The 142,625-nt window shown below is 48.2% G+C and overlaps 2 protein-coding genes across 9 annotated transcripts; one reads left to right on the forward strand and one right to left on the reverse strand.

The window, feature by feature from the left end:
- The first annotated feature begins 2,664 nt into the window (after positions 1 to 2,664).
- Positions 2,665 to 81,084, forward strand: COG7 (component of oligomeric golgi complex 7). Of its 2 annotated transcripts, XM_027609951.2 has the most exons (17): positions 2,857 to 3,025; positions 8,008 to 8,156; positions 8,325 to 8,441; positions 10,497 to 10,665; positions 26,011 to 26,093; positions 26,843 to 26,965; positions 37,336 to 37,534; positions 42,984 to 43,111; positions 43,980 to 44,134; positions 49,373 to 49,489; positions 55,774 to 55,839; positions 60,506 to 60,692; positions 62,224 to 62,364; positions 68,157 to 68,240; positions 71,697 to 71,811; positions 77,737 to 77,880; positions 80,662 to 81,084. In XM_027609951.2, the coding sequence occupies exons 1-17, from the start codon at positions 2,857 to 2,859 to the stop codon at positions 80,826 to 80,828; spliced, it is 2,313 nt and encodes a 770-aa protein (XP_027465752.1). In that variant the 3' UTR covers positions 80,829 to 81,084. The 2 variants fall into 2 exon arrangements, with proteins under 2 accessions (XP_027465753.1, XP_027465752.1); XM_027609952.2 differs by lacking the exons at positions 26,011 to 26,093; positions 26,843 to 26,965; positions 37,336 to 37,534 and having other exon boundaries at positions 2,665 to 3,025.
- Positions 81,085 to 84,067: 2,983 nt separating this feature from the next.
- On the reverse strand, positions 84,068 to 142,190 carry SCNN1B (sodium channel epithelial 1 subunit beta). Of its 7 annotated transcripts, none has more exons than XM_035722513.1 (14): positions 142,136 to 142,175; positions 107,883 to 108,015; positions 106,170 to 106,488; positions 103,729 to 104,005; positions 101,250 to 101,440; positions 94,202 to 94,305; positions 91,842 to 92,005; positions 91,512 to 91,619; positions 89,214 to 89,331; positions 88,137 to 88,212; positions 87,988 to 88,045; positions 87,281 to 87,342; positions 86,038 to 86,113; positions 84,068 to 85,793 (listed from the first exon to the last, which is right to left on the reverse strand). In XM_035722513.1, the coding sequence occupies exons 3-14, from the start codon at positions 106,478 to 106,480 to the stop codon at positions 85,413 to 85,415; spliced, it is 1,926 nt and encodes a 641-aa protein (XP_035578406.1). In that variant the 5' UTR covers positions 106,481 to 106,488; positions 107,883 to 108,015; positions 142,136 to 142,175; the 3' UTR covers positions 84,068 to 85,412. The 7 variants fall into 7 exon arrangements, with proteins under 7 accessions (XP_035578406.1, XP_035578409.1, XP_035578408.1 ...); XM_035722516.1 differs by lacking the exon at positions 107,883 to 108,015 and adding an exon at positions 112,785 to 112,929 and having other exon boundaries at positions 142,136 to 142,170; XM_035722515.1 differs by lacking the exon at positions 107,883 to 108,015 and having other exon boundaries at positions 142,136 to 142,190.
- Positions 142,191 to 142,625: the final 435 nt, after the last annotated feature.

Consider the following 142,625-nt stretch of genomic DNA (forward strand, 5'->3'; position numbering starts at 1 on the left):
CTTCTCCCTCTCCCTCTGCCACTCCCACCACTTGTGCTCTCCTGCTCCCTGTCAAATAAATAAAATCTTTAAGGAAAAAAAGATTTTATTTGAGAGAGAGTGCATGTGAGAGAGGAGGGAGAGCGAGGGAGGGAAAGAGGGAGAGGGAGAAGCATATTCCCCAAGGAGCAGGGAGCCCGACATGAGGCTGGATCCCAGGACCCTGGGATCATGTCCTGAGCTGAAGGCAGATGCTTAACTGACTGAGCCACCCAGGTGCCCTGCAAAACAACTTTTAAAAATAACAGTGGGAGGACTAACACTATCAGACTTCCAAACTTATATAAACAATAGTAATCAAGACAATTTGTTATTGGTACAATAGGAATATAGATAATGAAACAAGAGTCCAGAAATTCTTACATCTGTGTCACTTGATTTTTGACAAAAGATCTTGAGGCAATCAGTGGAGAAAGGAAAGTCTGAATCATCCTGGGATAACTATATGTGTACGTAAAAAATCAGACGGGCGCCTGGCTGACTGTGACGCTTGATCTTGGGGTTGTAACTTTGAGCCCCACATTCGGTATAGATGTTACTTAAAAATTAAATCTTTAAAGAATAAACTTAGGCCTTTACCTCACACCATACACAAAAAATGAATTCAAACTGGATCATGGACATAAATGTAAGAGCTAATACTTTAAAACTTCTAGAAGAAAATTTAGAAATTCTTCATGATTTTGTGTTAGGCAAAGATTTCTTAGATACAAGACCAAAAGTAGGATCCATAAAAAAGAAGTGATAAGGGAATTTATCAAAATTAAAAACTTGCACCTCAAAAGACATTAAGAAAATGAAAAGACAAGATACAGATTGGGAGGGCGCCTGGGTGGTTCAGTTGGTTAAGCGACTGCCTTCGGCTCAGGTCATGATCCTGGAGTCCCGGGATTGAGTTCCGGGATCGAGTCCCGCATCGGGCTCCCTGCTCGGCGGGGAGTCTGCTTCTCCCTCTGACCCTCCCCCCTCTCATGTGCTCGCTCTCTCTCTCTTTCTCTCATTCTCTGTCTCAAATAAATAAAATCTTAAAAGATACAGATTGGGAGAAAATAGTTGTGACCCATATTAATAAGGGAATTCAGGATATGTAAAGAATTTAACAGTTTATTAATATGAAGAATTTAACGTTTCATCAAAGAAGATGTAAGAATGGCTAATAACATGAAAAGATGTTCAAAATCATTGGTTAGGGAAATGCAGACTAAAGCAACAGTGACTATTATATACCAGATGTTGGTGAGGGTATAGAGAAACTGGAGCCCTCACACATCATTGATGGTAATGTAAAATGGTGTAGGCTAGTCTGGGTAAGTTTGACAGTTTACTTAAAAAGTTGAACATAAATTTATCTTGTAACTTAGCAATTCCACTCCTAGGAATATATCCAAAAGTAATGAAAACTTGTCTACACAAAGGCACGTGGTGAACATCATAGCATTATTCATAATGACTTTAACTAGAAGCAGCATACATGTCCATCAGTTGGTGAATGGCTAAATATGTCATATCCACACAATGGAATACTATTCAGCAACAAAAAGGAACAAACTGATAACATGGTGCAACACAAATGGACCTCAAAAACATGCTCAGTGAAAGAAGCCAGATGGAACACTAAACAGTATATGATTCCATGTGTCTGAAATGTCCAGAAAAGGTAAATTGAGAGACAGCAGACTAGTGGTTTCCTAGGGCCTGGTGTGGAAGACCAGATTAAGTGCAAATGAGGAGGAAGGAACATTTTTGGCTGATGGAAATGTTCTTGTGGAGAGAGACCAACTCCAAATTTACTAAAAATCATTGAATTGTGGCTTACAATGGATGAATTTTATATCCTGTAAGTTATTAGTAAAGCTAGTTTAAAAATGTTCATCAGGGAGGGCAGGGGCATATTGTAGAGGCACTTAAGGCTTCCAACGCTCCTACCAAGGAGAGTATACTAGCTTTCCTGATTTGTGGACTTAGGTTCTTAGATATATAGAGTCTTCAAGTCTCATGCCCGGGGTGAGAAGGGTAAATGGCAAAATTATTCACAGTTATACACAAAGGATTTTTTTTTTTTAAATTTTTGGTTCCCATGATCTATGACAAAGGAGGCGCTCCCTTTTCTAAGGCGTCACATGAGGCTAGAGAAAACGGGTGCAACCGGTGAGTTTGAGTTCCAGCGTGGTGTGTTAGGAAAGGACAGGAGGCCAATGTGGCTATAGGGAGGGCTGAGGCCAGATGGCGTAGATTCATCTGATCTCTGTAGGAAGGCAGTAAAGCGTGGTAAAGAGTTCAGGCTCCAGTGGCCCGTTTGCCCTAGTTCAAATCCCCGCAGTCCCACTTTCTGGCGACATGACTCTGAGTTGCTCAACTGCCTCGAATTTCATCTTTACCTTGGGGAGAATAACGGCACTCGTAGTACTGTCAAGTCTAAGTGCGCCAGTGCACGTAAGGGCTTTAGAGTAAGCACATATTTAAGCGCTCAACCCGCACTTAAGTTAGCAAAAGAAGCAGGACGCTCGCACCCGCTCGCCTCTCTCCGCCGGGGGCCTTTCTCCAGGGCGCCCGGAACGCCGGCAATCACTATGGTAACGGCCACCTACTTCCGGAAGAAGTACGGCGCGCGGCGAGGGCCAGTCTGAGCCCTCTGCCTCCGCGAGTTGACAGAGGGGCCGCAGAAGCGCGAGTCTAGTGGGTGCTGTGGATTCCGCCTGCCGCCTCCCCGCCCAGGCCAGCCCCGGTGCCCTCGCAGGGCCGCCCGACTCAGCAGCCTCGTTGCCGCCAGAGCCAGCTCTTCAGGCCTGGACGCCGAGGCGGAGGGGCGGTGCGGCCATGGACTTCTCCAAGTTCCTGGCGGAAGACTTCGACGTGAAGGAGTGGATCAACGCGGCCTTCAGGACGGGTTCGAAGGAGGCGGCGGCCGGGAAGGCGGATGGCCACGCGGCCACGCTGGTGATGAAGCTGCAGCTGTTCATCCAGGAGGTGAACCACGCGGTGGAGGGTAAGGCCGAGCTGCCGGGACGGGCGTGGGGCGGTGGCGGTCCGCGCCCCCCGCGGTGGGAAGGCGGAGCCCGGACCGACCCTCCTCCAGACCTTTCGTGGGGCCGCCGGGGGCCGGTGTCAGCTCGCTGCCGCCTGTCTAACGCTTGCCGAGGCTGGGGCTTGCTCTTCCACCCCCGGCGGTGCCATCAAGTTTCCTTTGAGGCCCAAGAGTGAATTTCAAGAATATTAACTAATCGTTACCTGGTTCTTATATTTGGCAAAAGCGTATCAGAGGCATGTGGGAATGACACAAATCTGGGAAACGTTGTTTGAGCGGACCTTCATGTCCTTGAAGATGGGCTGGCCTGAATGGAGACTTGAACCATCTTTCAAGGATAGTTAATTATGAAAAATAATACACACCAGCAACTTTTTCATTAACTCCTACTCGATTTTTAGTCACAGTATGTTCACCGTATGTTCATTAGGTGCATACTGCACGCCAGTCTCTTTGCTAGGCTGCGTGGGAGAGACGGGTCCTACAGGGAAGCTTAAGACCCAGTAAATAAAACTTTATTTTATAGATGGGTCCAGTGTTTAAGAAAAGGCTGATGTTGGGGGGAGGGGAGCTTTATTTCACTGCAGGTTCTTTATTGTACTTTGCATCTAATACTCATTGAACATCTGCTACACCTGTGCCCAGAAATGGGCCATGTGCAAAAAGGTTACTTTTCAGGAGCTTGCTGCCTTGTGGGGAAGATACTAAATGGTTAAATTACAGTGAAGGGTGGCTTTCCTACAAGTAGGACCAGGAGTTATGAGAGCTGGAAAAAGTGTGCAGTTACCTCTAGTCTGGGAGAATCATAAAGGGTTTTCCCTGTCTTAGGCCTTGAAGGAAGACTTCATAGGGCAAAGAGGGGGAGGACATTAATAATAATATGATAGCAATATTTGAGCCCTTGATAATGTGTCAGCCATTCTTTTAAATGCCCTGTATGTATTAACTAAGTGGTTCTCAAACCAGGGGTGGTAATGTCACCTCCTTCCACCCCCACCATCCCCTGAGTATCTGGAAGTTGTTGGGAGTGCTTTTAGTCCTTGCAATGGGGAGGAATGTCACAATGATGGACAGTTAGTGGAAATACCCAGCGATGCTTGGTGTCCTGCATGCTTGGGATATCCTACACAATGAAGAACTGTCCTGGCCAAAATGTTAATGTTGCCCCTTCTCAGCCTAATTTTCCAATTTAAACCTGGCTATAATCCTTAGAGATAAACACAGTTATGATTACCAATTTATAGTTGTAGAGACTGTGGCTGAGTGAAGTAACTGACCCATCATCGTATTTCTAGTTTGGATTTGAACCCAAGCATTGGTCCCAGAGCTCAGGGTCTTATCTATTATACCTTACTACCTCTCTGGGATGAAAGGGAGAGAGAACAGCACATACAGAAGCATGTGGGTATAAAAAGGCCTAGCCAGTCCACAGAAGGGTGAGAAGTTCAAACACAGCTCCATCAGTAACATCAACAAACGTTAGTCATTAGTATTATTATTATAGGATCACACTTTCCCGGGGGAAGGGGGAGACTTCTGGAGCTAAGACAGAAAAGTAGATTGGGGTCAAACTGTGAAAGCCCTTTTTGCCCATCATTTTATTTTATTTTATTCTTTACACACACACACACACACACACACACACACACGTATGTGCATGCCCGTGTGTGCCATGCCCTGGAGCATGAGAGGCTTGGGTACCTAGCTGTGCCAGGCTTGATTATTCTTTACACACACACACACACACACACGCACGTATGTGCATGCCCGGGGACCGGGGGGGGGTGGTGGCGTGCAGAGGGAGAGAGAGAGAATCTTAAGCAGGCCCAATCCCACACCCTGAGATCATGACCTGAGCCGAAATCAAGAGTGGGACACTTAACCGACTGAACCGCCCAGGTATCCCCTTTTTGATTATCCTAAGGAGTTGGGAATTCGGCCCCTAGGCAATGGGAAGCCTTCAGAGGTTTTTTGTTTCTTGTTTTTCAAAGATTTTATTTATTTATTTGACAGAGAGAGAGAGACAGCAAGAGAGGGAACACAAGCAGGGGGAGTGGGAGAGGGAGAAGCAGGCTTCCTGCTGAGCCGGGAGCCCGATGCGGGGCTCGATCCCAGGACCCTGGGATCATGACCTGAGCTGAAGGCGGATGCTTAACAACTGAGCCACCCAGGTGCCCTGCCTTCAGAGGTTTAAAGCTTTCTTTTTATGGAAGGCGAGACAGGGCTCAAATATGCAGTGAAGAGAGGTTATTGCAGAGGCTCTAGGAGGGAATGTTGAGGGCTCCAAGTTGGGAGACTGATTTGTTCAGTCATTCAGTCAACAAATAAATAAATAGGCACAAACTGTTTTCCAGGTTCCAGAGATACAGTGTCGGACAAGACCCAGTCCTAGGTTGGGTCGGTTAACAGGCCAAGTGGGGGACAGGGGGAGAAAAACCCCCAAACAGGGACCAGATCATGCAGGGATTTTAATGTCTCATTAAAGAGTTTGGATTTGATTTAAAATGAGTGTAAAGGAACAGTACCACAATTGATTCAGAAGGCAACTGTTCAGAAGAGTGGACTGTCATCATAGTGGCTTCAACTGGGGTTGTGGCAGTGGGCATGGTAGGAAATGGGTAGATTTAAGATATTTTTAGGAGGAAGAATGGGAAGAACTTGCTGATGGATTGGAAGGAGGGACAAGAGGGGGAGAACATCAAGAATGATAGCAGGTTCTTGAACTGAATGACTGTGGGTGGAGGTGCCAAACATACAGTAACATTGAGAGAATTGTAGTGAACATCCATATGCCCACTGCCTAGATTCTACAATTAACAATTTACTATTCCTGCTTTATCACAAATCTATCCATTTACCTGTCCCTTTCTCCATTCACCCATCTTATTTTTTGATGTATTTCAAAATGAGTTGCAGAGGTTAGTATACTTTACCCCTGTACATTTTAGTGGGTACCCTAAACATAATAGAATTCAGTACTTGTTTACAGCTCTTTTTTTTTTTCTTAACAAAATTTACATAAGGTGAAATGCACAAATCTTATCTGATGAGGGTGCCTGGGTGGCTCAGTCGTTGAGCGTCTGCCTTTGGCTCAGGTCATGATCCCAGAGTCCTGGGATCGAGTCCCACATCGGGCTCCCTGCTCAGCAGGAAGCCTGCTTCTCCCTCTCCCACTCCCCACACTTGTGTTCCTGCTCTCGCTGTCTCTGTCAAATAAACAAATAAAATCTTAAAAAAAAATCTTATCTGATGAGTGTAATGAGTTTTGACAAATGTATACAGCTAGGATAACTCAAATCTCTGTCAAGAAGGAGAATGTTACAATCACCCAAGAAAGTGCCCCCATTCCCCTTCACAGTGAAATCTGGCCCTTACCCTCCCAGAGGCAACCACTGCAAGTGATAGCTTTAAAATGGAAAAAAGAGTGGACTAAATTTGGTGTGGGGGGAGGGTTGTGGAGAAGGAAAAAGAGGTACACAGAGAACGGCAAGGACCGAAGAGTGACTTCGAGGTTTAACAGGTGGAAGGCTGGGGCCATAACAATGTTGTTAAAAAGTCAGCATTGTTCAAAGTCAGTCTCTATACAGAAGAAATCCTTGTTCTATCTTTGTTTTCTTAGTCTTAGAACTTTACCCGGGGTCAGTGCTGGAAACACATTGTTATTTTATGGCACAGCCGGATGAACAGGTTCCTGAAATATTTCTTTAAGATGTTAAGGTTCCATTCATCGCACTGGTAGAGCAGAAGACGCTGGACTTACTGGGTTGATTTCCCGATGAATTGCCCTTTAAAGGGTCGGGGGGGGGGGCGCCTGGGTGGCTCAGTTGGTTAAGCGACTGCCTTCGGCTCAGGTCATGACCCTGGAGTCCTGGGATCAAGTCCCACATCGGGCTCCCTGCTCAGCGGGGAGTCTGCTTCTCCCTCTGACCCTCTTCCCTCTCGTGCTCTCTCTCTCTCTCATTCTCTCTCTCTCTCAAATAAATAAATAAAATCTTTAAAAAAAATAAAGGGTCAGAGGGGTATGCTAGTAACTCTCCCAATTCCACATAACACATCATAGTGTGCAAAGATGTGCAAATTGTATTCTATGTTTGGGACGTCTGTTAAAACAGGGTGGCTCAGTCGTTAAGTGTCTGCCTTCGGCTCAGGTCATGATCCTGGGGTCCTGGGATCGAGCCCCGCATTGGGCTCCCTGCTCCGCGGGAAGCCTGCTTCCCCCTCTCCCACTCCCCCTGCTTGTGTTTCCTCTCTCGCTCTGTCTCTCTCTGTCAAATAAATAAAACATTTAAAAAACAAAAACCATATAGTTTCTTAATGTCACCTGATCTCCTACCAGACTTGTTAAATAAGAAACTGGCAGGTGCCGGGGGACCTGCATTTAACTGTGCCCCAGTTGACGCTGGTCGTCTGTGGACTCTGTTTTGAAAAGACCATGGAATGCAGACATTGGGGCCAGACACATGTAAGGCTTGGTTTCAGCACTGTGAAATCTTAGGGAAGTTACTCAACCTCTCTGAGCCTCAGTTTCCTTATTTGTAAGAGGTGACTGCTAATGATTCCTGTGGACATTATGTGATAGAATGTTTGTAGATCACCTGGGGCGTAGCTGGCATTTACCCAGTGTCAGATTCTTTCATTTTCTCTCCTCACAAAGGGAGTTTCAATTTAACTCAGTGGTGGAAAAGCGTTGATTTTGGGTCAGGTTGATGGTTCCTTCCTTGTCAAATCCCATGGCCCACACCGATCAGACTGGGGAAGACATGGTCCTGGCAGAGCCCACCTCCCAGCCCACCTCTTCTGCACTCCCCATCGTCCACAGGCTCAGAAAACTGTGTGGTTGGGGGTGCTTTGGGGAAAATTCCCTTCCTGTCTTCTGATCTCTTCATCTTGTTCACTGGTGACTGGTCTGATTTTCACCTTTTGTTCTTCGGTTCTTGCTACAGAAACAAGTCACCAGGCTCTTCAGAACATGCCCAAAGTGCTCCGCGATGTTGAAGCCCTGAAACAGGAGGCGTCTTTTCTGAAAGAACAAATGATTCTTGTCAAGGAGGACATTAAAAAATTTGAACAGGATACGTCTCAATCGATGCAGGTATTCACGCTCCTGTCCCTAATGCTGATTCTTGGTTTTGGAAGACATTCACAGAAGCTCCCTCAAAACGGGAGTGTGCCATGATACTTATGTTTGAAGTCGCCAGTGGAGGGTAGAGATAAAGGAACTGCCACTTCCTTAGTCTTTGACCTCTTGTCTCTCTTTTAGGTGTTGGTAGAAATTGACCAGGTCAAGTCCAGAATGCAGCTTGCGGCAGAGTCCCTTCAGGAAGCAGACAAGTGGAGCACACTGAGTGCTGATATCGAGGAGACCTTCAAGACTCAAGTAGGTCTTGAGTTTAGGGGATGTCCGCAGGCTGGGTAGGCAGGTGCTTGAGGTTTGGAGAAACAAATGAGAAAGTCCTTTCCTCGAATCCACAAGGGATAGGAAGAAGCCCTGCGTGGAAACACACAGGCAAAGGGTGGGAAGACCTGCAGTTGCTCTGGGTCTTTACACCTCTGGAGTTGGTATCTTGACTGATGGCCTTCTCGTCACAGAGAGTTCAGGAGAAAACTCAGTGAAAAAGGCAGAGAAAATGGATAAAATGAGAGTGTGGACCACAGGCAGGGGCCCTTCCACATCCTGGGACCCTCCAGGACTGCCAACTGTGGAAAATAGCAATGCTTTTGATACCCGGTTATCAGGATGAGGTCAGGTGATGTCTCATGAAAAACTCTCAGTTGTTAAGCAAAATGAATTCTTTTATTATCTCTTTTGCTAGTTTTCTTTTTTTTTTTTTAAGATTTTATTTATTTATTTGACAGAGGAGACACAGCGAGAGACGGAACAAAGCAGGGGGAGTGGGAGAGGGAGAAGCAGGCTTCCCACGGAGCAGGGAGCCCGATGCGGGGCTCGATCCCAGGACCCTGGGATCGTGACCTGAGCCGAAGGCAGTTGCTTAACGACTGTGCCACTCAGGCACCCCTCTTTTTTTTTTTTTTTTTAAGATTTTATTTATTTGAGAGATGGTAAGAGAGAGCATGAGCTGGGAGAGGGAGAAGCAGGCTCCCCGCTGAGCAGGGAGCCCAATGCGGGACTCCATCCCAGAACCCTGGGATCATGACCCGAGCTGAAGGCAGAAGCTTAACTGACTGCGCCACCCAGGTGCCCCCCACTTTTTGCTAATTTTTAAAATTCTCACAAGGTTTTTAAAAAGTGCTCAGTGCATGAGGGGAAAAAAAATTAGTAAACAGGAATAAACGGTGAAAAATGTTTTTCTCGTAACCCTGACACCCCCGACGCGCACACACACACGCACGCGCACACACACGGTCCCTGCCCTTTTGTTCCCCTGAATGGCAGTGCATTGTGAACGCTGCTCTGCACTTCGTTTTTGTACTCTGCAATCTAGTATTCTCTATCACTTACCTTTATCTGGGAGTGCAGGAGGGCCATACTCCTTCCCATTCCATTTCAGAGCCTCCTCTGGGCTCATGACAAGGTAATAGATGTAGGGTTCGTGAATGTGAGCTGCAGTCTTCCTGGATTCCTGGCACGTGCGTGATTGCAGTCAGTACACTACTAATATTAACTAGCTAAGAGTTAGAAAGCTTTTGCCCCTCCCAACTATCCCGATATTCAGAACCAGCTGCCGACAAGACCACATGCATCCGGCTGGCTCCCCCCCAGGCACTGCAAACTGAATTCATTATTTCTGTCTAGAACCACTCCCCATTTGCTCTTCCCTTTGGCCTCCCTGTCTTGGTTGATGGCGGCACTTCCCCAGCAAGGGTCTAGGCTAGAAACCTCAGCGGTCCTTAACCGTGCTCTCTTCCCTGCCTCTCCGATATCTCTGCAGTTGTCCGTTCTTTGGATCCCTCTGCCACCACTCTGGTCACACTTCCCATTGTCTTTCTCCTAAACCACTGTGGCAGCCACCCATCCCTGCTGGCTCCTGGCCTCTCACGGGCAGACTCACTTGCTCCCTCCCCTGGGCCCCCGGTAGCGCCTGAGCCATACTCCTTAAACTACATCCCGATCTTGCTGTCCCAATATGTTGGGAACTCAGGGGCTGCAATGTGATCTTTTTTGTGTCTCAAACATCTAATACAGTGTCTGACACGTTGTAGACACCTGTTGAGTGCTGAAATGAAACACAATTACTACATTCTTAATTCTTTTAAAAAACAGCATTTCTTTTTTAAGATTTTATTTATTTGTCAGAGCGAGTACAAGCCGGGGGAAAGAGAGAAGCAGGCTCCCCAACGCGGGGCTCAATCCCAGGACCCTGAGATCATGACCTGAACCGAAGGCAGACACTTAACCAACTGAGCCACCCAGGTGCCACTGGAGGGCCTGGGATCTTTTAAAATAAATATCCTCTATTCTGGTCTTTTATAGGACATAGCTGTGATTTCTGCTAAGCTGACAGGTATGCAGAACAGCTTAATGATGCTTGTTGATACACCAGACTACTCGGAAAAATGTGTGCACTTGGAGGCACTGAAGAACAGGCTGGAGGCCCTGGCCTCCCCACAGATTGTGGCGGCGTTCACCTCCCAGTCTGTAGGTAAGTGCGGGCCCCCTCTCATCTCTGCACACCTCCTCACAAAGGTAAGGCTTTCCAAGTCTTCAGCCTTTTGAGCGTCTTACTGTGGATTAAATTATGTAGCTTGGAAGTTAAGTTGTAACTTTTTTGGGGTTGCCTTTTTTCAATAGTTTATATAAATATTTTCAAGCATACAGAAATGTTGAGATAAGCACATGACAGACACACCACCTAGATCCTAGTTAAGTGTTTTACCACATTTGCTTTGTCACACATCTGCACACCCATCCATCTCTCTGTCCATCCAGGTTCTGTTTGGGATGCATTGCAAAGTAACTTATAGATATAGGCATACTTCACTCTTAAATGCTTCAGCATTCATGTCAATAACTAGAGTTCAGTATTGCTTTATGATTCTCTTTTTTTGAGGTGAAATTTACTTTCAGAGAAACGCACATATCTTAAGTGTACTGTTTGACGAGTTTTGACCCTTGTCAAATCTGATTTTTATTTCCTGTGACCTACTAAGGAAAATCATATTGATAGCATTCCTAATACCCTTGTATTCTTGCAACTCAAGAACAAGCTCCACGTGGTTATGGGATGTCTGTGTGGGCGCACACACACACACACGTGTGTGTATGCCTGTTAGTGTCCTACTGGGTATTTGCTAATATTTTATTTAGAATTTTTTCATAGAGGTCTTATTAGCAAATATCTTTTTTTTAAAAGATTTTATTTATTTATTAGAGAAAGCGAGAAAGAGAGAGCACAAGCAGGGGGAGTGGCAGGCAGAGGGAGAAGCAGGCTCCCGAGGAGCAAAGAACCAGATGCAGGACTCAATCTCTGCGATCATGACCTGAGCTAAAGGCAGATGCTTAACTGACTGAGCCACCCAGGCGCCCCACTCTGTTAGGTTTTAAGGAACATTTTTATCAAATATTGCCATGGCCCCATTAAATGCTTTCTGTCTGCAGTTCAACTTGGGTATGAATATTACAACTTCTGCCTTCTTTTTTGTTTGTACTTGCTTTAGTATGGCTTTACCCATTTTTTTTTTTAACCTTCAAACTTTTTTTTTTTTTAAGGTTTTATTTATTTATTTGACAGAGAGACACAGCGAGAGAGGGAACACAAGCAGGGGGAGTGGGAGAGGGAAAAGCAGGCTTCCCATGGAGCAGGGAGCCCGATGTGGGGCTCGATCCCAGGACCCGGGGATCACGACCCCAGCCCAAGGCAGACGCCTAACGACTGAGCCACCCAGGTGCCCCAACCTTCAAACTTTCTGAGATGTTTTATTTTAGACTTGGCTATTGGAGATAGCACTTTGTTGAATCTTGATTTTTGATCTAATCCTTGTACTTTTTAATAAGTGACTTTATCCCATTTAGGTTTTATTTGACAGAAATTGTCAGTTTTGTATGTCTCTGTATTTTCTGCTTTATGTTTGTTTCCTTTGTGATTTTTTTTCTCACAGATGATTGAAAGATATATAACTTGATTTTAGTTTTTCTAGTGATTTATGATTTCAAATTATATTAAACTAAACTTCTTTCTCAATTTATCAGCCTCCTGAAAGAAACACCATCTGCCTCCCCCAGTTAGTGTGCTTTAACTCCTCTTCCTGCTTTCCACCATCCCTCTTCCTTGGCCAGTCTACAAGATTGCATAGTCTAGAATTTTAATCATGGTATATTGTCAAATTATTCATTATTAATTTTCAAATTATTAATTTTTTTATCATGTGGCTTTTCTCTCTAAATTTTTAAATATTAGAAAATTTTCATATTTGATATTTTATCTTTTCATAACCATTTTCTAACCAATAATTGGTTATTTATGCTCAATTTCTTGTTTAAATGGATTCAGTGCTCACTTTTAGACTTTTCAGCACACCTCTTCCCCGTTTGTTAATTCTTTGAGGCTTCTCTTCATGACCAGGATTCGGTTTTTTAAGTAGATTTTTTTCACCTCAGGAAGGGCATGGGGATTATATGCATATCCTCAGTGTTTATGTAGTAAAGAATGTCTTTCTGTTGCTTTTACATATAGAAGAAAATGGCTGCTTTTGGAATTTTTGGATCACACTGTTTTTCCTGTGGAAATCTAGAAGCCTTGATTCCTTGTCTTCTGCCAACTGTATTTCACTATGAACATGAGACTGGCCTGATTCTTTTTTTTTTTTTGGTAGTTAGTTTCTTTTCCTTGTACTAGTTAAAGCAGGGGTTAGCAAGCATTTTCTGTAAAGGGCCGGGTAGTAAATATTTTGGGCTCTCTGGGCCGTGTGCTGTCTATCACCAATACTTAACTGCAGTTGTGGTGTGAAAGCCTGTGTGTAAATGAATAGGCTTCTCTGTGTTCCAGTAAAACTTTATGACAAAACCAGGTGGTGCTGTCGCCTGCTGGCTCATAGTTTGCTGACTTCAGGCTTATACAATTCTTTCTTTTGCCTTATACTTTAGTTACTTCACTAGATTATTTTTCAGTTTGGGAAAAATATTTTTCTAGAACATAGTGTGAGCTCTTTTTATTTGCTGATTCATGTCTTTCTCTGTTTCTAGAAAATTTCTTTTTTTTTTAAGATTTTATTTATTTATTTGAGAGAGAGAGAATGAGAGATAGAGAGCACGAGAGAGAAGAGGGTCAGAGGGAGAAGCAGACCCCCCGCTGAGCAGGGAGCCCGATGTGGGACTCAATCCCTGGACTCCAGGATCATGACCTGAGCCGAATTAACCCACTGAACCACCCAGGCGCCCTAGAAAATTTCTTTCTTAAAAAATATTTTTTCTGTTCCATTTGTTTTCCATTTTTGAGAACATCAGCTGTCTGTCCATCAGCTCTCCGTTTTCCCCTCCTTTATGTCATGTTCCCTCTGGTCTATTTTAGCTCTTTATCAACTCTCCCCATAGTCTTTTTTATTTTTCAAAAGATTGTTTTTCATTTCACTAATAGCATTCTCTTTCTTTCTTTCTTTCTTTCTTTCTTTCTTAAGATTTTATTTATTTATTTGAGAGAGAGATAGCAAGAGAGAGCACGGGTAGGGTGGAGGGGCACAGGGAGAGGGAGAAGCAGGCTCCCCACTGAGCAGGGAGCCCAGTGCAGGACTCGATCCCATTTGACCCGAGCCGAAGGCAGACGCTTAACCGACTGAGCCACCCAGGTGTCCCAAGTCCTTTGACCATTTTAAAATCGGGTAATTTATTTTTTATTGTTGCGTTGTAGGAGTTTGTTATATATTCCGGATATTAATCCCTGATCAGATATATGATTTGTATACTCTGATTCTGTGGGTTGGCTTTTCATTCTATTTATAGTGTCCTTTGATGCACAGATCTTAAATTTTGTTGTAGTCCAATATATCTGTTTTTAATTTTGTTGCCTGTGTTTTTGGTGTCATAAGTAAGAAACTATTGCCAAATCCAGTGTCATGAAATTTTTCCCATTTTCTTCTAAGAGTTGATAGTTTTAGCTCTTACATGTTGCTCTTTGATCCATTTAAAGTTCATTTTTGTATATGGTGTAAGGTAAGGGTCCAGTTTCTTTCTTTTGCATGTGGATATCCAGTTTTCTGAACATCACTTGTTGTCCTTTCCCCATTGAATGGCCTTGACACCCTTGTTGAAAGTCACTTGACTGTACCCGTGAAGGCTCATTTCTGGGCTCTCTGCTCTCCTCCGTTGGTCATATGCCTGTCCTTATGCCAGTACCACGCTGTCACCCCCACCTGCCCCACACGCATTGTTTTGATTATTGTAGCTTTGTAGTAAGTTCTGAAGTCACGAAGTGTGAGAGCACCAACGTCACTCTTCTTTTTCAAGATTGTTTTGTCTATTTGGGGTCCCTTGAAATTCCATACGAATTCTAGGATGGGTTTTTCTGTTTCTCCAGAAGACACCATTGGGATTTCGATAGGGATCGCATTGAATCTGTAGATGGCTTTGGGTAGTATTACCGTCTTAACAGTATTAAGTCTTTCAGTCCATCAACACGGGATGTTTTTTCATTTATTTGTGTCTTCTTTAATTTCTTTCAGCAGTGTTTTGTCATTTTCAGAGTACAAGTCTTTCAGCTCCTTGTTACATTTTTTCCTAAGTATTTTCTTTATTTTGATGTTACTGTAAATGAATTTTATTTCCTCTTCAGATTGTTCATTGTCAATATAGAAAAACAACTGATTTTTTTTTTTAAGATTTTATTTATTCATTTGAGAGAGAGAGAAAGACAGAGAAAGCACAAGCAGGGGGAGAGGCAGAGGGAGAGGGAGAAGCAGTCTCCCCACTGAGCAGGGAGCCTGACGTGGGGCTCGATCTCAGGACCCAGAGATCATGACCTGAGCCGAAGGCAGACGCCCAACCATCTGAACCACCCCAGGTGTCCCAACACAACTGATTTTTGTGTGTTGATTTTGTATCCTGCAACTTTGCCAAATTCACTTATTAGTTCTAACAGGTTTTTTTGTGGAATCTTTAGGGTTTTCTGGTTATAAGATCATATCATCTGCAAACAAAGATAATTTTACTTCTTCCTGTTCTCTTTGAATGCTTTTAATTTCTCTTTCTTGCCTCATTGCTCTGGCTAAGACTTCCAGCACTAAGGTGAATAGAGGTGGCAAAAGCAGGCATTCTTGTCTTGTTCCTGATCTCAGAGGAAAAGTTTGAAATAGTCTTTCACCACTGAGTATTATGTTAACTGGGGGCTTTTCATATATGAAACTTTATTTATTATGCTGACATAGTTTGCTTCTATTCCTAGTTTGTTGAGTTATGTCATGAAAAGTGTTGAATTGCATCAAATTCTTTTCTTCACCATTTGAGATGATCGTGTGGATTTTTTCCATCATTCTGTCAATATGGTATATTACATTGATTGATTTTCATACATTGAACCATCCTTGCATCTCAGGAATAAAGTCCACTTGGCTGTAGAGTATTATCCTTTAATGTGCTGCTGATTTTGGTTTGCTCGTATTTCATCAAGGATTTTTGCATCACTGTTCATCAAGGATGTGGCACCTGGGTGGCTCAGTTGGTTAAGTGTCTGACTCTTGATTTCTGCTCAGGTCCTGATCTCAGGGTCATGAGATCGAGCCCTGTGTTGGGTTCTGCGTTGGGTGTGGCGTCTGCTTGAGCATTCCACCTCCGCTTGAGTGCACGTGTGCTCTCTCTCTCTCAAAAAAAAAAAAATCATCAGGGATATTGGTCTGTAGGTTTCTTTTCTTGTATTGTCTTTGTCTGGCTTTGGATCGGCATAATGCTGGCCTCGTAGAATAAGTTAGAAAGTGTTTCCTCCTCTTCAGTTTTCTGGAAGAGTTTGAGAAGTATTGGTATTAATTTTTCTTGAAATGTCTAGTATATTCACCAGTGAAGCTGTTTGGTGTGCTTTTCTTTGTTGAAGGGTTTTTGATTACTGATTCAATCTCCTTATTAGTTTTAGATCCATTTAGAATTCTTACTTCTTCATGATTCAGTCTTGGTATTGTGTGTGTCTAAGAATTTGTTCGTTTCATCTAGATTATCCAATTTTTTGGTGTATAACTGTTCCTAGGACTTTTTATTTATTTTATTATTTATTTATTTACTTAAGAAAAATATTTTATTTATTTATTTGAGAGAGAGAGCACGAGTACAAGCTCTGGGAGGAGCAGAGGGAGAGGGAGAAGCAGACGCACTGCTTCTGCTTGTGATCAACATGGGGCTCGCTCCCAGGACCTGGAGATCATAACCTGAGCCGAAGTCAGATGCTTAACTGACTGAGCCACCCAGGTGCCCCTATTTTTTTTAAAGTAAGCTCCATGCCCAACACAGGACTCGAACTCACAACCCTGAGATCAAGACCTGAGATCAGGAGTTGGACACTCCACCGACTGAGCCATCCAGGCGCCCCCATAGTGCTTTCTTATAATCCTTTTTATTTGTGTAAGATCAGTAGTAGTGTCCTTTCTTTCATTTCTGACTTTATTTATTTGAAATGTCTTCTCTCTTTTTCATAGTGAATCTAATTAAAAGTTTGTCAGTTTTGTTCATCTTTTCAAAGAACCACCTCTTGGTTTTGTTGACTTCTTTTTTGTTTTGCTCTATTATATATCGATCTCTGCTCTGATTTTTATTATTTCTTCCCTTCTTGCTACCTTTAGGTTTAGTTTATTCTTTTTTTTTTTTTCCTAGTTCTTTAGGATGTAGAGTTTAGGTTGTTGACTTGAGATCTTTCTTCTGTTTTAACATAAATATTTACAGCTATAAATTAGCTTTTAGTGCTGCTTTTGTGGCATCCCATACGTTTTGGTATGTTGTGTTTTTATTTTCATTTGTCTCAAGATAATTCCTAATTTTCCTTATGATATCTTCTGTGACCCATTGGTTGTTTAAGGCTGTTGTTTAATTTCCACATATTTGTGAATTTTCCCATTGTTTTTTCTTTTGATTTCTAGTTTCATTTCATTGTGATTAGAAAGGATATAAGATTTCCTCCATCTTAGTTACACTTGTTTTCTGGCCTCAGATATGATCTATCCTGGAGAATGTTTCACGGGCACTGGAGAAAAATATGTATTCTGCTGTTGTTGGGTGGAGAGGTGTGTGTGTGTGTGTTCGGTCTAGTTGGTTTATGGTGGTAAAGTCCTCGACTTCCTTACTGTCCTCTCTCTGCTTCTTCTTGAAGTGCTCTTATGATGTACCTTCTGCACGTTCTGTTCCTTTACTTTTGCATAGGTCCTATTGTGGGGTTTTTTTGGTTTGTTTTTGTTTCTGCTTAGTCATATTTATATGTGGCTGCTTTTTTCTGGGCTTGCTGTTTGCTGGAAAATAACAATGCGATCTCTTTGGAAGCCCCTCCCTATTTACCTGGGCTTTGTTGAGAGCTTTCCTCTTCCCTTGAATTAAAGGCTGCATTCTGTGTTGTGCTCTCCAGTTGCCTAAAGAGAATGGATTCAGTACTCATCTCCGGCCTTTTCATTCCATAACTTATCCATTTGTCAGTCATCTGTTTGGAGTGTTCTCGTCATCAACAGGATCCTAGGACTGGAGTTGGGTTCTGGAAAGTCACCATCTGGCAGCCTTCTCCCATTTGCTCATGAATTTGTTGCAGCTAAAGACCCACAGAGCTCCACGGATGTGGTTGGGGTGCACCTATGGTTAGGTGGGGTTGGAGAAGAAGTAGGAATGGAGGTGGGGAGGTGGTGGCTCCATGAATTTGAATGCTTTTCCTTTCATTCTGAAGGGGTTTGCTACTGGAATCAGGTTTGAATGATGCCCTCTGGGTCAGGATTATGGGCCTTGGTAGTGAGGGCAAGCTATATTTGACTACCTTTGTTCACAGATTTAAATCAGGCTTGATTCCAGACCCACTCTTTGTAGGCAGGATGGATTCGGAAGGGGGAAATGGCTCTTTTTAGCCGCTGCTGGGCTGAAGCAGAAATAAGCCCTTCTCCCCTTGCCTAGACTAGACCCCCGCTTTGCTCCCTGTCTCCACCTTGTCCTGCCATGATCAGCCGCTCCCTGCTGGCATTCCGAGTGCTCCTGGCATCCCCACTCACCTTGGGCCAAAGTGACTGATTATCTGATTACTTTCTTGGAAGTTCCGTAGTTATAGATATTTCCCTGGCTTCAGCACAGACGAAATGGTGTTGTGTTTTTCTCCTGGTGGTGAATTTTGGTGAGCATCAGGAAGGTTCCCCACCCACCCGAAAGTCATGTGCTCTTTCATCAGACATCTTCCCTGGAAGGCCAAGGTGCTTTTTTATCTAACAGTTTTTATTTTTATTTATTTTTTATTTTTTTATAATTTTTATTGTTATGTTAATCACGATACATTACATCATTAGTTTTTGATGTAGTGCTCCATGATTCATTGTTTGTGCATAACACCCAGTGTTCCACGCAGAATGTGCCCTCTTTAATACCCATCACGAGGCTAACCCATCCCCCCACCCCCCTCCCCTCTAGAACCCTCAGTTTGTTTTTCAGAGTCCATCGTCTCTAATGGTTCGTCTCCCCCAGTTTTTATTTTTTTAAAGATTATTTATTTATTTATTTGACAGAGAGAGAGAGAGAGAGCGAGCGCGTGAGCACAAACAGGGGGAGTGGCAGAGGGAGAGGGAGAAGCAAGCTCGCCACTGAGCGGAGAGCCCAACACGAGGCTTGACCCAGGACCCTGGGATCATGACCTGAGCCGAAGGCAGCTGCTTAACCAACTGAGCCACCAAGGCGTCCCTGAAGCAACTTTCTGTAGCACAGTTTTACATGTAGCAGGAAGCTTCAATGATCTAAGGGATCATGGGGAAATAATAAGCATTTTAGGGGCAAATAGCCATCTTCCAACTCATGGATTCCTGTCCATCAAAGTGAGATCTGCCAGCAGATTTCCAAAGCCTAGCTGGGTTATCATCACAATAGTGGCTCTCACAGATTTTCCTTCTCAGCAAGTATAAAAGGTTGGGTACCTGTTTGTGCAGTTTAAAATTTTTTTTTCTTCTTTTTTAATTTCTTTCTGAGACGGGGGCATCTGAGTTTTGGCCAGAAGGGGGCAGACGAGTGCCAGAGTGGCGCAGCTGAAGACCTGTCCCAAGGCTGCCACCCTGGCTTCTCAGCTTTGAGCCTGGAAGCAAGGGCTCCCATTCAGTCCTTTCCTCTGCCCTTAGGAAAATATGTAAGAAACTACTTGATATTAATACCAGAATTTGGCTCTTAGAGTCCACTGCTATGTGTGGAATGCTGATGTTTACCAAATTATTTACTTATTCCTCAAGCCACCAAATATGTGAACATTTAAGGGGTTGACTTTGTTTGCTTTTGTACAATTCCTATCTGGTGTAATTCAAAGTAGGCATTTCAAAAGGATAACTTCCTTTTATTTTTTTTAATTTTATTTTTTCAATTTATTTATTTGACAGAGACAGTGAGAGAGGGAACACAAGCAGGGGGAGTGGGAGAGAGAGAAGCAGGCTTCCTGCGCAGCAGGGAGCCTGATAGGATAACTCCCTTTTAAATACTATTTTAAAATACTGATTATGGGAGGAACAGCAGGGAATTAAAAGATGACTAAGATAAGGTTGCTGTCCTTCAGGGACCTTACAGCTTGGTTGAGGGTGAGGCTGGGAGAGAACAAGTACACAAATAACTTTATTACAAGATGGAATGTGAAAGTTGTCTTAACCATCCCCGGAATGAAGGGAAAAGATGACAGAAAATCGAGGAAGTTTTTCTGAAAGAGCTAATATATGTGCAGAACTTTGAAAGAGAGATGTAATTTTTTTTAAAAAAATTTTATTTATTTATTTGACAGAGAGAGACACAGCGAGAGAGGGAACACAAGCAGGGGGAGTGGGAGAGGGAGAAGCAGGCTTCCCGAGGAGCAGGGAGCCCGATGCGGGGCTCGATCCCAGGACCTTGGGATCGTGATCTGAGCCAAAGGCAGACGCTTAACAACTGAGCCACTCAGGTGCCCCGAGGGATGTAATTTTTTAAAAATTTTTAATTGTTTCTTTTTAGATTTTATTTATTTATTTGAGAGAGAGAGCTCAAGCAGGGGGAGCGGCAGAGGGAGAGGGAGAAGCAGGCTCCCAGTCGAGTGGGGAGCCCAGTGCAGGGCTCGATCCCAGGACTCTGGGACCATGATTTGAGCCAAAGGCAGACGCTTAATGACTGAGCCACCCAGGTGCCCCTAATTATTTCTGATTATAAAAGTAATACAGGTTATTGAGAATTGGAAAGATATACACAAATATAAAAAAGAAGATGATTTACCAGTGAACTCAGCACCGAGAGATGACTGTTAGTATTTTCCTCTAGTTTTTTTCCTGTGAGTGTGTACCTATATCTTTTAAGGCAGAACTGTCCATTGAATATATACAATTTTGTACCTTGTTTTTCCTCCCGTGAGCACCATGGCATGAGCATTTTCCCATGGGTGTAGGATTTTGATAGGTGGGAAGGAATGTTTCCAGCAGAAGGAACAACATACATAGGAGTAGTATAGAAATGGGAAAACTCGGGCAGTTGTGGGAATAACAGTTAAGCCCATTTCAATGGAGTGAACGTTGGGAAACGGTCAAGAAATGAGGTTGGACAGGAGGGCTGGGGACAGAGCGTAGTTTGCGTTGAACAGACTGAGGAGTTTCCATCCGGGGAAGAATTTCATGGCTATTAGCAGTTTATTAGTAAGTCTGCTGAGGTCTGTTGGCCAAGTGGAAGGAGTGTGGACTTGGGAGATGGACAGGCCAGTTTTGAAATCTTTGGGCTGCTGCCTCTTAGCAGTGAGACCTCAATTTCCTTCTTAGTAAAGGGAGTATGGAACACGCACCCTACGATTTCTATACTCCTGCTTCTGGGGGAGGCATTCCCCCAGAATAACGGAACGTTATTCCTTTCTCTTGGACCTCCCTTCAAGATTTCATGGCTCTCACAGAAACCCAAAGGGAATAAGTCCTAAGAGACCAGTCAGGAACTCGTGAAGGTTCTATTTGAATTGCAGGAGCAGCCGTGTTTCTAAGAAGCCCGCTAGCTCAGCAGTTGGAGCTACACTACAAATTGGAAGTCCAGACCTACAAATGACTTCATTGGTTTCATTTTTCTGTTTCTTGAATTCAGTTAAGATTTGTTCCCCTCACCAACAGTGTTGAAAAAGTTGAACAGTACTGGAGGTCTTACTGGGGAAGAGAACATTTTTTTCCTCTACCACTTCATTCCCCAGTCCCGATCCCAGGAGAGCACTTTTAATTCTCAGAGCTCTTTTCTCTGGCATTTCATTTTATATTTCTGCATAATACATTTATTTACTTATTTTTATTTTTTTTAAGATTTTTTTTTTAATTTAACAGAGATAGCATAAGTAGACAGAGCGGCAGACAGAGGGAGAGGGAGAAGCAGGCTCTCTGCCGAGCAGGGAGCCCGATGCGGGGCTCAATCCCAGGACCCTGGGATCATGACCTGAGCCGAAGGCAGCCGCTTAAACAACTGAGCCACCCAGGCGCCCCTATTTACTTATTTTTAAAGATTTATTTATTTCTGAGAGAGAAAACGCATGCACGCATGCATGGTTGGGGGGGGCGGAGATGGCAATGCAGAGGGAGAGGGGGAGAAAGAGTCTCAAGCAGACTCCCTGCTGAGCACAGAGCCCAAAATAGGGCTCGATCCCATGAACGCTGAGATCATGACCTGAGCTGGAATTAAGAGTCGGATGCTTAACCATCTGAGCCTCCCAGGTGCCCCTCTGCATAATACATTTATTATTTTATTTCTTTGTATATTAACTTTAGGCATTGTCTGTTGACTTCCTATTGTTATCACTAAAGATTTCGCTTTCATACCACTCTTCTCTCCCCTTCACATTCTCCTTGTATACCATTGCTTTTAACTGAATTAATAAATAGTGTTTCTGTTATCACAACTTTGTAAGCTCAGTTCATTTTTGTAGAGTCAGATCAGGCACTATGATTTTAATTCCTTTCCTCTTCAGCTTCACTTTATCCTTATATTTCTGGCTGCCTTTTTATTCCCTTTCATTCTTTTTTTTTTTTTTAAGATTTTATTTATTTATTTTGACAGAGAGAGAGACAGCCAGAGAGGGAACACAAGTGAGGGGGTGGGAGAGGGAGAAGCAAGCTTCCCGCGGAGCAGGGAGCCCGATGTGGGGCTCCATCCCAGGACCCTGGATCATGACCTGAGCCGAAGGCAGATGCTTAACGACTGAGCCACCCAGGCGCCCCTATTCCCTCTCATTTTTGCTACCATCCATAGGCCTTCATTTTTTTGCAAAATGGGAGTAAGATGTTCTAAGTGCCTTTCCCCTTTTCCCCAGAGACTTTCCTTCTGAAACTCTCTCCTCTTCTCTGAACGGGACCAGCATAGCTCCTGGAATTGTTTGCTGGATCTGAGATTTAAACTCTTGCATCTGTTAGTTGTCCTTTTAGACAAGTCACAGGAGTTAGATGATGCCTCAGGAACCCAGCTGAGAGGCGGTCTCGGCCCTTCTGGTTGTGTGATCTGGTCGGGCTTATTTATTCTGTTGCCAATTTCCCATCTTCTGGCCTCCTAGGGTTGCACTGAGGTTGAAGTGAGGTTATATAAATGGAGAAGCTTTGGAAGAAGTGTGAATGTAAAAGGGTGACAGTAGCTTCTCCACAGTGTTTTTTGTTTTTTTTTTTATGTTGTTAGCTACGTTGTATATCAAAGGCCTTTGATATTATCCTCACCTCTTTTTATATTTATTGATACGTTCAACCAGATATTCTCTTTCCCCAGAAAAAAATGAGTGACAGAGAGTGGGGGAAGGGGGAAGTGTAGCCCTCCAAGATGAAGTAGTAGAGACTGATGCAGTGGGGGAAATATTTTAGGATGAGATTTAAGAGCATTTCTTCCCATATATTTATTTCATTTCACTTCACAGGTAATTGTGACATATCTCCTCTGTGCAGGGCATTGTGTGAGAAGTGCTTCCTTATGTCTAAATAGAACGTGAGATCATGTGCAAAAGCAACATAAATGAAATTTCCCATCGATGCTGTTTGTTATGTTGTCTTATTTATAATCCAAAATCAGTTGTTTATTTGAAATAATAAGAATCCATTGGCCCTATATTACACTGTGGATGGATGGCATAGAGACTAGGGACCCCATCTTATTCACATGAGGCCTGTATCAGTTTGGGATTCTTTGCAAGTGACAGAAATCCAATTCAAACATGCCTAAATGAAAAAGAGAGACTGTGTTGTTTATGGAACTGAGAAGTTCAGGAGTAGGTCTTGCTGATCCAGGAGCACAGACTGTGTTATTTTCTTTTTCCTTTAAATTTTTATTGTTATGTTAATCACCATACATTACATCATTAGTTTTTGCAAACTGTGATATTATTAGGACCCAGTCCCTCTTGCCATTTCTTGGCTCTCTCTCTCTCTGTGTTAGTGTTAGTTACTTCCAGGTGCACTTTTTGTGGTGGCCCTTGCACCTCACAGCTTAAGAAGAGATCCCAGGATTAATCTTGATTGCATTGATGGGCAGGCTTTTGCACCTCCGAACCAATTACTTTGATCAGGTGGATTTGAGGCTCTGGCTGGCCATACCCCAGATCTGGAGTAGAGTCAGCTTCACTAGAAACATTTAAATGGAAAATGGTCAAAAGGTACAAACTTCAGTTATAGTAGGTACCAGGGATATAGCATACAACACGATGATTGTAGTTAACATTTCTATAGGATTTCCCAAGGCAGTTGTCAAGAGAGTAAATCCTGAGAGTATTCATCACTAGAATAATTTTTCCCCCTTTATTCTTTTCTTCTTTCTTTTCTTTTTACTGTGTCTGTATGAGAAAATGGATGTTAGCTGAACCTGTTATTATTATTTCACAATATGTGTAGATCAAACCAGCATGATGTATGCCTTAAACTTATACAGTGATGTCTTGTCAGTAAAACTGGAAACAAAACCAAAGTAATAAATGATACTATTATTTGATAAAGACAATTGACATTCACTCTGTCTTAGGTACATGTAATCACTAGCAGCTGTAGGAAAATGCTAATGGTATTATTCTGTAATATAAACTAAGTTTTTTGCTTTGTAAAAAACAAAACAAAACAAAAAAAAATGAAAATGGGAGAATGGGAGGCAGGTCCACGGTCCCTCGGAGAACAACCAGACTTCTCTCAGAAGAAGGGCAGTGGGGTGTGGTTGCAAAACAACATGTCTACCACCAGACCCCACAGCACCCAGCAGGCGGCTCTTCACCAGGCAGGGGCTCAGCAGTGCCTTCTGCATTGAGTCAGTGGTGTTGGCAGGAGCCTAGAAGTCTTTATTATGGTTGCCAAAGTAGGTTTCCTATTTCTTTCTCTCTCTCATCTGAATCGGGACCTCCCCCCAGTTTTACAAATTTGTGTTTAATTTAACGTACCAACCTTGAAAAACTCGAATTCCTCTGTAAGGGCTAAAGACTCACATGCCACCTTTAAGTTTTCCAACGCTTTTACTAACTGGGTTTGCTGTATCGCCAAATTCTGCTTTATTATTTGTTTCAGGAAATAAGTTCTATTCTGTGGGGTCGAAATTTTTTAAGTTGTGGTTATATTTTTAGATTAGTAAACATTATAGCAGTTTCTATCTAAAAGCAGTCTTTGAATATACACCAAAATGTTGACAGTGTTTAACAGAGTGTGATAGGCAGTTTTTTTCTTCTTACTTGTTTTCCACTTTTTCCACCACGAACATGCTATTTATATTGCTGAAAAACAATGCTATTTAAAGCAGTCATTAATTGGGGCACCTGGGTGGCTCAGTCGGTTAAGCGTCTGCCTTCAGCCCAGCTCATGATCTCAGGGTCCTGGGATCAAGCCCCACTTCGGGCTCCATGCTCAGCAGGGTGCCTGCTTCTCCCTCTCCCTCTGCTTGCTGTTCCCCCTGCTTCTCTCTCTGTCAAATAAATAAATAAATAAAAACCTTGAAAAAAAAAAGTCATTAATTTACTACATTTTTTGAGTGCCTACCATGTCCTGTACTAATTTCTGGAAACAGTGAGACAAGACAGGAAAGGTCACAGCCTCATAGAGCTTGTACATCCGAGGGTGAGAAAGATAAACTGTTTTACAAGTAACTAAATAGAATAATACAGATCTTAATTAGTTCTACAAAGGGAAAGGTGTGGTAGGGAATTAATAACAGGAGAAACCTAATTTAGGTTGGCTGATTGGGAAAGGCCCTTGTGATAAGGGGAGAACCACACAGCCAGAAAGATCATCCCAGACCCAGTAAGTGCAAAGGCCCTGGGGCAGTAAAGAGCATGATTTATTCTCAGCAGCTGGCAGAAGCTCTCTGGGCAGCCTTTTCCTCCCCTGTGAAATGAGTTCGATTGATGGTTTTTCAGATACCTTTCTGTCGCTGACATTTTATGATTCTAGTCTGGGCCAGGAGGAGGTGAGGCAGGTGATTGCCTAAAGCACAAAATCTAAGGAGGCTCTCACCGTGCTCTTGCACAACCCTGAGAGTGAGAGTCTCCCTCAGTTTTGCAGCTCAGGCTTAGCTCCTACCCCCTGACCCCCCTCCCACCCCCAGCGCCGTCCCAGTCCTGATTCGAACTCATTTCACTGTTTCCGTGGAACAGTGACTTTGCTGATGTATAATCTGAGCTCTGTCGCTGATGCTTATTGATGCGTTATCTAAACAAGCCAGGGCTTACAGTGTCTTCTGAGTCACATATTCTGCCCTTATGCTTGACTTATTTTTCGTATCTATATTCTCCATGCATGAGTTAATTCATTGTGTAGGCAGGCAGTTCGGAAGGCGAGCTTACATATATCCCCATTGAGCCAGGTGAATTCTTTCTCTGGTCTGCAACAGGAAGCCTGCTACCCATTTGGACATCTTTGATGTTGTTCTCCTTTAGATCAGTCCAGAGTGTTTGTGAAGGTGTTTACTGAAATCGACCGGATGCCCCAGCTGCTCACCTACTACTACAAATGCCACAAGGTGAGAAGCTGGGGGTGCTTAAGGGTTGTGGAATGCTCCCAGGCCGGCCTGCAGAGCTCCAATTGTGTGCTCCGAGGGGGAAACACCTGCCTCCTTGCCCTCTGGCCTTTTTCTTCTTATTCACCAGTAGGGGGCGTTCTTGGTCCAACCTGTGGATTCATTTGCTTGCCACTTGGAAAACACAAGCCCTTGTTTTCAGCCTCTTGTAGGTTGGTAGCTGGATTCCACTTACACACTGACCAGTTGTTTCAATTTCTCCCATTTTTGTCTTTCAAGGGAGAGTCATGTCTTAGGCCTTACTATGCCCTCAGCAAGCCTGAAGAATTTTTTGTTTTCTAGAGTTGTTGACATGAGGTGAAAACCTGACTGAATTCCTCCAGGCCCAGCACTTGTGTGCTTTAAGCAGCGGCATTGGGCCATGGAGCTCAAGTGCACATGCACTCACATCTTAAGGTCTTTTCCGAAGACTGTAGCATGCTAGGTGGAAGGACCTTGGCAGGCTTTGGGGCGAGGTGAAAGGAGAAGGGAGCACCTGGAGGGCAACGGATTCACATTCTAATTGATCAGAGCAGGCAAAGGCGAAGTCTTGTTTCCCCGCCTTTGTTTGAATCAAATGGTCATCGGGGGCACCTTATCGCCCCGGGGAGCAGGCAGTGGGACATGGCTTGCCTTGCTGGGGTGGCAGGGCAGCTTTAACGGGCAGCATGTCGTGTTTCCTCAGCAAGGTCCCCTCTGTTCTGTCTCTGCAGGCACAGCTCTTAGCAGCCTGGCAAGAACTGTGCCAGAGTGACCTCCCCCTGGACCGGCAGCTCACTGGGTTCTATGACGCCTTGCTCGGGGCTTGGCACACGCAAATCCAGTGGGCGACGCAGGTAACAGCTTGCTTGGGTCCTGGGGAATGGGCGACTGCCCTGGGAGTGGTGTCTCCCCTGCTTCAGGCACTGCTTGAAACATCTCCCTATTTGCTGCCCTCACCAAAGGAGTTAAAGATAAGCCTCGAAACCCAAGGCAGTAAAATCTTTAGGTCTCCTTAAAACGTTTCTTATCGTGCTTCTCTGTATCTTAAATAGAATCTAATGTGGCAGTGTTGCATGTTGTTCAGCCAGGGAGCCTGTGGAATTCCTGAAGGCCATTATCTCCTCTCCTGATCTAGAAGCAAGAGGCCCTTGGTCAGGTGGTGTTTGACCAAACAGGATTGTTTTTATCTTAACTTCAGATGAAATGTACCTGGCCTAGAGTTAGTTTCCCTTGTTCACACAGTACACCCAATGTTCGAGGAAGAGTGCAGTTTGAAAGGTGCCCTCTGACTTAGGGGACGATGAGACAGAGGAACTTCATTTCCAGTGGACACTTGCCATCACTTATTTTCCCAAAGCCTCTCGGCATGGCATTTTCCACCATCTGGGGTATGAACCGCTGTTCCCATGTCTTGATGCCAGGAGGTGTCCCAGATCCTCTCTCCTTCTTTGAGGACAGAAGAGGCTGTGACTTACTGGGCTGTTGATGGTGTGGCTTGGTTTTTTGTCTGTTTGCTTTCAGAATGAGTTGCGAGTTCCTCTTGCAGTGTGCATCTGTCCCCCGTTGGAATGAGCTCGACTGTAGCTGGGGAGAATGCACGGTACAGGGTCGCGTCCCTCCCGGTGGTTAAAGCGCTCTGCTCCATCCTCATTGCCTTCTCCCTGGAGCCAGACGAACTCAGAGTTATATCACAACAACACAAAACCCAACCTCCTGTAGATGTTCCACGGCGTTTATGTATTCGTTGCTTCTCAGTGACTCTGTCGATGCCCATTCGTTTCTGTGTCCTTGCCTTTTCTGCTGTCTCGTGTTGTGAGGATAAAACCAGTTCATGTCCACGTGTGCAAATGCCCTTCTTCATCTCAGAAAAAGGATTTAGACTTCTCAGACTTCTGTTGGGGGCCTCATTCTAAATTTTGTAAGGTGTGAATTTGTGCTGATGTATACTTCCGGTCCACGGCCCATTTTCTTTTCAGGCGGTAAGCATGACAGGAGGCCATCATCTCCTGAAGCTCCATATAGTGCAAAAGAAAACCAGAGACACCATAGTAAATGTGTCCCCTTCTGATTTACCCCCCAGTATTTTAATATGAAAAATTTCCAACATATAAAAGAGTTGAAAGAGGGCACCTGGGTGGCTCAGTCGTTAAGCGTCTGCCTTCGGCTCAGGTCATGATCCCAGGGTCCTGGGATCGAGTCCCGCATCGGGCTCCCTGCTCCGCGGGGAGTCTGCTTCTCCCTCTCCCACTCCCCCTGCTTGTATTCCTGCTCTCGCTATCTCTCTCTCTGTCAAATAAATAAAAAAATCTTTAAAAAAAAAAAAGAGTTGAAAGAATTGTATGGTGAATGCCCATGTACCCACTTCGTGCACTCTGCAATGAATATTTTGCTATGTTTCCTTTATCATAAATCTGTCCGTCTTCCCATGTATCTGTCCATTCCTTGGTCTTATTTTTTGATTCATTTCAAAAGAAGTTGCAAACATCATTTGCTTCTAAACATGCATATTAGTAACTAGAGTTCAATATTTATTTCCCTTATTTTTTTGAGGTAAAATTGTGAAATGCAATGATCTTAAGTATGCCAGTTGATTAATTTGGACAAATTCTGTGTAGCCTAATTTCTGTTAAGATACAGAGAACATTACCATCACTCTAGAAAGTTCTCTCATGCTCCCTACTACCAACACCCCTGAAGGCAACCACTGTTCTGATTTTTTTCTCACCATAAATTAGTTTAGCCTGTTTTTGAATTTTCTATAGATGGAATTATATAGTGTGTGTTCTTTCTGTAAGGCTTCTTTGATTCAGCGTGTTTGTGAGATGTATTCATGTGTGAATCAGTACTTTGTTCCTTTTTATTGCTAAATACTGTTACATGGCACAAATAGACCACAGATTGTGTATTCATTCTTATATTGAGGGACACTTGGGGTATTTCCAGTTTGGGATTATTATGAATAAAGCTGCTAATGAACATTGTTCTCTAAGTCTTTTTGTGGACTCATGTGTTCATATCTCTTGGGTAAATACCTAGGAGTGGAATTGCTGGGTCATCGGGCAGGTGTATGTTTAGATTTATAAGAAACTGCCAGACATTTTTCCAAAGTGGTTGTACTTTTTAAACTCGCACAACGAGGGTGCAAGAGTCCTGATTGCCCCACATCTTTGCCAATGTTAGGTGAGGTCAGTCTTTCTTAAGTTAGCCATTCCGGTGGGTGTGTTGTACTATCTCATTGTGGTTTTATTTGTATTTTCCTGATGACTGAGGATGGTGAGCACCTTATAGCTTCCTTTGTGAGGTGTCTGTTCAGATCTTCTGCCCATTACAGAAAATTGGTTTATTTGCCTTTTTATTATTGAGTTGTAGGAGTTCTTCATATAGTTCAGATAAAAGTCTTCTGCTAAATATATTTTGTAGATACTTCCTTCTGGTCTATGGCTTAAACAGGTATTGATTTTGATGAGGCCTAATTTATCCATTTTTTTCTTTCATGGTTATAGTTTTGTAAGTAACCACCACCAACTCCCAAATTGCAAAGATGGTCTTCTGTGTTTTCTTCTAGAAGCTTGTTTAGTTTTTACAGTAAGTTCTGTGGTCTGTCTCGAATTGGCCTTTGTGTATAGTGTAAGGTCAGGTCAGATTGTTTTCAGGTGGGCTCTTTGGGTTGATTCTGTAGCCCAGGTTGATAAGTTCGGTTTTACAGTCTGGGAACTTTGTGGTGGTTCTTTGGCCGGTGGCCAGAGAATCCTTTAACCAGATCACTTCAGAGGCCTGGGGGGGCACCTCTGAGCATAAGAGACCCAGTGTGTTTTTTTAATAGAGATTTTATTTATTTATTTGAGAGAGAGAGAGAGAGAAAGCACATGAGATGGGGGGAGGGTCCGAGGGAGAGGCAGACTCCCTGCCGAGCAGGGAGCCCGATGCGGGACTTGATCCAGGGACTCCAGGATCATGACCTGAGCCGAAGGCAGTCGCTTAACCAACTGAGCCACCCAGGCGCCCAAGACCCAGTGTGTTTTAATTGAAATGTGTAAAAAAAATGCCACTGAAGGTCTAGGATCTGCCTTTATAGTTTCAGTGGACCAACCAGTTAGAGGTCCTTAGAACAGAGTTACTTAAATTCTTCCCCTGCCCCAGGTCATTGGAGTAGCAGATAAGAGTGAAAGGGGTCCTCACTGCGCAGTCCTTCCTCACAAGACATGGTGAGGAGTCAGGATTCCTTTTTCTAGACAAGGCCCATTTTCCCTTCCTCTTCAGGTCCCTTCCTTTCTTGCAGCAAAAGGTTTCTTCTGTCAGACGAGGACGTTGGGCTGAGTGGTATCTGAAGGTCTTGATGCTCTGTGACATTAGCACGTTCGGTGACGGTGAAGGGACTGCGGTGGCCGGAGACAGGAGGGTTTGTGTTGGTGCAGCTCTGTGTGAGCGGGTGGGACCACACATGGAGGAACTGTGAATTCAAGGCAGGAGCGTGGCTTTCTCAAGAAGAGAGTGAGAGTCTGGAGCCACAGAGTGAATGATGACATTGCTGTTTTAAGAATGATTTTGGTGTCAAAACATTACCTATGTAGTTTCCCTGCCCGGAAGGCTTAACCCTAATGCTATTATGAGGAAACATGCAGATGAATTCAAATGCAAGACCATTTTGTGAAACAGTTGTCCTGGATTCTTCAAAGTGTCCATTTTGTGAAAGGAAAAAAAGAGTTGATTTTAGATTAAAGGAGAAAAGAAAAGAATGACAACTAAATGTAACTGCATGATCCTTGATTGGATTCTACATGATGACAAAAAAGCCATTAAGGACATTATAGGGACAGTTGGGGAAATTTGAACTTGGACCGTAAAGGTTTTATTTCAATTTGATGAGTTGTAATGTTGTGATGTAAGAGGATGCCCCCGTTTTGTTGTTGTTGTTGTCGTTTTTATTTTTATTTTTTTTATTTTTTTTTTAAAGATTTTATTTATTTGACAGAGAGAGACACAGCGAGAGAGGGAACGCAAGCAGAGGGAGTGGGAGAGGGAGAAGCAGGCCTCCTGTTGAGCAAGGATCCCGATGCGGGGCTCGATCCCAGGACCCTGGGTTCGTGACCTGAGCCGAAGGCAGATGCTTAACGACTGAGCCACCCAGGCGCCCCATTGTTGTCGTTTTTAAAGAGTTTATTTTTAAGTAATCTCTACATCCAACCTGGGGCTCAAACCTACAACCCTGAGATCAAGAGTTGCATTCTCCACCGACTGAGCCAGCCAGGTGCCCCAGGATGGCCCCATTTTTAAGAGGTACATGCTGAGGTGGCATCATGAGACCTGTGTCAGAGAGAGAAATAAAGCAGATGTGGCAGGATGTTAATAATTGATGAATCTTGCAATATTTAAATATTTAAAATGTAAGTAAGTCTTAAAAATAACATTTAAAAAATAACGAATTTGAAGGTAGTGAAAGGGTGATCTGATGAGGAAAGGTTGGAGACGAGGCAGGAAGCTTTGTCTGGCCTCACACAATGAGTAAAAGGCATCCAGTTCAAGAGGAGTGGACAGTTGGGCGCCTGGGTGGCTCAGTTGGTTAAGCGACTGCCTTCGGCTCAGGTCATGATCCTGGAGTCCTGGGATCGAGTCCCACATCGGGCTCCCTGCTCAGCAGGGAGTCTGCTTCTCCCTCTGACCCTCTTCCCTCTCGTGCTCTCTATCTCTCATTCTCTCTCTTTCAAATAAATAAATAAAATCTTTAAAAAAAAAAGAAGAGTGGACAGTTATTAAGGCCTAGTAACTGATAACGGAAAAGTCAGAGGGGAGATTTTCATTGTGCTGGAAGGGAGATGCTACTGTCAGAAATATGAAAGTTGAGGGAAGCAGGTCTGGGAATGTCAGGGGGAGAGGATGAATTCCAGTTTGGGACACTTAAATGCCAAGTAAGAGTGGCCCACCTCAACTGTGGCATCCGGGAGACAGTTGGAAGACTGTTGCTCAAGGAATACAAATCGGGGAGGTTTCCATAGTTTGGTCCTTTAATTCTTCGTTGGCTTGTTTGGTTCTTTTCCTCTGTTCCTATCTCTCAGATTCCAGCAGGGACGCTTATCAAACTAAACAGGTGTTCACCGAAGTTTTGTGAATTCTCATATAATTTTGGTAATCTTAAAAAAAAAAAAAAAACATAGTTTGGATTATGTACATGACCGCCGTAGGACCAATGGCTGTCATGTGATTGAGTAGGTTCTTTCGTGTTGATAACCATGTTGGTGTCCCTGTTCTGTTGGGGACAAACTCAGTACTTACATGATGTATGCAGTGGCACCAAGTGCATTCTGTTTAATGCCATAGCCAACTTGGTGTTTCCTTCGTAGTCAGTAGTTTGCCTAGAGATAGAAGCAGTGCGAGAGTCCTCATCACACACCGCAAAGCAGTAGAGGGATGCTGTGAGCTCAAAGGAATCTGTGCTCAGATTGAATTCAGGATGAAAAAGTTGAGTTGCAGGGTATCATCTTCATCTGTCCTATTCTTTTGAGTTTTGCTGGTTTTAAAGTTGAAGTGACTTTTTCTTTTATTGTGGTCAAATATACATAACATAAAATTTACCATTTTTAAGTGCTGTTAAGCAGCATTGAGTATATTCACAGTGTTGATTAACTATTACCACTCTCTGTTTCTAGAACTTTTTAATCATCCCAGACAGAAACTGTGTGACCGTTAAGCATTAACTCCCCAAGCCCTTCTCCCCCATGCCCTGGTATCCTCTGTTCCATTGTCTCTGTATTTTCCTGTTCTAGATCCCTCTTAGAAGCAGAATTGTATCGTATCTGTCCTTTGTGTCTGGCTTATTCCACTTAGCATAATGTTTTCAAGGATTATCTGTGTTGTGGCAGATACTGGAATTTTCCATTCCTTTTTTATGGCTGAATAATATTCCATTATGTGTATCTACCACATTCTATTTATCCATTCATGTGTTAATAAACACTTGGACCGCTCCCACCTTTTGGCTGTTGTGAATAATGCTGCCGTGAATATGGGTGTACATATACCTATTTGGGTATATCTATTTGGATCCCTGTTTTCAGTTCTTTGGAGTGTACACCTAGGAATGGAATTGCTGGATCATATCATCATGTTTAACCTTTTGAGGAACCGCCAGACTGTTTTCCACAGCAGCTGTACCATTTTACCCTCCCACCAGCAAATACATGAAGGTTCCAGTTTCTCCACATCCGCACTAACACTTGTTACTTTCTTTTCCTTTTGCTTGTTTGTTTATTTGTTAAAGATTTTATTTATTTAAGAGAGAGTACAAGAGTGTGGGGGGTCAGGGGGAGAGGGAGAAACAGACTCCCTGCTGAGCGGGGAGCCCAATGTAGGACTCAATCCCAGGACCCTGAGATCATGACCTGAGCTGAAGGCAGATGCTTAACCGACTGAGCCACCCAGGCGCCCCTCCTTTTTTTTTTAATGATAGCCATCCTAATGGATGTGAAGTGGTACCTCATTGTGGTTTCGATTTATGTTTTCCTAATGACTAATGATGTTGAGCATCATTTCATTTATCAGCCATTTGTATTATCTTCTTTGGAGAAAATTCTGTTAAAGTCCCTTGCCCAGTTTTGAGTTGAATCTGTATTTGGGATATTAATCCCTTATTGATATATGATCTGTAAGTATTTCTTCCCACCCCATGGGTTGTCTTTTCAGTCTGTTTGCAGTGTTCCTTGATGCACAGGTTTTTAATTGTGATGTAGCCCAGTTTATCTGTTTTTCTGTTGTTGCCTGTGCTTTTGGTGTCGCATTTAGAAACTATTGCCACATCCAAGGTCATGAAGATTTTCCCCAATGTTTTTTCTTTTTTCTTTTAAGATTTATTTATTTATTTTAGAGAGAGAAAGCAAGCAGGGGAGGGACAGAGGGAGAGGGAGAGAATCTCAAGCACACTCTCCGCTGAGTGCAGAGCCCAGTGCTGGGCTCAATCTCACAGCCCTGAAATAATGACCTGAGCCAAAACCAAGAGTAGATGCTTAACCGACTGAGCCACCCAGGCATCCAAACAAATGTCTTTTCTAAGATTTTTATACATTACTCTTAATGTTTGGATCTAATTAATTTTGAGTTAATTTTTTGTAATGGTGCAAAGTAAGGTTCCAGTGTTTTTCTTTTGCATGTGGTTATCCAGTTTTCAGAGCACCATTTGTTGCAAAGTCTGTCCTTTGCCCATTGAATGGTCTTGGCACTCTTATTGAAAATCATTCAACCATGTATGTGACGATTTATTTCTAGGCTTTCTATCCCATTGGACTATGTGTCTATCCTTATGCTTGTGCCACGCTGTTTTGATTAGTGTACCTTTGTGGGAAGTTTTGAAATCTGGAAGTGAGAGTTAGCCATTGTCATTCTTCTTTTTTTAAATATTTTATTTATTTACTTGAGAGAGACAGCACACAAGCAGGGAGAGTGGGAGAGGGAGAAGCAGGCTTCCCGCTGAGCAGTGAGCCTGTTGCAGGGCTCAATCCCAGGACCCTGGGATCATGACCTGAGCCGAAGGCAGATGCTTAACCAACTGAGCATCCAGGCGCTCCAACAGTATTAAGTCTTCCAATCCATGAACACAGGATGGTCTTGCCATTTATTTGTGTCTTTAATTTCTTGAGCAGTTTTTTATTGTTTTCAGCGTACAGGTCTTTTAGCTCCTTGGTTATGTTTATTCCTATTTTATTCATTTTGGTGCTGTTATAAATGGTATTGTTTTCTTAATTTCCTTTTTGGGTTGTTCATTGCTAGTGCATAGAAATGCAACTGATTTTTGCTTGTTGATTTTATATCCTGTAGCTTTGCCGAATTTCCTTACTAACACTAACAGTGTGTGTGTGTGTGTGTGTGTGTGTGTGTGTGAATTCTTGAGGGTTTTCTACATATAGTTTATGAACAGAGATAATTTTTTTTCTTCCTTTACAATTTAAATGCCTTTTATTTCTTTTTCTTGTCCTATTGTTCTGGCTAGAACTTCCAATACTATGTTGAATAAAATAGCATACTTGTCTTGTTCCTGGCCTTAGGGGAAAAGCTTTCAGTCTTTCACCATTGAGTATGATAGCTGTTTTTCTTATGTGACCTTTATCATGTTGAGGAAGTTCTTTTCTATTCCTAGTTTATTGAGTTTTTTGGTTTTTTTTTTTGTTTTACTTTTTTTAACATAAAGGGTGTTTTTATCAAATGCTCTTTTCTGCATTAACCAAGATGGTCATGTGTTTTCTTCCCTTCATTCTGTTAATGTAGTATATTACATTGATTAATTTTTATATGTTGAACCACTCTTCATTTGGGAGATCCATCCCACTTGGTTATGGTGTAAAATCCTTTTAATATGGTTGCTGAATTTAGTTTACTATTACTTTGTTGGGTATTGTTAATTGTGTATTTATAAGAGAAATGGTCTGTAATTTTCTTTTAGTATCTGGTTGGCTTTGGTATCAGGTTAATGCTGGCTTCATAGAATGAGTTAGAAAGTGTTTTGTATTAGTTTGCCAGGACCGCCATAACTAAATGTCACAGACTGGGTGGTTCAAACAATAGGAATTCATTTTCTTATGGTTCCGGGGGTGAGAAGTCCAAGGTCAAGGTATTGGCAGGGTTGGTTTCTTCTGAGACCTCTCTTGGCTTGCTGGTGGCATTCTTCTACCTAGGTCTTCTTTCTATGGGTGTCTGTGCCCTGATCTCCTCTTGTTATAAAGATACCAGTCAGATTGGATAAGGGCCCACCCAGATGACCCATTTTACCTTAATTGCCTCTTTAAAGCTCATAGGTCCAAAGATAGTCACATTCTGGGATACTGGGGGTTTGGACTTCAACATAGGAATTTTGGAGCAACCCATTTTTGATTACTGGTTCTGCCTCTTTCCTAGTTAGTTATAGGACTGTTTGGATTTTCTATTTCTTCTTCAATCAGTTTTGGCAAATTGTGTTTCTAGGAATTTTTTCTGTTTCATCTAAGTTATCTAATTTGTTGGCATATACTTGTTCATCATATTCTCTTCTAATCCCTCTTATTTCTGTAAAATTGTAGTAAATGTACCTACCGTTGTATCTGATTTTAGTAATTCAAGGCTTCTTTATTTTTGTCAGTCTGGATAACAGGTTTGTCAGTTTTGTTGGTCTTTTCAAAGAACCAACTAGTTTTGTTGATTTTTAAAATTAACTTTCTATTCTTTATTTCATTTACCTCTGCTCTGATCTTTATTATTTCTTTCCTCCTGCTAGCTTTGGGTTTAGTTTCTTCTTTTTCTTGTTCCTTAATGTGTACAGTTAGGTTAGGTTATTGATTGGAGATACTCTTCCTTCCTTTTTAATATATGTGTTTAAAGCTATAAATTTCCCTCTTAGTGTTGCTTTTGCTGTATTCCGTAACTTTGGGGAAGTTGTGTTTTCATTTTCATTCCTCTCAGGGTCTTTTCTCATAAAATTTGAGTTTATTGATTTTATAGTTTTTAAACTTACACCTCTTTTGGCCTTAGAGTTACCTAAGAATGGTCTTATATCTTGTTTTCATGTTTGTGCATATTTAAGTTATGTTATGATAAAAAAGCATTTGATCAACACACGGATGTCTGTGAGAACCCCTCCCTAAATGTCCTGTATACATTTTTCCAGTTTTGTCCAAGAGATCAGTAGTGTATGAAACAGAAAAAAAAGACTCTTAGTGAATAAGTGAATTCAATAATCTAAAAGGCCCTGGATACACTCTTCCTGGTGGTCCTTAGAATAAAAGATAAATCCATCTTTACCAAAGATCTGTGTCAAGGGGAGAGAAAGGTGGCTGTGGGCTCGTCTGCAAATCTGGCTAAATGTCCTCTAACCCTGACTCGGTGAATTGCTGTTCTTTAATTCCATTTTGTTCCCCACCTCCCATACACTCCCAGTTTCTGCACTGTCATCCACACAGTCCTTGCTGGCCAGTTTTGGGTGGCCATCTAAATACTACATGTGATAGATTTGAAAAGAGGCACTGGGTGCCAGTAATAGACATGAAATAGCCAATTGTTCGGGACAAGTTGCAAGTTCTGCCAGTTACTTGGCTTTCTGAGCTTGTTCGAGTTTGGGGTAAGGACTGCTTGGGGCTTAAAGCTCTTGACTAGGCCACTTGCCAGCCGTTGGAGAGATTCCTCTGAGCAGTCCAGGAGACTGCTTCTTTAAAAGGTATGCTCCTCTTTGGTCCTGTGTGCTAACGCAGATACCTCTTTCCCACCGTAGGTTTTCAAGAACCCCCACGAGGTGGTGACTGTGCTGCTGATTCAGACTCTGGGGGCCTTGCTGCCCACTCTGCCCGATTGCCTCAGCACCAGCGTGGAGAGGGCAGGGCCTGAGCTGGAGCTCCTCAAGCTGCTAGAGTTCTATGACACCACCACCCACTTTGCCAAGGGATTGGAGATGGCGCAGCTCCCCCACCCACGTAAACATTCCTTCTGGCTTGTCTTCACTTGCTCTTTTTGAGGCTTCTGGGGCCTGGGTTTGTCTGTCTTTTCAGATGACTGATTTTACAGAATTGGAAGGGATCCTTGTTTTCCTTCTCAGCAGATAAAGAAGCCTTTTCCATGAAAGCATTGCCATTATGGAATTGGTTGTTGCCTAATGTATTAACCAAGCCCAGTGCGACCTAGGGGCTTTCCATGCTCTGGGGAAGTGATGGGCACTTCGGCAGGGGCTTAGAATATAAAAGAGGTAGCTGGGCATTGGTGGCCTTGAATTGGCAGCCGGTTACATTGGGAGGCTAGAGTCCTCTTCCCTTTGAGGCATCATAAAACCTCAGACAACTCAACCTAAAAAGTAAGTTGAAGAGAACGAATAGGTTAGAGGAGCTTTTTGATGGGGCATCAGCAAGTTTTTACGGACAGAGAGGCTGTGTCAGGACTAAGGGTGGTTACAGGGAAAATGGGTATTCCCCAGCTGTATCTGGGAGCAAGGCACTCCTAGTTCCCATTTAGGAAAACAGCAGTGGTATGTTACCTGTGTCCCCTGTAAGTTAAAAGCATCATAAACTTTTAAGTAGCACCGATCTCGTGACGCATGCTGCTGTCAAATCAGGAAATCGCTTCAGGAAGCTTTGTTCTGCCATTTGGCTGCTATGTGTCACTAACTTGGTGTACTTAATAGTTATTCTCTTTAATTACATTTGCGTATAATTACTTTGTACATTCCAGGGAGTGTGTTTATTGTTCGAGTTCCGGATGATTCATAGGTGTTTTGGCTCACTCACTCGGCCGGTCTCGGTTGTGGGAGAGGCTGAGGGGATGTGGATAGCTTCTAGGGGACCAGGATGCGGTGTCCAGGTGGCTAGAGTGTAGGACACGCTACCTGCTCGGGCAGCGCAGATTGAAGGTAGGGCAAAGGGCAGAGGGGCAGGTTGCCTTCCTCCCATTGGTGAAGGACATTCTTGAAGAAGAGAGAACCACCCTCCAAAGAATCAGACATCGAAGTGCTTTGTTAGCCAGCCACAGAAATTTAGATGTTTAAGGATTCCTATTGAAATTTTCAAAAAAGTTTTTTTTAAATCTAAAAATACTTTGAAAACACACAAAAATAAAAATACAGAAGAGTAAAAATGATTCACCACCTCAGCACTCAGAGAGAGCCTCTGGCAGCCTTCTGTTGTATTTTCTCCCAGTAATTCAAGTATAAATACACATTTTCCACAAATGGAAATATATATAACCACTGTTAAAAATTTGGTGTATCTTCCCAAAATATCCTTATGTAGCAAGGATTTTTTTTCCATTGTTTATCCAGTATGTTGCAGATATATTTTCTAACTTTCTATTTTGCCTTTAATATTGTCTCTATTTTAGTAATTAATGCGTGTACAGGGCATAATTAGAAATATATGAAAGATTATGCAATAGAAAAACTAAATATTTAAGATAAGTTGATTTTATAATTAATAAACAATAGGTATTCATTATAGAAAAACCCAGAAAACACAAAGAAGGAAGGTCATTCTCCATCTCCCATCTAGAAACAGTATTTTGTGTTATATCCGTGTGCAGATTCTTTATGAATGAGACTGTCTCTGTATCCTTAAATATATTTTTTTAAAGATTTTATTTATTTATTTGAGAAAGAGCGAGAGCAAGAGAGAGCACGAGCGGGGGGTGGGGGCAGAGGGGAAGGGAGAAGCAGACTCCCTGCTGAGCAGGGAGCCTGACCCGGGGCTTGAACCCAGGGATCATGACCTGAGCCAAAGGCAGACGCTTAACTGACTGAGCCACCCAGCTGCTCCTTAAATATATTTTTTTTAAGATTTTATTTATTGGGGCACCTCGGTTAAGTGTTTGCCTTTGGCTTGGGTCCAGCCCCATGTCAGGCTCTGTGCTCAGCAAGGAGTCTGCTTGTCCCCCCGACCCCACTCCTCCCCCTGCTTCCCTCTCTCTCTCTCTAAAAAAATAAAATCTTAAAAAATATATTTTATTTATTTGAGAGAGAGCCTGAGTAGGGGGAGGGGCAGAGGGAGAAGCAGACTCCCCACTGAGCAGGGAGCCTGACCTGGGGCTTGATCCCAGGATGCTGGGATCATGACCCAAGCAGAAGGCAGACACTTAACTGACTGAGCCACCCAGGTGACCCTCCTTAAATATGTTTTTAATAGAGTATTTTGTTACTGTTATTAACTTTCCCAAATTTAATATTTACTCAGTAATGTCACCTAATGTATGAATTTTTCCATTTGTTCCACAGAAGTTTTTTTTTTCCCACAGAAGTCTTCATAGCTGCTTCCTCACCTCTGCTTCTCTTTAAGATCAGTTGATGCACATTGTATCTGGTTGTCTTGTCTCTTTAATCTCTTAATCTGAAACAGTTGTCTCATCTTTCTTTTGTCTTTCATGACACTGACCTCTGAAGAATACAGGGTAATTTTCTAGTAGAATGTCCCATATTCTGGAACTGTTTGACTGATTCTTCAAGATTAAATTTAGATGAAATATTTTGGCAGGAATGCTACATTGATGATGGTTTGTATTTCCTGTGGCATCACATCAGGGAGACACATAATGTCCAATCATTGGTGATGGTTGGATTAATCACTTGGTAGATGTATCAACTAGATCTCTCCATTATTAAGGTACTTCTTCCTCTTTGTAATTAATAAGTAATCCTTGGGGTGCCTGGATGGCTCAGTCGGTTGAGTGTCTGCCTTTGGCTCAGGTTATGGGTCCCGGGATGGAGCCCCACATCTGGCTTCTTGTTCAGCAAGGAGTCTGCTTCTCCCTCTGCTCCTCACCGTGCATGCTCTCTCCTCATTCTCTGTCTCTCAAATAAATAAATAAAATCTTAAAAAAAAAAAGGTAATCCATGGGGTGATGCTTTGAGCCCATAGGAATATACTAATCCTCAAAAACATTTCCCCAGTGACTTCAGCATCTGTTGATAATCCTTGCCTGAATAAACTTTTACACTGCTGATTATAAAATGATGATTTCCTAATTCTCTCATTCCTTCTACATCTATTTACAGGCCTTCTTTTATAAAGAAGAGATTTCCCTTTCTTTCCTCACTTTTTTTTTAAAGTTTTATTTAAATAAGTAATCTCTACACCCCGTGTGGTGCTTGAACTCACAACCCTGAGATCAAAGTCTCACGCTTCTCTGACTGAGCCAGCCTGGTGCCCCCTTTCCTCACTTTCATATCACTGTGAATTCATGGATTCTTTTTTTACTCATTGTGTTATGATTTGTTATTGCCACTCTTCATTTTGATGCTTGAATTATTTCAAATTTGGTCAGTGGTTGCCCCTTTGGGCTGCCTCCTGGATCTTTTTGACATGTGCCCATCAGTCTTTGAGAGCTTTCTTGCTGTTTGGCACAAACTGTTCCAGGAACACATACCTTCCCTGTCTCAGACCTGTGTTTTGCCAAGGAGCCTGGTTTCTTCTAGTGGGAAATGGTATTAGAACAAGATCTGGACACTGAGGGTACTCATTATTGCTGGGCTTCTAGGCCCTTTTGTTGGACAGAGCTAGGAAATACATATTTCCAGTTTATACATATTGTTCCAAATCGGATCCACCACCACAGATTTTTACCTTCTGTCTTCCCAGTTGCATCTCTGGTTCCCAACTGTGTGTGTGTTTTATATGTGTAGATGTCCAATTATTTTTCATGACTGCTTTATGGATAGGTCACAACGTGTTTAATTTATTCACTCAACTACAAATGGACAAGTACTGGAATGCTGGATGCTGAGGTTGCTATGCCGAGCAAAACTAGACACTGTCCCTCCTGTCACCCAACGTCTATTCCGGTGGGAAATAACCTAATGATCATAGTAATGGGTGTATAATTACAAAATGAGATGAGTACTTTGTAGAAAAGCTGAGTGGTTCTAGGAGCGTATATGAGCCAACAAAGCTGATGGAGCCCGGTGACTTGAGCTGAGTGAGCCGTGGAAGAAAAATGGGTGGTGACCAGATCCCGGAGGATAAGGGAGAACAAGATCCTTCCAGACAGAAGCATCGGCACATGACTGGAAGGGAGCCTGGTGCTTCCGAGGAACTGGAGAGAAGGCTGGAAGCCGGGGGAATTGTGAAGGAGGAAAGGCTGGGGCAGTAATAAATAAAAAGAGCTGGCTTTTATGAAATGTTACTACATGCTAGACACAGATTTTATGTAATCTCCCCTAAGGCCTTATAAGATTGACGCCATTATTAACCTCAACTTATAGTTGAGGAAGCAGGTATCCAAAGGTCTGTCATTGCACACAGTCACGTAAGTAAGAGGCAGGGGAGCTTGGATAGAAGAGCCTTTGCGTTTCACTGCCTCCCTCTTTCACCTCCTGAGGTCAGCCCGCGTGGGTCCTTGCAGGCTAGAGAAGAGATTTTGGATTTCAGCTGATGCACTTAAAGGCTGATTAGGGGATGTGTCAGAAAGATTACAGGAGGGCGCCCGGGTGGCTCAGTTGGTTAAGCAACTGCCTTCGGCTCAGGTCAGGATCCTGGAGTCCTGGGATCGAGTCCCACATCGGGCTCCCCACTCAGCGGGGAGCCTGCTTCTCCCTCTGACCCTCTTCCCTCTCATGCTCTCTACCTCTCATTCTCTCTCTCTCAAATAAATAAATAAAATCTTTAAAAAAAAAAAAAAGAAAGATTACAGGAGGCAGCCTGAAGGGGCAACCACTGACCAAATTCGAAATAATTTGAGCATCAAAATGAATATAATGACAATAATGGATTGTAACACATGAATATAAAAAGAATCTATGAGTTCGTGGGGATTATTATATTAAAGAGAGCAAGAAAGGAAAATTTGTTCTTTACAAGAGAAGGCCTACAAATAGATGTAGAAGAAACAAAAAGATTAGGAAATCAGCAGTGTAAAAGTTTATTCAGGCAAAGATTATCAATGGATGCTGAAGTCACTTGGGTGTAAGTGTTCAGCCTAGAAGCTGAATTGCTGTGTCCTGGAATATGCCCATTTCAATTTTTCATACAAACATGCTTTGTATGTAGTTGAATATAGGAATTTTTGGAAAGCCTAGCATATGAGGTATCCTGTCTCTAAAGTCCTGGAAAAGTGTTCTTCTTGCAGAGCCTTTTCTCCATAGCACTTCTGGAACTGCATCTTGACTAGAGTTGTCATTTGAAGGGATTCTTAGCCATGGTGGGTTGTGGGACGAAGGGAGTTGGCATCTTTGATAGTGCTCTAGACAAATTATACCCAGAGCCCAAATTCATCAAAATATTTACAGAAGTGATTGCTGCAGCTTCCACGAACAACCACGGCAGATTAACAAAAGGCAGTCACCCCTAAGATCAAACCGGAGAAGCTCCAGTAGAGTACCGTTCACCTGTTGTTTTCCAGCAGTTTCGGCCCCTTTGTTCATTATCGATTTTCATTTTTGATTCCCTCAAGATGAGCACAACCTGGTGAAAGTCACCGAACTGGTGGAGGCTGTGTATGCTCCGTACAAACCCTACCAGCTGAAGTACGGCGACCTGGAAGAGAAGAACGTCCTCATCCAGATCAGCGCCGTGCCGTTGGTAATGTCCCAGCACTGCCGGTGGTTTGCCGGCCACAGGGAGGGGGGTGGGATGCACCGGAGAAGGTGCATAGATGGGGAACAGCTCTGCAAAAAACAGGCTCTAAGTACCTGGTAGACTCTTGCAGTCCAAGTGTAAAATGAGACCACGGATATGCTACCGATTTTCTATTTAAAATCTCGAATAAAGGTCCAGCAGAATGAGAGACTTAAATCTTTGGGGGGATAAGTTGATGATCTCCCTGATTAATGAATTCTTATTATGGCAGCCTTCAGTCTAAGGAACATCTGCAGATGGGCACAGGAGTCGAGCCTCCATGGACGGTGGCCCAGGGGCCGGTTCACTTGGGCGGGCCTCCAAGGGCAAGGGGAGGCATTCCCGTTGCCAATATTAGGGTGATCTAGCATGACGCAAGTTGATGTTAAAGAGCAGATCTCACACTAGTTAAACTCTGTCGCCTCCTGCCATTTTTCAGTTTTCTAGCGACGTGCTTAGAAGGTCCATTCCACTTCAGTTACATTCTTGCCCCTGAAGGAAGCATTTTCCTTTCCTTACATTCTTTTGGAGTATTTGATACAGAGAATTTGAATTCTAGCTTTAGAGCCAGAGGAGAGATGCCATCTAATCATAGAAAAAGAGGAAAGAGATGAAAAATGTAGGGCTTTTCTGCCAGGGGTTGGTGTGTGATCTCACGGGCCACATGGATGTCATCCGCTTGGCTCGGGCTCTGGGAGGGCTCTCGCGGCTTGGGACTGCGTTTCTGCCGCCTGACCACGGGTGAAGAGGTTTGGAGGTCTCCCCCATCTTAATGTTGTCTGTTGATCTGTTCTCGAGTCTGAGGCGCCTCTTGTTTGTATTTGCTGACCAGGAGCATGGCGAAGTCATTGACTGTGTGCAGGAGTTGAGCCACTCTGTGAACAAGCTCTTCAGTCTGGCTTCTGCTGCCGTCGACAGATGCATCAGATTCACCAATGGCCTGGGAACCTGTGGCTTGCTGGCAGCACTGAAATCCCTCTTTGCCAAGTAAGGCTGGGGTGTGGGGACAGGGCACACCGGAGGGTGTTGTCTGCCCCAGTTAAAAATGCGTGTGTTCTGTGTTTCTGCTCTGAGCCCCGGAGAAGAGCACGTCCCTGAGCCCCAAGGGGGGCAATCTTTTTTTTTTTCAATTTTTTTTTAAAGATTTTATTTATTTGAGAGAGAGACAGAAATAGCGAGAGAGAGCACAAGTGGGGAGGAGAGGGAGAAGCAGGCTCACCACTGAGCTGGGAGCCCAACATGGGGCTCAATCCCAGGACCCTGGAATCATGACTTAAGCTGAAGGCAGACGCTTAACCCACTGAGCCACCCAGGCATCCCCCAAGGGGGCGATCTTAAGGATATTCCTCGCAGCACCATTAGTGATAGTGGAACATTTGAAGCAACCTGAATGTCTATGAATTCGGCAATGGCTAAATAAGACAGGGCCTATTCATACAAAGGAACTCTGTTTGGCAGTTACAGTTTTTTTTTTTTTTTAAGATTTTATTTATTTGAGAGAGAGAATGAAATAGAGAGAGAGAGCATGAGAGGGGGGAGGGTCCGAGGGAGAAGCAGACTCACTGCTGAGCAGGGAGCCCGATGTGGGACTTGATCCCGGGACTCCAGGATCATGACCTGAGCCGAGGCAGTCGCTTAACCAACTGAGCCACCCAGGTGCCCCTGGCAGTTACAGTTTTAATTAGACCTGCACATATCTACCCTGATGGATCTCAAAAACAGTGTCCAGTGAAAAAAAGGAAAGGAAATTGCTGAATATTATGTAGAGTCTAATACAGTATGTAAAAAGAACATATAAAAAATAGGGTATATTTTCCATAGTGGGATTCAGCAAGTTTTTATGCAGAGGGCCACATGGTAAGCATTTTAGGCTTTGTGGGCCTTGCGGTCAATAGAGACTTTTGTAGATGACACAGAAATGAATGGGTGTGGCCGTATTCCAGGAAAACTTTATTTAAAAAAACCCCCAAAGTACCAATCCCTGTTCTGGATCTTTTTTTATGCTTTAACATACATTATATATTCCTGTAGAATAGGGGTCGACAAACTCTAGCTCATGAGTCAAATCTGGCCTGCCTTCTGTTTTTGTAAATAAAGTTTTATTGGAACGCAGTCATACCCCTTCACTTACCTATGGTCTATGAAGGGAGAATCCAGTAGTTAGGACAGAACTCGCTCTTCACAAAGCCTAAAATATCTGGACCTTAACAGAAAAAGTTTTCTGAGCCCTGATGTGTGGAAGGTTAGGCCACGCACTCAAAACATCAGTTATCTTTGGGGAGGTGGGAAAGGACTAGGGTGGTGTTCATAGGGAATTTAGCTTTATTTGTTGTTTTCTGACTTTTAAAAAAGGAGGACATTTCTTGTGTAATTAAAAATATAAAATGAGAAAAATATAAACATGCCAAGTGAAGGAAGTCAGTCATAAAAGACCACATGTTATATGATTCTATGTGAAGTGTCCAAAACAGGCAAATGGATAGAAACAGAAAATAGACTGATGGTTACCTAGGGCTGAGGAGAGGTGGGCATTTGGAGGAGATGGGATGACTACCAAAAGGTACAGGGCTTCTTTTTTGGGTGATGAAAATGTTATAAAGTTGATTGTGGTGATGGTCACACAGCTCTGTGACTACACTAAAAACCATTGAATTGTGCTCTTTAAATGGGCGAATTGTGTGGTATGTGAATTACATTGCAACAGAGCTGTTTAAAGAAGAGGACACCGAAGTTACATTTAGTTAGGAAAAAGGAAAAGCGAGCAAGCAGCATAGGCTGGAGTTTCTGACCTGTGCAGCCAAGGCACCAGGGCCCTCGGGAGGTCAGAGCTCTAGTCTCCAGCTTATAGACAGATATGTTCTTAGGCTCTCCAAAGACCTTCCCTTGATAGCTTGTTCTAGATTGGAGTTACCCTCAGTCTCAAGAGATTTATTTTGCATTTTGTTTTAGAGAGAGTGTGTGCAAGCTTGGGGTGGGGTGAGGGGCAGCAGAAAGGAGAGAGAGAATCTTAAGCAGGCTCCACACCCAGTGCAGAGCCTGACTTGGGGCTTGATCTCATGACCCTGCGATCATGACCTAAGATGAAATCAGGAGTCAGACACTGAATTGACTGAGCCACTCAGGCGCCCCACAAGAAATTTTTTTTTTTTTTTTTTTTTTTTTTTTAAACAGAATGCTGTTTTCCTGTAGTAAGTTCAGGGAACTCTTCTCATTCCAGAAATGCTAGGCCGGCCCCTGGGAGCTCTTGGTCGCCATGGTGGGCAGTCAGCACCATCAGAGGGCAGCTCACAGTGTAGGCCGTAGGGCCGCCAAGGACACAGGCTCTGCGCTCAGGTGGAGGTGTGACCAGAAGGGCCCAGATGTGTTCCCGTAGAAGGAGACGTATGAGCAACAAGTCTCACCAGACAGAATTGGCCACTTTCTGTCTCCGCCACCTACCAGGATTTTGGGGATGGAAAGAAATTTTTTATTGAGATCTAAAAATTTTATTATGAAATAACAAAAATAATGCATTAGAGTAATTTTTAAAAAATACATAAAGGTATAAAAAAGTGAAAGGTTTCCTCCCTGCCTGCCCACCCTTAGTCCTTCTGCTCAGAAATACCCACTTTTGAACATTTTACGACGTTCAGCTCTTCCCTCTGTACTTTAAAAAAGTTTTGTTTTTTTTTTAAAGATTTTATTTATTTATTTATTTGACAGAGAGAGAGACAGTGAGAGAGGGAACACAAGCAGGGGAAGTGGGAGAGGGAGAAGCAGGCTTCCCACAGAGCAGGGAGCCCGACGTGGGGCTCAATCCCAGGACCCTGGGATCATGACCTGAGCTGAAGGCAGACGCTTAATGACTGAGCCATCCAGGCGCCCCTAAAAAAGATTTTTTGTTTATCAACCTTAACTATTATATCTTGAGGAACTAGGGTTCTCTGAGGCTGTTCTCTCTCTTATCCTCCGTTCTTGTGAGTGATGTTTTTACTTCTAGTTCTTCTCTTGGTTATTTTGATTACTTCATTTTAAAAAATAACACAGATCTATATTAAAAATTCAAACTGTACAGAGGGGATGTGGTGAAACTAGGTCACCTCGAGAAGGGAAGATTCGGAAGCTACCCCAGCAGCTGCCATCTATAAAGTGAGGGCAATCAGTGTGAAGCTAACCCAAGCAGGGTTGAAGTAGGACACCGTTGAGTCATGGGGAGGGTATTAGGGACGGCAGGACGGAGCACGCAGGGGAAGTGGGAGGGGCCTAACTTGAACTAGGGTGAGGCCATCGGGTATAGCAGGAGAGAAGAGGCTGCAGAATCAGGGGCTTTCCAGCTATGCCGGGAGTGTGGGCTCTGGGGTTGGAGCCCCCCCGGGCACAGTCCCGGCTGTGACGCTTACTGCTTGGGACCTCTTGGCGTTCTGGTGTCTTTTCTCCGAGTCAAGTGGTGAGGCTCTCCCCATGGCAGTCGTGACTATTAAGTGAAAGCAGGTAATTAGAGCCCCTAACACAGCGACTTTTACGTGGGAGAGACACCCGGAAATGTTTATGGTGAGAGAGGATTGGAAGGATTGGGGACGAATGTGATAAAAATGTGACGTGATACACACTGTGTCTGAACAGGAGACCCCCACCCCCACCCCCAGGTGCTCTGCTGCCCACTCCGCGTCCCAGGGACCCTGTCGTGAGCTGCTCCTGAGCAGGTGCATCATCGGGTTGCACACTCTTCTAAGACACATTTGTCATAGTTGTGGGGTGGTGGCCCAGTTGTTTAACGTGACACTGAAGCACAATTATATTCCTCACCATGCCCCTGTCAGGTGGCCCTTGAGGCCCCTCCCCTCCGCCAAGGATCAGTTCTTCCAAGAAAGCTATCTTCAGGGCTGTGCCCTGGGGGGCATATCCCATTTTCCTCAGAGCTAGTGGTTTGGGAAGGAGGAGAAGTCAGGCTTCTTGTGATGCACACAGATGTCCTAGGTTTTCAGGGAGCCTTGTGGTTTCCAGAGAACAAGACCCCCACTCACCCATGTCCTCCTTACCACACCCTCCCAAGGACGTGTGCACATTCATTCACAATCCAAGAACTGTACATCCTCAGAAACAACACCACCCCACATCAGCTTTCATTTTATACTTTTCAGAGAACTTTTGTGTATATTATTTCATTTATTTAGTTTTTAAAGATTTTATTTATTTATTTGCAAGAGAGAGAGAGAGCAAGCATGCGTGAGAGGAGGGAGAGGGACAAACAGACTCCGCACTGAGTGCCCAGCGCAATGCAGGGCTCAATCTCATGGCCCTGAGCTGAAACCAAGAGTCCGACGCTTAACCAACTGAGCCAGCCAGAAACTCCTATTTCATTTATTTAATCATCACGACTCCCTGAGGCAATATAGAAGACACCATGAATTAAGTCCATTTTAAAGATGAGGAAACAGGCTTAAAGACACCCAGACACTTTCTCAGAGCCCCAGCTCAAGTTCTGCATTCATCCAGGAACTGTTTCCAGGTGTCTCTTTTGTGCCCAGCTCTGTGCTAATTCCTGGGGACACTGTTATGAGCTACAAGGAGATAGTCTCTGTTCTCCCGGAGCTTCTAGTCTAGCACATTAAACACACACATGAAAGAAGCGATGGACTTACACTTGTGCTGGGTGCTGTGAAGGAAAGCAGCTGGGGGACTGACTGGGGGAGCAAAGAGCAGCCTGAGGAGGAGGGGCTTCAGCTTCGAATCCAGTTTCACGTCCTGTGCCATTCAAGCCAGGCACTTTCCTGCCATGGAGCTTGGCTGTTTACATTGGGGGTGGAGGGGCAAGAATCCTGCAAGAGTACCCTGGGCATCAGCGAGCTGCCTTACCTTGTGCTAGGTGATGGCTGGATATCTTAGTGGGACCATGACATGTCAGGACAGTTCTTTGGGCCAGGGAGTCATTGACCAGCACCACCTCTCACCTGGTGGGTCACCAGAGTCTTTGTCTTAGTGGCTCACCCCTTCTGTCTCGTCTTGAGCATCTCTCTTAAAGCTGTCCTTCCAGATAAGAAAGATGGTCCAGCCATACAGAGAAGACCCTTCTGTGGTCAGAGTTTACAAGTCGTCTGACTCCTCAGTGGGAGTCTCTAAAGATGCTCTCGAGGTCCTTAGCCCTTTGTCCAAAGCCACGTAATTCCAGGTGTCATAATTCCAGGTGTCTTTAGAGCCGAGGACTTTACGATGACATCCCTGTCGGGGTTTTTTCTTTCCTCATAGGTACGTGTCTGATTTCACCAGTACTCTCCAGTCAATACGGAAGAAGTGCAAGCTCGATGATATTCCTCCCAACTCACTCTTTCAAGAAGATTGGACAGCTTTTCAGAACTCCATCAGGTAAAAATGAGGGCTGTAACTTAAATGTGTGCCCCATGTTGTAAGGAGAAACATGCATCATATAATATGTAAAAATGATAAATGTGTTTGTAAGGGGTTCATTTTTTTTTTCCTCACTGCCTTTTTTTTTTTAAAGCAAAAACTCTAAACTCTAAAAACAAGCCAATTAAAAGGAACAACAACAATAGCAACCCAGAAAGACCCCCTCACTGCTAAAGCATTTTAAAGTCTGAATGCACTCTTCATGTCCTTTGGTGACTTACATTTTTTTTATACTTGGTTTGAGATTTTTTTCCCCTTAGCCTATAGTTTTTCAGGCCTAAAATAACTTAGAGCTTATATTTTAGAAAATACACAGCTGATTGGATCCTATTTTTGTTATTTTTTTAAATTTTTAAATTTTTTAAAGTTTTTCTTTTTTTTATATTTTATTTATTTATTTGAGAGAGACCGAGATAGAGCTCGAGCAGTAAGGAGGGGGAGAAGCAGACACCCTGCAGAGCAGGGAGCCCGACGCGGGGCTCAATCCCAGGACCCTGGGATCAGGACCTGAGCTGAAGGCAGACACTTAACCATCTGAGTCACCCAGGTGCTCCTAGTTTTTTTTTTTTTTTTTTTTTTTAAGTTATCTATACACCCAACATGGGTCTCAAACCCACAGGCCCAAGGTTAAGAGTCACACGTTCCACTGACTGAGCCAGCCAGGGACCCCAGGTCCTGTTTTTAGATCTAAGCACAATACCACTAAGTGGTAAGGCAACATTATCTGGCCTGAAAAGGACCATGTTAGAGTTCCATAACAGAGATTGAGATGGCTCTCCCAAGTGTGGTTGACGGCCAGATCTTGGGGGTAGCCCCTGTGACCTGTGGGCCAATAGATAGACCCCTGCTGCCCTAAGCCCTGAGCCCTGGTAAGAATGTAATCAGCAGTGGCCTGAGAAGGTTTGACCCTTGAAAAGTCCAGCCAGAAAGTGCAGACTGCTGGCCTATAGCCAGATCTGACCTAGGGACTTGATCACATCATTTACAAAATTTTGGGTTAGTTGTCAATATTTATAAACCAGATTTAACATAATCCAGATTTGTAACATCACCTAAACATCGGAAGCCCTAGAAACAGTGGGTTCGCATCGTCTTCCCCGGGGCTGGTCGCTGAAGTCCCTGCCAGACTGGCGATAGGTTCTCTTGTGCCGCTGTTTGTTCTACTACCGTGTGGGGTAGCCGCTGTACTCTTAGGCTGAGATAAAAAGCAACCCAGAATTTCTTTTCCTTAAAACCACTCTTCATCGTCGTACATTCTGAAGAGGGAGGTTCCCCTTCACCCACTTGCCTGACCCCTGGTCTAGGTCGTGTGCACAGGGTGCCCACGACACTTGGAGTTCTTACTGTGGTGGTCCACGCCAGAGCATATCCAGACCCTCTGAGAGCTGTCTTTTTTTTTTTGTAAGGATTTTATTTATTCATTTTTAGAGAGAGAGTGAGAGAGCAAGGGAAGGGGCAGAGGAGGAGGGAGAAGCAGACTCCACGCTGAGCATGGAATCTGACTCCAGGCTCGATCCCACGACCCGGAGATCATGACTTGAACCGAAATCAGGAGTCAGACGCCCAACCAACTGAGCCACCCAGGTGCCCCTGAAAGCTGTCTTTAATCAGAGCAGATCCGGCACCTCCGAGGGCCATTTGGATAATCTCATGGGCTCTGATCTGGACTTTTTTTTTTTTTTTTGGATGAAATTTAATGTTCTAGATGCTAACTGTATCCCCTGTCATCTGTGGTCTGTGGTGGCTTGGTATACCAGAAAATACTATGTACAAGGTTATTCTGTTGCACCAAGGCAAGTGAAAAGTGGAATATTTCATTTTCTCATAAACCTTTCTTATGATGGAATGCCCAGATACCCTGGTGATGGATAGGCACTTTTAGAGAAGTTAAAAATTAACTAGACTTAAGATGTTCTTAATCCTTGGATTTGTCCTGACATTTATAGTTTAGTGTTGAAGGACTCAGTCGCTGTAGTTTGAGGCCTAGCATAAAATTACTGGAAAATTAAAGGATTATTAAATACAGGTATGATGGTCATTCAGGATTATCTCCGAGAAGCCAAATGGATTACTCTTCCTCTGCCTTTCATGGGATCAGAGAGAGATACTTAATTATAAAAACAGTTTTCTTTGTCTTGCAAATAGCAGACATCTAACAAATACTAAGTAATGAATTTTGGTTTAAATTTTAATTTTTTTAATCCCCGTTACTGTTTCACCCATCCCTCTACACACCTCCCTCTGGCAATCATCACTTGGTTTTCTGAGGTTAAGGATCTGTTTGTCTCTTTTGTTTTGCTTTGTTTCTTAAATTCTACATATGAGTGAAATCATATGGTATTTGTCTTTCTCTGACTTATTTCACTTAGAATAATACCTTTAGGTCCATTCATGTGGTCGCAAATGGCAAGATTTCATTCTTTTTTATGGCTGAATAATAGTCCATTGTATATATACCACATACTCTATCCATTTGTTTATGGATGGACATTTGGGTTGCTTCCATATCTTGGCTATTGTAAATAACATTGCAGTCCACATAGGGGTGGGTATATCTTTTGAATTAGTGTTTTTGTTTTCTTTGGATAAATACCCAGTAGTGACATTACTGGAGCATATAGTAATTCTGTTTTTAATTTTTTGAGGAAGCTTCGTACTGTTTTCCACAGTGGCTGCACCAGTTTGCATTCCCACCAACAGTGCACGAGGGTTCGCTTTTCTCCACATCCTCACCAACTTAGTCTGTCTGTCTTTCTTTTTTTCTTTCTCTCTTTTTTCTTTTTTTCTTTTTCTTTCTTTCTTTCTTTCTTTCTTTCTTGCTTTCTTTCTTGCTTTCTTTCTTTTTCTTTCTTTCCTTCTTTCTTTCCTTTTCTTTCTTTCTTTCTTTCTTTCTTTCTTTCTTTCTTTCTTTCTTTCTTTCTTTCTTTCTTTCTTTCTTTCTTTCTGGGGGAGAGAGAGAGAGAGAGAATGAGCATGAGTGTGGGAAGGGGCAGAAGGAGAGGGAGAGAGAGAATCTTTTTTTTAAAATTTTTTATTGTTATGTTAATCACCATACATTACATCATTAGTTTTTGATGTAGTGTTCCATGATTCATTGTTTGTGCATAACACCCAGTGCTCCACGCAGAATGTGCCCTCTTTAATACCCATCACCAGGCTAACCCATCCCCCTACCCTCCTCCCCTCTAGAACCCTCAGTTTGTTTTTCAGAGTCCATCGTCTCTCATGGTTCGTCTCCCCCTCCGACTTACTCCCCTTCATTCTTCCCCTCCTGCTATCTTCTTCTTTTTCTTTTTTCTTAACATATGTTGCATTATTTGTTTCAGAAGTACAGATCTGTGATTCAACAGTCTTGCACAATTCACAGCACTGACCATAGCACATACGCTCCCCAATGCCTATCACCCAGCCACCCCATCCCTCCCACCCCCGACCACTCCAGCAACACTCAGTTTGTTTCCTGAGATTAAGAATTCCTCATGTCAGTGAGGTCATATGATACATGTCTTTCTCTGATTGACTTATTTCACTCAGCATAACACCCTCCAGTTCCATCCACGTCGTTGCAAATGGCAAGATCTCATTCCTTTGGATGGCTGCATAATATTCCATTGTGTATATATACCACCTCTTCTTTATCCATTCATCTGTCGATGGACATCTTGACTCTTTCCACAGTTTGGCTATTGTGGACATTGCTGCTATAAACATTGGGGTGCACGTACCCCTTCGGATCCCTACATTTGTATCTTTGTGGTAAATACCCAGTAGTGCAATTGCTGGATCGTATGGTAGCTCTATTTTCAACCGTTTGAGGAACCTCCATACTGTTTTCCAGAGGGGTTGCACCAGCTTGCATTCCCACCAACAGCGTAGGAGGGTTCCCCTTGGGGGAGAGAGAATCTTAAGCAGGCTCCACACTCAGCCCAGAGCCCGATGCGGGGCTCGATCTCACAACCCTGAGATCATGACCTGAGCCGAAATCAAGAGTTGGATGCTTAACTGACCGAGCCACCCAGGAGCCCCAGTGCTTATTATTTCTTTTATTTTTGATTGTAGCCATTCTGACAGGTGTGAGGTGATATCTCCTGGTGGTTTTGATTTGTATTTCCCTGATGATGAGTGATGTTTAACATCTTTTCATGTGTCTGTTGACCATTTGTCTGTCTTTGGAAAAATGTCTCCTAAGTCCTCTGCTCATTTTTTATTTGGATTATTTCTGGGGTTTTTTTGGTGTTGAGTTGTATATGTTCTTTATATATTCTGGATGTTAACCCCTTATTGGATATATCATTTGCAAATATCTTCTCCCATTCAGTAGATTGCCTTTTTGTCTTGTTGATGGTTTCCTTTGCAAAAAGTAAAAGCTTTTTATTTTGGTGTAGCCCCAATAGTTTAATTTCACTTTTGTTTCCCTTGCCTGAGGAGACATATTTAGAAAAATGTATTTATGGCCGATGTCAAAGAAATACTGCCTATATTTTCTCCTGGAAGTTTTATGATTTCAGGTCTCACATTTAAGCTTTAATCCATTTTGAGTTTATTTTTGTGTATGGTATAAGGAAGTGGTCTGGTTTCATTGTTTTGCGTGTGGCTGTCCCATTTTCCCAACACCATTTGTTGAAGAGGTTTATTTATTCTGTCTTTTACCCATTGTATATTCTTACCTCCTTTGTCGTAGATTAATTGACCATATATGTGTGGGTTTATTTCTGAGCTCTCTATTCTGTTCTGTCGATCAGTTACTGCTACTGTGCCAGTATTATACTGTTTTGATTACTCCAATATATCTTGAAATCTGGGATTGCAATCCCACCAGCTTTGTTCATCTTTCTCAGGATTGCTTTGGCTATTTTCAGGGTCTTTTGTGGTTCTATACAAATTTTAAGATTATTTGTTCTAGTTCTATGAAAAATGCTGTTGATATTTTGATAAGGATTGCATTAAATCTGTAGATTGCTTTGGGTAGTGTGGACATTTTAACAGTATTGGTTCCTCCAACCATGAGCATAGAATATCTTTCCATTTGTATCATCTTCAGTTCCTTTCATCAGTGTTTTATAGTTTTCAGAGTACAGGTCTTTCTGTCTCTTTGGTTAGGTTTATTCCTGGGTGTTTTATTATTTTTGGTGCAGTTGTAAATGGGATTGTTTTCTTAATTTCCCTTTCTGCTTCTTCATTATTAGTGTAAAAAATGCAACAGATTTCTGTACCTTGATTTTGTATCCTGTGACTTTATTGAATTCATCGATCAGTTCTAGTGGTTTTTTGGTGGAGTCTTAGGGTTTTCTCTGTATTGTATCGTGTCATCTGCACATAGTGAAAGGTTTACCTTTTCCTCACCAGTTTGGTTGCCTTCTGTTTCTTTTTGTTGTCAGATTGCTGTGGCTAGGACTTCCAGTGCTATGTTGAATAAAAGTGGTGAGAGTAGTCCTCCTTGTCTTTATCCTTAGGGGAAAAGCTCTCAGTTTTTCCCCATTGAGGATGATATTAGCTGTGGGTTTTTCATATATGGCCTTTATTATGTTGAGATATGTTCCCTTTAAACCTACTTTGTTGAGAGTTTTTGTCATGAATGGATATTGTACTTTGTCAGATGCTTTTTCTGCATCTGTTGAGACGATTGTATGATTTTTATCCCTTGTTGATGTGATGTATCAGGTTGACTGATTTGCAAATATTGAGCCACTGTTGCATCCCTGGAATAGATCCCACTTGATCGTGGTGAATGATTTTTTTAAATGTATTGTTGGTTTCTAAATTTTATTTTATTTTTTAAAAGTTTTTAAATTTTAGTAATCTCTACACCCCATGTGGGGCTCAAATTCACGACCCCGAGATCAAGAGTCACATGCTCTTTTGACTGAGCCAGCTAGGTGCCCTGGTTTTTAATTTTAGATATGAAGTATTTCCAACCCATTTTCTTAAGGACAAAGCCCCAAAGCACCTCAGTATTTGGGAAATGTAAGATTATCTGAGACCTGTGGGACAGAACTGTGATTCCCAGCAGAGAGGCCTGTGACTTGAGGATGTTAGAAGGGAGTTGCGTTTACCTTCTCCATGAATTACTGATTAGTGAGACATGTCAGGTAGACCGTCCGATGGTTAACCGCTTCTCCAGAACCCAGCACCCCCAAAAGGAGTGAATAGTTAGAATGTTTATGAATGAGACAATGTTTGTTTGTCCTGTAAATGTCAACATTCCAGACACTTGAACTTGACGTGCTTTTTGTTTTGTTTAGGATAATAACCACCTGTGGCGAGCTCTTGCGGCAATGTGGGGACTTCGAGCAGCAACTAGCAAACAGGTAGGCCAGAGTTGTAGGCGAGTCCCTGGGATCCTGGCCGGGGAAGAACCTGATAGAGCACGCAGCACAGCAATGGCAACACAGTCCATCTGAAAGTCATACGGCTGGAGGACTGTCTGTACCTAGATACAGAGTGTCATTACTGTCATCATTAAACATTTACTGAGCACCTAAAGAGGGCAAGGCTCTGAGCTACTTGGCAGTGGTCACAAAGTTTTCGTTAGATATGGAAGTTGCAGCCCAAATGAGGAGACGGTACGTGTTGTCTCCAAATTATAAATGGGCTGGGTTCCCACTGCTTATTTGTATGTTAATTATTGGGACTCTGTGTGTCTCCATACAAACAGCACTATAGGTGGTGGTGAAGGCCTCTGGGGCAGCCCACAGATTCAGAATACACCCAGCCAGCCTTCCAGGGTCTGCAGCGGAATTCTGTGCTTCCAAGGGCAGTGTGTGTCGAAGGAGGATGTCTGGGGTCAGCCCTAGGAAAAGTTTCTTCCCCTCCTTTCTCTGTTCTGATACCTGCCAGGGCTTTCCGTTGCCCTGAAGTCATCCCGTTCAGGCTGGTTTTCCCCTCAAAGGGCTCCAGCCTCCCAAATTTCCTTCCTTCCTTTTACAAACACCTAAATCTCTCATTCCCTTGGCACCCCTGATTTCTGTGTTCTCCAGGAGTTGGGGGGAAGATATCTGTTTCGTATGGTTGTCTGAGGGCCTAGCAGCAGCCCCGTCACCTCTTTCTCGGATAATTCCTTATTGTCCTAAAGTAATCTGGGTGGGAGGGAATTTCTGGCGGTGGCCCACTGTGCAGCGAAAGCTGGCGGGGGTGGGAGGGGCGGTGTGGGGGTGGGCTGTTCGTGGCAACATAGCCTGCTGGTGGGAGCTGGGGATGAGTGGCCGAGCAGCAGGGTCAGCACTCCGAGGCAGCTGTTTCTCCTTCTCGCCACTTTCTGTCTCTTTCATTTCCAAACCCACGCACTGTCTTCAGGTTCATGACCTCTCACAGTGGTTCTCGTCCTGGGCAGTGTTTCACCGTGGGGTAGAACAGGTAGCCGCTGCTGTACAGAACTCCCGAGCAGTCCAGCACAGAAATGATGTGACTTCCTGGACCGAATAGAACCCAACACCACGGGCACATAGTGGAGTGTGTGTAAATAATATAAACGCTGTGACCATTAACCCCCCCCCCCCCGCACACACACATGCCAACGTGCGCACATGCACACACGGTGAGGGGAGCCTGTGGTGGAGGGTGAATGGGCCTGAGTTTTCAGAGGGCTCCTGGGAAGAGCTGAAAGTGTAACATTTATGTATTTAAAAGAAGGGTATGCAGCTTCTTATTTTCTTAATTTTAGTAGTAATTATAGCCTGGCAAAAATGAAAACAGTTCACGAGTATACAAAATAAAAATGGAAACCACCCTCAAAATCCTCTTTAGAAGAAACATTATGAACATCTGCCCCTACCCATAATATTTATTGAGCTCTGATATTAAGGACTTTACAGGAATTGAGTCATTGATCCTCCCAGTGGCCAAAGAGGTAGGTACTGTTCATCCGCATTTTTATAGACAAAGGGACATTGCGGCATGGAGTTTGGCACAGGTAGTAACTTAAGTAAAAGAAATGATGTGTGGAAATAGCTGCGTCTGAGGTCACGGAACCATGAGGCAGCTGAGCTGTCCAGAGTGTGTCACCCCTGCACTGCCCACACTGTCCTTCTCACAAATTAGTGTCCCACCCTGGACCTGGGTTTCTCTGCATGTGTACAGCAGACATTTTTCCATATCAGGATATACCGGTTTTCCTTAATCTTTTAATGAAGGTGAATATTACATTCTAAAAGGAAAAGAAGGTTCTCGTTAGGAAGCTGAACAGGTCATGGTAGATACAGGATGAGCCTCTCCATTTGCATTTTGTAGCCCAGAGAAGCTGAAAGTCTGACCCGAGCTTTGGCTTGAGATGAGAACCAACTGGGCGTATCCAAGGGAGTCTCTTTAAGAGGTGACATCATTTTGGAAATGCTGATCCTGGAAAGGGAAAAGAGTGACAGTCACCATCTGTGTTCCCATTAGGGAGGCCATGGGTGTGACATCTGCCTATAAAGCTTATTTTATCTGCCTGTCAATCTCCCCTCAGTCTCCCCTGCGGAACACAGACTTGGCCCAAGGACCACACCCCCCACCCCAAGGTGGCAAAGGCAGTAGCTCAGAACACTCCGGATTACTTCAGCAACATGAGTGACATTGGCTTTGGGGCTCTTAAGATCACCTCCTTGCAGAAAGGGATCGTTTTGTGATTGATGGGCTGAGTGCCACTGGAGGGCTTTCTGGTGCACTGGGCAAGTCGGGTGAAATACAGGGAGATAGGCATGGCCCCTCTATACTCTCATGGCACCCATCACTGATTTTTGGCACAGTGGTGTTTTCACCAGGATAAGGTCTTAGTGGGACAATTCAGTGGGAAGATCAGGTTTGGGGGATCCAATATAAATTTACAAGTTTCCATGGCTTGTAAAGAACTGGGTAACCTTTCATGAAAGGAAATGAGGAAGCAAATGAAAGTGTGACATTAGTCTCTCCCTCCTCTGTGCGTACTTACTGCTGTCTCCCCACACAGCCGTTAGCACATTGGTACAGGTTGGACTCTCCCGTTAATCTCTGAGCTTCTTGAGGGTGAGGACTGTTTAATTATCTGCCATCCCCAAGACCTCCTTACAGCCCATTCCAGTGAAGACAAAATGTTTCTTTGTGAGTGAGAAAAAATAGTGTTCATTTAAAAAAAAAATTTTTTTTTTTTTAATTTACTTGACAGAAACACAGTGAGAGAGGGAACACTAGCAGAGGGAGAGGGAGAAGCAGGCTTCCCGCTGAGCAGGGAGCCCAATGCGGGGCTCGATCCCAGGACCCTGGGATCATTACCTGAGCTGAAGGCAGGTGCTTAACTGACTGAGCCACCCAGGAGACCCAGGTGTTCATTTCAGTAAGGTTTCATTCACAGTACTAGTAAACACACATCCTAGGAGATCTGAGTCTGATGATTAGTTCATCTAATGGTATCTGTCTGAATGAAGAGGAGGCTGGGAGGAAAAGATACTGTTCTTTCCTTAGGGTTGGAACTGTATTTATTTCGACTTTTTTTTTTTTAGATTTGGTTCTTATTTTATTTCAAAGATTTTATTTATTTGAGAGAGAGAGCACGAGCAGGGGGGAGAGGGAGAAGCTCGATCCCAGACATGAGGCTTGGTCCCAGGACCCTGAGATCATGACCTGAGCCGAAGGCAGACACTTAACCAGCTGAGCCACCCAGGTGCCCTGGTTCTTATTTTAGAGCACAATATTCTGACATTTTAAACAGTAATCTTTAATACTTAAAACATTTCTGGCATACCTATTTTTCTTCAGCGCGGATGGCAGACTGGTGCCAGTCTCCCCCCAGCTGACCGAGTGGAGGCACATATGGCCGTGACCTGCCAGGGGGAGCTGATTTCCCAGAGGGCAGCTCCCAGCTTCCTGCTCGCCAAACCCAGGTTCACCCGCCATGGGCCAGGCCCTGTGCTCGGTGCTAGGAATTCACAGGGGAAGAGCACCCTGTTTGGTCCTCACAAATAGTGAAGACTAGGAAGTAAGGGTGGTGGCAGGAACAGGCCACAGTTTGGCAGACAAAAGACCCAGCCGAAGTCACCTGGAGGCGTAAGCAATGGGGAGAACCATAACTTAGTGGCAGAGACACTGGTTCCTGAGGCCCCACCGTTTTTTCCTTGACAGGTTCACTGGACTTGTTTTTTTAAAAAGTGAGTTCAGCCTAAAAGCTGCTGGGTCCAAGGTGATTTTTTTTCATGAGAAGTTATGGTCAAGGAGGGGTCAGGGATGTAATAGAATGTCTGTCCTCCTGGTTGCCTATGTTCATATGGTTCTGTGCACGTTCAAGTGTGTACGCTGGACGGTCAAGCTGGGCTTAGGGAAAACAGTGGACGACTTGCAGCACCCATCAGGGAAGGCCGTCCTTGTTGGAGAGAGAAGATTCAAGCCCTAGACATTGGTCGTCACCTAGAACCTCCTCCAGGCACTTTTCCTCCTCAGAGAAATGGGACAGTGCTTGCTTCTCAGTAGATCTCTCTGTGGCACCTAAACCACAAAAGTAAACCTTATGGGATGGGTGCACCCGAAGCCCACACCGGCCCAGTTGTATGATGTGACAGTGAGTCCTGTGGCTAGAGGCGTGCTTTGAGCTGCTGCCCCCACTCTCCCGGGACCAGCTCTGCGGCCACCGTGTCTGTGCCGCTGTGGCTGAGGCGCTGGTGGCTCCCCTTGGCTCCGTTCCACACAGTGATGCTCCCAGAGCCAGAAAGGGCCTCATGGGAAATGCACAGTATCCCAGATCGTAGTCAACTGATGACTGCCCCGTGTAGGCGGTCTGTCGTGTTCGGAAGGTGGCAGATGCCAGTGGCCCGAGTGTCAAATAGGAACTAGAAAAACCTGGTGTCTCTCGTGCACCCGAGGTCCAGCTGGTTCCTCAGCGACAAAGGAGGTCTTCCTTTTCTTAGAAAGCAGACCCGAAATCAGTTCGCCTTGTAAGGATATCCTGGGATTTAGGAAGGAACAAACTGCTCCCAGAGGAAAGTTCCGTACAAATAGCTCGGGGCATAACGGTCATCCCTTTCATTGCAGGATTTTGTCGACAGCCGGCAAGTACCTCTCTGACTCCTACAGCCCTCGGAGCCTGGCCGGGTTTCAAGATAGCATCTTGACAGACAAGAAGAGCTCTGCCAAGAACCCATGGCAAGAATATAATTATCTCCAGAAAGAGAACCCTGCTGAATATGCCAGTTTAATGGAAATACTATATACCCTCAAGGTATGAGACCAGACGGATGGCATTCTTGTCACCCTTTCCCCGATCCAGGCTCTCCGGCTCTGAGTGTGGGCTGCAGTCTGCAGTGCGCCCCACTGCCTCTTCTCGGTCTCATTTATGTTGCTTTTTAAGGAGCTGATAAACTAAACTGGGTGGGAACGAATGGACATACAGGAGTAGGCGTTGGTGAAGTGGAGCTCTCTTACTGACACAAGGCAGTAGAGCCTCTGCGTGGAGAGCATGACTTTAGAGGTGTGGCCACATGGGCTTGCTGTACGTCCCTCCAGAGTCAGATTTGCCAGCAGGATGGGTGGGGCTAGGTAGCCCCTGGCCCCAATGCAGGGATAGGCCCCAGTTACTGAATGGCAGAGCGGGGACCAGAATGTGGACCACCCGATAGTGGGCAGAACCCACAAAGGAGGCCCCCAACTCTGCCATGGGGAAGTTGATCCTCCTCATGGCAGCAGGAGGACCTGAAGATAAGTGTTCCCTTCTGGCTGTCCCTTTAGCTTAAGCTCTTAGGATGTCTATCACAATGCTGCCCTTGGCTTTGAGATTTGGGCCCCTTGGGGGATCCAGGGATGGAAGAACCTCCCAACACATTGAGTGAACCACACGGCAACCCTCGAATGGCCCCAGGATCCTAAGAAGGCTGTAACATCCTTTCCAGAACCATCCCCCTACCTGTCTTGGTGATAGAGGAGACATTGCCATTCCCTTGGCACGAAATGCAATCTCAGGGCGTCCTGATGGGCCTCGAGCTCTGGGGGTGACTGTACCGTGAGCCTCTGGATGTATCTGAGGCTTCATCATTGCCCTCACACGGTCTCCCCATCGCTGTGCACTTTGGCCTGCCAGTTGCTGCATTGGAGCTTGACAAACGCTTCTTAAAACAGTTGTGCAGGTTCATTCATCCATGCTTCCGTGATTAGGTTAAAGCAACTCTGTTTATCTTTATTGCTGATCTGGTTTAGTTTGTTGTAATCGGTTCATTTATAATAGCAAAACTAAGGTTACATTTTCCATCTCTGTATTTTCTCAGGCTGCTTAGAATTCCTCGGGACTCATATAGGTTATGCGTAGTCTGCTGTACAGCCAAGTGTAACCGAACTGACCTCACTGGGAATCAGGCTCCTGTCCCTCACTCTTGTTTATACCTGACACTTCTGATCATTTTCTCCCTCTGCCTCTATCCCTGAGGGACAGTCATCAGTTAATTTTTCCTAAACGACCAGTCCATGAGCTTGTGTTAGCAGTTGCATCAGAATTACGTGAAAAAGTGAGTTAAAAACATTGCTCCCTGGGCTCCAGAGCCCTGCTGGACTCTGATTCAGTGGCTCTGAGGCGGGGCGTGTGCACCTGTAATCCGGCATGTTCCGCAGGGGATGCCAGGGCACAGCCGGGCTTGGGAACCATGACTGTATGGACCCACCCCCTCACTGTCTTCCTCCCAAGCGCTTTTCAAAATGTTGAACTAGCTGATAACCTTGGTTAGAGCCAGGCCTTCACAGCCTTTTGCATTTTTTCGTCTTAGGAAAAAGGGTCAAGTAACCACAACCTGCTGTCTGCGTCTCGCACGGCCCTGACTCGGCTTAATCAGCAGGCCCACCAGCTGGCTTTCGATTCCGTTTTCCTGCGCATCAAACAGCAGCTGCTGCTCGTTTCCAAGATGGATGTGAGTTTTCCGAGACCGCAGATATCCCCCTGGGTGCTGCCTCCTTCCCCGGGCAGTTTTGAGTATTGGGCACCGCCCCCTACCCCGACCCCCCAGGAGCTTTAGGAGGAAACACTCTAACTCTCCTGGCTAAAAGTCCCACTGTACAGACTCACTGTTCCCTTGCAACTCACTGCTTAGCAAGAATTTCTTATCTTAATTGGAGTCACCGTGATGTCTTATTTTCATCCTGCTTCCTGGGATTATTATTACTGCTTGATTAACTTTCACCATTCGGAGCAGTGTAGCTGTGCCCTCTCAGGGAGAAGTGAGGGAGATTATGTGCCACTGGATAGGTTGGGGCAGGTCAGAGGAGGTAATTGTCCCGGGAGATTGCATTCTTTTCATGAGCATTGGTTCTGGAACTTCACCCAGGAGAGTGCCTTACCAGATCTGAACTGGTGATTTTGACAGGGGTTTAAGGGGTTCTGCTGTTTTCTGTCCTTGATGCCTTTTTTCTATGGCTATTCCCGGAGCACCTCCCTTCCCTCACCATGGACCCTTTTCTGCTTGTCCTGACTCCTTTCAAGGGGTTGCCCATCAGTCACTTCTCTACCTGCTGTGACTTCCGTGGCTCTGGTCTCTTCACTGCCATTTGGATTTCTGGGATAGGATTTGGGAAAGATCCAGTTATGGGTCTTTAATAACCAGGAGATCCTTTTAGGAGGCAACAAGAACCCTTTAGGCATGATTACAAGTTCTTTGCTTCCTCCTGCCTTCTGGAAAGCATACAAGACCAGGGTTCAAGGGCCACTCACTTCTTCATTGTATGACCTGGTTGGAGTCTGTGGATCTCTCTGGATCTCAGAACCCCCATCCATGAAACAATGGGGTTGGACTACATGATTTCAAAGTTCTTTCTACCCCTGAAATTCCATGATTTTCATTCTTTGTGATTTTCCCGCAGAATGCCATGGGATCCACCGCAGTCAGATTCTGTGTTTCTGGTGGGGGGGGGGGTGGAGGAGGGGGGCGAAACTGGAGGAAAGCCGCCCCTGTCACAGTGTGGCAGAAGGGATATCCCTGGCATGGTTCCATCGGATCAGCTTCCCACGTAAGCCTCATCTCATTAGATGGGGACACACTGATTCTGACCATGCAGGTGTATGAGGATTACATGACATTTCAAAGATGATAGAACTTAGCTGCCACAGAGTAAGATGCTTAATGAGTGCTCATTTTTAAAGAGGAATGACAGTTGTTTAAAATAAAAATTGCACATACTCATTTTCAGAAATTCAGGCAGTACAGGATAGTACAATGAAAAGAGCAATAACTCCCTTCAGAATCCCACAACATAGAAATCCGTGCGAACACGTGGTGCTCATCCCCCAGACACCCCTTCCTGCCCACGTCGGAGGCTGGATGGGCACCAATGGGTAGATAGATCCGTAGAGGAAATGGAACTGGACTACACGTGCTATTTTTTTAAAAACCAAAACGTACACAATATAACATTTATTTGAACTTGACTAGAAGAGGGAGAAAGGAAGTGAAATGAAAGGAATCATGGAACCTGAGATAATAGGTTCTTCCCCCAAAAGGCATCAGCGCCCAGAAGATCTCTCCAAAGTTGCACAAAAAGGATTATGAAAACCGTTAAGAGGCCGGGGTCATTGTTTTTGGTTAGTCACCCTTCCATTTTCCGTAGCTGCTGGTACTGCTGGAGCTGTTCTGAAAGATGAGGGGATTAGCATTCTTTATACTTCCGGTCCCCAGCCCCCAGAGCTGGTTGCTTGATTTTTCTTAGAGCTTAAAAAAAATTTTTTTTAACTTCATCCAGTCATTTTATTGCTAGTAGTGATGTCATTGTTGTTTAGAAACGATTTCATGTGTATTGTAGGATAAAACAAGTGATTCATGGGGATGTTAAGAACCAGGATCTTTTTTTTTCTTTTACCTCTTTTTCAGTCCAGTGTAATTAACATACAGTGTTATGTGAGTGTCAGATGTACAGTCTAGGGATTCAACAACTGTGTCGCCGACTCAGTGCTCCTCACGAAAAGTGTGCTCTTGATCCCCTTCACCTGTGTCACCCATCCCCCCACCCGAGATCCTAACATCTTGACCTTCTGTTCTGGAAGCTCAGCTCTTCCCACTGCTCATCCACCCGCCTCACTCTGTGGTTGGGCTCTTGGTTGCTTGAATCTTGCCTCCTCACTCAGGCTGTGCCCCGACACCCCACGGGGCCCTGGGAATGGAGACAGGCAGCTCAGAGATTAGGAGGAGCTCTCCCAGAGTTGCCAGGAGGAAAGCACACAACACAAAGGCAAACACTTCGGCCCTAAGGATTTGAAAATTAAACCCTGGTCATTCAGTGTTTGCTTTTAATGTTTGCCAGTAAATTGTATTACCCTTTCACATCTGAAGAATATAAACCAACACCATATTCCATTTCAGAATCGACTGTTGACGTTTGCCCACATCATCTGGTGACAGATGGGAGAGAAAAGCCCGTATGAAGGAACTTTTCAATAAATTTTGAACAATTAAAAAATACCCTGCAGCATTTCCCGGTCGCCCTACTTGCAGAGCACCTCCCTAGTTTGTCCCCTGTCCACCCGCCCTTCTTGCAAACCCCCTTCCACTGTGGCTGCTCTCCCCCTCCGCCCTCTGCCTGGCCACCCTCCTGTCTCCCCATGGAGCCTTCCCGGGGCCGCCGGCCCACGGTGCTCGTCCCCTGCGTGTGCTTGGGGGACATGGCTCTTTCCCTGCAGCCCAGCCCTGAGGCGTCACTCCCGTGCTCGCGGGCTCCGTCCCTGTCCCCCCCCCGCCTCCCCGGCCTTCTCGTCTCTGCCCCCTCACCACAGCTCTCTTTGCCAATGACTTCACCACCACGTGGCATTGTCCCTTCGTTTTTTGTTTTTTTTTTAAAGATTTTATTTATTTATTCGACAGATAGACAGCACAAGCAGGCAGAGTGGCAGGCAGAGGGAGAGGGAGAAGCAGGCTCTCCGCGGAGCAGGGAGCCGGACGTGGGGCTCGGTCGCAGGACCCCGGGACCATGACCTGAGCCGAAGGCAGCCGCCTAACCGACTGAGCCACCCAGGCGCCCCGCCCCTTTGTTTTAAAGAGATCTCCCGCCCGTTTCCATGGCCCTGTCCTCGTTGGGCTTCTCCTATCCCAGCCATTCCTTCAGCTTTTCATCTGCCTCCCCACCCTCAGTCCTCCCGAGGTGCTGCGTCAGTCTTCGTAAAGCACCACTCTGATTTTGTCTCCACCACCCAGGACCCTTGCCTGGCTCCCCAGGCCCCGGAGAATAGTCTGTCTTTCAGAACTTTATTAGGGACGTTTTCGCACAAAGTTTTCACACAAGAGTGGGCAGAAGAGTATAACGAACCCCATGTCGCCATCACCCCTCTTAGACACTATCAGCTCCTGGCCGTCCGTCTCGTATATATTATCCCTTCTCTAAAGTATAACAACACTAAAAATAATCATAGGACCCAAATCCCCCTCAGGTGGCAATGATTCCTTAATACCATTCAGTGTTCAAATTTTCAGTTGTCATAAAAGTCATGATTTCACTGTTTGACTCAGGATCGAGGTTCGTTCTGCACGTAGGGATTGGTCCATGTGTCTTTTATGAGCTACAGGTTACCTTTCCGTTCCCTTCCCCCCTCCTCTCTCTCACTCTCTTGCAATTTATTTATTGAAAATAAAGCCCTTCAATCAGAGAAAGACATGTATCATATGACCTCACTGATATGAGGAATTCTTAATCTCAGGAACAAACTGAGTGTGACTGGAGTGGTGGGGGGTGGGAGGGATGGGGTGGCTGGGTGATAGACATTGGGGAGGGTATGTGCTACGGTGAGCGCTGTGAATTGTGCAAGACTGTTGAATCACAGATCTGTACTTCTGAAACAAATAACGCAACATTTTAAGAAAAAAGAAAAAGAAGAAGATAACAGGAGAGGAAGAGAAGGGGAGTAAGTCGGAGGGAGAGACGAACCATGAGAGACGATGGACTCTGAAAAACAAACTGAGGGTTCTAGAGGGGAGGAGGGTAGGGGGATGGGTTAGCCTGGTGAAGGGTATTAAAGAGGGCACATTCTGCATGGAGCACTGGGTGTTATGAACAAACAATGAATCATGGAACACTACGTCAAAAACAAATGATGTAATATATGGTGATTAACATAACAATTAAAAAATTAAAAAAGAAAAGAAAGCCCTTTCTTAGCCCACTGTCTGAGAGCTATGCATTCTCCTTCTGGTCTTTCCTCTCTGCACCCCAGGCATCCTGCAGCCCATTCCTCCTGTAATCACCCTGAGCCCTCGCTCCTCTGAACTCTTACAGTATCACACCTTGCCTCTGCCACGGAGAACTTCCAAGTGGAAGCCTGTGTGTGTGTGCACGGCGGGGGGAGGGACATGTCGGGGTATATAACGGGAGTGTGTTGTGGGGTCTTGGTTTCCCAGGGAGCTTCTGGAGAGCAAGCACCAAGTCTTACATTTCTTTGTCTCCTCTCCACCAAGCAGGGCACAAGGCTCTGCACATCACGGGCACTCAGTACGTGTGGGTGATCACAGTGTTTCTTCTCCATGGGGTGGGAGTCAACTGATGAAAAGTGGGCTATTTTGAAACAGAGGAGGATTCTCGAGCAAGAACAAGGAGTTTAGAAAACTAGGGGCAGAGGTGGGGAAGGAAAGAACTTGTCCCAAGCAAAGAAAATTAGAATTGAGCTGGTGCTGGGGAACGTGGGGAGGGCAGCTGAGGCTTAGGCTGGGCCGGGAGCCCAGGGGTGGACATGGTCATTACATTCCTGGAACGTTGCTTAAAGGATCAAGCAACCCGATGGCATCAGGTGGCTGCAGAGAGCAGCTACAGCATGACCTGGGGGTCACTCCAGGAGTGCAGCCAGAAAGGGCCTTGCTTTCCAGGCTGGCTTTAGGGTGACTTGGGTTGGAATTAAGAAACTAGATTTCTGTGTGAAGGTGTGCCAAGCTGAACTCTGTAACCATGTGGGTGCTGGTAATTTGCTGGACTCCAGAGAGACTGCTGGGAAAGCTCACACAGAGATACCGTAGACATTCGGTATTTTAAATGTCGGAAGGAAGAACATCTCCCCAGACAGAGGGATCACAAAGAGGACAAAGGGGCAGCTGGTGGGGTTTGGACGTTCGTTCCCATCCCTTTCCCTCTGAGGTCTGAATCAGTTGAGAAATAGATCTAGGAGGCAGGTGGAAATAAAAGCAGTGAAGTAGTGTGGATGAATGTGGTTTGGATATTTCTGCAGCCAGAAGGGGCTTCCCAGGCCTCCCTCCCGAGATAGGGATTTACATGGGGTCTCTGTGGAGGATTTGGGGCGCTCCTAGTCTCTTTAGAGTGCTGAAGACCCAGGAGTTAGTGAGGCTAGCTGCGCCCAGCAGCTCTTAACCCGGTGTGCCCGCCCGAGTAGAGAAACCCAGACCACAGGGTATATCCAGCTCTTCGCTTCACGGTCTGAGTGGGAGCAACAAACGGGATCCGTTCTCACCAGATAGTTCTGTTGAGAAGGCAGGAGCTCCCATTTGATGGGTCTGTGGGAATGCGGAGAGAGAAAGGATTATTTTCTTGGTGGCAGGCTTCAGGGTGATGACTTGGTGAGAAATCCCTGGTCTGTCGAATAGTGACAATTCCCAAGGCCGTCTCTGAGCAAAGACACCTCTAGGAAGGCTGCATTCTTCGAGGATTTTTGGGCGTGGGGTGCTTTCCCGGGCCTCCTGGCTTCCGTGATCTTGATCGCTTTCTCTCCTTCCTGCCCTAGAGCTGGAGCACAGCAGGCATTGGTGAGACGCTGACCGACGACCTGCCCACCTTCAGCCTCACGCCTCTGGAGTACATCAGCAATGTAAGAGCTTCTGGGCGCTTTGCTCCAGGGCAGTTGTAGCCTTGCGGACCCTGCCTTGTCTTTGGATTCTGGCCCTTCGGGGAAAGTAGTCATTACCACGTTGGTGCTGTCTGAACCTTTGCTTTTGGGTAATTTCCTTCCATATCCAGGACTTTAAGGAAAGGCAGCTGACTTCCTTATTCAGTCAGCTGACGAAACACACGCTGATTTCAAAACCCAACACGCTCGTACCCCTCCTCCCTCTCTCCCAGTGCGAGGTGTGGCCGGTACGTAAGGGCATCCCAGCGTGAGTGCACACAGGGGATTCTGACTTGGGAGGAGAGGACACAGGTGGGCAAATTCTCCTCGACGACTTTTCAGAGGAACAGTGTGTATGTAGTTCTGAATTCAAATTCAGCCAGTGTTTTAGTGACAGCTGCTTTGCACCAGGCCCTGTGTGGAGTGCTTTCATGGGTAATTTCACAGCAGGAAAGAAATCTCTTAAGAATTGTAGTTCTGGAGGCTCCATGTTAACAAAGAACAGAATAAACCCTACAGGGGAGCAGGGCACTTGGAGTCCTTTCCTCCTTCTCATTTCACCCCTGGGAATCGACAGCCCCCCTGCACGTGGCCTTTCCTGTCGCTCCTTCCTGCAGTCTGGCTTGGCTGCTCTTCAATACCAGGTGGGAGTAGAGTACTCCAGCCACGGGGACCTCACACTGCGGGTGACTTCTGACATTCTCCAGAGCGATTCTGAGTTAAGCAATTTCTTCTGCCTACGGCTGTCACTTTAGAACCCACTGCTTTGTAAGTTATGACTCTATTATAAGAGATCCAAAGAAATTTTAAAAGTTACTATTGTACAATCAGAAGTGTCTGGTGATTCCCATTGGCGGTAGCATGGAGGATGGCGTTGTTCTCTCTGTTCATTGGGAGCCGTGCCGAGTTCAAAATGGCAATCGCTTTCCTCCTGTCTCCCAGGGCATTACCTCATAAACCGGTACTGATGAAACTATTAAGATGTGGGTTGGTTCTTACAACCAATGGGAATCATCTTATTTTTAGAACTGAGACACTATGCGTTACAGTCTAAATGGATTGAGGAAATGATGTTGCTGGAAGGGACTGGAGAGGTATTGAATGATTTTACAATTGAGGAAATTGAGATATTGGCGGAGTAGGGGAGGCCCAGATTGTTTCCAGGCCAGGGCCCTTTTCCACCTGCCATGACCCCCCATGAGTTAAGGATTGTACCTGAGGGCTGATGACCTGAACTCAGGAAGTGAGCACTTACCGGACACACACTGTGTGTAAGGACAGTGAAGGCTTTTATCAGTGCCATGAGGTGGCATGTGGTCTACACAGAATTTTGTCTTGACAACAACAACGTGAGCTGGTTGGTGGTAGTGTTTCACAGGCAAGCAGTGAGGCTCTGGGCAATGCAAGAGGGGCTGCTTATCCCTCGGCCGCTCTGTTAGGACGCCAGGTGCTTCATGCGTGTATCACACATGAATTTCCTCCTTGGCACAGCCCTTTGAAGTAAGTATGAGATCATCCTCCTGTCAGAGATGATGACACCAGGAAGGTCACACAGCAGTAGAGCCAGAACTCAAACCCAAGTCCATCTGACCACAAAGCTCTTCATTTTTCCTGTGTCACTGAGTTTGATACCCAAACCGGATATCAAGGAGTATTTATTGAATATGTGGGAATAGTAGACAAATATCCTCAGGCGCACTGGTAAGCATCCCTTTCCACATTGATTGCTGAAAGATGAACATGGACAGAACTCCCGAGGGACACCTGGAGTCGTGGGATCTGTCCAGGAACCACAGCAGTCCTCACAAGCTCAACCAACCAGTTGAAGTTTGAGATGTCAGATTATTGAAATTTTGCACCTAAACAACACTTTGCCTCGTCGGTGAATGCCTTCTGAACCTACACAGAGCCGCATGGGCATTATGGAGGGGCGCAATAGGAGAAAATGCTTTGAAAAATGAAAAACAACGTAGATGCAAGGTATAATGATCCTGACACTTCATTGCCCGTAAAACTGGGTGTGTGCATTTAGCCAGAAGGTTATGGCCCCAGATGAAAGCTGCACAGGAGTATCCCCCAGGGTCCTTGTGCATAGTAGGTATTCAGGAAGCGCCTGCCACATGTAATTAGAACAGAGAGGTCCCAAATCCAGAAACCAGCATCCTTCTTTTCCTCCAGCCTTGTGGAAAAATGATGCATTTGTTGCCATTTTCAAGCTGAAGTGTATGGTGGCGGTTATTACTAGTGAGGAAAGTGGCCCACATACCTAGTTTGAGTAAGAGATTATACTAAGTAAATGCAAAGGAAAAAATGCCGATTTAATTTATTTTACCATCCATCTCATCACCTCGCATAATGGACCGGGGGATGTTGAGACTTAAGTACAACCAGCCCAACACTCGGTGTTTGGAAATGTTTGGAATCTCCCTTTGGGCTGGGAGACTTTGCGAGTCTGCTACCATGTAGGTGTGTGTGAGGCCAGGAGGGAAGATCTTACTTGGATAATCCTCGGAATTGTAGTTTACAGAATCAGAATCAAGTTTAAATGTACAGAATAAATATAGAACCAAGAAAAAAAAAAAAAAACAGGCTCAAAGACCTTTTTTTTTTTAAAACAAAAACAAAAGCGGTATGTTGTCGTAACCTGAAAATCAGCCTTATTTTGAAACAAAAACATACACTTACCTTAAAACACAAAACAGGGGTTTTAATAGAAAGTGGTATCTAAAATATACCCGTGATAAAAAAAATAAAAATAAAAAATAAAATATAGCCATGATGACAGTCATGTGCATCCGACAAACACATGACAAACATTGTATTATTTGTGGGCTCATCCCAAATGTCTCGTAATCCTGTCTTTTGCGATTCCCCACCAGCCAAGAAGGCGTTCTCCATCTTTATTTCTAGAGTCTGTATTATGAAAACAGTACAGTTTTCCCTCCAAATTAATTTATAATTACAAATGGCTTTTTTTCCCCCCCCAAAATTTCCTTCCTTCTCTTAGATCACTTCTAAAGGCAAGACCCACAGTCAAGTCCAGAAGATAGGATTCGCATTCTTGCTTGGCTGTGCACCTGTTGACATTAGCATCTTCCTGGTTTTGCATCCATGAATAGTTGTAATTTATATTTATTTGCACAGTCGCTTGTTGGTGTCCATTATCTCATTTGAGGTAGTGGTTGCGTTGAATGCATTCCAAGAATAGTGGGGTCATTAGTGTGAGGATGAATGTGTGATGTACATGCAAATTGCCATTGATTTTTGTAAGGTCCTGCCATAGCAGTATTAACACTCGCTGGAAAGATCAGAGTTGGGGCTGCCCCAGGCCTTGTGCTTTTTTTTGTCTGTCCCCTGTTTGCCTTCACACGAATGTGCTGCAGAAATAATGACCTGTATGTGGCAATGTGGAGTTGAAAGTGTTTTCTTCTGTTTCAGATCGGGCAATATATCATGTCCCTCCCCCTGAATCTTGAGCCTTTCGTGACTCAGGAGGACTCTGCCTTGGAGCTGGCCCTGCACGCTGGGAAGCTGCCCTTTCCTCCTGAGCAAGGTGAGAGGGGCCTGACAGAGCCAGGAGGCGGGTTCGCTGTAGCCCCCTGCAAACATGGGGTTCCACCTGTTACCCCCCTGGGGAGCTTCTGCAGGACAGAGTGGCTTAGGGAAGGGACATCTCACTGTGTGCGGAGCGTCTCTGGGGAGGAACTCCACCGATGCCCCTCAGCTGGGGAGGCAGGGGCAGGAGGGCCCCAGGTCACACGTACTCACTGGAGGTGGAAGCAAGCTCTTGGGGCAAGGGTCCCACTTGGCCAGTGCGAGCCCTCTCTCTACGGACCACGTGCCGAGTAAAGCGGCACCTTAAGAACAATTTTGCTCGTTAGGACAAACATAAATTCTTCACCGTAGAAGTGATGTTTCCTTTCCAGATGCCTCTGGCCAGAACTTGTTCCCAGCTCTCCCAGGGCTCCTGGGTCTCTAAACTGACAAGGTGAAAATACAGTAATTAAAACTATTTCTTGGGGCGCCTGGGTGGCTCAGTTGGTTAAGCGACTGCCTTCGGCCCAGGTCATGATCCTGGAGTCCCAGGATCGAGTCCCGCATCGGGCTCCCTGCTCAGCGGGGAGTCTGCTTCTCCCTCGGACCCTCCCCTCTCTCATGCTCTCTGTCATTCTCTCTCTCTCTCTCTCTCTCAAAAAGTAAATAAAATTAAAAAAAAAACTATTTCTTTTTCCCATTATCTGGGCACTGACAGGTTTGAACAGGGACCACATACTTTCTGATCAAAAATCCTCTTATTCCTAATATGAGAAATTATAGGCCTCCCTTCGTAAGGCTGAGCAAACAGAAAAATCACGTGGTACATATAGAAAAGATTTCAGCAGCTTATGAGAAGGTACCACCCTGAGAAAAAATCACATTGAAAAGTTAAAGGGATGCTAAAAGGCATCCCATGTAAATGCAAATAAAAAGAAAGCAAGGCAATGACGTTGAATCAGAGCAAACAATAACAAATGGAACCAAAGTGGCCCGTTAACACTGATGAAAGGCAGACCCCACAGTGCGCCTGTGACAGTCAGGTACGCTTACACGTCAGATAGCACTGAGGGGTGTGAGCGAGCAGCTGCCAGATGGAGAATAAGAACAATTTTTTTTTTTTTTTTGGCTAGATCATCCAAACATATTTTAGTACATTTTTTTTAAAAGATTTTATTTATTTATTTGACAGAGAGAGACACAGTGAGAGAGGGAACACAAGCAGGGGGAGTGGGAGAGGGAGAAGCAGGCTTCCCGCAGAGCAGGGAGCCCGATGTGTGCCTCGATCCCAGGACCCCGGGATCATGACCTGAGCCGAAGGCAGACGCCTAATGACTGAGCCACCCAGGCGCCCCCATATTTTAGTACATTTGATAAGCATTTGAAATCCAAGTTGTAATTAAAGCTGAATTACTGCTTTTGTTTTTAAATGTAAAATAAAAATCAATTTTATATTTAGGTATATATTACATTTTATTGGTTACGTTGTCCATATGACAAAAGTTTTTATTAGCAAATTATATTAACTATAAAAATTGAAATTAATTAAAATAAATTGAAATATGGAAAATTAAAACTAAATATGGAAATTACGCAAAAGGAAAGTGATTTATTGATATATTTTATGCCAGCTTGGTTATCCTATCCCATTAAACTGGTAGTGTAATTCTAAAATTTTATAATTTTGAAAGAGAAAACCACATGAGTATTGAGAACATCGTGCACCTCTCTTTTAGGCTTTGACAAATCAAAAAGGAAAAGTTTTGTTTTTTTTTTAAAGATTTTATTTATTTATTTGACAGAGAGAGACACAGTGAGAGAAGGAACACAAGCAGGGGAAGTGGGAGGGGGAGAAGCAGGCTTCCTGCGGAGCAGGGAGCCTGATGTGGGGCTCGATCCCAGGACCCTGGGATCCTGACCTGAGCCAAAGGCAGATGCTTAATGACTGAGCTACCCAGGCGCCTCTCAAAAAGGAAAATTAATGAGGATAAAAGAGGAATTGTTCAGTGTAATCAATACACTTGATCGAATCAATACGTTGGGCTTTTTATCCCACAGAGAGTAGGCATGGTTGTCAAATTTCCATAAATCATTTGTGAAGATGATACAAATAAAATCTCTGCGAGTTTCACAGGGTCATACACATTAAGGGAACTCATAATTTTTGGGAAAAAGGATAATTCTATACAAATTTCACTTTTAGCATGTAAAACCTACAGTATGAATGAATAGGCACTTAGGGGTAGGGAAGGGAAGACTCTGAAATGAAAGCCAGAAACTAAAGGAAATTGAAAGATGAATGTGACAGACTGGAACAAAATAGCAACACGGCTGATAGGTGGTAGTTGTTTTATAAAAGTTCCCACAAATCAGTAAAAAAAAGATGACACCCCATGGAAAAATAAGTAAATAACATGAAGGCATTCAAATAACCTAAAAATAGGAAGAAGTGTATAACTTTAGTAATCCTCAAATGGCTGCAAAGGAAAGTAGCGTATGCTTTTTTTTTTTTTTTTTTTTTTAAGTAGGCTCCATGCCCAGTGTGGAGCCCAGTGCAGGGCTTGAACTCACGACCCTGAGATCAAGAGTCGGACTCTTAACTGACGCCCAGGCGCCCTGAAAGTATGCCATTTTGTAACCTATCATATTGACTATATTGAAAATATATACAGATTTACATATATACACATATATGTGTGTTAACACAATATTGGCAAGCACAGAGGAAAGCAGTTTATACAGTTTGGATTTTTGGAATTTGACACACGTGCGCATGCACACAAGCCTGTCATGCAGGGTGTGAGACCAGTACAGTGGAGTCCCAGGTACTCCTCATCTGGCTTCCAGAATGGCTTCTTGTTTCTTACGTTCCTCTCATTATTTTTTTCGAGAATACTTAAGTCAAATCCCAGGCATTGTATTATTCACCATCATGTATCCAAGAGTCGGACATCCAACCGACTGAGCCACCCAGGCGCCCCACCATCATGTATCTCTTACTGATGCTGCTGACGTTCAAATTCAAACTTTTGGGCAAGAAAACAGTGGTGCTGTGTCTGTGTCTGTTGCAGCAGACCAGGGAGAGTGTAAAGCCTTACTATCCCACGGAAAAAAAAATACATACAGGTTTAGCTAAACTGCAGTTGTTTTCAATCATTCATTCACTTACCAAGGTGTTATTAATTGCTTACTCTGTGCTGGGCCATTGCTTTGGGCATTGTTAGGAGGGAAAAACTCCAGCCATAAAGTAGAATTGTAACAGCGCTGGAAAACAACAACAACAAGCCCATCCAGGTGTTTCTTTCTTTTTTTTTTTTTTACCCCCTCCTTTTCAGCAGCATATTATGAAAAATTTCAAACATGCAGAAAACTGGGAAGAATTACCCAGGGGATTTCTAACATGTTAACATTTGCACGTTTTAAGAACTAGATGGAGAGCAACTGGTAGGAACTTTGGGGCTTAGATAAATGGCTTTTCCTAAGCAGTGTGGTTAGAAGGGAGTTTTGAAAATCTTTGCGAGTCTTTTTCCCACAAGGAAATGGAACATCAGGAACTTTGAAATGACATGTCCAGAGGTCACCCACACAGCGTGTGTCATAGCAGGGGCATTTGCAGGAAAACTGCAATCTCTGTGCCCACCACGTCCCCTCCCCCAGTGGGGCTGCTGAGTTTGGGCCTCATTGGGACTGGGTCCCCTGGAGGTGGCCAGCACCTGCCGGGCACAGGGCAGGGGTGCTGCCTGGGTGTGGTACGAGGGCCCCGTGGAGGCTCCCTTCTCTGAGGTGGGGGTTCCAGGCAGAGGGGGCAGCCTGGTGGGCCTTGGCACAGAGTGGCCCTGTGGGGAGGCCCAGGAAGGTCGGGCCCAGACCATTCCTGCCATCAGACGCAAAAGCTGAGCCCGATACTTCATCGGCCTGTCTTTTTAACACTCCTCCTTCTTGAGATTTCCTTTCTCTACTGCATTTTGTATATTTTGCTCCCATCTCTTGCTGCTTGTCCTTACCCTCAGACTAATTATTCCCGGCCTGCTTAAAAACCCCCAGGGCCCCTGGAACCTATGGGGTGAGATCCAGCCCCTCCCAGGCCTGGGGTTGGAGACCCTTCTCAATCCCACCCAGTCAGGGCATGCGGCCCATCTTCTGCCCCGACGTGCTCACACTACAGCCACTCTGAAGGATTTTCTTCTTAATTTTTAAAAATTAAGAACTTTTCTGAGTAAAAATCTGCTGCCCCGAGAGTCCCACTAGCACCTGAGGGACGATCGTCCGGGGCGCCTCTCTCTGCAGATCTGTGTGCACATGTAAGTCAGCAGCAGGACCGTCTCCCACATGCCGTTTCTCCTGGGCGCTTTTGTAAACCAGTGTTTGTGCTGTCTGCCTGGACTGCCCTTTCTCCTCCTGTGCATCCAACAAACTGTCCCTCGTGCTCGGGAAGCCCGGGTATGAGCTCCCGTTTCTGGGCTCCTATCAGTCTTTGGCGACGCCCTGGCTGCAGCCCTGATGTGGCTGTGTAGAGGGGCCTTGTCTGCCCCCCGGCCGGAGGGTGCCGTCGGGGCAGGGCCTCCCAGACCAGGGCAGCGCAGACCTGGCAGGGTCTTGAATGGGACTCGTGCGGTTACCAAGTAAGGGAGTGCCCTCCACCCTCAGTCCCGCGTGGGAGCCTTGTCCCCCACCCCTCAGTGCTGCCCCAGGCCTGGTAGGTTCATCCTTTTATGGGCCAATGTCTTGGGGAAGGAGGTTTATCCCCCGGACAAGCTGCCGTGCCTGGCCGCGTTTCTGGCCACACGACCACCGGGCCAGCCTCCGTTTCCAGGGTGGAAGCCCTAGACCATGTGTTCTTAGCCTTCTGCTCAGTTATGTCCATCCTGTTTTTGGTTTTTAACTTTCTAGTTTGTGTTTGTTGTACAGATACTACATGTAAAACAAGGTCACAATTTTAAAAAGAATAAATCATGACATCCCGTCATTGAACACGATGGTATTTACATTTTCCCGTGTGCGGATGGTATTTGACGTGTAGCTTTATGTTCTGTGTTATTATCATTATTATTTTTATTATTATTGTTATTGGTGGTGGTGGTGGTATAAGTGGCATTTTGCTTATCTTCTCCTAAATGGATTCTTTTTCTCCGCTCGTCCCCCTACTTTTTTTGTTGTTTTAATGTCAGGCAGCCCCCTTGCCCCCAGAGTTCAAGGCCTGTCTGGCCAGGATGACGGCTCCGTCCTCCTGCATCAGCCCGCCCCAGCCTGACTGGCTCTCACAACCTTGCTGGGGACCCACAGTCATTGCCTGTTTGACATGGGGTCCCTGTGACTCTCAGGGTGCCCTGCGCGACCCAGCCCTGTTCCCCCAGCCCTGCTCGGTATACGTACTCCTTCTTCCCCACAGGTGATGTGACACTGAGAGTCACCATGTGTGCAGCACTAGAGTGTGTCACACGCTTCATGCTTGAGGCCCAGGCCGGGGCCTCCCGTGGTTCCCACCACAGCCCCGCAGAGTCGGGCTCTGAGAGGCTGGGTAGCACCCAGCTCGTCCGTGGTGGATGGCCCTGTCTGGGTCTCACTTCTGACGTGCTGCCGGTGTGTCGAGCGTCGCTGTCTCTGCTGGCGTGGGCTGCCTGCCCTCTCACAGAGCCCCCCTCCTGCCCTCCCTCCCGGCCTGCGTGGCTGCACCGCGTCCCCCGCCTTCGGGCATGCAGAGATCGCTCCCCCTCACCTGACCGCATCCTCTCGTGAATCGTCCTCATACTCCGTCAGTACCACTTGGCCTAAGATGTAATTGTTCTCTGTCCCTGTGTTGCCCACCGGGACCGTGGCCCCCTGGCGTGTGTGGGCATACGGCACCGCCCGTCGTGGGCCTGGCCGCCTGGAGGGCAGAAGCTGCTGGAGGTGGCATTTTCCCAAGCATATGCGTTGTCTCTGGTGACCTCCTCTCCCTTCCCAGGGGACGAATTACCCGAGCTGGACAACATGGCTGACAACTGGCTGGGCTCCATTGCCAGAGCCACGATGCAGACCTACTGCGACGTGATCCTGCACATCCCCGAGCTGACGCCGCACTCCACCAAGCAGCTGGCCACCGACATGGGTGAGTGCCCCCAGAACGGGCAGTGGGAGGGACGGCTGTCGCCCATCGCATCTGTCAGTGCCCCTACCCTCCAGCTCTGGGCTTGGCTGCCGAGCTGGTTAAAAATGCGGATTCTCTAGGCCTCCTCCCCAGAGATTCTGACTCGGAAGTCTGGGTTGAAGGCTGGACGTCTGTAGTCTGAAAAACGTCCTGGGGGATTCTGATAGGCTGCGCCTGAGCGGGGCTTCCGTGAGCTGGGTTGAAGTGAGTGCGACAGACTCACCATTGCTGCCTTGCCTCCCCGAACTGCTGCTGATTAGGCTGCCACCATGCATGAGGCATGCCAGGCGCCGAGCAAGCCCTCGTACCCACATCTTCGGCCATCCTCAGAGCCCCCCCTGTGAGGTCACTGCACGATGGAGCCCACCCCCCACCCTCCATGCTGGGAAGGACACGGAGGCTGGAGGCAGCTGAAGCACGAGGCTCCATGCAATACCTGCATGCCCCCCAGGTCAGAGGGGCACATGCCCACTGGCTCCTGCTGGCACCTGCCCCTGCAGGCGGGGCCCTGAGTTTGTGGGTGCCACAGGCGGGTGGCAGGGGAGTCGCCCCAGTGTCTTGGTGCCCTTCCATTGACCTGCCTGCTCTTCACCTGAAGCAGCTCTTGGGGTGGTGGGGGAGAGTCTGGTAGGAGCCTCAGAGATCAGCTCCCTGGGGAGCCAGGCAGAGCTGTGGTCTGCACGACCACAGGGCCAAACCAGGCTCTTACTTTGCTGCAGAAGAAATAGAAGTGAGGTGCTTTCCTCCAGGTCCCAGGGCTGCCAGTGATGGAGCCAGGCTTGGAATCCAGGTGTCCTGACTTCACAGTCAGCTCTCAGCCATTAGAAAGGAAAGCCAGCTTTCACCACATCATTGGGCCGTGTTCGGGGAGGAAGGAGGAGGAGATTCGGGGGCCCGTAGGTGGTGTCGGCTAGTACAGGCAGGAGCACTGAGAACAGAAGCAATCGGAAGGAGCGAGATCAGGCCGTTGGCCCTAGATTCCAGTGGCCCGTATTATTTGTCCCTCTCTGTTCGGCTGTCCCTGGGTGCCCGGTCCCCGTTCGGCACTGACGGAGCGGCCGCTATGTGCCGGCCACGGCGCTTGGAGCCCCAGCCGGCCCCCCGGCTTACTGAGCTTCTGTGCTGGCGAGCGTGGCCAGGGGCTGGGAGGGTGCCAGGCGGTTACGCTGTAGGGAGTGGGGTGGGGGGGGGGTTGTGGCCGCCTTAAAGACAAGTGAAACCTCACAACAAAACCGAAAACTGTGCTGGCCCAACAGAAAATGTCATGGAAGACCGTGGGCTGTCACTTCACAGCTCCGGGCTCCCGGTCGAGCGGAGCTCAGTTTTATGGATAAACTTGAGCAGGCAACAGGTGCCTGGCCGCCTGCTGGCGCCCCTTCTGGGAAGCCGCTCAGCCTGAGTTGGACATGAGTCAGCCCGCCCGCCAGGGCAGAGCAGACACCTCCCGTGGGCCCTGCCCTGAGCCAGGCTTCCAGAAGAAATGAAGGAAGATGCCGGCCGTGGCTGGAGCCGCGGTCCATTCGGCCAGGGCCGTGGACAGAAGGTCAGCAGGGGCCTGCTGCGGGGTGCCGTCTGCCACCCTTGGGAGGGCAGGATGAAGGTGGAGCCAGAGGATGCTGCGGGGTGCTCCCCTCACATCTGGCTTGGACCTGCCCAGGGTAGCACTCTTACCACCTGTGATACATCAGGAGCTCCTGTGGCCTTTGGTCCATTTCATCCTCTTGACAATGCAGCATTGACGGATGGACGCAGGGACTCAGAGAAGAGGGGTTCACCAGGCTCACCCCGACCTTGGAAACCAGTTTTCGCCTTCCCCGCTCTGCCGGTGTTGCCCAAGCTTGCCTGGTGGTTAGAGTCGTGGGGCTCTTATTAGAAGGACAGGGTCCTTGAACTCTCTCTTGGATTCTCACCAACGTGGTCTGGGGTGGGCTTGGGAATTTGTCTCTAACTAGGACCCCACGGGGAGAAATGGGAAGTGTGAGAACCTGCAGCTCACCAGGCCCCCGCCTCAGACACGGTCCTTGTCTTCATGGGGGGCTTGGGCTGGGAGCTCTTGGTCGCTGCTCATATAAGCCCACATGTCCCCTGACTGCTCAGGGTCTCCATGTGGTCAGTGGGGCCCGCTGAGGAGTGTGGCCAATAACTCAGGAGTCCTAGTGTAGAGCTTTGAAGGGGTGAGCTGGTCCAGCTGGAGAACTGATTGTGTAGTGGGGGGTGGGGGACAGCTAGTCCTTTATTCAATTAGAATTCCTGATTCAGGCCAAGTTGAGAGTTGTTTTTTTTTTTCTTTTCTTTTCTTTTCTTTCTTCCTTTCCTTTTTTTAAGATTTTGTTTATTTATTTATTTGAAAGAGAGAGCGAGAGCGAGCACATGCAAGGAGGGAGGAGGGGCAGAGGGAGAGGGAGAAAGAGAATCCCAGGCAAACTCTGTGCTGAGTGTGGAGCCTGATGCAGGACTTGATCTCATGACCCTGAGATCATGACCTGAGCTGAAATCAAGAGTTGGACGCTCAACCAATTGAGCCACCCAGGCACCCCGAAGCTGACAGTAGGTTTAATCCTCTTGGAAAAGCCCTCAGAGTAAAGGCCTGGCTGCTTGGGGCAGAGCAGGCAACCGGCATTTTGGGGGTTCGGGGTGGACTTCTCTATTTCTTTGTTCAGTTTCTTTGTTAGAGTCCACATCATCCCGTGAGCTTGGCGCTCAGTCTGTTGAGCTGTGTCTGTCTGCTCCCCATCCCTACAGACTACCTGATCAACGTGATGGATGCCCTGGGCCTGCAGCCATCCCGCACCCTTCAGAACATCGTGACACTCTTGAAGACCAAACCTGAGGACTACAGGCAGGTCAGCAAAGGCCTGCCCCGGCGCCTGGCCACCACAGTGGCTAACATGCGGAACGTGGACTACTGACCATCTCCCCCTGGTTGAGAAGAGGCCCAGGGCCAGGGTTCAGGGGTCACAGCAGCTCTGCAGAATAGATTTGCTCAAAAATTCTGCCTGGGATTGGGAGGATTCATTTCCAAAAGACTTGGTTCATTTGTATAATCAAAAAAAGGGTGGGGGGGTTATAAATTAGAGGCATATTATTTATTAGAGCAGACTTTTCAGATGATTTTCTAAATGATCCGATCTTGAAAATGGAATTGATAAATACCGTGAAATGAAATAAGGCTGTTTTCTTTCCTTTGCTCAGTGAATATTTGGGTGCCTCCCTGAGCTGTGCTCCACGCACTGGGACACGGGCCGGGAAGGAGGGGGAAAATCACCAGAGAAACCAACAAAGAAGATGATGTCGGATGGTGGCATCAGGGTGGAGGGCAGCCCCTGGACCCACAGATCAGAGCCATGCATGGCAGTGAGGGACCAGCGCGGACCAGGCCCTGGGGCATGTCCAAGGTCAGCAGCATGGAAGTAGGAAATCAGGTCAGACGGGAGCTGGGGGCCAGATCATGGACCAGCCTGTCGGCTGTGATGAGGACTCAGGCTTTTATTTTGTCTTATTTGAAAACTCACGGGGTAATGTGGACTCTATCAGGTTTTTTGCCAGTAGCTTTTCTATCTGTTAAGATGAACAGAATAATGTAATTTGAGTGACTCAAGCAAACATAGGAGTTGAGCTTTCTCAAGATCGAGAAGTCCCACGGTCCTGGCTGTGGGCACTGACTCAGTGGCAGAAGGAGTCGGGACCAGGACCAGCCTCCCCGGGATCTTGACCTTTCCTGTGTGTGCCGGCTGCTTCCTCCCGGTGGGGCGACTCTTGCAGCTGCAGGCATCACACGGTGTTCGGGGGGACAAAGGCAGAGGGGGCACTGTCCCTTCCGCCCTGCAGGCAAAGGGCTCCCCAGGGGCCCCCGTGGCTCTCTCCTCGGTCTCCCTGGCCAGTTCTTGGTCGCCGGCATCCTCCCAGCTGCAAGCGAGGCTGGGAGTGTGGGGGACAGGACCGCCTTCATTTGGGGTTCTCAGCCTCCGCATTCCTGTCGCTTTTGGCAGCCTGGTCGATGGGCATTCAGCGGTATCCCTGACCTCTGTCCACTGGATGCCGGCGGCACTCCCCAGCTGGGACAGCAGAAAGGTCTCCAGACCTTGCCCGGGGCCCAGACTCCCCTCCAGCATGGAAACCCTGGTGTAGACCAGGCAGGATTTATTGCCTGGGCCCGGAGCACTGGTGCCGTGAGCAGGCTGGGTTTCTGTTAGCAAGGGAGAAGGAGGGCACCACCGTGTCTGTCGGGGTCCTTTATTGGAATTGATGTGTCGTGTGTTCCCGCTGCTGCGTAAGCCTTACTTCTCTCTCTGATGCCTTTCAACGGCCTCAGGGATTATCCCCATCTTACACACAAAGGAACTGAGGTGTGGGAGGTTTAGGGGCTTGCCTGGAGTCACTGGTACCCGTGGTGCCCACGCTCCTGACTGCGGGGTGCGAGGTGAGTGCACGACACCTAATCCCGCCCAGGAGAGCCGGCTCGTGCTGGCCCTCCAGAGTGGCACTGCTGCGCCCATGGCTTCTCGGGAACTAGCCCCTGCAGGCTGCTGGGGCCGGTGTCGTGCTGGCCTTGTCATCCAGGGGTTCCCACGCGTTCTGTCCCCACATCCTTGGAACCAGTTTTGCTGGCCCCGAAAGAACCCGCACCAAGGAAAATATTTTGGTTTCTCATGCGGTGGATCACGGACTGTCCCTGGCAGGGATCGAGCCTGGCTTCTGCCTTGAAGAAGTAAGAGCCGGAAACCTGGAAGGCGGAATGTGTTGTGGAAAGTGGAAATCTCTTTGGGGTGACCTTTGTGCCGGTGTCCAGGAGAGCTGTTTGATTCCTGGCTTCGCCACCTCCTGACTGTGTGACCTTGGGGAAGTCGCTTCACCTCTCTGAGCCTCATTCCTCTTGTGAAAGACAGGAGCCATAGTGGAACCTAATCAGGGTTATTTGAAGAGCCAGTGAGGTACAGAGGGGGTAACAAGTGCCGCCTTCCCACTCCTGCTTCAGATGCCTCTCCCAGTTCAGGATGAATATGTGGCCCAGGCTGATTCAGTGACCCTCATTCTCGGGGCTTTTGCTGGGACACTGTGAAGGAAGAGCTTTCTTCCCACTCTATAGTTGCTGGGCTCAGGGAATGGAGCTTGGAGCTATGGGGTGAAGAACAGTACACGGAGGGGACCTGTTTGAGAGGGACATCAATATAGAAGAAAAGAAAGCCCGGACCTGGGGAAATCACCAGATCTATGAACCCCTGGATACAGCCATACCTGAAATCCCTGGACTTTTATTACAAGAACCAATGGATTCCCTTTTTTTAGCTTAAGTCAGCTCGAATTAGTGTGACCAAAGAGCTGGCAAAGGGAGCTCACTAATAACCATTGCTCTGCCTGCCCCACAGCTTCAGATGAGACCATAAATGTGAAAGCTCTGGGCTCCTATACGGGACTGGTATTCTTGTGACCACCGGCAGCCAGGGGATGAGGCTGGACTTTTACCTTCGTCACTTACTGGAAGAGTGATCTGGAGCATCTGACTTCACCTGAGTCTCAATTTACTTACCCTTAAGATGGGATGGTAATACTTCTCGGTAATTCTGAGAATTAATTGGAAAAAGACTTGCAAAGCACTTGGTCTGGTAAGTGTGTGGGAAGTGTTTGATACAATGTAGCCATTGTTTGATGATAACAACAACTAATAATAGTGTGATGACAACTATCACTAATAATGAAAGTAGTAGTCATGGGAGTTGGTGCGGTAACCACCAAGAACTGGACTCCAGCCTGCAGACCCGCCTGGCCCCGAGCTGGGAAACCCTCTTCCCCCAGGCCCTCCCCACACAGTCCCTCCCAGTGCTGCCTTTGGCTGGAGTGGCACCAAGTCTGTGGCACCACCTTCCCCCACAGGTGCCACTGTGGGCACTTAATGGGAGGCCTGCTTGTTTGCCTTTCCAGCCAAGGGCCCAGGTGTTCTCCACCAGCAGGGCTGAGCCCTCAGACGTCCAGGCTCTACAGCCAGAGCCGCTTCGCGACCGGGGAAGGCAGGTGGTCAGCTCCCTGCACCTGGCAGGCCCCATTCTTCTTGGGAAACAGCTTCCTGGTCTCTCTTTGGAGAGCCGTCAGGGTTCCCATACTTAGCAACTAAAAATACAGGACACTCAGTTAAATTTGAATTTCAGAAAAACAACAGATGATTTTATTAACATCCTATGTCCCGGATACCCCTTAATTTTAAAAACATTTTTGTTTAGGGAGGGAGCGCACATGCATGCACGGGTGGGGGAGGGACAGAGGGAGAAGGAGAGAGAATCTGAAGCAGACTCCACACTGAGCGAGGAGCCCCATACGGGGCTCAGTCTCACCACGCTGAGATCATGACCTGAGCCGAAATCAAGAGTTGGTCGCTTAACCTACTGTGCCACCCAGACGCCCCTGTCCCAAATATTATGCAGATGTACTGATACTAAAAAATCAATTCGTTGTTTATCTGAAATTCATATTTAACTTGAGGACCTGTATTTTTTCTGGCAATGCTTGGAGCCATGTCCCTATCCCCTGGGGCCATGTGATTCTGCTGGGGGCCACCTGGCCTCAGGTATGGGCAGGGTCTGACCAATCCAAGCAGCCTATCACACTGATTGGTTCAGAGATATGCATGTGACCCAGTCAGTGACCAATGAGAGTCAGCCTGGGAACTTGGAGAGACAACTAGGGATGAGGTACTTCCTCCTAGCTGTTTGCTGAGCTGGAGACACGGTGAGTTTGGACTCGCAGGTGGGCTTTCAATGTGAGGAGAGCCTGAGGAAAGCAGAGACCGAGAGACACTGAGCTGCTTGAGATTCTTTCACTTAAGCCAGCTTGAGTCTATTTCTCTCTGTCCTTGCAACCCAAAGTAGTACGGTGGATGGCACTGAATAAGTCACAAGCCCACTTGTGCACCAGGGCACTCCGACTGCCCCGTCCGACAAAGAACAAAGCTCAGCTCTGTGTGTTCTACTTTTATTTTCTAGAACTTTTATTTTCTAGGATCTGGCAGCAGGTCCCCCAACCCCGCCCCTGGGCCTGATGCTCTTCCTGCTCTCCACAGTTGCTGCCTTCACTAAACCCATTGGCAGAGGCCTGCCAAGGCCAGGATGGAAAGGTTCTGAGGACAGACAGCACAGCATGCCTGGCTCTTTGTCTCGAGAGCAGACGGTGACTGGCACTGGGAAAAACTAGCCTGTTTGCGGGGCACAGTGTTCCAGGCTCTCCGGAGCCAAGTTGGGGATGTCCCAGCCAAGGATCAGGTCAGGTTGGGGGTGTGGGCAGGAACCAAATGAGTACACTTTACCCACATCCGTACCGGCACCATGACCCTACAGAGCCCTTGGCCTGGGACTGGCCAGGAGCTGCTGGTCTCTCTGTAGAGGGACACACATAGACTGTGGCCTCGGATTCCCATCATCCTGGCCCTTTGGAGATTGCACCCCGAAGTGAAGCCCGAGGCCATGAATTCAGCTTCTTGGGTCTGAGTTCTGGGCTCCCCAGGTCTAGATGGGATCGCCCTCACTGTCAGACTCGATGACGTCCAGCGGCTGCAGACGGAGGGAGTCATAGTTGGGAGGTGGGGTGCCCGGGATGGGCAGGGTCTGCTCATCAGGGTAGGTCCCGGGGTCGGGGCCAGGCCTGGCCACATCAGGCTGGAAGCCAAAGTTGGTGTGAGCCTCCACCAGCTCAGCCACGGTGGGCGGCGGGCCCGCATAGCGAGCCTGGGCCCGCCTCTGCCGCAGGCTCTTGGTGAAGGCCACCAGCTTGATGACAGTGATCCACACAAAGTCGATGAGGATCTCTCCGAATTCGATGAGGCACAGCACCGAGCCCCCCATCCAGAAGCCAAACTGGCCGCCCAGGTTTGAGAGCAGCCAAACAATCTGCAGAGAGCAGAGGGTGGATGGCCTGGTGGGGGTGGGGGTTGGGCCACAGATTTCTGCCTTGAGCCCTGCCTCACGGCTTCCCGGGAGGGGGGCTGTTGGCCAGGAAGGGGAACAGGGTGACCATCTCAACCCAGGGAAACCATTCTAATTCCCCTGTTGGGCTCGGGGCCCTCCCCACCCTCAGCGTGCAGGGTGGAGGGGCAGCAGGGCAGGGTTGAGAGTTGGGAGCACCCAGACTCACGTTATTGGCTGCTGACTCCTCAATGGTGCGATAGTTGAATTCTTGGAAGTAGATGTTGAGCTTGACAACTCCCTTCCTGTAGAAGCAGCAAGAAGGGCTGGTGCCCCCTCCCCGGGACACGCTCGTGCGTGCGTGTGCATGCACACACACACACACACACACACACACACGAAAGGCAGCCAAGGGGCAGTCCTCTGCCTTGAGCTTCTCACATGTTTACTCCCAGGAGGGGTGAGGTCCAAGCAAGAGCCCAAAGTGCGGCCCTTCCTGTCCCCTCTGGGCCTTGGGGCCACGAAAAGCATCTCTGCCCAGCATCCTTCCGGGGGGCCCCGAAGACTGCCTCTGAGCTCCCGTCTCCCACCCCCCTGAGGGGCCCAGCCCATACACAGTAGGCTCTGGATAGAGTCCTAATTCTTGCTTCTTTATCAGGGGACCTGGGGCACAGAGAGTTGGCCATGTCGGTTTCCCCTTTGCACCCGATAGTCCTCAGAAAAGTTATGCTCTCTCACACCTCCAGTCTTCTGCCTGAACATCTTTGCCTCTTATTTAAACAGTTCCTGCTCCTCCTTGGAGAGTTGGCTCAAGCGTCAGCTCCCTCTACAGACCTCCCTTATCTCTCAGGCAGATAGCTTCTTCTCTGCTGTGCTCCCAAAGGAAGGGTCTTATAGAGACTCTCAACACCATAAGCCCTGTTGGCATATTTTTGTCCTCTAGACTGGAGCTTCCCAAGAATATGGACCTGTGTCTTTCCTGTGCTCAATTCGTGTTTGTGTTTTTGATGGGTGGAAAGATGGAGAAATGGGTAGAGGATAAGTGGATGGATGGATGAGTTTAAGGATGGATGAGTGGATGATGGGGGGATGAATGGCTGGATGGGTGAATGGATACAGATGGATGGGAGGAAAATTAGAGGGCTGGAGGATGGATGGATGGATGGATAGACAAGCAAATGGATAGATGGATGGGTGGAAGGATGGATGAATACTGGAGGAACGAATGGGTGGGTGGGTGGGTGAACAGGTGACATATGGAAGAACAGGCTCTCCTTTGGGAAGTGGTTGACGCTGAATTCCATTCACTGGCTTCTCTCTCATTCCCAGTACCTCATCCTTCAGGCCTCCTCCTGGATCTGACCAGTGTGAGAAGGTGTCTGAGGAGCTGCCCTATATCCAAACCCCTCCCTTGAGGCTCTAGTTCCTCCCATTTTGCGCATTCCCCAGCCCCACCCAGACTCTAGGCTCACCTGCTCAAAGTGATATTTGTGCTTTGGTCCCGCTCCTGAGACAGGACGTGGAAAATCCAATCCTGGAATCCAAGAAGGCAGCTGAAAAAAAATGGCACCTCCAGCACCCCCCCCCCCAATCATGGGCCCTACTACGGGTCGGGGACACAGCCCCAAAGCTTCCCCAAGGCCTGGGGACCGTGTGTTGGCACAGAGAGGAGGAAGGTAATGGTGCCCCCTGGCTGCTGCTGTTGGGAGAAGGCCCTCTGGGCTCCAGACGCTTCCCCCAGAGGCCCAGCCATCCTGCGCCGCGTCTTTCCCACCTCTGGCCCTTGCAGGTGCTGTCCCTCTGCCCGGATGGTCCTCCCCAGCCCTGCCCAGGCTGGCTCAGCTCCTGCTGCTTTCACTCACACGTCACCTTTGCAGGGAGGTCTTCCCTGACCGCTCTGTCTAAAGGGGTTTCCCCTGGTTACTCTGCGCTCATCCTATCTACTTTCTGCCATTATCACACTTTGAAATGATCTTAATTTCCGCATGTTGCCTGTCTCCCCCACTAGAATGTAAGCTCCCTAAGAGCAAAGGGCTGTGCCTCTCCTTCATTGCTGTGTCCCCAGCACAGCACCTTGGGAGACACGGCTGGGGGGACAGACAGCCTGCAGACCTGTGCCCAGAGCTGTCCCCCAGCCCAAAGGTGGGCGGCCAGGAGCTTGGCCACTCCACCACCTCACCTCAGACGCCTCAGAAGGCCAGTCGGCCATGGAGATGGTCATCTTGTACTGGGTGTCACTGGAAGAGAGAAGGCAGCTCTGTGGCTGTCGCTGTCCTTGCCAGCACTGCTCCCCACCCCTGCCCCCCAGTCTCCATGCCCCCCACTCACTTGCAGGACTCCTTGCACATGTTGATGCAGGTTTCCCTCTGGGCCACACTCATGCGCAGGTGTGAGTAACAATAGGCTGAGCAAGACGGGTGGGGGGGAGGGGTGAGACTTAAGGGAGGGGGTTTCTAGATGTTTTCCTCTCCCGCTTTGAGCCTCCAGCTGCCCCCTGCCCTCCTGACCATGGCCACCCAAGGCCGGTGGTTCGGTGGGAGGGGGAGCTGTCTCTGCCCAAGCTCTCCTGCCATGGAGGGTCATCCCTTCCCCCCCTGCACCCCCCATGTCCAGCCATTTTGCCCCAGCCTGGCCTGGGGGACCCTCTCCCCAAACAGCCCAGACTCAGCTCAGCAGGATGAGAGCAGCTTTCCCTCTGTCATCCCCACTCAGGGCTGGGGGGGGCAGGGTGATGGGGTCATGCATGAAGGGATGGGTGGTCCAAAGGGATGGTTCCCCCCTCTTGGCTACATATTTCATTGGTTTTTTGAGGTGGTGGGACTCTCCCTGCCTCCGACAACATCCATCATGTTTGGATGCCAAGGTTCCTACTTCTGTGGCTTCGGGCCTCAGACTCTTGGAGGCCACCTCAGTCTCCCTTCCCACCCAGCACCCCACGGAGAGACCCAGTGAGCTCACACACATGGACATGCATGCTGAGGCTCATACGTGTGGCATTGTGGGCACACGTGCGCACACACTGTGTGGGCACATGAACCAGCGTGCACAGATGCAAACACTGGAAGCCATCCACGCCCATGTATGAACACACGTGCAGACCTGGTCCCGAGTTCTCCTGTGCATTAAGAAACAAGCATACAAATGCCCTCTCCTGTGTGCACACACATACGTGCCCTCGCCAGCCGCTGCACGCCAAGCTCGTGTGTGCAGGTGTTTACGGGGCACACATACACAGGCGGGAGGGGGGCTGGGGCGGAGGAGGGCTGCAGGCCATGGAGGCGCAGGCCTGGCCCCACTCCCCGCCCTGCTGAGGACGTGGAGCTCTGCCCCCACCCCCCCACCCCCGTCTTTGCGGTCAGAGCCCCAGCCGGCCCGGGGCCCCAGTGCCCGGGGCTCCGCACTCACCCCAGTCTGGGAACTCGCGGTTGTTGCAGTATCTCTCCCCATGGGGCAGTGGGTACAGGAAGTGGGCACAGCTGCAGTTCTGGATCATGTGCTCTTGGAAGCAGGAGCGAATACAGGCCTGCAGTGGGAGGGCGGGAGAATATGGCCATGACTGCGAAGCCCCCCCCCCCTCCCAGCCCCGGGAGGTAGGGGCCCCGGGGGAGGTAATGCCGAGGCCTGGGGAGCCAGGGGAGGGGTCTCCCCGGCTGAGGAGCTGCACCTCCTGGCCCCCGCAGCCAGGGCGTGGCTGTCCTGCTCAGTGCCTGGTCCCCGCGGAGGGACTCGGGCCAGACCCAGCTCTCTGAGGACCCCACCTTGCAGAGCCGGAGCCCCACACAGGACATGGGGAGGGGTGGCTTGGTCCCAATACCGTAGCCAACCTCCGATAGGTCTCATTAATGGGGCTGCCAGCCTTGATGGGGCAGGGTCCCCTCATGGGGACAGGGGGAGGAAGAGTGGATTTGGCGCCTTGGAGTCTGCGTGGGATGACTCTCGTGCTGGGGTTTCAGCTCACCCCAACCTGGTTCCAGCGCACTCGGAGGCCAATTGCGGTCACTCACAGGTGGAGCAGGGTGACGGTCGCCCCTGTGGGCTAAGGTCAGGAGGGCCTGGCACCGCATGGGGAATGGAAGCGGCTGGTACTCCTGTGTCTCCGCTTGTCCCAGCTTCCCGAGTCCGGCGTGTGGAGGAGCCCTCGCTCCAACCTTTGCTATCCCCTGCTCTGGGCTCTGCCCCGCCAGCCACGGAGCCAGCCCGCTCCGTCGCAGCTACTCCCACTCCCAGCGCTGCTCCTTTGCAGCCTGGCAGGCCCTGTCCTGTTCTCCCTGACAGGGCTGTGGCCTCCCTGCGGGCCCAGCCGGGAGAAACAGAGTGGGGGTGAGGGGGCCAGCGGGGTCGGACGAGGAGCTCTGCCTTTGGGCCGGGGTCTCGCATTCTTCCAGGCCTCACTGTCTCACCTGGGAAGGAGGAGTCCTCTCTAGGCCCCACGACAGAGGCTGGGGGTTGGGGGGATGCAAGCAGAGCACCCGACCAGGGCCTGGGTCTTTGCCAAGGTCTCTGGCCAGAGGGGCGGCTGCACCGGACAAAGCAAGAGCTGAGCTTTTTCTGGAATGAGGTCTCTAAGGCTGAGCCTGATGGATGCCTCTGTGGCCTCCCTCTCTGTGCTCCCCACCTCCCTGTGCTGCCTGGCTGTCTATCCCTTCATTAGCTCGGAAGCTTCCCCCAAGTTCCCCACTGCAGGCAGAAGCCCCTCCAGATAGAAGGCGGCCAAACCAGCCGGGTCAGGGTGTGGGGCGCACAGGTCAGCTGGACGGGGTGGGCAGGAGGGTGGGCGGGGGGCGGTGGGATTTCCAGGCAAAAGGGAAGCCCACACCATGCTCAGGGCTAACAGGCACAGAAGCAGGCCCTAGACTGCCCCCCGTCATGCCTCAGCTTCCTTATCTGCCAAGGCCGCCTGGGCTGGGGAAGTAGTGTCAGCCAGGGGTCACGTTCGTCACCTGTGCGGAGGCTTTAGACGGTTTTCTCCACGGGGCTGGGTCTCGGGACAGGCCCCCCGGGCTGCCTCTGGAGGTCACGGTGAGAGGGAAGCCCCAGCTGCAGCAAGGGGGATCGAGGCCGGATACAAAGAGGGACTTCTCAGCTAAGTCGATGAGCCCTTTGTACTGGGGCCTGTACACCCCGATTTCCTCCTTCCTAGTAATACTATCTACATCTTAGCATCGCTGTGAGGATTAAATGAATCACTGTATGTAAAGCACCTGCAACAGGGCCTGCCCAGCACATGATGAGCCTGCTCCTCTCCGTATATCAGTACTTATAACAAGTAAACCATATATATATACATATATATATATAATAAATGCTATTGTTAGTATATTAATAAATGCTACTACCACCCCGTGGGGTGTACACAGGATCACAGGATGATGTAACACAGGCGAGCCCTTAGCACAGCATCTCTCCCACATAAGCGTTCTTTTTGGGAGACCCCAGAGTGAGATCCGTGTGTTTTGGGCATCCCCATGGGCACAGCTGCCGAGTGGGGATGAGCAGTGGCCGGTCCCGGGCCCTGGTGGGCACCCAGGGACAGGACTGGCTCTCCAGCCCCAAAGGCCACAAAACCCACCAAACCACCCTGCGGTCACCCACAAAAATCCAGTACAGCCCGTCCTGCCAGGACCAGCTCCCCCACAGCCCTGAGGCCTCGGGTCTGGTAGATGCGGACTGCCAGGGTCCCCGGGGCCCGCACTGTCTTCCCACCTGGATAGAGTAGGTCGTGTTGTAGTCGCTGTAGAGGTTCCGTACAGGGACGTCAGAGCCGTTCATGGTGCACTGGCTGTAGGGCTCCCCCTTGCGCTCCAGCTTGTCCTGTTTCCGGAGAGGTTGCTCCGTGTGTACCTCCCTCCCAGCAAGCATCACGGGAGTCGGTGGGGATGCCATGGGCCCCAGTAGGTGCCAGAGCGTGCCCACCTTCTGCCAGAGCATGCTGGCCCTGGTCGGGGTTCCAGCCCGAAGACAAGGCGGGAATGGGCCGCGAGGGAAGCTTCCACCCTCAGCCCCCCTCAGGCTGCCCTCGAGCTGTGGCCATACCACCAGCACCCCGATGGATGTCTCTGTCCCTGACATGGCGTAGATGCCCTCGTCTTTGATGAAGGGGTAGGACCTCTGCCCATGAAGCAGCAGGCGGGCACCGGCCGTGGACGTGAGGAAGGGCACGTAGTCCTCCTGGCCTATGTCCAGGATCAGCTTCAGGCCTGTGGGAAGGTGGGGCCGAGGGCTGCCTGAATTCGCTCCCCCTCACATCCACCTGTCCAGGCCCCCTCCCCACCCAGCCAAGGAGACCTCTAGGGCCCACGCAGGAAGCTGGCTGCCCCTCGAGAAAATTGAGACTTCTTGCCTTCTCCAAGGCCCCCTTCCTAGCCCAAGCCACCCTGTCTCTCCCTCCCCACCCAGCCCCACAAGCTCTATCCACGTGGCAGGTAGATCCAGGGGTGCAGGACTGCCCTGGCCCACCTCAAATCTTATGAGTCCTCGTTCTCATCATTCAATCCCTGTTGGCTTCCGTGTTCCTTGCTGTTGCTGGGCCTTCGCAAATGCTATTCCCTCAAGAATGCTGTTCCCTTTCTCTGGGATCATGTCCCCGCCCCCTTTACCCTTCACCCTTCACCTAGAACCTCCTGCTCTTCCTTTGGATCTCAGCCCAAGTGTCACTTCCTCCAGAAGCCTTCCCTGACTACCAAGAGTAGGTCTCCTAGCTCTGGAAATATTCCTCCCAAGTATGTACCTCACTTATACGAATCTTTTATTGTCTGTCTTCCTTCCCCCCGCCCCCCGATGGTTCCCTTCTTGAAGGCAGGGACTTAGGCACCACCGTAGGGCTGTGCTAAGTGGCTAGGACAACAGGCTACCATTCATCGAGCACCTGCTACGTGCTGAGTGCTGGGCCAAGTGCTTTATTATACACGAACTCACTGGTGCTCACAAGAGCAAAGGTATTATTATAATCCCCATTTTACAGGTGAGCAAACTGAGGCACAGAGAAGGGAAAGGACTTGTCCAGGGTCACCTGCAAAGAAGGGGGCATTGTTGGGGTTCTAACACAGGCAGCTGAGCTCCTTAGTCCTAACCATCTGCCCCTGTGAAGCGAGGTGAGGTGACTGGCGCCTCTGTGATACACAGTGACCTCAGGGGCACAGGGGCTGGGTGATGGGTGGTCAGCATCCCCTCTGCGCCCCTCTTGACCAACAGCCCTGAGACTTAGAATGACAGCCTGCCTCCCAGAGGCTGGGGAGGCCAGGAGCTGTGGGGTAGGGGAGGGAGGATCGCCAAAGCCAACCTGAGGCCACCATGAGTCTTTCCCCAGAGACGGGCCAACACAGTGGCTTCTCTCATCGACCGCTTCTCGCTTCTGTTTACTCCACCCCCTCTCTGTCTCGTTCAAGAACCGCACCGCAGTGAGGCTCAGTAAAAGTACGGGCTCTGCTGCAGGTCAGATGGGTGCTCTTGGGCAAGTTCTTTAAGCCTCCAAAGAATATTCAGCATATAATGAGCACGTAGGACTTGCCAGCCACTGTGCTACGCGGGTGACGGCCTCATGTCATGATGATACCGTGAGGTGCACACAATAGGCTCTCCTAGGCTATCATATACTGTTTTTGAACGGGGAAACCATGGCTTCCAGAAGTTCAGTCTTGAGCTCAGGCTCACCCGGGGGGTCAGTGGTGGAGCTGGGGTTTCCCCCCGGGCCCAGGAGCTGGGACTCAGCAGCAAAATGGGAGCACTGGTCCCTAGCCCAGGCGTTTATGGGAGCTCTGGGAGGATCATAAAGGAGATTTTCAATTTCTAGCATTCGTGGGCCCTGCTCAGAGAAGCTATAGTTTAACATTTACCAAGGTCAAAATGACTCCATCAAAACCTCAGAGGCTCTATTTCCACCCTGAGCAGCACACATTGTACATCTCCTTTGTTAAAACAAATAATCAAAAAGGAGCATTCCAAACATAAGGAAAAAAAAAAAAAACCCAAACACTGGTTCCCATAAAATCAAAGTCATACAGCCTTGAACACACTAACAGCATAAGATAAAGTCTGTAACTTTCCGGAATGGCCTTGGTCATGATCGTTTATAACCCTTTATGTAAAAACCATATATAATCCTGCTCCAAACATTCCTTTCCCAGAGCACTCTCTTCCTTGTGAAGACTATGTATCCCCAGCAGCTCTCCTAACTTGGGCTCCAATAAAACTCTTCCTTTCTTTTTAAAAATTTAAAAGGGGTTGTTCATTTTGCAGGGACAACGGAACGGCTCCCCACACACAGAAGAGGCCCAACTGTGGCTGCCCCTCCGTGGGCCACCTCCTGTCTTAATTCCGGCCCTCCCCCTTGACAGCTCATGGTCACTGGGTCTTCTAGCCCCACGACTCCAGCCCCAGGATGAACCAAGGCTTACCAAACTCAGCTCCGGGGTTGGCCGAAGGGAGCGCCTTCTCTGTCATGCCCCAGTTGAAGATGTAGCAGTTGCCATAATCCGGGTGGAAGATGGATGTAAAGTTCCTAAAAGAAACACCATCAGCCAAAGAGCAGGGCCCACCCCAGCCAATGCCTCCCTGACCGTCTGCTGTCCAGGACACATAGTGGAGGGGAGCCCCAGAATCCAGCCAGGTGTGCTGGCTAAGCCGGGAACTCAGAGAGGGAAGTGGCTGACGTGGGTCGGAGAGGGGATGAATCAGGAGAGGGCCCCCCAGAGGCCGAGGAAGGACACAGCTTTATAAGGAGGAGTGTGGGACCCTATACAGGGTCCTCTCTTATGTCCTGGAAATGTTTCCTAAGGAAATAAGTCAACTACCGCAAGAAACATTTCCCTAAAGATGCTCACAGCAGTAGCAATGGTATTCTTTAGTTTCAAAGAATTCAGTTAAAAAAAGACTTTTTTTTGGATATGGAACATTTCAAACACAAAAAAAGTCAAGACAGTGAAGTCCACCACCAGCTTCAAGAATCATCACGGCGGGGCCACTAATGTGCTTCATCTCTACCTGCCCCGCCCCATCTCCCTTCCATATTATTCTCAAGCAAATCCCAGACGTCATGATTTTGTCTGTAAACATTTCCAGATGTATCTTGAAAAGTAAGAACTCTTTTAAAAATACTGCTATTACCATGTTAAACATAACTAACAAAAATTCCTTAATATTGTTAAATATTCAGTTCAAAGCTCTAACCGTCTCCTACATGTCGATTTTTGTTTTTACAATTTATTTGTTTAAATCGGGATCCAAATGAGTTTAACATGCAATTGGTTGATAGGTCTTTCAAGTTTCTTCTAATCTATGGCTCCCTCCATTTGACTTCTTTTTTTTTTTTCTTATCATATAGCTGTTAAAACAGTTCTGGTTTGACCCAGCTAATCCTTGGAGAGGCAGTGAATGGATCAACATTTTGCACCCCAGACGAATTAATGGCTTTGGGCAACACCCACTGGTGGTGGCCAGTGCTTCTCTCCTGATGGAAGAGCACAGGCTTTCCGAGGAGGTGGCCTTGCTAATAAAACATAAAAATCCTCCCCGAACAGGACCAAGCATCTGTCTCTAACCACCATTCACAGGAAATACTGGAGATAGACGAACAGGTTCAAAGACACCAAAGAAAAGTCAACCTGCAAAATCCAGACCTTGGGGAATGCAACAGGATAAACACCCCAGTTCCTTCCACAAACACCTTGTGAGAGGGGAAAGGGGAGACAACCTACAGATGAACAGAAACTTTAAAGACTTGGATCGCAATCACCACATGCTGCCTTTAATTGGATGCTGATTCACATATGCAAACAAGCAAAAAGGTAGGACATTTATGAGCGTGGACACGACTGGACAGTTGATGGTATTGAAGAATTACTGTCAATTTTTTTTTCAGGTGGGATAATAGCATTGTGGTTTGGTTTAAAAAAAAAAAAAGCCTTTCTCTCTTGCAGATACATTCTGAGCTTTTTATGGGTGAAAGACCCTGGAGTCTGGGCTTTGCTGCAGAATGGATGGGAGGGGAAGAGTCATGGCTGTGGGATCAGGAGGACGTGTCCACGTGAGGTCATCGTGCTCTTTTCTGTCTATAAGTGTGTCCTCGGGTCTCTGTTAGGAATAGCTTTACAAACGTCTTTGCGTGGTTTTGTTTTTCTTGTTTTATTAAAAACAGGAAGTGCAGAAACAGCCACCAAAATGCAATATTGTCTTCCAAGCCCTGGATTTGGAAACACGGACCGTGCCACTTTTAGGCGCCAGCCTGGTGCTGCAGAGTTCTGCGTACATTCTCTCATTCGATCCTCACAGGAACCCCATGAGGTCAGCTGTTATTTGCCCCGATGTTGACATTAGGAAGCCATTCCCTCCACCTTTAACACCCCCCACACCACCTCAGAACGAGGTGGTTCCCGGGCAGGCTGTGACATCCAAGCTGGGAGCTGACCCTGGGCAGACATGAGCGGCTTACTCCACCTCTGGGCTTTGATGTCCTCAATTGTGAAAGGGAAATCAGGAAGAAATCACATTTCTTCACTCCACAAGTGTTTCCTGAGGCAGGTGCAGGGTCGGGGACAGCTGAGGTGAACAAGAGAGTCCTGCCCTGGGCATTCACTGTGTGGCGGGGGGGACCCAGCATGGCAAGGGCCTTGGAGCAGCGTCCTGTCCAGGCTCCCCTTCCAGAACGTGCCTCTGGCTAGTCCTCCTCTCTCCATCACTGAGCCTCCCCCCGCAACAGGGTTCAAGCCACCAGTGCCCGGCCCTGCATGCCTCCTGCAGGAGCCTCTGCTATCCCTCTTGTTCTAGTAGGATATTCCTCTGCACAGCAGTCAGGGCGATGGTTTGAACTGTGAATCGGGCCAGGGTACACCTCTGCTCCGAACCCTCCAGAGGCTCCTCGCCGCTCACAGAAGGAAACGCAAACGCCCTATGTTGGTCTTCTCCCCCTTGTCTGTTATACTCCAGCAGCATTCCGAGATGTTTCTGAATTCAAGGCCCCTGTGCCTGGAATATTCTCTGACCAGCTGGCCACATAAGTGGCTTCTTCTCATCCTTCAGGATTCACCTGCTCTGAGACCACCCCCCGCACCCCACCCCTGCCCTGTCGCCCCACACTCCCCAGGCAGAGTCACTTCCCTACCTGGTTACTTGATCGTTTCTACCTGCTTATTCCCTGATAGCATGTGGTCAAAATCGGAAATGATCTTTAGGTAACTGCTTGCTTATCAGCGGCCCCCTGCTTTATAGAACGTAAGCCCAGGGAGGGCCGTTGTGTGTGTCAAGGGAGGAAGCATTTAGAGGCTAGGATCCGGGGCCAGGAAGTCAGCCTGCCTGGATTCCAGTTTCAGCTTTGTCACTGCGTGGCTGGGCAGCCTGGCCGGCCCCACCTGTAACGCCGGGATGGTGAGAGCACCCGCCCCACAGGACAAAGGCGAGGGCTGGACGCGAGCACATGGAAATACTCAGCAAGTGCTGGTGGCCACGCTCCCCACTCTGCCCTCAGAGCCTGGCCCACAGTAGACAGACATTCAGTAAATATTTGTTGGGTAAATTATAATATGTGATAAGTGGACCAACAGAGATAAGCTTGGAGGAGTGACACCTCATTCTCCCTGGGGTGTGTGTAGGGGTCACGAAAGAGTTCTTGGAGGAGGGGAGGCCTGAGCTGAGACTTTCAAGGCTGGCTAAGAGGTAGGCGAGCTGCCTGGAGGGCAGCGAGGAGAAAGTGCACATCAGGTGGTGAGCACAGCCCAGGCAAAGGCCCAGAGGGAAGAAATAGCTCTGGGCGGGCACTGGGGAGTCTCCATCTGGAGGATCAGGGCTGTGGCCACAGGAGGAACAGAGCAGGGCAAACCGGCTGAAGCCGGGCACTGTTCTGGAGGGCGAGACCCCGCCCCAGGCGTGTGGGGACACAGCGTTCCCAAGAAACCATCTCGGACATCTGTCTGCAGCCCAGGAACAGGCAGCCGCTCAGGGCGCTTTCGGGCCCACGGCTGTGCTCTCTCTCCATCTCGCTGTGTGTGCCAACGACCTGCTTGTTGGTCATGCCCTTTACTTGGAGAGGCTGCTCTCAGCACCCGCCGACTCTTGCCCCAGAGCCAGGCATTTTTCCCAAAACACCTTCCCGGGACAGGTGTCAGGCATGGGGCCCAAGACTGGGGCAAACCCCCAGAAAAGACCAGAGAGGTAGAGCATCCTGGAAGGAAGCAGTATAACAGCGGTGGTCCTGTGTGGTAAGGGTCAGGAAAGGCTTCCCAGGGCAGGAGCTAGTGAGCCGGTCCCTGAGGCAGTAACAACAAGCTACTGCTGCTTATATATGCCTAGATCTTGGTTTCTAAACACCGTTCTCCAATAAAAGGAAACAGAGCTCCTCAGAGAAACGGCTGCTTCTAGAGCTGGGGCATCTGAGGTGCCAGAAAGTAAGGAAGTAGTCAAAAAAAAAAAAAAAAGAGAGAGAGAGAGAGAGAGACAGAGAGATGGGGACATGTTAAAGAGACACAGGAGCCCGACGTGAGGAGCTGCTACTGGCCTGAGCTGGAAGAATGTGAGTAAGAAAATAAATAACGTGGGATGCGACTACAACGCAAATATACACGAGTCCGTGCCGGTACAAATGACTGAATAACATGAAGGAACAGAGAGGGGGGAACTCTTCCCCACAGAAGATTTCCAAATAGTGTGTACTCCTGTCTCCAGGAGACCAGGAGCTGAGTGCCCCTGTTCCCTCATCCTCCCTAGAGTGTGGGCTCAACTTCGCGGAAGGGAAGACAGTTACCTCGTGATGGAGAAGGCTGTCCCCCCTCCCCCGCCCCTTAACCCATTGAGGGAGGTCAGCATCCCAGGTGGTGCCCCTCCTGGCGTACCATGTGATGAGGAGGACACCTCACCTTTGTGCCATTCTTCCCCCAAACCCATCTTATCTGTATAAACCCAAATCAAAGACTTTCCATAACACACCATATATGTCCTTCCATCCCCACAATAGCCCTACGAGGCCATGTCATGATCCCCATTTTCCAGATGAGAATACTGAGGCCCAGAGAGGCCAAGAAGCGTGCCCAACAGCCCACAGATCTGGCATTCAAATCCAGGCAGTTTGGCATCAGGGTCCAAATGTGGCTCCTTTTCTCCTAATTACAGCTGCTGCTTCTTGAGCCTTCGCCACAGTCGAGGGACAGAGGATGGAGTCAGAAGGACAGTGCGGAAGCAGGGACATAGTGTTTGGAGCCCGGCACTGGGAGGGCCGAGGGAGGCCCGTTTCCTCTGGCACCGGGTCTGAGGCTGACTCAGGAAGGCAGGTGACAAAGAACAGGCTCTGGAGACATGGGTGGGGAGGGAAGATGATGCTTCCGTTTTCTGGTGGCCCAGACCGCCAGCACAGCCGCTCACCAGCTGTGTGACCTCAGAGACGTTGCTTAACCTCTCTGGGCCTTGGCTGCCTCCTACAGAATGAGGTGACATAAGAGTACCTTTCTCATGGGCTTGTGGCCAGGGTTAAATGAATTTTATACCCGTGAAGTGCTAAGAATAGCATCTGACACATCAGCAGGGCTCAATACATGTTAGCATTATTATTGAATAATGAGTTCCTTATCAAATGTGGGTTTAATGACAATAATATTGTCAATAATTATTTATTGAGGCCGGCACTCTGTTGGCATATCACCTCACTGAATACTCACAATAACACCGCCGGGTAGGCATGTTATTACCCCATTTCACAGAAGAGGAAAACCGAGGCCCATTGAGGTTAAACTTGGTTAGGGTCACACGGCTTGTAAGACAGGGCAAGGATGTGAACCCAGGGGGTCTAACTGCACAGCCCAGCCTTGACCCCCTCGCTAGAGTTACTCCCCAGCCACAGCCACACCACAGAAGCGGTGTGGCCGACACTGGGTGTTTTGCCGGCCCCAATGCCATCCGTTCCCCCTTCTCTGCTAACAGCTCCTCTGCTTCTCTTTGGGGGACCACCCACTCCTCACTCTCAGTCCCCGTGACCCAATGGGACCTGCTCTGTGGACGGAGCCAGCGCGGGAGCCGCCCACAATCTTCCGACACCGGGACCCCGCTCAGAGCCCAGGGACCTGACAGTAGATCCCCCAGACCCTAACGGACCCCCCCCTTTCCCACCCAACCCTCCGCCCCCCAGCCAGGGCTCTTCTTGCTGAGCAGTCGGGCTCCAGGCTTGAAGGCAGAGCCTGACCTCTTTCTCTCCAGCCGAGGGGGCAAAGGTGACTGCACGGATGTGACATGCCGGTGCACGGGCTGCCTGCAGCCTTCTGGGAGGGCCGTCAGGAGCGTCTGGCCAGGGGTGCGCTGAGCAAAGGCCACCGGCTGAGAGCGAGGGGTTGGCAGCCAGCCATGCCACCACCGACGGCAGGACGTGTCCCGTCAGCAGGGGCACCGGCCTGTGCTTTTCCGCCTGCGGCCACACCTTTCCAGCTCATGCCACGCGGGCGGCTAGGTGTGCAGCTCCTCTGGCGGGGGGCCCTGGATTTCCTGACACGGCCTGCAGAGTGCCCGCCCCTGTGCGTTTTGGGGGGACACAGGGTCCCCGCGGCGTTCAGCAGACTCTCAGTGGAGCTTCCTGAAGGCTCATGGGTGGAGGGAGCACGGGGCTCAGGCACCGTCCCCGGGAGGGTGATATGGGAAGCCTGTCACTCCTGAGAGGTGGCAGGACTCCGTGGACTTCAGGGGCCTGAAGTGCGAGACTGTGGAGTCCCGGACCAACAGGACGCCAGCACGCGTGGGCCCCGCACACCCTGAGGCTCTGCCGCCGTGGCTCTGCGTGGGCCCAGTCTCCAGGCCGCGGTCCTGTCCCAGAGACGCTAGGGCCCAGGGCTGGGGGTGTCAGCGGCAGGGCGGGTGAAGGAGGTGCAGGCTTTTGGGGTGAACGTTATTCTCAGTCTGCCATCCTGTCCGCCTTGGGGGTTGTCAGGGATGCCAGCCAACACTCCCAGGGCTCCGTTCTAAGTGCCCAGCTGAGCCAACTCAGCCCTGCTCCCGGGAAGCCGAGGCAGCGGCTGGACCGTCCGGGATGAGAACCAGGGCAGGAGGTGCCAGGGTGCCCGCCCAGACCCGAAAAGCTCCCAGCTGCCCCTCCTGCAGCCCCCTTGCCTGGGAAGTGAGGGGACCCCAGCCTATCCCCCACGAGGTACTGATGCAGCCGGGACAAAGGCAAGCCCCTCAGGAGGACAATCCTGTGGTGTGGCTGATGCTCTGGATGCCGGGACGTTGCCTGAGAGACCGCGGCTTCACTGAGCTCTTTCCTCCTTCCTCATCCTGCTTTCCTTTACAGACGTGTCCTAAAGCGAGTCCCTTCATGTGTCATGGGCCCTCCACACATCCCGGTCTCAGGCTCTGCCCCAGAAGATCCGACCGGAGACACTGAGGCACAGGACATGGTGCTGGTCCGTGGCCACGTGGGGCTGTGATGTGGGGGCCGGGGGGGCGGGGCAGGCCGGCCGGGCCCAGGGCGGCTCTCACCTGTAGTTGCAGGGCTCGGGCCCGAACAGGCAGGCCAGGATCAGCCGCTCGGCGGGGTAGCCCATCTCCACCAGCTCGTGCCTAGGCACGTGCGAGAAGATGTTGGTGGCCTGCAGGAGGTACCACTCCGTCACGGCCTGGGTGGCGCTGGTGAAGTTCCGGAAAGTGCACACGGTCCCGTTGAGGCTGCACTGTGGAGGCCGAGTGGGATTCTGATGGGCACAGGGCATGCTGGCCAGCCTTCCCCCCGGCCACTGTCCCCAAGGGCCAGCTGCCCTTCCCTTGGTGGCACCGCGGTGCCGGGGCTAGCAGCTGCTGAGCAGTGGAGAATGTGTTCACACTCACGCTCGCAGGGCTTGGGGGCTGTCCCCTCACACATGGCTGCTGGGTCACCAGGTCTCACACACGGTCGCCGGCCACCCCTATACTAGCCTTATGCATGAGCAAATACACACACACACACACGCACGCACACACGCACACGCCCACTTCCTAACATCCACAGCCACACGATGTCATGGTCACAACCACACACACCCATATCCAAACTTTCTCCCGGCCCACATACCTAGCTGATCCACATTCACGCTCCTGTGGCCACACAGACAGACGCACCCGGACCCTCCAACTCCCCTGACTCCTTTCCGGGCCTCCTCGAAGACTTCCAGAGGCAGCTCCCTGGAGGCTGTGTGGACCATGAAGGACTGGAGGCTCAAGGCTCCCTCCCCCTCGCTGGGGGAAGGAGCTGGGCCTTGTCAGCCTGAGCCCCGTGAGGGGAGCAGGCCCCCCACCCCACAGCCGGCCCACCATGACACCCAGGTCACCATGCAGACACAGCACGGCCACAGCCCCAGGCCTCTGGCCTCAGCCACTCTGCCTCTATCGGTGCTCACAGCGGGCCTTCCTTCTGGAACCCAGGAGGCCGGGAGGAGCTTCTCCCATTGTGAGACTGCCTTCCCCAGGGCCGGCTGGGGGCACTGTCCTCAGGCCCATTCCTGGAGGTCTCCTCGTCTCTCCTTAGGGAGATGACGGTAATACTTAACACTCACTCTGTCCCAGGCTCTGTTCTGAGGCCTATTACCGCATTCGATTTGTACAGCAACCCTACTCCATCATCGGGAGGAAACTGAGGCCAGCAGACCCTCCTCCCTACCACACGTGCACACCCGCGCGCGTGCGCACACACACACAGCATGCACCGTGCGCGCACACACAGGGCCTGACCCCGAGATCCGGGGCAGCCCCCCGGAACGAGCCTGCTTCACAGATGAGGAGCCGGACACGGGAGGCCGGGTAACGCTAAAAACCAGTAGGGCACTGGGTGCCTGGGTGGCTCAGATGGTTGGGCGTCTGCCTTCGGCTCGGCTCATGATCCCAATGTCCTGGGATCGAGTCCCGCATTGGGCTCCCTGCTCCTTGGGAGCCTGCTTCTCCCTCTGCTTCTCTCCCCCCCTCTCTCTCCCTCTGTCTCTCATGAATAAATAAATAAAATCTTTAAAAAAAAAAAAAACCAGTAGGGCACTGGGTCAGAGAGGGCACGGGGCCTCTGGAGCCTCGGACTGTTCGCTGGTTTTTCGGAGATGTAGGGGGAGCCCCGACCCGGTGGAGGCCCCCAAACCAAGGGCCAAGGGTGACCATCCGAATCACCAGGGAGGCTGTTAACAATACAGATTCCTAGGCCCGTTCAGCTTCCCCAGGAGTGGGGGCCATCGCAGCATCCCGGCGCAGGGCAGTTACGCTCTGGCATTGGACGGCACTGCAAGGCTGTGGGTTTTCACCTCCCCGGTATTTATGCTCTTGTCTTTTGAGAGCAAGACTTAACTCCTTCTTTAGGAAAGCACCCTTTCCCCCCTCACTGGGTCCACGTGGTAGAGGCTGACGCCAACCCAGCTCCAGGGCGCATGACCCAGGACTGGCCAATCATGAGAGCCCATTCTCTGGCGCACGGTGATTGGTTGAGGGGTGAGCATGTGACCCGATGGGTCTGTCCCAGGACTTTTGCTGAGGCTATTGGGGAATAGGAGTTCTGTTTCTCGGGGGAGAGTGCTGAGCTGATGGGGTGTATGTCTGGCATTGCCAAGACCCTCTGCTTGGAGGGAGCCTGCCAGAGAGTGAGGTTAACTGGGAGAAAAGCTGAACAAAAATGGAGAGAGTTAGGTCCTGATGGCAGCATTTGAATGCTTGGATCCAGCCAGACCTGAACCCAGGCTACCCCTGGACTTCTCAGTATGTGAGCCAGTGAATTCCTTGTTTTGCTTAAGCTAGTTTGACCTGGGTCACTGGCATCCAATAGTGTCTTGACTAACATACCAGCTCTATTAAAAAAAAAAAAAAAAAAAAGCTTTGTAAACATACAAAATGGGCACTGGCTTCCAGCCTGCCTTTCCCCCAGCAAGATCCAGATTATTAAAGGAAAGAAAATCCCATCAGCCTCCCTGGGAAGGGTCCATTGCTCGATGTGTGCCCGGGGCCCACTTACTAGTCTCATGGCCACTTTGCACCCCTGGGCAGTGCAGGTCCTTTCTGGCGCTGGGCTGCTGCTTGCTGAGCCATGGTGGACATCCCCAAAGAGGTCAAGGACCACCGGGCGGTGGGGGTCCCGCTCGTCGATCAGAACCAGCGGCGTGTCGTTCCAGATGGTGACGTTCAGAGTCCTAGTGGCGTTGGTGTAGCTCTGCTCGGGAGCCAGGATCCTCTCCAGGACCGCTTCCATGAGCTCATCCAGATCCTTCAGCAAATGCTTGACTTTGGAATACCTGGGTGGGGAGGGGGCCAGTCAGGGGGACAAGGGCAGCTGAGGGGCAGAGGGCAACCGCAGTCTGGGGTCCCCCCTACCCCTAGCGTGGCTGCCAGCCACCACATGTGAGGAGAGTGCTCTGCCCAAGCCCCCTGCCTCTCTACCCACCCGCCCAGGCGTCCATGACTCCTCCTACCCACCCGCTCACTTCTTCATCCACCGAGTATGCAGTGAGTGCCTCCTAGGCGCCAGGCACTGTGCAAAGCACAGAGGATATGATAGCGAACAAGACACATGGGGTCCCTTTCCTTATGAAGTTCACATTCTAAGGAGGAAGACTCCTAACCGCTCCTGGTTCCAATTCTCCAGCAGCGACTCTGGGAAAAGGATCTAGTTTCAGGAGGGAGAAGGAGGGTGGGAGTGTGGGGCTGGGCTCCAGTAGCTTCTCACAGCCTCCGGAGGCTCCAGTATTGGAAATGGTGACCGGTCAGTCTGGCAGAAATGTGTCCGGACCGGGGAGTGAGTGTTAACGCCTGGCCACAGACCCACGTCCTGGTACAAAGGGGTACAGCGGCCCGAGCTGAGATCGGCTTCAGCTGCGGACACCTCCTGTCCCCGGACCATGAAACCAGCCACCTGTGTGTACACAGCAGGAGGAGGACTCGGGAAGGGTGGTGGGCTGTGGGGATGGGGGCTGCTAGGTTAGCCCGGATGTCCACACTGCTGTCGAGCAAGGTGGGTCATGGCCTGAGGTCTGGGTTCGAGTCCAGACATGCCACTTGGTATCCGTGTGACCCTGGGGCAAGTTAGCATCTCTGAGGCTCTGTTCTCTCGTCTACAAGATGCAGGGATTATTTACCCTGGATGCCTGTTGGTGAGGTGAGGCCTCTGCAGCACCGGGAACCGTGCCTGGCCAGGGCGGTGTTGTACTATGATGACTATGGGTTCTCTGAAGCAGCCCCAAGCAGGCAGGAGCCCGATTACTAGAAAGAAGGGACTTTCTGATCACTAGACATGTAATCAGGAAGTAAGAATTCCCGGGCACCTGGGTGGCTCCTGGTTGGTTAAGCGACTGCCTTCGGCTCAGGTCATGATCCTGGAGTCCCGGGATCGGGTCCCGCATCAGACTCCCTGCTCAGCAGGGAGTCTGCTTCTCCCTCTGACCCTCTTCCCTCTCGTGCTCTCTATCTCTCACTCTCTCTCTCAAATAAATAAAATCTTTAAAAAAAAAAAGTGCTAGTACTTTAAAAAAAAAAAAAGGAAGTAAGAATTCCCTTCCAGGACCTTCTTTTGGACAAGAATGTTCCCTGTGACTCAGCCACGCTGGCCCTTCTGCAGTTCCTTGAAAGCACCAGACTCTGTCTCGTCCCAGGGCCGCGGCAGCCGTCCTCCACTTGGGCCACTCTGCGTCCCACCTAGCTCGCTTCTGCTCATGCCTTGGGGTGTTCTCCTCTGACTGACCCCCTGCCCCTCCCCAACCCTGGCTAGGTCGGGTCCCCCGGCATGTCCCTTCAGCACGTGGTTGCATGGTGGCAACTCTGGAGTCAGATCAGGCCTGGGTTCCGATGCCACAGTTGTTCTCTGTGTGTCTCTGGGCAAGTTCCCTAACCTCTCTGAATCTCCATTTCCCGACCCATAAATTGGGGCTACTACAGTCGTGCCCACCCTTAGGGTGGTTGTGTGGATGAGAGTTACATCAATCAACCAAAAAGCACTGGACACGCTGCCTGGCAATTCATCAGCCCTTGATGCACTATTGCTATATATACTTTTATCATCACGATTACAATGAATTCAAACTTACAACCCCGCGATCGAGAGTTGCATGCTCTGCTGACTGCTCAGCCCGCTGTCCCTAGGAAGTTTACGAATTTTGAAAGGTACTTGCTGCAGAGGGATGACACAAACAGGGAAAGAAAGAGAGAAGGAGAAAAAGGAGGGAAAGGGAGGATGGAAGGAAAGAAAAGGAAAACGAAGAGAAGGGAAGGGGGAGAGGGAAGGGGGAGAGGGAGGGAGAGAGAAAGAGGGAGGGGGAGGAAGGGAGGGGGAGGGGGAGAGAGGGAGGGGGAGAGAGGGAGGGAGGGAGAGCAGGAGAGGCGGGAGGGAGGGAGAGAAATAAGGGGGGGACGGGAGAGAGGGAGGGGGGCGGGGAGAGCCAGCCGCGCACTCCAGGGACCACCTACTGGAAGGGGCTGGCATTGCAGATGGTGACGGCGGGGAAGTCCATGGTCTTGAAGCCGATGGAGAGGGACACGCTGACCTCCCAGCTCAGGTAGGTCCTGATGAAGACGCCCCACTGCCAGCAGACCAGGGAGGTGAAGAGCAGCGTGATCAGGAACCACATGGCCTTTTTCTTGGGCCCCTCGCAGATGATGCGCTTGGGGCCGTGGGTGTTGGTGTTGTTGCAGTACCACACCAGCAGCTCCTTGTACGTGTAGCCCGGGCCCTTCTGCAGCCGGTGCAGGCACTTCCGCAGGTACTTCTTCAGGTGCATCGCGGCGCCTGCGCAGACACCCCGACACCCCGCAACCAGATCCAGCTCGCGGCCCGCGGCCCAGGCGGCCCCGTCCCCGTCCTGGGGCACCGGACACAGGCAGTCGGCGCCGCCTATCCCGCCCTCCCTACCCTGCTTGCTCTCTGCTCCTTTCCCTCCTTCCCTTCCCCTCCCCCTCCCCTCCCTCCCCCCTTCCCCTTCTCTGCCCCTTCCCCCTTCTCTCCCAACCCTCTTCCCCATCCCTCTCTCCCCTCCTTCCCTCCCTTTCCCTCCCCTTCCTTCCGTGCCCCTCCCCCCTCCTCCTTTTCCCTCCCTTCCCCCTTCCCAATCCCTTCCTCCTCTTTCCCTCCCTCTTTCCCCTTCCCTCCCTCCCCTCCTTCCCTCCCTCTCCCCCTTCTCTCCCTCCCTTCCCTTCCTGCCATCTATCCTCCAGGCATCCAACCAACCAAAAAGCATTTATTGAATGCCTACTGTATGCCAGGCACTGAATTAGTCCCTCTGGACTCAATGATGGGCAAAACAAACAAGGTTTCTAACCTCTGGGAATTTTTAGCCTAGTGGACAAGTTACTTAAACTCTAAACTCCTTAGGTACTCCATCTGTAAAACGGGGATAATTGTACCTCATTTACAGAATTGCTGAGAGGGTGAAACTAGGTGATGCACAAAACGTACTAAATACAGTGCCTAGCTCAGACTAAGTGCCCAATATGTCGGCTACTTTTATTTATGTTTTATTTTATTACTTTTATTTATTTACTTTATTTTTAATTAATTTATTTTTTAGAGAGAGAGAGAGAGCTTGGGTGAGTGGGGGCGGGAGGGGCAGAGGGAGAGGGAGAATCTCAAGCAGGTTTCACACCCAGTACGGAGCCCAGTACGTGAAGCTCGATCTCACAACCCTGAGATCATGACCGGAGCCGAAATCGGGAGTCCAAAACTTAATTGACGGAGCCACCCAGGCGCCCCATCAGCTACCTTCATTACAAGCTATTGGCGGGCGAGCTGGATGTTCTTCAAATAGTCCATCCAAAATGCGTAGTTATGAAACATGGTAGGAAGGGGTGGGACCCTGTGCTCTGAGGTCTCAGAGGCAGTAAAGGGTGGTGGTGAAGAGCCAGGACTCTGGAGCTGAAATGTCTGCTTTGAATCTCAGCCCCACCACTTTCTAGCTGTGTGACTTGGAGCCAATCACTTTCCCCGTGCCCCGGTGTCCTTGTCTGTAATGGGGATAATAATGCATCTTCCTCAGAGGTTGTTGTGAAGGCCGAATGAAAATATGTAGCGTGTGGATGAATGCCTGGCACCCCCCCACCCCCACCCCAGTTCTGAGAATCCCCGGAGAAGCTGAGTTAAAGAACACAGAGTTAACTAGGGGAAGAGGAGTGGAGGGGGGCACTCACGTGGAGGAGACGGCAGGAGCAGAGTCTCTGAGCGGGAGGAGGGAGTCTGGAGAGGTGAGCAGGACCTGGTGGGTTAGGATTTGGAGGCGTGGAGGCATGATGCCATCCAGTCCACCATCTGGAAAGACACGGGCTGGAATGGGGTGAGGGTGGGTGTCCAGACACATCAGGGGCTAGCTGTGGGTTGTCGAGGAATGTCTAATCCTTCTTTCTGAGACTCTGTTCCTCACCTGCATGAGGGGACAGGGTTCTTGTGAAGAGGAACCCAAAGACGTGTCACAGAGCCTGGCCCATGATGGCTTCTCAGGCAGTACCTGTTTCCTCCCTCCTCCTGAGACAGAGAAGGAACCTGCTGCTGGAGCACCCCAGCTCTATCCTGGGAGACCGGGCCGGCCAAAGGCCACCTCCTTCTTGCAGCTGTCCTGACTCCCTGGCTGGAGGGACCCTCACCCTCCTCTCAGAGCTGCTCCCTTTCGGGGAGCACTGTGGTGGGCAGTGCAGGGCCTGCTGGTCCAGCATTCTTCACCCCCTCTCCCCTCTGGCTCTGTGTGTCCTCAGGGAAACTGCCCCTCCCCCAGTCTCAGCTGGTGTGAGCTGCCAGGTTGGCTCTGCCCCTAGTCTGAGGGGTGCTCACATTAACCCCCGTGTGGATTGTTGAGACTCAATTCTATGACTTTGTGCTGGTCTAACTGAGGCAGAGACTCCTTTTTTAACAAAGACTACTAAGCCGGTGGTATTTGGTGCCACAAATAGGGAGACTGCCTGAGAATTAAAGCCAACACAGAGGAAGGCAGGGCCACAAGATGGAGAGAGTGATTTCTGACAACATTTGAACACCTGGATCCAGCACGCCTGAAGCCATTTATTCCTGGACTCAGCAGATACAAGAACCAATACACTTTCTTTCTTACTTATGCTGATGCGAATTGGGTATCTGTCATTTGCAGCCATTAGAATCTTAAAAAGAAAGAAATTCACCTCATTCTACCCCGTGTCATACCCACTTCTGCCTATGGCCTCTCATTCCGATGAGATCATAAGCCCTCTGAGAGCAGCAGCTCTGTATTCCTGACAAGCCCAGCACGGTGCCTGGAACGCCACAGAATAGCTAAATGGATAATGCCAGACTTCATATCTAAGCAGAGATCTTAAACTTGCTCAAGCATGTTCACTGCTGACCTAATTTTCTGACATGGTAATATCCCCCACCGTCCTGGCCAAAGCATTAAAGGCTTTCGCCTCCAATGCCTCTGCTCGCTGATGGAAATCAAGCGCCCTGTGCCTGCTCAGGCCATCATGGCTCTAAGATGGACGTTCACAGATTAACCCAACTCCCATCTTTCCCTAGACAGCCTATTCCCTGCTCTGGGAAAATAAAGTTACAGTGATCATAGTAATAACAGCTCCAAGGGCACCATCAAAGCACTACGTGTTTACCATGATTGGGGCACTGCAAGGTGGTGCGTGTGTTATTTCATTCTTAGACATTATTATCCACTACTATAAACTTGGGAAGAACTGGGGCTCTGTCTGTCTTTATAGTCTAGCACCCCAAGGCCTAATAGGTGAGAAGCACATGAGGCTCCAATAAACTGCCATGAAAGAACCAGACAAAGGGCCTCTCTGATGTCTCCCTTTTGCCACTCTCATTTAATCATTCTGGTTCAGCCAAGGAGAAAGTCGGCTTGGTACAGACAGGTCCTGAGCATCTATTTAACCCCTGCTTATCTCCCAGATTAACCATGAGGACTCAGGCTCAGAACTTTACCAGGCAACAGTATCTAGTTGGAATTCACATCATTCTGTTTTCACTGGGTTTCTTTTTTTGTAAAGATTTTATTTATTTATTTGAGAGGAGAGCAAGTGAGCATGAGTGGGCGGAGGGAGGGGCAGAGGGAGAAGCAGACTCCCCGCTGAGCAGGGAGCCCGATGTGGGACTTGATCCCAGGACCCCGGGGATCATTACCCGAGCCGAGGGCAGGTGTTTAACCCACTGAGCCACCCAGTCACCCTCACTGGGTTTCTTTTTAAGAGGGATCTCCTATTCATGGCAAGGGATACTGGCCTTTGCTTTCCGTTCACAAATACACTTAAGTAAAAAAAAAAAAAGGGAAATGTGCTTAAAGAAAAATATCCAGTGAACAAGTCTGCCATGCAGCAAACACCGTGACAGACATAGATGAGTAACAGAAGTTGGTGGAGTACCGGCTTATCTCCTACCTCGTTCGGTCCCTTGAGCCATTAACCAAGGACAAATCAATCAGTGCTACAAACAACTTCATGTTGTTGCCATCAGATTTCACCGCCCAGGTGATAGATGGTCTGTTTGGAATGTATACCCAGCTTGTGTAGAAAGGTTTAACTCTGCTTAAGGCTTAAACCAACTCAAACAAGCCAAGGGGAGATTGGGTCCACTCATGGACTCGGGAACATTGGTCACGCTTCGGGGAGTCCCCGACCGCATCAACACCTTGGCCCGCACTGGTGGTAAACGTTCCTGGCCTCAAATACAGCAGTGAAGGTTGTGTACAGCTGTTTCTGCTTTCTTATAAGAGGAAACACACACTTGCTTTCAGAGACAAGTGTGTCCTGAGATTTGACTCAGTCTCTTGGTGGGAGGACAACTGGGAGCCCAGGTGCATGTCTTTACCTATGATCTTGACAAGGGGACACGCAAATGCTCTTCCTATGGTCCGTTCTTCCAAACCTTCTGAGTGAGAGGTGGCAACTCGTGCCCTAGGATCTGCCTTGGGTTTGCAAAAATGGTTTTGTTGTGGGCACAGTATTCGTTTTTAGAATCCTCATTTAAAAATAACAGCTTTATGGAGCTATAATTCATGTACCAGATAACTCATGCATTTAAAGCGTAGAATTCGGTGGATTTTAGTATATTCGCAGAATTACTCCACCATCCCAATAAATTTTAAAGCATTTTCATCTCCCCCCAGAGAAACTCTGTATCCATTAGGGTCACTCCTCATTTCTCCCTCCACCGTTCCCAGCCCCAGGATCTGTCTCTATAGATTTGCTTCTTCTGGACCTTTCATATAAATGGAACCATACCTAATGCGTTTTTTTTGTGACTGGTCTTTTTCACTTAGCATTATGTCTTTCTTAAAAGACATCCAGGTTCATCCATCTTGGAGCATGGATCAGTACTTCATTTCTTTTTATTGTCAAATAATGTTCCATATTATGGGATATATCACATTTTATTTATCCATTCATCAGTTGATGGGCATTGGTATTGCTTTAACTTTTTGGCTAGTTTGAATAGTACTGCTATAAACAATCCCGTGCAAGTCTTTGTGTGGACATACATTTTCATTTCTCTTGGGTACATACCTAGGAGTGGATATACCCGCTGAATCGTATGGTAATTCTATGTTTAACCTTTTGAAGAACTGACAGACTGTTTTCCAAAGTGGCTACCCTATTTTCAAAATCCACTAGCAGTGTATGAGGATTCCAGTTCCTCTTCCAATGCTTATTATCATTCAATTAAAAAAATTATTATTGCCTTACTAGTGGGGGTAAAGGGGCATCTTATTCTGGTTTTATTTGCATTTTCCTGACAGCTAATGATGTTGCCTATCTTTTCCCGTGCTCTTGGCCAATATATCCATTATATGGCCAATATATCTTCGGGAAAATATGTATTCAGGTGCTTTGCTCATATTTTAATTGGGTTGTCTTTTCATTAGGTGTGAGAGTTATTTATATATTCCACATAAGTCCTTTACCAGATATAGGATTTGCAAATATATTTGTTCCGGGGTTATCTTTTCACTTCCTTTAAAGCACAAAAGTTTTTAATTTTGATGAAGCCCAATTTGTCTGTTTCTTTGGTTGCTTGTGCTTTGGTGTCATCTCTGAGAATTCATTGCATAATCCAAGGTCACAAAGATTGATTCCTTTGATTTATTCTAAGGGTTTTATAATTTTACCTCTTCTATTTAAGTCTTTGACCCAATTTGAATTAATTTTTTAAAGTTTTATTTATTTAAGTAATCTCTACACCCAACGTGGGGCTCAAACTCACAACCCGGAGATCAAGAGACACATGCTCCTCCAACTAAGCCAGCCGGGCACCCCCAATTTGAATTAAGTTTTGTATATGGGGTGAGGTAGGGGTTCAAATTCATTTTTTGGCATGTGGATACCCACATGCCATACCCACAACAGCAAGACTATTCTTTCCCTCATTTAATTGTCTTAGCGTTCTTAGTGGTTTCTTAAAAATATATTACTCAAATTAGGGGGCGCCTGAGGGGCTCAGTCGGTTAAATGTCCGACTCTTGATTTCAGCTCAGGTCATGATCTCAGGGTTGTGAGATCAAGTGTTGGGCTCCGAGATGGGTGTGGAGCTTGCTTGCGATTCTGTCTCCCTCTGCCCCTCCCCACCCCTTCTCTCTCCCTCTCTTGAAAAAATATTACTCAAAATAATTGGAAATGGAAAGATATACCATGTTCATGGGTCATAAGACTCAGTTTTGTTAAGATGTCAACCCCAAATTAATCTCTGGAGTTGATTCAATCCTAATCAAAATCCCATAGACTTTTTGCAGAAATCGATAGGCCGATTCTACACTTTATATGGAAAAGCAAAAGAATACAATAGGAAAAAAAAACCAGTCTTGAAAAGGAAGAACAAGGGTGCCTGGGTGGCTCAGTCGTTAAGCATCTGCCTTCGGCTCAGGTCATGATCCCAGGGTCCTGGGATCGAGCCCCACATTGGGCTCCCTGCTCAGCGGGAAGCCTGCTTCTCCCTCTCCCACTCCCCCTGCTTGTGTTCCCTCTCTCGCTGTGTCTCTCTCTGTCAAATAAATAAATAAAATCTTAAAAAAAAAGAAAAGGAAGAACAAAGTTGAAGGGCATATACTATCTGATATCAAGACTTACCATCAAGTGCTATAATCAGAACAGTGTGATATTGGTGTCATGACAGACATCTTGATCAATGGAATAGAAGAGAGAGGAAGGACATAGATCTACAGAGTGCCAAGCTGATTCCATGCAGAAAGGACTGTCTTTTCACCAAGAGATGCTGGAACAAATGGAGGTCCATGTAAGAAAAAGTGAATCTCAACTTTTACCCCACATTATACAAAAATTAACTTGAAATGGATCAGAGACCTAAACAAGAGAGCTAAAACTATAAAACATCCAGAAGAAGTGTAGGAGAAAATCTGTGCAGTCTTAGGGTAGGCAAAGCTCTTTTAGATAGGACACTAAAGTCATGAATCATGAAAGGAAAAAGAAACCTATAAATTGTACTTTATTAAAATAGTAAAATAAAAATCTGCTCTTCAAAACACACCATTAAGAAAACGGAAGAGCAGGACACTAGGAGAAAGTACTTGTCATAATATGTCTGCAAAGAATTCGTATGCAGGATAAAGAATTCTTACAACCAAATAAGAAGACAACCAACCTAACAAAATAATGGGCAAAGATTTGAAAAGACGCTTCATACAAGAAGATATATGAATGGCCCAAGAGCACATGAAAAGAAGCTTAAGATCATTAGTCATGGCGAAATGCAAATCACAACTGCAGCGAGACCCCATTTCCCACCCCCTAGAAGGACGGACAATTCCCAGTGTTAGCGAGGATGTGGGGCCATTAGATCTCTCCTACCCACTGGCTGGGATGCAAAATGGTACGGTTCGGCAATTTCTCAGAAAGCTAATTGGACACATATCATATGACCTATCAATTCCATTTTTAATTATCCAAGTGAATGGAAACATGTTCACACAAAGACTTGTACATAGATATTCACAGCAGGCTTATTCATTAATAACCCCAACAACTGGAAACAAGCCAAACAGCCACCGGCAAGTGAATAAATAAATTGTGGCACATCCATACAATGGGATGCTCTTCAGCAATAAAAAGGAACCGACTATTGATACATACATCAACACAGGTGGATAGAAAAAAAAGGAAATGTGCTGAGTTTAAAAAGCAAGGCATAGCAGAGTACATACCATCTGATTCCATTTATATGAAGCCTTAGAAAAGACATACTAATCCCTAGGGACAGAAAGCGGCTCAGTGATTCTCTGGGTCTGGGGTAAGTACTGGATTGACTAGAAAAACACAGGGGGGAACTTTTGGGAGATGATGAAACTATTCTCTATCTTGGGTGAGATGGTGGTTAGTTGGATGTATACATTTGTAAAAACTCATCAAACACTATTTTTTTCAAACACTATATTTAAAATGGAGATAATGTATTGTACATAACATATTTAAAGTTCTAACGAAACACTTAAATCCATTGCCGTTTCAAAATTATGAGAGTTCACATCTTAAAAAATCTAGATTTTTCTTTTTTAAAAAATATTTTATTTATTTATGAGAGAGAGAGAGAATGAGAGGGGGGAGGGTCAGAGGGAGAAGCAGACTCCCCGCTGAGCCGGGAGCCCAACAACGCGGGACTTGATCCCAGGACCCTGGGATCATGACCTGAGCTGAAGGCAGTCGCTTAACCAACTGACCCACTGGGCACCCAAAAATCTAGATTTTTCTTTATGTTTTGAAAAATCACAAATATCTGACAGTTGTCCCCATGGGGCAACATTCTGCCTGAACTGAATAGTGGCAGCGCCCCCTTAAGATGGGGCATATGCTCCCTGGCCCACCCCAAATCCCCCCCAATTCCCTATTTTCTTATACTCAGCTTATCTTACTCATTTTTTTAAAATTCCCTGCTTTGGCTTATGTGCACATCTGACTTTGTGACCCCTGTAAATTGTAGGTCAGATGCTTTCATTAAAATCCCCTGTACTTATTTTTTGCAGTAAAACCTCAATTACCCAAGGTTATCAGGGAATAAGAGTTCTGGGTAGCTGGATTTTCATAGTTAATTGAAGGTTAGCCTGAAAATGGATTTGACTCTGGTTATTGAAAAATCTTTCATGTTTCTGCCTCCACCAGGGCAGGCAGCCCCAGAACATGACTGACTCATTGTTCTCGAGCACCTGGCCAGGATCGGAGTCATGGATGGGGCTCAATGTACCAGGCTGGAGACGGTGAAGAGGGTTTTTTAGGGGAGCAGTCGGAATCTCTCCAGGGGCCAGGACAGACCCTGGGCATCATTTCTATTTATAAATGCAAATATTAGGTGCATTCCAGGCACCCAGATTTTGGTCTCTAAATACCATTCCCAATGAAAAAGGAACCAGGGCTTCTTGGAAAAATAGTAGATACCAGTTTTGGTGCAGGAAATGTACAGGCTGAGCCTGGGATATCTCATACCAGAAAGCAAAGGAAGGTATCAAAGACTACTGGGGTCGGTCAAAAGGACTCCTTGAAGGGGTCCTCACTGGCAAAGATGGGAGAATTTGAGCATCTTTAAAAAAAATGCAATTAATTGAAACATATTAAGTGCATAAAAATCTGTGAGTTCATTACAACACTGGAAAACGGGAGAAGTAAGTAGAACACTAATGTTATTAATAATAAATAAGAGTCGGGGCACCTGGGTGGCTCTGTCAGTTAAGTGTCTGACTTTGCCTCAGGTCATGATCTCAGGGTTGTGAGATCAAGCCCCACATCAGGTTCCCTGCTCAGCAGGGAGTCTGTTTGTCCTTCTGCCCCTCCCCCTGCTCATATTCTCTCTCGCTCTCAAATAAATAAATAAAATCTTAAAATAAAGAAAGAAATAAAAGTCATTAATACATGGGTCCCCTTCAGGTTGTTTTACCTGTATTTGGGGGCCCTAGTGGCTGTTATATTCCATTAGCTCCTTAATTTACTGCAAGAATCTGCAAATTTCAGCTCAAAATCTAGCCCAAGGCCTGTTTTTGTATGGAACCTGAGGCTAAGAATGGTTTTTACGTTTTTAAAGAGTTGTTTGTTGTTTTTTTTTTTTTTAAAAGGAATCTGCTACATATGGAGCCAGCAAAACCTAAACTATTAACTATTACGGAATAGAATTAACTTTACAGAAAAAGTTTATTGACACCTGATTTACTGTGTCCTATATGTTTGCATTAAATAAAAAGACATCCTTAAAACGGGTCTCACATAAGTGTTTGTAAGTTTGATTTTATTTTCCCCCCACTCGTTAGTTCAGTGTTTCCCAAACATCAGCCATTTGCATCCCACCCTCACAACTTTCGCTAACTTGCTGGAGCACTTGTATCATTATTCACTTAACGTATAACATCACCAGAACTCACTTTCTTTGCTTAAAAACATTCAGCCTTGTCCTAAGTAATACTATGAGTCCTTCGCAATGCCATATCTGGGAAATAAGTTTGATGTGTTAGCCATATTTTCCCAATACCTATTAAAATAATTTCGCTATTTAAAAAAGAGTCCCTCTTAAAAAAGGAACTTAAAATCATCTTGCTTATCACCCTTTAGAAAATTCTCTGTGGTTTTCTACCTGGCTGAAGCATTTCGTCATGTACCCTCATGCCCTCCTTTTAAGTACGTTGGAGTAGGCATAATTATGCCTATTTCACAGAGAGGGTAACTGGAGCCAGACGGACCTACCCACCGTCAAAGTGAGTCAGAGGCAGAGCTGGATCTAGAAACCAGGTTGCCTGGCTTCCAGCCACTTCTACCGACAGGCTTGATGGGACACCTGACTTCTTTCCCCCGCTCTGGTGGGTGTCAGGGAAGTTTGCAGCGTAGCAGTGAGGCAGGCCGCCTCCTCCACCAGTACATATGCACCTCATTTGCCTAAGGCTGTGGCACCCTGGCATCTAGGGGTCCTCCCATAAATCACAGCGTGACTGATGGAGGGGGTAAGAAAGTGGCCCCTTCAGGAGGGGAGACACGATGGTCTTATTTGAGCTGATCAGAGACAGAGAATACTCCCAAGGTACATTGTTAAGTGAGAAAGAGAGGGCAGAACAGTAGATAAAGTCTATGTGCATTTGTGTAAAAAAAAAAAAAGAAAAGAAGGGAAATAGAAGTATAGAGACATTTACTGGGGTGTACATAGCCTATCCTGGAGAGGCTACCGAAGAAAGCAGTAACATGAATTGCCTTCAAGAAGGGGAACTTGGGTGGCTGGGGGGCACAGGCAGAGAAGGAGGCTTTTGAAATCAGAGTTACTCCTTCTGCATCTTTTGTATTTTGGATCGCGTCAATGTTTCATCTATTCATTTATCCAGTCCAAAAATACTTACTAAGACCGTGTGATCAGCGCTGTTCTAGGCGCCGAGCATGTAGCAATAAACAAAGAGTAAAGAAAGCAATCAATCCTTGCCTCTATACAGCCTACATGCCCACAGGAGACAGAACCAAAAAATTAAAAAGAGTAACTACATTTGAGAATTTATGCTGATTGGAGTTCACTCAAAAAAAATCTGTACGGCAGCCATTAGATACCCAGAGATTAAAATGTTTTATAACACCAGGTGTATCGGCCAAGCTTTGGGGGAAAAGCACAACTTTGCACGCTGCTGGGGTTTGAGTTGGTGTAGTCATTCGGAGAGTATTTGGTAGTCTCTAGTACATTTAAAATGTGACAGCCGGGACCCAGTGGTTCTACTCTTGGCGCACGTAGGTGTGCATGCTTGCAATGTGTGAGTACACATGTGCTCACGCATGTGTGCATGTGCACACTGTAAGGATGGTGACTGCAACCCTGTAATCCCCCCAAACTGGAAACGACCTCACAGGCCCAGTGACAGGTTGCTGGGGAGTGGGTGGGGTGCAAACCGCTCCACCACGGGGGCTGTGGAGGCAAAGCAGGGGTCCCTGCACCACATTGTGGGGTGGCACCTGGGGGTGACATGGGGGCATGTTGGTAGGTATCCCAATTTCACTCTGTGGTGGGGCGATGGATTCCATGCGACAGGGAGCACCCTCAAAGGGCAGTGAGGAATCCCCATCCGTGGCACAGATAAGTGCACCCCACAGCCTTGGGCAGGCCAGCAAACGCTGGATGTTAAGGACCCAGAAGTGACTTAGGTTCCCATCAAGGGGTGGATGGCATAGGGTTTGGCCTATGTTAGAGCAGTCAGACCCCAGCTAGGGCCTGGTTCTGCTGTCTCCTCAGGGGAGGACCTCAGTCCATGACAATAATAGGTTGGCCCTCCAAGACTTAATTTTCTCATCTGTAAAATGGGGATAACAGTACCTGTGCCTACTAGGTTGTTGTCAGGATTCCATGAGATAATGCATGGGAAGCACTTTGCACACAGCGCCTGGCACGGAGTAAGTCCTGAAACATGGTGACTGCAATTACTATCATTATCATTGTTATTTTAAGGAGAATTATTCAAAATGACCCTGGGTATTCACCCTGGGTTGCTGGATCTGTCATTCGTGGAGAAATGACCCACTGGAGAAGTGGCACCCAGACGGCTTCTTGCGGGACTGGGTCCTTCCCTGGCAGGGAAATCCCATGGTCCCCGGATCTCTAGTGGTCCCCACGGTCCCACGGCTGGCAACTGACTTTCTAGACAACTTCGGTAAACAGCTGCACCTAAAACCAGCCTGGCCAGCACCTGCAGCCATGCACACGGCCCCTGACAAGGCCACATTCCACACCTGTCCCGTGTGAAGGAAGACCCAGGGGGCTGGGAGTCCCTCCCCTGGACTGGAGCCCTCCCTACCTCGGCAGGCACACTGGCCGCCCCCCTCCCCCCCCCCCATGCCTCCCTGCAGGAGGGCGGGGAGCCTCGGAGATCAAAAACATCTCTGCTCTGCTGACTTTGGCCTTTTGGGTTTCCCCATGAAGCCCCTTGCTTAAAGCAGGCCTCGTGGTAGTATAGATTCATCCCAACTCTCCCCACTGCCGGTGCCTGCCCACAAGGATACAGGCAGAGAGGCCAAACCCAGACATGGAACACAGCATCCCTCCTAGCTTGCTAATTCTGAGTGATCTTGGGGCTGAGGCTGGGGCTCCCTGTGGAAGGCCGGCTGCATCAAGCTGGGGGACAGGAGACCCCACCCCGTGTACTCTCCTCCCCACACCTTCTGGGATGTGTGTCCTACAGATGACCCAGGTGCCAGTACTCTCCCTGGGTCCCCAAGCAAAATGAAACCATCTTTCCTGAAGAGACCAATTAGGACACGAACCCTGTGATCTGGGGTGTTGGGAAAGTGGAGGAGCCCAATGGGCCAATGTTGCGGGCACTGAACACAGCCCAGGAGAGCTCAGGAGAGCAGTGACCCTGGATGGAAGCAAGCGTTGGGGGGGCGGGGAGCAAAGCATGTGGGGCAAGGGCCGGCTGCCATCTCCACCCTAACCCTACGCCAGGCTCCATCTTGTTTCCCCCACCCCAGCTCTGAACGGCCTTGCTGTGCCAGTCTGGCTGGTCCTGGGATGAAAGATGAGTCATGGCGTCAGATAAGTGCTCTGAGCTGCTACTGGTACAGAACACGGGCCACGCCCTGCAGGGAGCAGAGTCCTTGGAAAACCCAGTCTGGTCTCCAGACCCGAAGCTGTCACTGAGGTCCTCCCCGCGCACTCCACCCCCGCCAGCTCTGTGGAAGCCGGGGGCGCTGGAGATGCCACTGCTCAGAGCTTATACATCGTACGCCCGTGCCTCGCGGGCACCACACGAAAAGCAATCACAGACTCTAAAAGAAAGAGGCATTTGGGAGAAAACGCTTTGTCCACACTCATGGTGGACGGACGCTCTCGGTGGTAACAAGGCATCCAGGGCCCCGAGAACGGCTGCTTACATCTGCTTTCCTCCCCCACCATCGGCAGACCTGGGATGACTGGACCAGTTGCTGGCTCAGGACACAGGCGCTGGAGCCAAGTTTTGGGTCTGAGTCCAGCTGTGGTGTGCAACCTTGGGCAGGCTACATGGCATGTCTGTGCCTCCCTTTCCTCATCTGAATACTGGGGACAGTATGACATCTACCCCTGAGGGTGCCTAGAACCGTGCCTGGTTCACAGCAACTTACATGCACCAGCTCTTATGAGCTTCTATTCTTTCAAAGGCCTGTGCAAGTGAAAAAAATATGATTGCTTTCCAAATATGGAAAGAAAGTGGCAGCCATTAAGTAACTGTGTGCCACGTGATGCCAACCAGACAAAGGGCATTCCACTTTTCGTGGTGATATGCAAATGATATGGGAACTCATTCTTCTGATGGCGAAAGTTATCAAGATCACAGAGGAAAATGGCCCCAAGGATGAGAAACCTTGAACTTCAGTACATCCTGAGGGCACATACCTGGGGACCTTCTTCTTGGTGACCATCCGCCACCCACCTCCCTAGAGTCCCCTTTACCAGCTCCAGCCAAGAGCTTAGAGTCAAAAGCCTAGAACCATTCCATTTTTTTTTAAAGACTCCCACATACACAAATAGGATTGTCAACAATGGTCGGGAGACCCCGGGACCCCTTCACATGCCAACGTGATAATGAGAAGTCTGAAGAAAATCTCCGATACACAGATTCATTTAAAAATCTCACTTCAAAAATAAACGCTCAGCTTATGGTGTGGATGGCAAAACCATCAGGGGCAGTTACCATGAGGTTGCAGGACAGGACTTCCATGTTCCAAAGTGACCAGACCAGACCAGCTTGCGGGCTTTAGGAACTCGGATGATGCATCTGTGCTGACTGTTTGTTTCCAGTACCTTCTAGGTTCTCAATCCAGCTTACACTGGAGGAGTGAAGAGGCTCTGTAAAGCTTGCCTCTGAAGACGGGAGCCTCTGGTAGCAAAGGCAGGTCAAGAACCGGACCTGCTGGCTCTCTGTTCCCGGGATGTGCTCAAAGCACAAGCGTTCAAGCATTGAGTGCCGCCTTCATGATGTGCGCTATATCTGGGTACCATCTTTCTTTATGTTGACTCACTCTTGTTTTTTACTTAAACACCTACTTTAGCTTTGTCCTAAGCCAGAGTGTCCACAAAATCACAGGTTCGATGTCACTAATTATATATGTTTTCTAATACACCTCAACATAAACAATTACTGATGAGATGAAAGATGTTTGTCTGCACACCATCTGAAAACCATCTCCACATGCCACACTGCACAGGGAGACAGACTCAGCAAAGATCCTCCCTTGCCTCAGAAATTCGCCAGATTAGATAAAATACCTCACCATTCGCAACTCGAACAACCCCCCAGCTGCGGTGCAAGGTGCAAGGTGGTGGGTGTTCTTACAAAACCCGTTCTGTAGGTTTCTCTATCCCATCCCAGCCAGAAGACCACAAGCTCCAAGACAGTAGACCAGGCTAGAGCTGCCAGAAAAACCCTCTTTCTTTTTGAATGCCCCCCTTCTTTTAAGATTTCATTTATTCATTTGACAGAGAGAGCACAAGCAGGGGGAGTGGCAGGGGAAGAGGGAGAAGCAGGCTCCCTGCTGAGCAAGGAGCCCCATGCAGGGCTCCATGCAGGGCTCGATCCCAGGCCTCTGGGATCACGACCTGAGCCGAAGGCAGAGCTTAACCATCTGAGCCACCCAGGCGCCCCATTGAATGGCCTTTTTAAGGAGAAACAAGCATTCATCTGGCCTTTGGCCAATATGCTAAATCTTGGAGGGCCTGAGTGGTCCGGGTTTGTGTCATTTCCTTGCTCACCTGGTGACCTAGTACCACAGGTGGGCTTGAAAGGGGATTACCCTTCATAACGACAAAACTCTCACTGCCTGGCTTCTCTGCATGGACACAGATGGCCACAGCAAGAAAACCCAAATGTACAACAGAGCAGAAGGATGGAACAGACTACCATTCAGGCACACAATGAAAGGCTGGAGAGCTATTAAGAAGGATGGTTAATTACTTCTGTTTAAAACAAACTATGGGTTATAGGTAACTATGTGTACAGGAAGAAAAGTTTGGATAAGATTAGCCAAAATGTTTGCAGTGATTGTGTTTGGGTGGAAGGATCTTGGGTTATTAAAAAAGAATGTTTTTAGTTTAATCTGTGTTTTGTAATGTTTTTACAATGAACATATATTGTTTGTATAATAAATGAGAAGATGATTTTTTTATAGCAACATGGAAAAAGGCTTATGAGAGAAAGTTACTTGATAAAGACGATATCATAACTACAGATCTTTCTGGACTTACACTGGGTTACGTCCTGCTCAACCCGAGGTAAGTTGAAAATATTCTAAGTCAAAAATTCATTTAATACACCTAGGGGCGCCTGGGTGGCTCAGTCCATTGAGCATCTGCCTTCAGCTCAGGTCATGATATCCCAGGGTCCTGGGATCAAGCCCCCACACAAGAGTCTGGCTCCGGCTCAGCAGGGAGCCTGATTTTCCCTCGCCCTCTGCCCCCCCCCCCACGCCCCCCGTTCATGCTCACTCTCTCTCTAATAAAATCTTAAAAAACTAAAGCAAAAAAAAAAAGTTTAAAAAATGCATTTAATACACCTAACCTCCTGAATATCACAGCTTAGCCTAGCCTGCCTTAAAGGTACTCGGGAACATTGACAATAGCCTACAATTTGGCAAAATCGTTTAACACAGAGCCTGTTTTATAATAAAGGGCTGAATATCTCATGTACCTGATTGGATCCTATATTGAACATGAGAAACAGGCTGGTCGTGGGGGTATAGAATGGTTGGAGCATATTGTCTATTTGCTCTCGGGATCGTGGGGTTGACAGGAAGATGTGGCTACAGCCACCGCCCAGCATCATGAGAGAGGATCATACTGTGTATCACCAACCCGGGAAAAGATCCAAATTCAGAATTCCAAGTACGGCTTCTACCGAATGGGTATCACTTTTGCACCATCGTAAAGGCGAAAAATCAGAAGCTGGACCCTTGTGTATGTGGAAACATCGATTGTCAGGAAAAGTGGTAAATTAGAGCACTGGGAATTATGGAAGAATTTTTTTTTTTTTTAATGTAGGCTTCCTAGAATGCAGATGGAACTTTGGGGGGGTGGGGGGAGATTCTGGATCGGTTGGGATCAACACAGGCTTGCGAGGGAAGCTCAGATTGGATGTACACTTGAGCTTGTGTTCTAATATTTGTAACTGTTTTCCAAGATTTTCTGTTACTTATAGCGTTTTTAAAATTTTTTTAAATTTTTTAATTTTTAAAAAGATTCTATTTATTTATTTTACAGAGAGAGAGAGAGAGAGAGAGAGAGACAGCAAGAGAGGGAACACAAACAGGGGCTGAGGGAGAGGGTGAAGCAGGCTTCCTGCCGAGCAGGGAGCCTGATGTGGGACTCGATCCCAAGACCCCGGGATCATGACCTGAGCCAAAGGCAGATGCTTAATGACTGAGCCACCCAGCACCCGCACTTTTTTTTAATTCAAGAATACTGAATAAACCCCAAAGGGAGGGCTGTTCTATGCATTAGGAAAATCTGCCTGGGATCTCTGGCAGCCTGACCATTTCCTCCACTATTTGTGCAAGAGGACCTTCCCTTTCCTCCTGGGGAGGGGGTGAGCCAAAGATGGGTTTTAGAGGAGGTGGCAGCCTCCGAACTTGTATATCCTGGATGGCTCCTGTCTTCTAAACTCTTGTTGACAGTCTTAATGCTATGTTTGCTTTCCTTATTGCTGAGGACTTGACTATACCAGCCTTTATCCTGTACGATCACAGTTACATGAGAAAACACCTCGCCCACCAGGCCCACTGCCAGGAGCTGTGTCACCTCATCCTAAGGGGCAGATGACTTGGGGGTGCCAATGGTGAGGCCACAAGCCCCTGGCCCCGCCCCTCCACAGCCAAGCAGGTGGCCACTCGCCCAGGGTGGGTGGTGAGTGTTGACAGCCAGCAGGGAAGAATGTGGTCAGTTTCATGTGCTCCCTACTTCTCTCCCTGCCAAGGCTGGAGGCAACTTGGAGTGGGCAGTCTCCACCCAGCCCTGGAAGATGCCAGGGGTGCGGGGGGGGGGGTAGAGGTGGAGGTGGGGGTTCCTTATTCCACTGGGAATAAAATGCAGTGTTCCCGACTAGAGTCCAAAATGTAACATCAACCTGATAATATTTTGAGGCTCACATAGTAGGTCCCGCTCTATAGCCTCTCTCTCTGGTTCCCATTGGGACACACAAATTATTCTATCATTATCAAAATGGTGGGCTTTGGAGTGAGCCCGCCTTGGACTTGGGTGGTGTCTTGGACCCATCCTATCACCTGTCTGAGCCTCGGTTGTCTCATCTGTAAATGGGGTCAGAAGGAGCATTGCCCTTGCTGGGCTTTTATTTTCAGTGGGGATTACAATGAGATGCTTGTAAAGTCCTTGGTATAGCGTTGACTAAATGTTGGCTATTATGAGGGGAAAGAAAGATGAAAACATGGGGGTGGCTGCTAAAGTTACATTCTTACCAGCAAGGCAGCTTTAGAAAGGACAACTGCTGGAAGGGGAGTTTCCCCGGCTTGGTAAATGAATGATTCCCTTTTGGGACTGCACTTCCCGGACACTCAGCTGCCTGTCTCGCATTCCTGTCAGAAACTTTCAAGGGCTCCAGGTGTCTGCAGAAGGAAGCCTAAACCCTCTGCCGGCTTTGAAGATGCCTTATGATATGGCCCCAACCTACATGTCTCCTTTTATTCCTTCACTTTCCTTCAACATGGGGTAGTGCTCAAGAGCCTGCGTTTGAATCCCAGCTCTGTCACTTTCTCAATGTGGGACCCTGTGGAATTGACTTCTCTCTGTACCCCGACTTTCCCATCTGTAAAACAAGGGAAAATAATACCTACATTATTGGGTCTGGGGTGGAGACTAAATTGTAAATATGAAACCCCTTGCAGAGGGTCTGGCACCTGGAGAGGGATGAGTGTCTGCGAGCAAGCCTCTCATACCCACGTCCAGTAGGACCACTCACTGAATGCCACAGATACTCTGCATATTCCCATCAGCGCACGCTTACTCATGCTGCTTCTCCCCTGGAGTGCCTTGCCCCCAGACCCAGGTCTATTGCCTCACCTTCCAAGATGTGTCCTGTTCCTCACTGAATGGAAGGCATCTTCCCTCCTCCATAACCCAATATTTTGTGGGCCAACCCCTCCTATTTTATTTGGTCCCATCTGCCTCATATCATGGCTCTGTACACCCCCCTCTAAAATATCCCACTGAGTGGGGAGGTACCTGGACAGATTTCCCCATGAACTTGGAACTTTGAGTCCAGTGGGTGTTCAGTAAATATGTCTGGACTTCAGGGCTGGAGGGCAGGGTTGACAATCAGCTGCTATGCCCTGGTTGGGTTGCCTTGGTTGCCCTGGTTGTTTACGGCTGGAGAGATTTCCAATTAGAAGGTGACTTTTGCCTAAACATTCCAGATATCACCATTGCTTGTAGGTGAGGGGATGAGGTGGGAAGCACCTGGTCCCCCTCTGTCCACCTGCCACTTTGAGCTATGTTATGGGCTGAACTGTGTTCTCATATGTCGAAGCCCTAACCCCCAGTACCTCAGCATGCAACTATATTTGGAGATATGGTCTCTAAGGAAGCAATGGAGTTAAAATGAAGCCAGGAGGGCAGGCCCTAAGCCGATCTGACTGGCCTCCTTATTTGGACACCTCAAGAAACACCAGGGATATTCACTCCCAGAGGAAAGACCATGTGGGTACACAAAGAGAAGGCGGTCATCTGCCAGCCAAGGCTTCTAGGAAACCAACCCTGTCGACACCTTGATTTTGGACTTCCAGCCTCCAAAACCACGGGAAAATAATTTTTTGTTGTCTAAGCCACAAAATCTGTGATATTTTGTCATAGCAGCCCTAACAGACCAATAAAAGAGAAGTAAAAAGAGAAGTAACCAGTGGCATGAGGGTGGTAGGGGTGAGGAGTGAGCTTAATGGCAGATCCCCTCCTGAATCTGGGACTGGGGATGACCAGATCCGTGAGTCCTTCCTGCTGCCCCCAAGTAGGAATGATTTATGCTTAGGGGTGAAGCTAGTCTTTTCTTCCCCAACCAAGGGATGCTTTAGAAATCCTTCTTTCCAAGTGAAGGGCAATAGGTGTTACCGTGGTACCTTAAACTTTTTTTTTTTTTTTTAATTAGGCAGATACAAAGGTGAGTGTCCAGCAATTTTGGCAAAAAGACCTTATAGTTTTCCTTCTACCAGCCTAGCAATGGCTTCCTGTCACATTTAGAATAAAACCCAAACTTCTTACCACGGCTTCAAGGGACAGCGAGCCTGGCCCCTGCCCCCTCCAGACTCACCTCCTACCCCTCTCTCCCATCCTCACTTCTGCTCATTCCACCTCAGGGCCTTTGCACTTACTGCTCCTGCTGAGTGGAACAGAAAAGCTGGCCGTGCCTCGGGGTCACTCAGCAAGCTCTTAGAAGACATCCATGCCAGGGCCTCACCCACAGTGACTCTGGCTCTGCAGGGGGAGGTGGAGTCTGGCATTTGTACATTTTTTTAAATTTCTGCCCAGTGTCTGACACACAGGCAGAGTTGAGGACTGTCACCCTAGATCTAGCCTCATAGGGCTAGCTTCTTCTTTGAAGCCTCAGTTCCAATGCCACCTCTCAGGGGTGACCTGACCCCCATACTGCCCCCCCCCCCCCAGAGTACTCCAGCCCCCGGCCCTATTTACTTTCTCTGTAGAACTGGATGCCCTTGAAGACCATCTAATCTAGTCATTCATTTCGTGTCTCTCTCCGATCACTGGAGTTTTAATCTCCCTGTGGGTGCACCCTGCACCTCTCTCGTTTCCAGTCTGGTCACCCCAGTAATGGAGCCGCTCTGTCCAGTATAGAAGCCGCTACCACACCTGGCAACTGGGGAGTGCTGGAAACTCTGCTAGTCCAATGGAGACATGCTCTTGGTGTAAAAAAGCCAATTCGGATTTCTAAGAAATCATATGAAAAACAGAGACATAAAACATTAATATTCTGCGAGATAAAAAGTTCTCAAGGTGGGCTGCGCAACACGAATGTACTTCACACCACTGTAACGTACACTTAGAGATGGTTAAGAGGGTAAATTTCATGTTCTATGTTTTTAGCACAATTAAAAATTTTAAAATGATGTGTTGAATATTTTAAAAATCTCATTAGTGGGGCGCCTGGGTGGCTCAGTCGGTTAAGCATCCTGTCTTTGGCTCAGGTCATGATCTCAGGGTCCTGGGATCGAGCCCCACATCGGGCTCCCTGCTCCACAGGAAGCCTGCTTCTCCCTCTGCCTCTGCCTCTCTCCCTCTCTCTCTCTCTCTGTGTCAAATAAATAAATAAAATCTTGAAAAAAATTATAAAAATTAAAAATCTCATTAGTTGATAATACTTTGAATATATGGGCTTGGTAAAATATATTACTGGATTAATTTCACCTGTGTCTTTTTTCTTTTTTAAAAAAGTAGGACTCTCAGGAAAATTTTAAGTTGCTTATGTGGCTCAGATTTGTGGCTTGAGTTATATTTATACTGGACAGCGCTGACCTGGAACCATGGCCACACACAGAAGGCACTTAAATAGGAATTGAATATAAAAATGAATACAGTTGCTGCCAAATGGGTGTTTTTGTTTTTTTTTTTGAGCATAAACAAGGTTCTGTCTGCCAGGCTGCAGGAAAATGGGAGGGAGACCGTGGCAGAGCGGTTTACATAACTAAATGATCACAACTGATATCTACTATTATGCTGATGACAGAGACTCCCGTTGGTTGGGCACCTAACGTGTGCCAAGAACAGTCACGGGGCTTTACCCACATCTTCTCCTTTCATCTTCGAGTCTGTCCTGTAAGGAATCGCAGCATCCATAGCACGGCCGACCGCCCCAAGCCACCCAGCTGGTGAGTGGAGAGCTAGAGTTTGCACAAAGGCTGTCCGAGGCTCCCCAGTGTGCCTGCCCCCTGCAGGGGCCGCTCTGGGTGCTGTCCTGTCCAGTGGGACTTGAAGGCTCTGCTTGGGCCTGACAGCAGGCAGGGGTTTCTGGCTTCTGGAAGCAAAGAGCTCCTGAAGTCAGTGAGTCCCTGCTCTCGAGGGTCCAGGAAGCGAGTGAAATAATTCATAATCTCTCATCTTAAGCTCACTCATCCAGATCTGGCTGCCCGCCCTCTCAAGTTCAAGGACTTCAGGGAACTGGCCCTGGCCCGAGTGGTCATTCTTGTTCAAGGCAATGGTGGTGAATGGCGCTGGGCCCAGCCTGACCGGAGAGAGGGCCCTGCCCACGTCCCTGAAGTGATAGCAGCCACAGCCTGGGGCTAGAGGCCTGGAGCTGAAGGCCTGGGCCCCCCAAATCCCCACATCTAGGGCTTTGATCTGCTTGAGCAGGGCATACCCCTCCCCTCCCTGCTGTGTTATCTAATGTAAGACCTCCCTGAAGGTGACCTTTCTGGTAAGATGCACAGCTCGGAACCCCTTGGAATGGGGAAGGGGTTTGCAACACATGGACAGAAAGTTCTCCTGTCTCCAGGTCCCCCACTACGTCTTTAAATAGTGGGTTTGAACTTGAGGAAGCCGCTTGGGTCTGGTCAACGAAACAACTGACTAAAGAAGTCAACAAAGACTTTATTCCCTTGGCAACAGCTGAGTGTCAAGGAATTTGACCTCAGAGGGAACAAACATTTGGCCATCTGGGGGACCTCAGAGCACCCTCACCCCAGGTGAGAGCCAAATGGGTCATGCATGCAGTGCACAGCTGAGAACAATGGTTCCCAGAGTCTGGTCCCAGACGAGCCGCAGCCAAATCACCTGGGAACTGGTTAGAAAGGCAAGTCCTCAGGCCCTACCCCAGACCTCCTGAATCAGAAACTCTGGGTTTGAACAGTTGCCCAGGAGACTCTGGGCCATGCTAAAGTTTGAGAATGAAGGCCTTCAGCCTACTACTCAGAGTACGGCACCAGGACCCCAGATCAGCATTCTAACAGTTTGTTAGAGACACAAAATCCCGGCCCCACTTGCCATACTGGATCAGAATCTGCACTTGCCAAGACTCCAGGGCACACATGTGCATGTTAAAATTCAAGATGCACTGGCCTAGAGCTCTCTACCGGTAAGTCAAGGAGCCTCATACTCAAATGCTTTCGGGGGCCAACCAGGCGACACACCAAAAAATGAAGCCAATATCAGATCCAGCTGATTATTGCCATTGGGAAGTGTGAGCTCAAGAGGTCCAGATCTTCCCATTTTCCAAGAGCATCTGGAAACCTAGATGCCAAAGTGAAATTTAATATAATTCAATATAAGACCCATGGTGCACCAGCTTGCAAATATGCTCACAGGCCTCGGGGCAGGAAAAGTGCCATAGCTCTACGCAAGCTTTCCAAGCTTGGGCACAGCCCTCCCAGGCCTGGCAAGAGGCACACACACAGTAGGGACTCAAGAAGGGCTGGGGCAGAGGTTCTCAAACTTGGCTGCATAACAGAATCACTTGTAGATCTTTGAGAAATGCTGACACCTGACTCCCGCCCTCAGACAGCCCCATAGGTTTGGTCTGGGGCATGAGCCCGGTGCTTTTAAAAAGCTCCCAGGTAATTCCAATGTGCAGCAGAGTTTGAGAACTGTTAGGCTACAGCTGGTGTCTGCAAACTTTTTCAGTAAAGGGCCAGACGGTACTAGCTCAAGCTCTGAGGGTCTCATGGTCCATCATGACTACCCGTGCAGCCGCGATAACGCAAAAGCAGCCAGAGCTGAGAGGAAATGGTTGATCGTGGCTGTGTTTCAACAGCACTTTATTTATGAATGCTGCATTTTCAATTTCATTTAATTCACACGTTAATGGAATATTACTTTTCTCTTGATTTCTTTTATTTTTTTAAAGATTTTATTTATTTATTTGAGAGAGAGAGGGCGGGTGAGCACTGGGGGGAGCAGAGGAAGAGAGACAGGCAGACTCCCTGCTGAGCGTGGAGCCCAACGCGGGGCTCAATCCCGTGCCTAAGATCATGACCTGAGCCGAAATCACAAGTCAGCCACTTAACCGAACCACCCAGGCGCCCCTCTCTTGGTTTTTCCAACCACAGAAAAACCACTCTTAGCTCACGGGCTGCACAGAGACAGATGGTGGGCCGAGCCTGGTCTTAGGCCATAGTCTGCTGGCCCCTGGGCTAGAGGAATGAATGGAGGGCATGAAGGCCAGGAGTGCAGGCCTTTTCCTTCCCGGTATTTTCCCACACCATCTCCCCTACACAATCTCTGCAACCTTAGTAGCACTTGATTATGAAAAGGTTGTGTTGACAGGGCCCCGTCAAGTATTGCTTGATCTGGCTCTGGGCCACAGACTTCAGATTGGGCCCCCAATCCTTCAGCACCCTGGTAGGATTTCAAGGCACTGCCTCCCATTGGGTGACTCCGAGCCCCACCCTCCAGACCGGTGCCATCACTGAGTTTTAACATGTAGTGACCAACTTACCTGCTTGGCAGGCACCGTGTGGAGAGCTTGGCCTGCCTCACCTTGTGTCCACACAGCAACTCTGTCCCAGAGAACCAGTACATGCCCATGTATGTTGTTAGATACCCATTTTTTATTTTTATTTTTTGTTTATTTTTTATATACCTGTTTTCTAGATGAGGAGACTGAGACACAGAGGAGGTCAGACAATTCACCCAAAGTCACACAGCAAGAGAAGTAGAGCAGGACTGAGCCCATGTCCATCTGACTCCAGAGCCCGCTTTCATAACCACTTTGCTTTATGGGCTCTCAGTAATCTATGTTAAGGACAATCAATAATCCATCACTATCACCAGTCACCACAATGCCAGACACAGTCTTCTCAAGGACAAGCTTTAGGTAGCACAGCTGGTCTCTCTGTATCTCAACTGGCATCGAGACACCACTCAATCTTCTTTGCCTTGAAATGCAGCCAGACCTGGGGCACCCAAGAGAGATTCTGCACCCTCTCCAGGAAGAAGGAGGCTCAGAAAGCTGCCCCATCCAGCTGTGCAGGTTGTGTCCTGCACAACTCCAGGTGGCATTAATCACAGTGTAGTCTATGTGAATGATACCCGTGGAGTTGTGGAGCACACAGTCCACCTAGCTGTTCATAGCAGCCTGGGAAATGCTCACGGTTGCTTGGCATAGGATTGACCTTGGATGCTCACTATTACTGCTGGCTGGAACTATATCATCAAAAAGGGATTAGGGCCCAGCAGGATATGCCACCATGGATGGTAGGGGCCAGGCTGGCAGCTCTGGGGAAGGCTTTGGGTCAGAAGCAGGAAGTGGCTGGTTCCTCCTGGCACTCCTTCCTCCACCCTCCTCTAGTCCTGCCTCCAGATTGCCCTGAGCTGGCCCCCCAGTGCCCATTCTCACACTGGGCAGCACCTCCCCTCACCATCCAGGCTGCTGGCAACTCTTAACCAAACACTCAGGCTCTCCCCTTACCAGAGTGTCTTCCTATGTTTGCTTTGCTTTTATGATCTGAGCCAGGCCCTGTGCCAGCATTTACCTGCACCAGCTCATGTGATCTTCATCACAAGCCCATGAGGCAGGAACTGTGATCACCCTCATTTTACAGACAAGGACTCTGAGGTTCAGGGAGGTTAGATCACTGGCTCAAAGTCACACAACTAGAAAGTGTCAGAACTAGGAATCAAATCTGGGTCTTTTGGACTTTGGAGCCCAAACTCTTAACCATCTTTCTAGGAGATGGATGTGTCATGTCTTCTGGGTCTGTTTCCCCAACTGCATCTTGGGCCTTGGGTCTGGGAGGCCATGCAGGTGACCATGATGTTGCTGCTGGTGATGATGGGGATGATGGGGATGATGATGATGGGGATGATGGGGATGATGATGGTCATGAAGGTGTTGAAGGTGATGATGGAGTTGATGGGGATGATGATGATGGTGATGATGGTGAGGAAGGTGATGATGGTGATGAAGGTGATGATGATGGGATGTGATGATGAAGGTGATGATGATGGGGATGATGATGGTGTTGAAGGTGATGATGACAGCGATGAAGGTGATGATGGGGCAGGGATGACGATGAAGGAGGTGATGATAGCAATGACAATGGTGGGGACGGCAATGATATACCTACTGGAGAGGGGTACTGTGCAGATTACATGAGCTAAGTCAGGCCAAACGTGGCTCGCTCTGCCTGTCCTATGTCAGCGCCCTCTACGTGCTGGGTCAGCTGGTCCCCCGTGCCCTGGATCCACAGAGTGGGTCCCACTGCGCTGGAGTTTATGAAGTGAACACCTTCCTCCTCAAACACTAGGTGAAAGGCATGAATCAAAGACAAGAAAGAGGGAAAGGGCCCTTGGCCTTTCCCGGCTAAGTCTTCATTTCCGGCCAATCTCTAAAATCCAGCGTGGCCTTCTGGGCCTTGGGTCAAAGTTTTGGAATTGAGTTGTTGAGAGGCAGGCCCAGCCCCTGGGCAGGAGGAAGCTAGGCCTCCAGGGAAATTTAGATGTTATGAATCAGGTGCCCAGGAAGGTGAGGGGCTGCTGTCCCAAGAGTCACAGACACACGCAAGCTGGGCTCTGGGCAGCCTCTCTCTGTTGGGGGAGATTTGAATCCTTACCCGCACGGTGACCCAGGATAGTTCCTGGGAAGGAAATGGCTGAAACCTTACACTTGGCTGCAGGTGAGTCCAGGGCTTCAAGAACCAAGTCATGGAGTAAAAATTTCCACTCCTCCTCCACACCCACTTCTCAAATAACACCTGGAAGCCCAGGAGAGGCAGGATGGGGAGAGCAGAGTGGGCTCTGTGGTCAGATCATTTACTTGGGTTTGAATCCCGGCCCCACCATTTGTTAGTTCTGTGTGACCTTGGGCAAGTTACTTAACCTCTCTGAGCCCTTTTTTTTCCCTGCAAAATGCAGACAATGACACCTCCTGTTTCACCGGATTGTGGGAGAGATACAAAGAGATCATGCAGTGAGAGAGCTCAGTGTCTCCAGGAGTCAAATGGGAAGAATATGTGTACCTACCCTTTATGGCTGCTCAACGAATTCTGTGAAATAATGCATGAGCCTGGCATGGAAGGTATGCTTAAAAAACACTGCCCATTTTTATTATTATTACTGTAAAGAAGAAAGTCACATGGGCCTCAACAGCGTTTATTTGAGGACCCATATCACACGTTGGAAGAGAAACTGAAGCCAGTTCATCCCCATGTGTAAGGCATACAAAGCAACACGGTTCCCTGATGGGGTGGCTACACCTCCTCGAGGGAACGACAAGCTTTGGGGAGCTGTCTGGCCTTGGGGAGTGGTCTTTAGGCTGGGGTTTTAGCCAACTAGGTCATAAGATCCAACAAGAAGTCAGCCCCACCCGTCCAGCCAATGGTGGGCCCCAGTGGGAGTTCAGGAGTCCGAATGAGGATGGAGAGGGAGTCTCAGAGGAACGACCAAAGGGTTTCCTGGGGGCTGGGAGACGTGGCTCACTCAGCACTGTAGGTCCAATTCATGGCCCATTGCTGCAGTGGCAAAGCAGCGAAGAAAACAGACAAAACCTTGCCTTCTAGAAGTTTAAATGCCTGGGGATAAGTGTTGTAGCATTCAGGAAACACCCCCTAAACGCTTGGAGATGTTTCCCCTGCTCCCCAACCACCACCTTACCCTCCAGGTTCTGCCTTCTGTATGGGTATTGGGGGTTGGGGTGGGGTGGAGACCTGCTCACTGGGCCTGTCATCCTGTGCCCAGGCTGCCACCCATGTCATCTAGTGTCAGGGGCATCAGACCAGCTCCCGTTCCAACAGCCTGCGAGTTGCAACCAACCAGTCTGCTCTCCACTTGAACATCACCCCTCCCTGGACACACACAGCCAGGCGCAGATTCTGATCTTTCAACTTTCCCTGAGTTCTGCAGGGGAAGGTGTTCCTCCTGGCCTCTCAGGGCCGGCCTCTCCTCCCACGGCCTCACCCTCTTCCATTCTCGAAGCTGGGCAGAACGGCGCAGCCTTTCTGGAGTTCACTAGAGCAGTGAGGAGGGTGGAGCTGGTGACTGAGGGACCTGCTGGCCCTGAGCTAAGGTGCTGTGCACTTAGTTGCAGAGAGCCCTCGTGGGAGGGGCTATTGTTCCCAGTCCACAGGCCAGTACTGGGGCTCAGAGGCTAAGTATCAAGCCCAAGGTCACACAGAGCCCAGCTCCAACGCCGAACTGACTGATTCCCAAACTCAACCCTTAGACAAACTGCCCCTTGAGGACTCTGGGTAAACCCCGATGGTCATGCTTTGAGGACCTTTGCGGACGGGAATTGTCTCCCCAAGCAGCCTGCCATAAACCAGGACTCCCCTGGCCAAGTATACGGCGCCTCCTTCCATTAGGGAGCACCCTGCAGGTGCCAAGCACACGTCTAAACATTTTACACGCTCCCCTCACCCCCCATCTCTAAAGCCTTCAAAGGCGGCCTTCAGGTCCACAGCCGCAGACCCCAAAGGTTCTTTGTGGTCTCTTCCACCAAACTCAACAAAGCCCCCGTCCAGCTCCTCATTGCAGCACAAACCGTGGAGGAAGGACAAAGGTGATCCTTCCTGGGGTGGGAGGTGGTGCCTTTCAACCAGGAAAATCAACAAACTCTAAACCGATTCAGAGGTGAGAGACCCACAGTGGAATTTCAGGAATCAGCCTGCAGAGGGCAGGGGAGCTGGTCTGGGGAGGTTGCCTTGCAGCCTGTGTCAAGTCTTCTGCCGAGCCAGATCTCCAGCAGCTCCAGCAGGAGGGTGCACCAGCCTTCCCAGATCTTAGCCTTCCTTCCAGACCTGGGCTCGGGAATGAGCTCCCTGGCACATCAGGAGGAAGCAAGGCTCCCTGGGTTGTTCCAGAAGTTTGCAAGGAAGGGGCTCTGTTGGTTGTCGGGGTACCAGTGGCCCCCGACTCCCCAGCCCCCACAGTCCTCAGGACTCTGCCTGTCAGGGAGGCACTGAGGAGGAGGAGTGAGTTGGGGCTGAATTCAAGTTCTACTGTTATCGTGATGTGGCCTCTTGTGCAAAGTCCTGAGCCTCTCTGAGCCTCTGTCTCCTATGGCCCCACCCCCCCATCTGCTGGGCACCCCTCACCTCCAAGCAAACCCACCAGGTTCGCTTCAGCTTCAGCTCAGCCCCGTGACTCTATCTTGGCTAGGCCTCCATTTCCTTAGTGTGAAAAAGAAATTCCTCATTTAAAAACAAAAGTGCTAACACTTCCGGGCTTCCTTCAAGTTAATTTACTTATTTAACAAACGTTTATTTAGGACCTACCGTGTTCCAGGCGCTGTTCTAAGCACTGGACACATTTCATCTTCATAATATCCCTACTGAGGTGAGACTTAGTATCATCTCCAGTTTCCAGAAGAGAAAACGGAAGCACAGAGAAGTTAAGTAACTTGTCTGAGGTCACACAGTGGAGAATCGCAGAGCCAGGATTTTGACCTCTGGAGATTAGCAGGCCCAGGTTAAGAATCACTGCAACTTTTTGTGTATTCCCACCAGCTAGGAAGATTTCTTCTGCATTTATATTTTGTAATTTACATTATGGAAACACAGAATTTTTTAACTTTGCAAATCCAAAGTGAAATAAAAATATAGATGATCCTTTTACAAACTCCTTAGACACTGTCCCCATCTGAACCCGCCTGTCTTGATATTTGGTTCAGTGGCTAATCCTAACCTCCCTGTTCTCCTCATCCTGACCTCCTATGATAGTCCCAGAGAAGCAGAGCAAGCACTTTGCATGGACAAAGTCATTTAATCCTTGCAGGATTGCTGTGAACCATGACTCTTGGACAGCCCCATTTGCAGGTGGGAAAACTGAGGCTCAGAGAAGTACATACACTTGACCAAGTATTCACAACTCAGAAGTGGTGGCACCAAGGACTGGAACCCAAGCAATCTGATGTCAAAGCCCCGACTTTTTTTTTTTTTTTTTGAGTCATCTATAAAGTTTTCTATTGTGGCAAACTATACAACATAAAATTTGCCATTTTGATCATTTTCTCTTAAGTTTTTAAGTAATCTCTACACCCAAAGTGGGGCTTGAACTCAAGACCCCGAGATCAAGAGTCACGCACTCTTCTGAGTAGGTTGACACAGTCAGGCAACTGTCACCACCGTCCATCTCCAGAGCTTTTGCACCATCCCAGATGGAGTGAAACTATGTCCCCATTGAACACTAGCACCCACTCCTCCAGCTAGTAACCTCTACTGTAGTCTGTCTCCATGAATCTGCCTATTCTAAGAATCTCTTTGAGGGCAATCATACAATACTTGCTCTTTTGTCATCAAGGGCCCTACTTTTAAAAAACAGTAATTCATTTTTATTTGGAAACATATAATTTGGAGAGTGATCAAAAAGGGAGTTCACCCTATCTCTAATGTTATGCTTGTTTTAAAGAAGGAGGAAGAAGACGTGTGTGGCTGGAGTTTATCACTAATATAACGCACATATAGGGGGAAGACTTCTAAAGAGTATCAAATGTGGTGCTTGCTTCGGCAGCACATATACTAGAAAAAAGAGGCTCCTGGGTGGCTCAGTTGGTTGGGCGACTGCCTTCAGCTCAGGTCATGATCCTGGAGTCCTGGGATCGGGTCCCGCATTGGGCTCCCTGCTCAGTGGGGAGTCTGCTTCTCCCTCTGACCGTCTTCCCTCTCGTGCTCTCTCTCATTCCCTCTCTCTCAAATGAATAAATAAAATCTTAAAAAAAATGTATCCAATGAAAAGATACGTCTTGCTTCCCTCCCCAAAGTCAACCACTATCACAGGCTTCCTGAGTGTCCCCCAGGGTTTAATGTGCATATGCAAATATCTATATATATATGTTTATGTTGTCCTTTTGTAAAGGGGCTCTATGCATACAGATGGTAGAATACTATATACTGTTCCATACCCTGCATTTTTCTTTTAACAATATATCTGGGAGAAGTTTCCACATCCATTCATAAAGAGCTACTGCTTTCTTCTGAATGGCTACATCATATTCTCTTGTGTGGCTGTTCCCACAGGACTTAGCTCCTTTCTGATGGGTGTTTACTTTGCAATTGTTTGCTCTTATGCACAAGGCTCACTATCTTTGTTCTAACATGCTGTGCCCAATTCAAAGATATCCACCTGGTAAATTCCTGCAGATGAAATTGCAGAGCCCTGGGGTATGGGCCTCTTAAATATTGACAGTTTTCCTAAACCGCCCCCGCACCCCGCCATGGGTGCCCCGATTTGTGCCCCCACTGGCAGAGTAGGAACATGCTGGTTACCCCCACCCCCATTTCCAACACGGAGTATTACCCAGGGATACTGGTGTGGAAAACAGAATCAGGGTGGTTTGACTGTGCAATTCTTTTTTTTTTGAAGAGTGGTTGAGCATCTTTTCGTGTTTGAATTTATGCTTCTTTTTATGTACTTCTTTTTATGTGAACAGCCAAATCGTATCCTTTACTCTTCTTTTTTGGATGGGGTGCTTGGTGTTTGATTTGCAAGAGCTCTTTATCCATGAAATTAACTCATTGCCACAGAAGTGACAGATATTTTTTTACTAGTTTGATATGCAGTCTTATGGGGGCTTTTGATTTGGGTCAAAGAGGAAATACTAATTTTTAAGTAGGCAGAACTAGCAACTTTGAGCTTTAAGGCAAGGCCATGCTTTCACCCACTATGCTATCCTGCCTCACACTTTTTTTTTCTTTAAGATTATATTTATTTGAGAGCGAGAGAAAGGGAGCACAAGTAGGGGGAGAGGCAAAGGGAAAGGGAGAAGCAGGCTCCCCACTAAGCAGGGAGTCCGATGCAGGGCTCAATCCCAGGACCCTGAAATCAGGACCTGAGCCGAAGGCAGACGCTTAACTGACTAAGCCACCCAGGCGCCCCAGGACTGCCTCCCACTCTTGATCAGTGCTTCAAAGAGGACACATGGAGGGGCCTACTTCTCTCCTGGAGGTCCTCTGCAGTATGTTACTGTCCCCAGCCTGGGCTCACCTTGTCACTTGACCTGGGGCCTCCTTAATGGTTCTTTCTGCAGAGTCTTGGGATCATTCCCCACTGCTCAGGACTCTTGCCTGAACGTATTTTCTCATGGGGGCTCAGGTGGAAGGGATGGCCCACCACGGCCCCCAGGCACAAAAGGGTCTCTAATAACAGGTTTTTTATGGGGAGGGGGTAGGTCCTCAGCTGCCTGGGGCATCCCTCGCTGTCAGCTCCTCTGAAAGTCAAATCTTGCCCCAGACCCTCAAGGTGGGCAAGAGGCTGTAAGACTAGAAAGGAGAGCAAGTTCCAAAGAATAAAAACCCCAGAACTCCACTAGGCCCCTCAGGAACTGTCCAGCATGGAGGGGGACGTATTTCTGTCGTAGGACACATCCTCCAGCTTTGGCGTTTCCTGCGGAGAAAATTCTCACCGTCTAGCGGGAGTTAGTTGGATGCGGCTGGTTGAAGGGGGTCTCATTTGAAGTTTTTCTCTAGGCCAGCGATCCTGAAAATTTTCAGCACACATAGAACCACCTGCAGGGCCTGTAAAAACACAGGGCCCCAGCCCCAGTCTCTGATTCGGTAGGTCTAGGGTGTGTCTGAGAATCTGCACTTCTAACCAGCTCCAGTTGATGCTGATGCCGAAGTTTCTGGTCCACGGACCACACTTTGAGACCCACTGGCCCAGGTCATTCATTCACTCCCTGGGCTCCCCCATCTGGTATGAGGGAGGCTGAGAGGTCTGGAGAGACACAGGCTTTGTTCCAAGGAAAATAACAGAGCAACTGCTCTCTGCCAGCTCGTGTGCTGAGGTCTGTGCATTAATTTTTCTCATCTGATCCTCACAAAAAACCTGTGCAGTAGGTTTGGGTAGGACTATCTCCACTTTACAAGGAGAAACCAGGCTCAGAGAGGGTGCACAGGCTTTAGAATCAGACAGAACTGGGGTCTGACCCCAGCTCTGCCATTGACCCACTGTGCAAGCTCTTGGGCAAGTGCTCACCCTCCCTGAACCTCTGACTCATCGCTAAATGGGGAATCACAGACCTGGTTCCCAGGGACATTGTGAGCCCCCCCGCCCGCCAGGGGTAGCAATTCTAAGAGCACCTGCACATAGTAGGTATGCAAAAAATGTTCATCCCCTTTCTTGCCATAAGCCCCATCATGATCTCAAGGTCCTTTTCTGTCTCCCCTGTAGGGCAATGCCTTTTTCATGCTATGGCTCCAGAGAAACTCCTATCTATCCTTCAAAACCCACCTTAGAATCCCCTCCTCTTTGTATCTTTCCCTGAAAAGCTGTCCTCTTCCTATCTTTGGGAAGAAAAGATATGTAGGATGGCAGTATCTTATTTGAAAAAGGGTCTCAAAGTATTCCTTTCCTTTCTTTCTCCATCCCTCACTTGTGTTTCCACGGCATTTATTTATATCAAGTACACTGTAGAGTACAGATTACGCTATCACAGGGACCAGGCGGCTAACATCACCATTATCATCATCAACACTTAGTGTGGACCACACACCACACAGTTCTAAGAGGTTTAGGTTGTTGACTCATTTAATGCCTAAAATAACCTTCTGAGGCAAGTGCTACTTAGTATCCCCATTTTCCTTTGGAGGAAATGCCGTCACAAAATGCTAAATAATTTGCCCAAGACCACACCACTAATCTGTGGTACGGCTGATATAGAAGCTGGCTGGGAATGCAGGTTACCAAGTTTTATGGCACGCTGTTCTTTACGAACGAGGCGTGGGCCCGGTGGGGACTGTGGGGAAGGTGCCCGTCCCATCGAAGGGGGCAGCCGAATGTTGGGCACGGAGTTGTCCACTTTTCTGATTTCTCGAGAGGATCCAGAGATACAGAGTTTTATGTGACATCTCCCACTTTTTAAAATTTGAGAGTAATCTAAAATGTAGAAAGGAGGATGGGCCTCACAAAAGCTGCCCACAGGCCTCCTTTGCATATTCTGCTGTCTCTCGTATCTCAAGGGGACCTTGGCTCACTTCATGGCTGCACCCTGGCTCAGGGCCAGGAGCACAGCTCACCTGTTGCAGATGCCCTGATGTTTCTGGATGCCTCTGAGCTGAGCTTGGCGCTCAACAACCAGGAATCTCATCCTCCAGCTCACTCAGCACTCAGGATTCTCCAGCCTGGACTTGGGGTGTGCACAAGAAATGACAGACCCAATGGTGACTCGGAGCGTCACCTCCGCCCAGGGACCATCTCCGGGTCCCCCCTGTCTGGGACGAGATTTCCTGCTTACCGAGGGCTGACGATGCTCTGAGTGTTTTGTTTCATCATCCCACTGATGCACTCCACCGTTTTGGGAGGTTGCCACTCTCCTCATCGCCGTGGTGCGGATGAGGAAGCTGTGGCTCACACAGGGGAAGGGAACTGCCCCAGCTAGGAAGCGGTGGACCTGGGACGGTAAGGCCAGTGCCACCTGATTCCAGCTTCTCCCCAGTTGGCTGTTTTCAGGCATTCCACCAAAGTGCACATGCACACTCTCATCCCCCAGACTGGACCTGGAAAGTGTGTGGGACACAGATAAGGCCTAGGACACTCCCATCTGCCAGCCACATTTCCTAATTACCCTGGCTCCTATTGGAAGGTGAGGGCGGCACTCGGGGCATCCAGAGAGGATCCCTGGACACTGTCCCTTTCAGAAACTCTGCCCACCGGAGCCCGGACAGACAGAGCTTGTGGCGTGGCTCAGACCCAGGCCTTTGGGCTCAGCAGAGATGGCAGCTAGAGGGGGTGCCGTGTTTGTCCTTGCCCACAGACAGAAGTGTGCATATGTGCACCTGTGCATGTGTGTGTGCTTGTGTGTGTGTTGCACACACGTGCGAACATGGGCGTGTGTGCATGTGTAGACCTGTATGAAAACATGTATACATGTGCATGCACGTACACGATGTGTATGCATGTGCGTGTGTGTACCTTGTGCACATGTGTGCATTCGTGCATGTGTGCAATGGAGAAGAGAGGATGTTGTCCCACAAATTCAGATCCTGTGAAGTTAGTTTACGATAAAGCATAAAAATCTTACTTAACCCAGAGATGTCAATTTACAGGAAAAGCTGAAATAAAAAACAGCCCCTGGGGGGCACATGGGCAGTAGAGTCGGTTAAGCAACAGGCTCTTGCTTTTGGCTGCGGGTGGGATCAGGCCCGCATTTCTGGGCTTCAGCTTAGCACTGAGTCTGCTACAGTTTCTCCCTCTACCTCTCCCACCACCCCCCACTCTCTTTCTCTTTAAAATAAATAAATCTTTTGTTAAAAGCCCCCAAATTTTTATGACCAAGTTAGATTTATATGCACAATATGGATGACTCACAAAGAAATGATGGGGGGGCAAGTTGCAGAATATGGATAGATTATATCATTTCTGTTAAATATCTGCCCACAACATCACTATGCATTTTATATATTTTCTGTGGATACATATATATGTGACTGCATAGGTGTAGGAAAGGTCTAGAAGGAACACCCCAAGTTATGAAGGTGGTTACCTTCATGGAGCAGGGAGGGCAGGGGTTGGAAGGTTATCGCCAAAGGGGGAGTGGATGGATTCCTGTGTTCCTCCTGGAATCACACAATTCAGTGGGTAGGTAGGTCGAGTCACCGGTGGACGCCAGGTGGGGGCCACAGGGATGCTTAGGCCTCAGGGGAGCATTTCCACAAGTCCCCCAGTGGACTCTCGAAGGGCTCTGCTGCCAGGGACAACCGCAGGGACAGAGGCTGTCCTGACCTGGCTCCCTGGTTGGGGATGAGGTGAGGGAGCTGTTGTGCCTCTCATGGGTGGGAGAAGCTCTGCTGCTTCCTGCCTAAACTTGTCTGTGCCTCAGTTTCTCCCTCCACGCTGCCGTGGGAAGGGCCTGCTCCCTGCCGCCACATACACCCACTGTTCCCAACTGTCCTCTGGCCCGCGCCCACCGAAAAGTTAGGACTACAGAAATTCCCAGGCCACAGCCCCTCTGAGGGGCAGCAGGGCGCTGGGATCTGGCCTCCTCCCCAGCAGGGGGCCACGCAGAGACCCGGCGGGACCCCGGGGTTCCCCAGGGGCGGCTGCCAGGAGAGGCCAGGACGCAGGCTCTCGGGTCAGGCTTATGGGCTCGGTAATTGTCACCCGGACGCAGGCAAGCTTCGCCACCCTCTGCCCCTCAGTTTCCCCGTCTGTGAAATGGGAGCACCACAGAGGCCCACCGCCCCGGGATGCTGTGTGGCTGAAGTCCGGCCATTTTGCTTGGCGACACCCGGCGGGGAGTTGGCGCTCACGGGTTTCGCCGGTGTCACCCTTCCGGACGGCAGCTCACCCCGCCCCTCCGCGCCCAGGACACCGCGGCCCTCTCGGCCGCCGCGACGCTCCCGGGACTCGCCGGGTCCCCGCCCCCCCACCCCCCGCCTCCCGCTCCCGGGGCTTTTGTCACCCCGCTGTCCTCCCCCTGCGCCCCGGCTCCCCCGGCGCCGCCGCCAGCGCCCAGGCGCCCTCGCGAGGGAAACTGAGGCGGAGCGGACGGAGCGCGCGGGGGAAGGCGCCGCGGCAGGGCGGCCCCTGTGCTCGCCCGGGGTCGCTGTCATACCTGTTTCCCGTGGCGGCTCCGGACGGCGGCGGCGGCGGCCGGGAGGCTGTGGCGCCAGGGCTGGGAGCGCGCGCGGCCAAGCGGACGGGGAGGGAGCAGGCCGAGGGGGCGGGAAGCCCGGGAGCGCCCGCGGGCGGAGCTTGGCGGCGCCGACCGCGGGCCACCGCGCCGTCCAGGACCCAGGCAGCCCAGCTCGCGTCCCGCACACCCACTGGTACCCACGTGCCACACCCACGTACCCACAACACCCGGCACCCCCCGCCACCGACGCACGCACCCCGCGCTCTCGCTCCGCACGTCCGGACCCCCACGGCACCCACACATGCCACAATAGGGGCAGGTGGACCCCGTCCCCCGCGTGTCCCCCAGACAGACCACTGTCCTCCCCCAGTCCCGGTGCACATCACATGGCACACACCTCCCAACACTCGGTCCTACCCCGCGGTGTACCCAGACGCCACACACGCGTGCAATCCGCACCCCAGCCACT

Source organism: Zalophus californianus, chromosome 10 (assembly GCF_009762305.2).
Source record: "Zalophus californianus isolate mZalCal1 chromosome 10, mZalCal1.pri.v2, whole genome shotgun sequence".
Classification (NCBI taxonomy): domain Eukaryota; kingdom Metazoa; phylum Chordata; class Mammalia; order Carnivora; family Otariidae; genus Zalophus; species Zalophus californianus.

Coding starts and splice junctions, on each gene's coding strand:
- SCNN1B (XM_035722515.1), bottom strand. CDS start 106,480: ATGCACCTGAAGAAGTACCTGCGGAAGTGCCTGCACCGGCTGCAGAAG. Junction 89,332..91,511: donor ACACGACCTACTCTATCCAG/GTGGGAAGACAG, acceptor CTCCCACTGCAG/GCCTGTATTCGCTCCTGCTT. Junction 87,343..87,987: donor GGCCTTCTGAGGCGTCTGAG/GTGAGGTGGTGG, acceptor CTTGGATTCCAG/GATTGGATTTTCCACGTCCT.
- COG7 (XM_027609951.2), top strand. CDS start 2,857: ATGGACTTCTCCAAGTTCCTGGCGGAAGACTTCGACGTGAAGGAGTGG. Junction 10,666..26,010: donor GTTCACCTCCCAGTCTGTAG/GTAAGTGCGGGC, acceptor GTTCTCCTTTAG/ATCAGTCCAGAGTGTTTGTG. Junction 71,812..77,736: donor GCCCTTTCCTCCTGAGCAAG/GTGAGAGGGGCC, acceptor CTCCCTTCCCAG/GGGACGAATTACCCGAGCTG.